At 32.4% G+C, this 144,179-nt stretch overlaps 19 protein-coding genes across 19 annotated transcripts in view; 12 read left to right on the top strand and 7 right to left on the bottom strand.

The window, feature by feature from the left end:
• TRIADDRAFT_25837 (uncharacterized protein) overlaps positions 1–554 on the top strand; it is a gene marked incomplete at both ends in the record, with an annotated part of 2,368 nt that extends 1,814 nt beyond the window's left edge. The window contains 3 exons of the mRNA XM_002112778.1: positions 11–118; positions 236–340; positions 456–554. Of these exons, the coding sequence (XP_002112814.1) occupies positions 11–118; positions 236–340; positions 456–554 (312 nt within the window). The remainder of the gene's footprint in view (positions 1–10; positions 119–235; positions 341–455) is intronic.
• A 4,609-nt stretch (positions 555–5,163) lies between these two features.
• TRIADDRAFT_25083 (uncharacterized protein) lies at positions 5,164–5,884 on the top strand (the record flags this gene model as incomplete). The annotated part of the gene is made up of 5 exons (XM_002112777.1): positions 5,164–5,219; positions 5,297–5,371; positions 5,458–5,527; positions 5,617–5,727; positions 5,816–5,884. Coding segments are annotated over 5 exons (381 nt in total), but the record flags the coding sequence as incomplete, so codon positions are not given.
• A 1,936-nt stretch (positions 5,885–7,820) lies between these two features.
• On the top strand, positions 7,821–8,918 carry TRIADDRAFT_56343 (uncharacterized protein; the record flags this gene model as incomplete). Its single annotated transcript, XM_002112776.1, has 1 exon — positions 7,821–8,918. The coding sequence occupies one exon, from the start codon at positions 7,821–7,823 to the stop codon at positions 8,916–8,918; it is 1,098 nt and encodes a 365-aa protein (XP_002112812.1).
• A 4,923-nt stretch (positions 8,919–13,841) lies between these two features.
• On the bottom strand, positions 13,842–14,501 carry TRIADDRAFT_56342 (uncharacterized protein; the record flags this gene model as incomplete). The annotated part of the gene is made up of 1 exon (XM_002112349.1): positions 13,842–14,501. The coding sequence occupies one exon, from the start codon at positions 14,499–14,501 to the stop codon at positions 13,842–13,844; it is 660 nt and encodes a 219-aa protein (XP_002112385.1).
• Positions 14,502–17,924: 3,423 nt separating this feature from the next.
• On the bottom strand, positions 17,925–23,968 carry TRIADDRAFT_56341 (uncharacterized protein; the record flags this gene model as incomplete). Its single annotated transcript, XM_002112348.1, has 18 exons — positions 17,925–17,951; positions 18,779–18,910; positions 19,032–19,157; positions 19,246–19,409; positions 19,524–19,666; positions 20,062–20,348; positions 20,453–20,578; positions 20,670–20,767; positions 20,862–21,090; positions 21,208–21,383; positions 21,504–21,687; positions 21,809–21,952; positions 22,065–22,181; positions 22,286–22,344; positions 22,676–22,790; positions 22,965–23,085; positions 23,225–23,277; positions 23,741–23,968. 18 exons carry the CDS (start codon positions 23,966–23,968, stop codon positions 17,925–17,927), a joined length of 2,529 nt encoding a protein of 842 aa, XP_002112384.1.
• Positions 23,969–39,220: 15,252 nt separating this feature from the next.
• Positions 39,221–48,827, top strand: TRIADDRAFT_56340 (uncharacterized protein; the record flags this gene model as incomplete). The annotated part of the gene is made up of 37 exons (XM_002112775.1): positions 39,221–39,301; positions 39,506–39,596; positions 39,915–40,061; positions 40,468–41,024; positions 41,110–41,310; positions 41,421–41,628; positions 41,722–41,816; positions 41,897–42,025; positions 42,095–42,239; positions 42,375–42,424; positions 42,501–42,671; positions 42,832–43,005; positions 43,147–43,254; positions 43,344–43,544; positions 43,618–43,759; positions 43,829–44,031; positions 44,135–44,284; positions 44,355–44,553; positions 44,620–44,840; positions 44,971–45,066; positions 45,126–45,365; positions 45,489–45,625; positions 45,708–45,767; positions 45,871–46,099; positions 46,202–46,404; positions 46,439–46,518; positions 46,595–46,656; positions 46,754–46,795; positions 46,894–46,950; positions 47,200–47,284; positions 47,406–47,473; positions 47,545–47,607; positions 47,713–47,769; positions 47,887–47,979; positions 48,058–48,142; positions 48,246–48,310; positions 48,438–48,827. The coding sequence occupies 37 exons, from the start codon at positions 39,221–39,223 to the stop codon at positions 48,825–48,827; spliced, it is 5,385 nt and encodes a 1,794-aa protein (XP_002112811.1).
• A 1,122-nt stretch (positions 48,828–49,949) lies between these two features.
• On the top strand, positions 49,950–52,231 carry TRIADDRAFT_56339 (uncharacterized protein; the record flags this gene model as incomplete). The annotated part of the gene is made up of 4 exons (XM_002112774.1): positions 49,950–50,806; positions 51,289–51,542; positions 51,755–52,030; positions 52,149–52,231. 4 exons carry the CDS (start codon positions 49,950–49,952, stop codon positions 52,229–52,231), a joined length of 1,470 nt encoding a protein of 489 aa, XP_002112810.1.
• A 431-nt stretch (positions 52,232–52,662) lies between these two features.
• On the top strand, positions 52,663–55,816 carry TRIADDRAFT_56338 (uncharacterized protein; the record flags this gene model as incomplete). Its single annotated transcript, XM_002112773.1, has 4 exons — positions 52,663–52,759; positions 53,001–53,326; positions 53,602–53,643; positions 53,828–55,816. The coding sequence occupies 4 exons, from the start codon at positions 52,663–52,665 to the stop codon at positions 55,814–55,816; spliced, it is 2,454 nt and encodes an 817-aa protein (XP_002112809.1).
• A 6,572-nt stretch (positions 55,817–62,388) lies between these two features.
• TRIADDRAFT_56337 (uncharacterized protein) lies at positions 62,389–67,445 on the top strand (the record flags this gene model as incomplete). Its single annotated transcript, XM_002112772.1, has 15 exons — positions 62,389–62,405; positions 63,183–63,249; positions 63,420–63,459; positions 63,722–63,894; positions 64,235–64,295; positions 64,585–64,623; positions 64,745–64,799; positions 65,170–65,272; positions 65,355–65,414; positions 65,682–65,776; positions 65,847–65,952; positions 66,022–66,118; positions 66,234–66,360; positions 66,505–66,613; positions 67,428–67,445. 15 exons carry the CDS (start codon positions 62,389–62,391, stop codon positions 67,443–67,445), a joined length of 1,167 nt encoding a protein of 388 aa, XP_002112808.1.
• A 1,939-nt stretch (positions 67,446–69,384) lies between these two features.
• On the top strand, positions 69,385–74,306 carry TRIADDRAFT_25019 (uncharacterized protein; the record flags this gene model as incomplete). The annotated part of the gene is made up of 17 exons (XM_002112771.1): positions 69,385–69,491; positions 70,175–70,232; positions 70,549–70,689; positions 70,846–70,968; positions 71,060–71,159; positions 71,247–71,467; positions 71,562–71,722; positions 71,804–72,032; positions 72,171–72,271; positions 72,349–72,479; positions 72,571–72,803; positions 72,909–73,028; positions 73,120–73,245; positions 73,317–73,424; positions 73,568–73,687; positions 73,765–73,926; positions 74,097–74,306. 17 exons carry the CDS (start codon positions 69,385–69,387, stop codon positions 74,304–74,306), a joined length of 2,451 nt encoding a protein of 816 aa, XP_002112807.1.
• Positions 74,307–75,993: 1,687 nt separating this feature from the next.
• TRIADDRAFT_56335 (uncharacterized protein) lies at positions 75,994–78,329 on the bottom strand (the record flags this gene model as incomplete). Its single annotated transcript, XM_002112347.1, has 11 exons — positions 75,994–76,101; positions 76,224–76,411; positions 76,526–76,595; positions 76,676–76,880; positions 76,956–77,035; positions 77,187–77,230; positions 77,329–77,444; positions 77,593–77,662; positions 77,876–77,966; positions 78,055–78,103; positions 78,307–78,329. 11 exons carry the CDS (start codon positions 78,327–78,329, stop codon positions 75,994–75,996), a joined length of 1,044 nt encoding a protein of 347 aa, XP_002112383.1.
• Positions 78,330–79,065: 736 nt separating this feature from the next.
• TRIADDRAFT_56334 (uncharacterized protein) lies at positions 79,066–80,135 on the bottom strand (the record flags this gene model as incomplete). Its single annotated transcript, XM_002112346.1, has 2 exons — positions 79,066–79,850; positions 80,045–80,135. 2 exons carry the CDS (start codon positions 80,133–80,135, stop codon positions 79,066–79,068), a joined length of 876 nt encoding a protein of 291 aa, XP_002112382.1.
• Positions 80,136–83,199: 3,064 nt separating this feature from the next.
• On the top strand, positions 83,200–83,784 carry TRIADDRAFT_56333 (uncharacterized protein; the record flags this gene model as incomplete). Its single annotated transcript, XM_002112770.1, has 2 exons — positions 83,200–83,472; positions 83,581–83,784. The coding sequence occupies 2 exons, from the start codon at positions 83,200–83,202 to the stop codon at positions 83,782–83,784; spliced, it is 477 nt and encodes a 158-aa protein (XP_002112806.1).
• A 9,416-nt stretch (positions 83,785–93,200) lies between these two features.
• Positions 93,201–104,028, top strand: TRIADDRAFT_56332 (uncharacterized protein; the record flags this gene model as incomplete). Its single annotated transcript, XM_002112769.1, has 16 exons — positions 93,201–93,288; positions 97,576–97,739; positions 98,104–98,199; positions 98,988–99,033; positions 99,303–99,362; positions 99,547–99,698; positions 100,522–100,568; positions 100,967–101,003; positions 101,463–101,612; positions 101,716–101,793; positions 101,998–102,183; positions 102,327–102,475; positions 102,630–102,736; positions 102,972–103,135; positions 103,350–103,434; positions 103,805–104,028. The coding sequence occupies 16 exons, from the start codon at positions 93,201–93,203 to the stop codon at positions 104,026–104,028; spliced, it is 1,833 nt and encodes a 610-aa protein (XP_002112805.1).
• A 3,293-nt stretch (positions 104,029–107,321) lies between these two features.
• Positions 107,322–109,670, bottom strand: TRIADDRAFT_24936 (uncharacterized protein; the record flags this gene model as incomplete). Its single annotated transcript, XM_002112345.1, has 10 exons — positions 107,322–107,474; positions 107,555–107,693; positions 107,828–107,892; positions 107,981–108,131; positions 108,228–108,367; positions 108,436–108,514; positions 108,643–108,910; positions 109,009–109,125; positions 109,212–109,367; positions 109,541–109,670. 10 exons carry the CDS (start codon positions 109,668–109,670, stop codon positions 107,322–107,324), a joined length of 1,398 nt encoding a protein of 465 aa, XP_002112381.1.
• A 7,201-nt stretch (positions 109,671–116,871) lies between these two features.
• TRIADDRAFT_50291 (uncharacterized protein) lies at positions 116,872–118,251 on the top strand (the record flags this gene model as incomplete). Its single annotated transcript, XM_002112768.1, has 1 exon — positions 116,872–118,251. One exon carries the CDS (start codon positions 116,872–116,874, stop codon positions 118,249–118,251), a length of 1,380 nt encoding a protein of 459 aa, XP_002112804.1.
• A 1,249-nt stretch (positions 118,252–119,500) lies between these two features.
• TRIADDRAFT_56328 (uncharacterized protein) lies at positions 119,501–122,179 on the bottom strand (the record flags this gene model as incomplete). Its single annotated transcript, XM_002112344.1, has 6 exons — positions 119,501–119,655; positions 119,910–119,957; positions 120,200–120,251; positions 120,347–120,405; positions 121,202–121,408; positions 121,948–122,179. The coding sequence occupies 6 exons, from the start codon at positions 122,177–122,179 to the stop codon at positions 119,501–119,503; spliced, it is 753 nt and encodes a 250-aa protein (XP_002112380.1).
• Positions 122,180–124,045: 1,866 nt separating this feature from the next.
• On the top strand, positions 124,046–126,070 carry TRIADDRAFT_56327 (uncharacterized protein; the record flags this gene model as incomplete). The annotated part of the gene is made up of 7 exons (XM_002112767.1): positions 124,046–124,117; positions 124,334–124,469; positions 124,666–124,766; positions 125,023–125,289; positions 125,456–125,547; positions 125,666–125,840; positions 125,945–126,070. 7 exons carry the CDS (start codon positions 124,046–124,048, stop codon positions 126,068–126,070), a joined length of 969 nt encoding a protein of 322 aa, XP_002112803.1.
• A 16,378-nt stretch (positions 126,071–142,448) lies between these two features.
• On the bottom strand, positions 142,449–142,910 carry TRIADDRAFT_25765 (class IV POU transcription factor gene brn-3c product; the record flags this gene model as incomplete). Its single annotated transcript, XM_002112343.1, has 1 exon — positions 142,449–142,910. A coding segment is annotated over one exon (462 nt), but the record flags the coding sequence as incomplete, so codon positions are not given.
• Between the last annotated feature and the right edge of the window lie 1,269 nt (positions 142,911–144,179).

Raw genomic sequence — 144,179 nt, 5'->3', positions numbered from 1 at the left:
ACGATCGTAGTCTACAGCCCAGGTCCACTATCAATTATTCAAATTGCTCTACAATGAAAAGAAAATAGAAAATCTATCATTAACTTTAGATAAGAAAGAAAAAGAAGTGGCAAAAATGGTTAGTACTGATATATGGGTATTTACATGTGTGTAAAAATTTCAATTCATAGCCAGATAACGAACTTTATAACAGTTTTATAGTTGAAAGATGTATTTTCTTGTCATTTTGTGATAGGAATCAAGATGTAGTAATATAGAACAACAATTGAGATCAAAGAAGCAGGAATCTGCTAAGGTTTCTAGGGAAATTGCAGTATTGGATAAAAAAATACAAGAAAAGGTTATTTAATGCCGTACGATTTTTGACGAATATACTTTACTGTGTTGCTTGAATTTTACTCTACTTTTCGATCTCATGTGATTTCATTTGCATTGTAACAAATTAAAATTGATAGGAAGCCGAGGCAATTATATTACGCCCACAATATATTAAAGCGAAGGAAAAATCACTTCACCTTAAGAAACGGATTGATGGTCTGAAGTACGTACCGTAGTAGCAACGTCTACAGCTGATATATTTTTGTGTAACTTTTGATTAATGATTCAATATATTACATTTTAGTAAAAAGCTTGATAAACACAAAGCCGCGCATTTAAAGCATCAAGACGATGTATGCGAATTGAGTGAATGGTGTATTATATATAGGTTGCCAGTTCAGTACTAACTCCAGTAATCAATATTCTGCATCTTGCCATAGATTAAATGTTTAAAGAATGAGCTCAATAATGTCATGCAACTAGAAGATGAATATGAAAAGCAATTAAGAGAAGAAGAGGATGTTAGAAGCATAAGGCTGCGTGAATCTCAAGTGTGCTTTAAATAATGAAACAGTCGAATTATTGTCCGCTACATTATGTGGTAGCTGGTATTACCATCGGATCATTAAAATATGAAATTTTTTAGGTTCACGAGTACACAAAGCTTAAGGAGCAAGTAGCGAAAACTTCTACCAAATTTAAACAGGAACTGAACAAAGTATAGCCTGAGCGAAATCACTTTGAAACTATGATATTGTTGAGTCTGAATAATTGAACCAATTCTTTACTGCTTAAGATTGAAAGAGATCAAGACGACGATCAAAAGAAATTACAAAGTAGCAAACAAAGAAGGGAAGACATGCTAGCTCAAGAAAAGCAATTGTTGGATCAAAAGTAATTATGCCATTGCATATCTTGTTGTAGTTTATTCGTGGAACGATGCCACACATACAGTGTTAATGTTATCTTTATTATCATGGAAAATTCATCAATCTAATTATGCTACTATTCGGAACCTGTGTAATTGATTACAGAAATGAAGTTGAGCAGAGAATAGAAACTTTATCTAAGTATATTAGGTTGGTTAGAAAACTATTACTATTGCCTTACCTAAGCCTTTATACTCGAAATTGTTGACATTTCGTCTTTGATCTTACCATGAAAGTGCAAATACCGAAGAATTGAATAAATATCAACAAGATTTCGACACGATATCGGAAGAATTACGGTTCGGATAATTAATGATAATATATACTGCACATTTTGGCATATTAATCCAGAAATAAATTGTAATCGGATATATATCATAGTCAAGCTACTGGTAAACAGAAAGAGTTAAATCATGAGTTAGAAGAAGTTACTTCCAAACTAAGTGAAGCGAACGCTGATAATCAAGAGAGCCATCGTAATCTGAAAAGGAGAGAATTAATCGATCGACTAAAAGAAATGTTCCCTGGCGTGGTATGTATAAATCAGTATTGTACCGTTTGCTCATATATGTATGTTTACTATTTTTAATTCTGTATTTTCCTTCTCGTTATTTAGTTTGGGCGTATGGTAGACCTATGTGAGCCGATACATTCAAGGTAATCCTTTATAATTTTCATATTTCTTTTATAATTAACTGAAATCAGCTTTATTTCTAAAGATATTCGATTGCTGTAACAAAAATATTGGCCAAGGACATGGATTCTATAATTGTAAATACTGAAAAAACTGCTCGCGATTGTATTGAATACTTCAAAGAACAGGTATAACGGCTATGATTATATTATGCAAGTTATGAATTAATGTAATTATTCAGGTTAAAATTTAACCATCTGACAAATATTTAGCATATCGAGCCAGCAACTTTTCTACCCCTTGATGGTATTAGGCCGAAGCCTATCAATGAAGCTTTAAGGTATCATTGCTTGAAAATAAGTATCAAATGGATGAGGACGAAAAGTTAATATCAAACATATTGAACATATTAGATCTGTTGGCGGTACAGCTAAGATGATACTCGACGTAATCCAGTATGATCCTCCAGAAATCAAGGTAAAATCTATAATTTTAGGCACAATCATAGATTTATAATAGGTCGCAAGACGCAAACTTACCCCTTGTAAATTTTTAAAATAAGTTTCGATGTGAAATATTATTTATAGAAAGCACTTGAATATTCTGCTGGAAATGCGCTCGTGTCTGATTCGATGGAAGAAGCTCGAAAATTGGCATTTAATGGTTCAACAAGGAAGAAGGTTGTAGCTTTAGATGGATCATTATTTAGTAAATCTGGGGTCATCTCTGGTGGTGCAAGGTTTGACTTTGTCATTGACGTACTAGTATTTAATTTAAATTAATTAAATGCTGTCCTAACTATTTTCTTCTTGAATTATACTTAAGTGATTTAAAGCAGAGAGCGAAGAGATGGGATGACAAAGTATGTTTTTAAATATCAATTCTTTGTATAAAATTATAATTGCATAAGTTATTATAATTCTGTTTCACTTTTTCTAGGTCGTAGATAACTTAAAGCGTTCTCGAGATCGTTGTCGAAACGAACTCAAAGATATTACCCGGATCAAAAGAAAAGTACTCTTTGGATTTAATATATATCAATTATAATCGTTTCGCATTATATTCCTAAACAAGCCTATAATCGTAGGAGCCTGAGCTACAAAATCTTAAGTCAAAAATTGACGGACTGACGAATCGCTTAAAATATAGTAAAAATGATCGCGATACTAACGTAAGTTTTTGTATACATAAGCTTCTCGAATTTTGTATTCGTTGTTATCGTATTATCATAATAATTACCGACATTTAATAGGAGAATGTCACTTTGGAAGAGAAAAAGAAAGATTTAATGTTAGTTAGAGATGCTTTACAAGAAACAAAGGTTATCTGTCTTTCAGATCTTTAAATCTTTATTTTTTGTTACTGGATTGCTGTGTGCATATTAATATTAGCTATTTACTTAGACCGTAATTGCAAAGCTAGAAAAATCAGTCTTAAATCGAAAAGATAAAATAGATTCTTTAAGAAATCAAATCAACCAAATTGAAGATCAGGTATAATAATACATTAAGAATCATTTATGTAGCTTTAGACTAATTTGTATTCTCCGTGCTATAATGATTTCATCAAGGTATTCAGTGAATTCTGTCAGTCAATCGGAGTTGAAAATATACGGTTAGAAATAAATTGATAATAAATTTGTTTATACTACTTTGCACGTAAGTAATTGTGCTAACTTTTAGTTACGAAATTTTTTTAGACATTATGAAAACAAAATGCTGAATAGACAACAGAGTCAATCGAAACGTCGATTGGAAATACAATCGCAAAAATCAAAATTGCAACACCAGGTTTCTTACTAGTGATATCAAATTATTCGAAAAATTACCATTCACTTATGAAAGTTTTTTACGCTTTTTTAACTAGCTTGAATACGAATTAAAGCGCGATACTATAGCTGTAGTAACAAAAACAGAAAACCAAATTGATTCGGACAAAATGGAATTAAAGCGATCGAAAGTTGATGAAGATAAGCTACAAGAGAAAATTGATCAAATGGAAGAGATAATAAATGAATTGCAAGTTAAGAAAGCTCGTTTAAATAAAGTTATTGAAGATAAAGAAACAGAAGTGAAAGAATTAAAGAAACACTTTAATCAAAAGAGCAAGGAAATAGCGGCTGAACGTAACAATATGTCATCATTGGTATGATAATTATAATTGGTTAATCAGTAAAGCTATTAGCTGATCGATCGCTAGAATTATATTAAAAATTGATTACGTGCAGGAAAATCGAAAAGAACAATTGTTAAATGATCGGAACGGTATCTTAATTACTTGTAAACTCGAAAATATAAAAATCCCTTTAATCGGAACAACAGTTGATGAACTTCAATTGGTGAGTAGTAGTAAACGCCAAATTCTTTTAATTCTGTAATATAACTATTTTCAAATCTTACGGTAGGAGCCATCAGCGCAAGAAAGAGAATTATTAGATACAGAGGAGCCTATGGAAGTTGATGATGATACTGATCAAGCAGTTAGTATTGAAATTCTTAGTTCTATTTACAATATGCTGATATTGTAATATTGATTGACGTTTTATTTATTGTGAATAGGACTTGAAATTTAAGTTATCCGAAGTTCAGATAGACTATACAAGTCTACCAAAGCAATATAATAATGCTGAAGACGTGCCAAAATACAAGGAATTAAATGAGGAGTTAAGCGGCCAAGTGAAACGATTGCAAAATTTACTATCTACTATATCTGCTCCAAACATGAAGGCTGGGGAAAGGTAAAAGGCATATGAGAGTGATTTAAAGATAGGCTTCGCTACATTTATCTCTAAAAATTTTTAATATTTTAGGTTAGACCAAGTAAATGCACGATTGGCTGATACATCTCATCAATTCGAAGCTGCTCGAAAGAGGGCCCGTAAAGCGAAAACTGATTTTGAGGCTGTGCGTAAGAGAAGGTACTGTACTCTTTTAGTATACCGGACTATGGTAATACTAGTTACACCATGCCTGACAGTAAGAATCAATTTATCAAACTATTATAGGTATGATTTGTTCATGGATGCATTCGAACATGTTGCCGATCACATTGATAACATTTACAAGGTACAGCACCACATCTAAGTTTTAATATGGTTAGCCATTATAAAGTTATTGATTATTGATTGCGTTTAGGATATCGCGGACAATGCTAGTGCTCAAGCTTTTCTTGGTCCGGAAAATGCTGAAGTAAATAGTTGCCTTGACTGTATAATGTTGCGATAAAAATTCAGTATTTATTCATATACGCTTATATTTGATATGCTTGTCTACCGACTTTTTTGCACAGGAGCCCTACTTAGATGGAATCAATTACAATTGTGTTGCTCCAGGGAAAAGGTTTAATGACACCCACGGCACTGCTACTAAAGATTTAAATAAACTTTTTTTGACTAATAAGTATTTTACTTCTTTAGATTTCGCCCTATGGATAATCTTTCTGGTGGCGAAAAAACGGTAGCAGCCCTGGCGCTGCTGTTTTCAATACATAGGTATCGTAATGTTCTATTAAGTGATGGAAATCCATAGAACTTAAATTTGTAAGTCTTTTTAATCATAACTAATTGCTGTATATTAGTTTTCAGCCGTCTCCGTTCTTCGTATTGGACGAAATTGATGCGTCTTTAGACATAACCAATATTAACACTGTAAGATGAAATTACATTGCTATACTTATGTCTTTTATTGGGTATTCTTACATAAATGGTACTTTTCTGCCTCATAAATTTCATCATAGGTTGCAAAATACATTTGTAGTGAGACTAAACGAAACTGTCAATGTATCGTTATATCACTGAAGGAGGAATTCTACCATTATGCAGACTCATTAGTTGGAATATATTCAGAGGTAAAATTGCGTTATCATGCTGCAGTATTATCAGATTAAAGCTCGTGTTATGAAGTCACCTAAACATTTTGCTTAATAATTTTTTTAGGACGGTGAATGCACAATGAGTAAAGTATTAACGTTGGATTTAAACAAATACGTTGAATCGAAGCAGTAAATGCTTATTCTTGCTCGTTACATATGAATACCGTAAAATATTGTGTATTAATGACGTTTGTTATTACTAAATTCGGCTGAACTGTATCGTTCGTTGTTAGTTGACCACTAAGTATTGCATTATCTTAGAGTTTCTGTTTATTTTAACTAGTTGTTGTATCATCTAGTCTAGTTTTTTCTGAATTCGTGTCGATTTCTAACTTGGCTAATTGTTGGCGATGACGTCAGCATTACTGTAAACCATAACGTTAGCTCTGGAAGTTTCTTTTTCTCATAATAAAGACTGTACTTTGATGTCAATACTCACGCCCAAGTCCAAATGCAATGTCTCCAAATTGCAGATAATGCCCGATATTAGACTATTTTTAAAGCATTCGTGAATATTTTAATGCTAACTACTCTATTTTATCCACTAGCTACACCTATAGCCTGTAATGATCTTAATTACACGGTTATATATTGTATAGTTGATCTTTTCAAAATTAAGAATGTACGTACGTTAGTAATCGATAAGACACTAACATGGGTTTCTATAAATTTAAATTCCATTTTGAGATGTTTTTACTGGCAACATTCAAGTAATTTTCTAACTGAATACTTTTAATTTACGATTTAAGTACATCAAATTTTAATAAGACCGAGAGATTTTTCTGATAAGATGGTGCCCAGGGTACCTCCTAAAAATTCTTATCTGGATGCAGTCTACCAATTTCAGTAGATTTGAATGATCGATCTTTTCCTAGTAAGCGTGCTGAGAGTATGTATAAAAGCGATTGTGCACTGTTTATAATGGGGAATATTTGGCAATTTATACTGCATGTACATATCACATTATGTACTAGAGTTAACGAGAATTATATAATTAGTTGAATGACAACCATATAATACTGCATAAGCGTGTTAAGTTGACGTACGAGAGCAATAATTATGGACTTATATAAATTTACGCGCATCCTGCATTAACACATCGGCTGAGCGAAGACGTTTTGTAACTTATGCAAGTATGTAATTTATAAATTATAAATATTAATCCAGTAAGTATCCCACTGTACTCGCGCATTACATGACCTCTAGTTTGCTGCTTACACGATATAAATTCAGCCAAACTAATGCTTGGTAAATATTATTATACTGTCCATGCAGTACGGAAGACAAACGAGCCCCTGGGCATCAAAGAAATCGACGCATTAGTGGTCTATCTTAATGAAGGCATTGTTTTCTATTCTAATTTTTTTTATTTTTGTGGTAAGAATCGTTCTAACGTTAAATATAATAATTTAATGTATTCATAGTTATTAAAAGATATCACCATGGTTATTATTGCCTTAATTGTTACAATACGATAGACAAAAAAATCATAAAATGTTAGAACAGTAGCTCAAATTTAATTCAAAACTTGTTATTTACTTAATGGCGAATTTACCGAATCATCCAACGAACCATTAATATGGTTACTAAGTAACGGTCATTGTCTACAAGATCAAGGCTATTAATCATAACAGTAGCCTATTTATCCGATCTTAGCTCTCTCATGGCTTTCATCATCAACAAATTAATATAACTCAGTAAGGCATTAAGTGGCCCTATGAAGAGATAACGAGCGATATTCTGTATGAGGATAGAGTTGGTGCCAAAATGGAAAGAAAACGGACCGTGTAGTCAAGCTAATCATACGAAGAAATATTGTCAGCCGATGCATAATATAGAACCTGGTAATGATTTATAATACTAGTTTTTATTGCTTAGCCATTTAGATAGCAGAAACTTTAGAGAGATTAACGGATTAATCGGCTTCGGAATAAAGAAAGAATTATAAATCTCAATCATCCATCTAAAAATTATAATTTTCTTCGAACAATCCTGCGTAAAGAAAGAGAAGAAATAAACTTTAAACTTTTTCTTATATCGTTTCTATAAATCCTTTATCTTCTATGAAGATGGCAATGTCACAAAATAGCAACGCTAACGATAATCTCTTACGTTGGAATAAATTCAAACCGAGTGAAATGTCTCATTCAGTCCGAATTACCAATGCAATGGAAGATTTTGTGCTTGATAGACAACTCAGTTTATTGAAGAAAGAGCAACAGGCATATCTATTAAGAAGTGAAGAAGATCGGCGTTATCTAGTTGCTCGTGCTCATAATAATCATTACTTAAGGAGAAAATCTCAAAGGAAATCACACTATGATATCCACAATGATGTAAAACTACCTAAACTAAAATCAAAAGGAAATTATGGTGATAGTAAAAGTAACAAAAACAAGACCAGTGCCAATGATGTGCATCTTCCGCAATTATCCAGTAATCATAATTTACAGCAATCTGATGACAACGATAGCCAAATTAGTGAATCATCATCAACTAGAATGAGACGTTGGCAATCAAGAAGGAAACGACCTATACAACAAAACGATGATAACGATGCAAATAATCAAGATCATGATGCAAGCAAACATCCTCAGCATAAAGTTGAATTCATGCATCCGCCTACTTCCACTAACATGGAAATCCGTCGTCAATCATTAGCTTTTAATCGAGTTGAAGTTGATCCTAATAACATAATCTTACCCACTAATAGACGACAAAAACATATGATGACTAGCGATTTAACGGGTCGGCGAGCATCTTTATTGCCGTTATTAACGGAAATCGAAAAGCAAAACCTAGAACGCTTCCAACAATCAATGCAAGCTAAACAGAATCGTGATAATGAAGGATTTGCTAATAAATTAGATGAATTATTCCCCGAACTGAATGAAGATGAAAGCCACGATCGCCATAATAATAATAATATTGATCATCCGGTTCTTAATAATGATACAAGTAAAGATAATCCAAAGAAGCCATCTGCTTTTCAATCGTCCACTTTGAAACTGCGTTTACATCAGAATCGAAAACATCCATTAGAAAATGAGAATTTGCCTAAGCTATATGAAGAAATTCGTAATTGCAATTATATTCGAAATTTTCGGACTGGACATAACAATAAATATCGCCATCGAAAACGTCAAACGCAATGGCTAAAATACTAATTTCACAGATTCAAACTGGATTAACTTTATACGTAATAATATCGTCATCGTAAAATAATCCATGACATGTACCAAATCTCTATTTACTAAAGGAGCACCCTGTAAAACAGCAACTACTGTATATTATTTTCTTCATACTATTATGAAGTAACTATCGCATTGCTTATTAGCTTGCTAATACATCTACGTATATTTCTCCTTTACTGTCTTTCCAATAAAGTTTAATTTACGTAACGTACTTGAAGTAGATTAACCAAATTGCATCTGCTATAAAAAAAAGCCTATACATTACTTTAATAGAATTATAAAAATATGTGAAAACCTTTTCTTGATTATCATTATGTCGTAGGATTTAAAATTTTACACCTAAAATGACAAACGAAAATTGATCAGCTGATATATTCTTAATTATATTAATTTACGATCGCCATCGTTTCTCTTTTTGCTATTTCAACGATGTTCTAATCAACATTCCTACATATCATGTGGGTGCAACCTATAACTTGCCTTAAGAAACATTTCATGTTATGCTTAAACCAATTTGATAGCGAAAAATTTATTTTATATCATAGTACATGTATCGAGTATGGGATTATAACTACAATTTAGGTTTTGAACTATCTCAACCGATTCTTGATCAAGCTAGATACTTGAAATAAAAAAGGAAAATAATGCTGTCTCCTTACTCCATCAGAATTTTAAATCTATAGATTAGTGGGAAGCATTAAGATATGATAATTATCTATAGATATCAGGTTACCTCCTTATCATAAGTGAATTAATTTCACCCATGTTTAATACACGTAGAAATAGAATATAATATCATAGAAACTAATAATTAAAAGTAGTTGTAGTAGAATTACTAGTTCATTAACATTTTATTCTGCCTGTCTTATTATCTGTGTTTCATGATAAAATTCCATTGAATAGGCTATTACCTATCTTGTCCTCAATCATTTAATGTATAACATATATATATTTACGTTGTTACTTAGAATCCATTATTGTGGGCGCAATGGCATCTTCTCAATGTTTTACTGAAGTCCATGTTTAAGGCATTGATGTATATTAATCTATATTTTCATGGTTATCGATAAGTACGAGTAATTTTTAATATTTATATTATTTTAATCATGCTATCGAGGATAAATTGCGTTTCAGAATAAATTTACAATAAAGGATTCAGCATACCGAGCCAACGTTAATAGAAATTTTTTATTTCACGTAATCATGTCACAATTTTAATGAAACGAATTTGCAAACGTATGGTACCATAATTTTAAGTTGCTATTTCACTCATAGTTACCCTATATCAGTCACACTAACGCAATCAATTTAATTTTTGTTAATGCTAAAGTAGAAATGATATTTTTAATAATAAATTATTTCCAATGGCTCATAGAATATAAGATTTAAGAATTATAGTAAACAGGATTTTGTCTAAAATATTTCATTTTACGAAAGAAAGTCGAAATTTTAATTCATAATCATGAATCTACTAAGGAGATTGTACATCTGTGGCAAGCAGAGATCTGTCATCAAATTATAGCGATACTTTAAAAACAGGGGTTCATGTTCTCAATATTCATCAGACAGGCATTTTTTGGTTGTTATCAGAGCTGAACTATCGTATAAGTGCTGCAATTGTTGAGATTAGTAGATTGGCATCTACATTTAATATTATGATCTAGATCGGAATATATTTAATCCACTTACCGAATCAGTAATAATGACAATTTATAAATGAATTTAGTATCGTAAATTGAGAAATACGAATTATATTCTTGTAATAAAATTTGTTTGGAACTATCGTCTAAAATTAAAACTAGGGGTGATGATGATAATTAGTATATGACTTTTACATCTTTAAATAATGAATAAGAATTAGAATTTGACAAGCTTTATAATAGCACATTGGCAATCTAATACTAAAATATTGATTTGATTAATGAAATACGAACAAGAAAGGATATCTTATCATTGTATAATAAATTTAAAACTAGATATAGGAGAGAATGATCTATAAACAAAAAATAATCACCACAGTAAAATCGAGGTAGTAAAACTAGTTGATTTAGTAAAATGTTTTTCGGTAATACCAGTAACTGTTACATCCAAGCACTTCGAAGAAGTGATATGAAGCTATTTTGATTTATTTGGGCCAGTATCTCTTGGTTGAATAACTTCTTTGTCGGTTAAATTCAGCCATTAAATTTTACCATTCATTCAAGCCAGGTTAAATCCAGTCCTCATCAGGGTTATTACATTTATCTTGACTATTGACTATTTATATAAATTTAAATCTATCTGTTTGTATACGTACAGAATAGCTTTGGATTTGTATATCAGCTACTGCAGCTAGCAGCTGTCAATATGGTGCTGTGTTTTGCCTTCATTTTATTGGCCATAACTAAATGACGTAAAATACTCTTTCTTGGTTTTTAACTGCAATAAACGCATCAAGAGTTATATATGAGTTAGGAATCATGCACAAAATCGCGATTAACTTTTTGCAAGAATTCATTGACTGCTTGTGATTTATCCTACTTCCATTCGTGCCCTCAGATAATTTTATTTTATACTGTCGGTTATAATTGCTGATAATTTAACGACTCGAAATTGTTAAATGCCGAAATATGATAAATTTTGGACAATATCGCTGGCAATGTAGAGTTGATATGGAAATATTTAAAAGATAATTTGTATATCTAGCAGTTTAATTTTTAAGCTGTAATAGTTAGCATAATACGTAATTCCGTAGACTCGATTATATTTCCTGTTGCATATTCTTAAAATGTAGTCTGTTCTGTTAGCCATCATTTATTTCACAAGTTTTATCCCCCATTTCTTTAGTTTTATACCTATTTAAACATATTCAAAATTATGTCTAGGATTGTTGTTACCAGTTTTCTATGTCAAACCTGTTATTATGTTGCTAGTAAAGCCTCGTATTTATGATGATCATGAGGATTTCCATCACCTAATCCCTAAATTTAGATAAAATCCCTAAGATTAACGTAACAGGAAGGAATTAGCTACTACATGTACCTCAAAATAGGCTAGTAAATAGATGTAGATCTTCATTATTACAAATAATGGACAAGCTGGCGTAAAATATTTGAAATATTTTCATTATCAAATAGAAATTTGATACAAGCTCGTCATAAAGTATAAATAAATGCATTTACCTAAATGACTATGGACGTAAATATAGCCTTGCATCATCATATTTACAACAAACATGCTAAACGTAAACGACTTGAATAGGATTTACTACAAAAATATGATTATGATACTTTAAAATACAAGTTACAAGGTATAAAACAAGCCTATCAGATCAAATTACTGGGCCTAGAGCAGTAATCTTTTTTTTTTACTGTTCATAAATTAGACGAAACTTCTTAACAATAATGCCACTTTACGTTAAAGGTCAAGTTATAAAATATAAATTAAACCTATAAAATTAAACTGTTGAGCATATGAACATAGTCTTTATTTCTGTGTACGATTTGTACAGAATTTACTACTATATCATCATTGTTATTCTTCCGTTTAAGAGCAGCTTATAAACTATGCAACAAACTTATGATGTTAAATTACCAAGGATATGAATGTAGTTTATTTCATTTCTGTGTATAACTGCAATAAAACTACGAATAACGTCATTATCTTATCTATAAGGGCAAGTTACAAAGTATAAAATAAACCTTTTCGATTAAATTGCAAAGCATTCTAACGCAACTGTTTGACTTTTATATATGCTATTAATAACACTATTGCTTTACGTCCAAGGGCAAATTATAAGGTATAAAGCAAGCCCACTAGATTAAATTACCGAGTATAGGATTATAATCTTAGTACATTTCAATGGTTATTAAATTTCTGTCCTCGTAATTTAAATGCTCATGACAAATCCTTTCGTATATATGAGATTGCTATTTTGCAGTAGCGGACGGATCGACTGGCATGAAATTTTTATCGAAAGTTACATATCACATTTACTCTATAAGTAAGAGATTGGATAAAATTGGTTATTAATAACCTTATTGTCTCACTTTATACGGCCCAATTGTAGTGATAAATTTCTGTCTCTGTGATTTAAATGCTTATAATAAATCCTTCTATGTACGAGCACATAAGATTGTTATTTTGCATTAGCAAATAGATCGATTGGCATAAAATGCTCACTGAAACATTTCCTTATCACATATGCTCTATGAGTAGGAGGCTGGATAGAATTAATTATTAATAATACTATCGTGTTACTTTATAAGGCTCAGTCATAACGGTGTAAACACACTGATTAGACCAAATCACGAACTATGCAGACAGAATCTTGCTTCAACTTAATGCAATCGATAGTAGAATTTCTGTCATCCTGATTTTAAATATCATAAAGTAATTTTGAGATAGGGTAGATTATTTTTACCTGTATGTCAATAGCTACGTATCTGACATTATCAAATATTACATATTCTGATTAAGTTTAGAAGCGAGATGAGAATATACTTAAGCGAATTCGATTGATGTTTTCGGTTTAAGCGATAGTATACTATCCATAATCATTGAGCCTAATATTATCATTCCGATAGGCCTCTAATCAAGATATGAAATGCTTGAGTATACTAGATTGATCTTTTTAAATTAAAGTAATCATATCATACCTAAAATCATCTAGCCAAGGACTTTTCATTAATTGTAGCTAACAGGAATGGTAATTATATGCAGCAGTAATGTTGTAACTGAATGTATTTTCTTTATTAAGATCGTAGTCGGGACATGAAAGATTTGGCTATGTAAGATGGATATCTGATCTATCTAACTTAATTTGGTAAAATGATGTTGTCCGATACTATTAAACTACTTTATGAGACTAGTGGTATTTACTAACCTTATCCTTGAATATTTTAATTAAATATATTTCTAAGGTGATGTTGATTTAACAGTACGCATTTCACGCTCTAATAAACGCTGGTTATATTCATAATTAATTAGTGCTTGCTTTTTAGAGCGTTGCTTTTTAGAAATCCAATAAGAAGCCAAGGATGATGGTGGTCTTGCATGTGGCATAGTATTGATATAAGCATAAGTCTCCTCAAAAGGTGGATTATAACGATCGTAATGATTATCAATTCTCCATTTTGAGACAACTTTGGCTAAATTGTCATTAAACCATTCAGCACCATATTTACTATGGCTACGAAAGATATTCTGAGTTAAAGCACTTTGTGTAAATTCATTAGGAGAAGGAGGTGGCATAGATTGGTACTGTTGTTGACGAAACTTTGATTTTCGTTGATGATTAGTATCCTGAAAAGATGTCTGATGATGAGGTTGTAAATCAGAACTCATAGTTACTGTAGCACGAAATTTGTATTCCGTTAAGCGTTTATTAATATTGATTTTATTAATACAATATTTCTCATCCATTTGGATCGTTTTTAATCGTTGGTAGAGAGATATTTCTTCTTGTATATTACGTTGTTTGGCTTTTTGAATAGTTGGACTTTCGTTAACAATTAATAAAGGACTACGACGAAATCGTGCTGATGCATTCGATGGTCTATTCCAATCAATAGCCATCGCAACATTAGCAAATGATAACGAGGATAGTTTAAATCTTGAATATTTAGTTGTCAACTTATCAATTCTTAAAAGTAAGTTTTCTTCAAGGCTTTTTAATGTTCCTGTTTGATTGTTAATCGATTAACTTTCAATTTATCTAAAGAAAGTTAAAATGTTAAAGAAACGATCAGCGCGAGACTAGACAATTATTACAGATTCTAATGAAAAATAGATGTCTTCATCCTATTCTTCATGTATACTTACACATAGACATATAATCTTAGGCCAATTGCCTAAAATGTGTCTATGTATTGACATCGCAGCATAGAGCGTAAAAATAGTGCTATCTCTTCACTAATCTGTATATTATACGCGTAAATTCACACTGGTATAAGTATATAGAGCAGATAGTAATATGCTACGAAAGCTATCGTGGTATCCAGTAATAAACCAGAAATACTTCTAGATATTTGGATTGGAGTCGATTCGCTTTAATTTGATAGTAAAGTTATAAAAATGGTCAATCTTAATGGTATTAATTTGTCTAATGTTATTATTCATCAACTGAGAATATTAAACAGGTCAATTAAGAGATTATTATATCACGAAAAGGAATGAAAGATGGTAAGGAAGATAGTTAGAGTTTGTCTAGAATTATCCATTCCTTCAAAAACTGACTTACGTATTATTTCTTCTTCTTTTTTACGCTGTATGCCAAGTTATCAAGACGATAAAATTATTTCCTACATTAATTGTAATAAAATCATTCGTTTATTCCATACTTGATTACTTGTAGATAGGATATCTGTGTGGAAGAGCATATGCATACTGTAGATACGACAGAAGATTTTTTACTTTCATAAACAACAAAAATTATTATTTTTTACCTTGGATACGATAGTAATCAACACAAACCATATGGACGCCATTTTGCATTACAGTATTCAATCAAACGGGTTGATGATTATATATGGCGATAAAGAGTAAATCATTCATTTTTATAGTATTAAATATTGAAAAATGAATGCTAAAGTGTCGACAATCATTGGTATTATTTACCGTTACTATTTACCGAGGTAGAATAAAGGAAATGCTTCAATATCTTTTGTTTAATTCAATCAAGTTGAAACGATGGAGACAACAGTTAAATAACAACGTATTCCCCTTCTGTTTAACACTTAAGATATTGAAATTAGAATATAATTGAAATGGTTGCTTTTCCTCAATAGTAGGATAAAAATGAGTGACAACCCATATTGCAAGCTATTTTCCAATTAAATAGCAAATGAGACTATATAAACACAATTGATTAACAGCGATTTTCATTATTTAGCTATAGTGTAATGCAGAGATTAATAATTATCCAATGAGAATTGATATCACTCTATATGAAATTGTTTGATTTGAAATTAAAGCAAACTCAGAAATAGATCAGTTATCAATCCCCCCCCCCCAAAATAAAAAATTTGAGCAGAGATCATTTGGATAAAAGATGAAAATATCGTTGCCTATTATCCTATTTTATAGTATACAAAATATTTTGATTTTTTTGTATGTGTGGATCTTAATAGTTCTTTCTACTTTATTAATCTTCATATATTGACATACGGCAATTAACTATATACCATTAAAGATATTATGGGCCATAATTAAGCATCAGATGGTCTAGTTTGATTTTAGTAATTTCAATTCCATAGTATGGAAACGATTATTTCTATAATGAAGAATAAAACGGGATAAAAGTGATGTAGTATGCGGTTTTTCTATCCTAAGAAATGAGAAATCGATGATACCACTAGAATATACCGGAATTACTAAAAGCAATTTATACACCTGATAAGTTTTTCTACTTCCTACATTATTAGCTAAGTAAGAATAAGCACAAACAAAATTGTTGGCCTTAAACAAAACACAGGAATGATTGTGAATTATAATGAAATTGCACTTTCATTAATAAGTTTCGCAGCAATACATAAGAAAGAGCAAAAACGCCGGCAGTTTTTTGAGTTCGAAGCATCTTGAGAATAATTAAATTGCGATATTATTGAAAGCAACTTGGCTACCTAATACCACCTATATTACCGAGCATTTATTAATTACAATTAGGCAAGAATTAGTATAACAAAGTTCTTGATTTAGTATTAAACAAAAATTCAGAAATGCTCAGATCAGACTGTAATTAAAATAATTGATTTTTCTAACAAAAGAGAAAGCTGATTAATTATGCATGCGGTTTTTCTAGCCGGAGTAATATGAGAGCAATCGGAGTATGATATTCTTAGCAAGATGAAATTAAAAATAATTTATTACTAGGCAATTTATATACCTCCGGTATGGTATATGTCAACTAATGTCAACTAATATTATCAAATGAGAATTACTATCAATAAATTTAAAATTGATTGTATTACTTCAAATCAGATTATACTGTAAAAATAATCAACTGTTTATTTCATAAAATTCTGCTGGATAAAACCTTTACCCAATAATTTCATAGACAGAAAATTAAATTCAGCATATAATTCAAATGATTAATCTTCTCATGAACGATAAATCTTGATAGACAGAAGAAAAGAACATTATTGTGGTGTATTTTTCCGATCAAAAAAACATACAGGACTGTATAAACATTGGTTTTTATTACTTACCATTTTCTTCGCCTTCTTTATACATGTCTTTGATTGGTTGTTATTAAGTAAGAGCTAACAAAGTAAACACAGAGTTGTTGACTTGACTACGAGCCAAATATGGAGTATTTTATTTCATTTTATAAAAATTCTAGTTGTCTATAAGTAATCGAGAAATATGAATTCAAACCTTCGTATTTTGTCCTCATGCTTAATAAAGCTATAGGCAACTTTTACTGCAGTGTTGCTTAATTCTCCCTTCAGAAATTAATTAACTAAATAAACTATATGCAATCAATTATTAAGAACGTAAATCGTGAACTTGAAATATGTGCACCATACAATATGTATATTCTGCTAATTCTTAGTAATATACTTATGAGCTCATTAAAAAATGTACCTGATCATTTTATACGCAAACTAAAGCTTAATTCAGGTAAGATGCCCAAATATTCGCCAAAGTAATATTTATACCCTTGCAGAATATACAATTTAAGCACAATAATTAATTACCTAAATCAATATGAAAGATGGTACGATGCTATATCGTTCATTGTAGATGTAAAAGTAATCCAGGCTATTGCAGGATAAGACTTTAATACACTATATTTGATAAAAGTTTTATTTGATATTTTTATAAACACTTCTCATGCCTGCACCTTTTTTACACAAAAACTACGATGTACAACTCCTAGTTTAAAAGCTTTACTATTAACACAGAGTAAGCATGAAATACGAAAAAGTCTGAGTTTGAGTAAAATACACGCATAGGAAAAATTTACTTTATAGTAAAGATATAATGTCGATATACAGTCTATCGATAGAACCATTTAAAAGTTTTCTATATTGGTATAAGTAACAAATTTACGAAGTATATTTCAAGATTAGATGAATTTATCATGCTGATGATTTTATGTGACCTTAGAACTCTTATTTTTAAGTTTTTCGTAACAGCAGCTATAACTAATATCTCTCATTATTCATTTAAATAATTTATACAGAATTAGACTTTTGTTTTTAGTTATTATTTGTATCTGTAACTAGCGAGTAATTCATTCTATAGCATTATCAGATAATGATTAAATGATGCGGTACATTAAAGTATTACGTATTGATAGTATTTATAGTTAGAAACTAACTACATCGATAGTTACTCTTTCTAAAGCATGCCATCTTAATAGCTATATCAAATGTTGGTTTGTTTATGACAGCTGGAAAGCATGTAAATAATCATTTCTACAGCCTACAAGAAAACGATCGCCTACTGCAACAGGCGATGAAAAAACCTGACCACCCAAATGATGGCGAATTTTTACATGACCATTCAATGCATTCATTATGTATATGGTACCATCAGTACTACATACTATTAAAAACAGATCGTTCTGGCTTCCTAGATTATGCAAGAAAGGTGTAGAATATACAGGGCTAGTTGTTTCCCTTCTCCATAAAATTTTACCAAAAATGGATATACAGTAGACGCAAGATTCATGTGAACCAATCCAAATGCGGTCTTTATGAAATACAGGAGAGCAAAAAATCGGTTGATTGCATGTAATATGCCACAGCTATGCGAAAAGCGGAATTCGATTACGTAAATAAATATATGATTACATACAAGTGCATAGCTACCAAAATGATTTATCGAATAGTAATCATATTTCTTACTTCGCTTCCTTCATTGTCAAGAGCAATAATTGTACCGTTAGTACAACCCACACAAATACCGGCCGGAATCACGCAAGGAGAAGAGAATATTGCCCGAGAACAATGAAACTGCCAAAAAATATTTCCATTGTCCTGAAGATATCGAACAGAAAGAAAGTTATATAATTCTGCAGCGATAGTAGAAATAATTCATAATTAATAAGTAAGCTCATTTATATCCCAATTTATACGCGCGTATACTGTAGATAATTACAGGATCAATTGCTAGTATAGTTCCTGCTAATGTAGCCGTGTAGAGCAAGCGTGGTGAGGTGCCAAGACAAGGTGATGAAAAGCAAGATCCATCTTTGCAATCAATCCTAAATCTAGCACACTTTCCCTAATACAAACAAATAAATTAAATGTTCATTCTGGGCGATCTAACCCAATCAAAATGCAATATAGACTACTACTGTATGCAAATTAACTGTAATGTTTAGGGCATAAACATAGTGATCATGAGATCCAATCCAAATTAGACCAGTTTCTGGATCCGTCAACGGAGATGATTTTACGGGTCCATTAGTGACAAATTGCCATACTATAGCCCCAGTAGTTCTGTCTAACGTATAAACTCGATGATCATAACAGCCTACAGTCATTGTTAAAGTCACAATTACCGTTTATAATTTATGAAATATACAGTATAACTCTAATATCAATATAATACATAACTACTTAACTTTTATGTATGAGAATTCCTTACCTACAATAACATATTTTCCACAAACAGAGACCGTGGCGGATGATTCAATTCTATCACCCAATATTGTCTCCCATAGGATTTCTCCCGAATCCATATTTATAGCAGCAAAAATATGGAAATGGCTACCGATGTAAACGAATTTGCTGAAAAACATATGATAACAGGAAAAAGTTAAGATTTGCCTATTAATAAATGTATTTTTCCATGTTTACGCATAGAGTTGAAATATACTATCAAACTACGAACTCATCTTAAAGAAATTTCAGAATATGATCAAAAATGACAATATAAACTAGAAGTTTCCATATTGCTCTATAAACCTGTTGTCTCGATCAATTACCACTAAAGGTGAAGCGTCAATACACTTGTAAAGTTTTGCTCTCCATCTCTCCTTTAGTTTATTTGAAATATCGAGAATTACGTCGCATTTCACCTCTTTACTATTGCTTAATAAACCATGAGATACAACATGAATGAGTTCATTTTAATTAGAATAATTGTAGCTATAAAATACTATTTAATGAATAGAAATAATTACCCGAATGCCTCCATTATATTGCCTTTTTTAACATATCTTATCATATTATTGATTTGATTATTTATCGAAGGAAGAATAAATTTAATCCGCTTAGAGCTACTAGTTTCTAAATCACTGTTATTGTCGATCAGTTGTCGTTTATCTCGTTTACTATCTTCAATAGCTGCAATGCTTTCGTTGTTCAATTCAATGAAGTTTGCAATCTCTCCACTAACGTATCTATACACATCTTTAAAACTTTTATGAAGGATAAAATCCAAAAGTTTAGGTAGCTTTAAACCACTGTACTGCAATACAATATAAAAGCAACTTATGTCAATAATAAAATCACAGACAGTATGGTAAGGTGTTTAATTAAGACGTACGCAAGAAGCGTCTTTCATTGACTTACCTTAGATTCTAACCAATCTTCAATAAGGTTGACAAGTCTAACAGCATTAATCGAGGATCCATTACTTAAAAATGTTGCTTCATCGGCAGTAATAGGTTCGATCTGTTCATCTAAATTAGTGCATTTCTATAATTTGAGATATAGCATGCATTAAAATGTCTACACAATCTTAGAAATAAAAATATTAACTAAATCAATTTAGGTTAATACGCTGCACCTTCCATATAGTGTCAATATATTGAAGGAGACTTTGATTATAATCGGCATAAAAGTTTAAGCGGTGATATTGCAAAAGAGCTTTGTCATCGATCTTGCCTATTGTAATAATGTAAGTAACTTATCATTAGTGAAATATTTTCTAATAAATTAATTACAATATTTGCAGGTAGCCTTTTATAATCTTCACTACCATTATTGGTCAATGGTAGATGCTCTACTACGTGTACATCATCAGGATTAGAATTTGTCGATAGGACGCCCTTTAAATTTTTTCTAATTTCAATTACTGTCTTGCTATATTCATCATAGTCTGAACGATCTAAAGAAGTAGTAATAAATGCTACCAGTCGACACCATTGCTTGTTTTCATCTGCAATTAAATGGCAGTTCAGAACTGAAGGCATCTTTCGCAATATTTCCTATATAAGAAATGATTTTATGGAAGTCTACTTGTAAATGTCAGTGAATAATTCAACGGTTTCTAATCAATTCTTAACTTGTATCGTTAAAAATGCTAAATACTGTAAATACGTCACCTCTTTGATGGACTTTAAATTTATCCTCTTTCCTTGTCGCTTAATTTGACAATCACGGCGACCTATGTACCATATAAATCCATTTTCATCTTTTCTGACATAATCGCCAGATGATCTCATGGTTTTATCGCAAATAAAATTTTCATCATTAATATAGCATATCCTTCGCTTGCCACCTAAAGATAAAAAAATTTTTTATCGCGTTATTACGTTGCCAGTAACTATTTATGATACTGTATATCTATCTACACAAATTTGGGCAATCGTTGGTTAAAATTAATTCTATTGTTATATACCTATCCATAACACACCCATTCCTTGGCTAATTTTATGACCGTTATCGTCATAAATTTCTAAAATAGTATCAGTTATTGGTAAGCCGAGTGGTATATTATCATCTGAGATTAGATCAGCACGATAATAAGTTGCCCAACTTGAAACCTCAGTTATTCCATATAGATTAAATATTTGCACCTTGCACTACAATAAGTGAAAGTTTTAAGAAAAAAATTCTATAATGAGGCAACACTTAAGTACTTAACAAGAGTTTAAGATAATCATTTAATCTACCAGTAACAAATGTAAAATTCGTACGACGTACTGCCGGATGATAACAATTCCTTAAGAATTTCATTTCTGGAAATGGTTCACCACCTATGGCTAATATTTTTAGTGAAGTGGACTTGCTTAAAATATCCGATTTTATAAGATCATTTCCAAAGTTATATAACATCGATGGTGTTACCTACATAAAAGCAGACATTGTTTGAAAATTACGTTTGCTAATAATATCATGTTGATAGCAGCCTGTTACGCGTCTTTAAATATACGAGTAGATATCAATTATTAAAACTAACTTGAAAAACGGTTATTTTATTTCGATGAAATAGCACTTTACATAGTTGTCTCGGGCGAATTTTAATCTCATTAGGTGCAATAAGGATTGCTGCTCCGGTAGCCAAGGCAATAAAGATCTGAAAAATTTTAACACGGCAACTATTTGTCCATGCTATCTGATAACAAAATTTCGCTATGGGTTTATTTACAGTCTTGTTAGAATAATCATAGTATAACATACTTGAACGACAGATGGATCGAAAGTTAATGGTGAAGCAAGAAAGACTATATCGGAATTATCTATTTTGAATTGGTTTCTGCAAGGTAAAGATTATCAATATTTAACATACATAAAATTAATATAACATTACATCATTACAATTAATTTTGGATGTGGACGTCAAAGAAGCAATTGCGTTAGTTATTAGTAAAACATTTACACAAAGTCGATAATATTTGGCATGATACACTGGTGTGGAGTATATACTCTCTTTGGTCGGCCTGTAGTTCCTGACGTTGGTAAGACATAGGCTAGTGATAGAGCTGTAAGTAAAATAAGGTAAATTTCTGCTTAAATTACTTTGGATAGATTGAAGCAATGCATTGGTACAATAGAAAATAGGAATATTACTTTTTCTTTCTTGATTAGTATGACTCATTCTCCTAACTAAAAGCAAATTAATGGAATTGGGGCCATGAATTTTCTTAGTTCTAACATCTTCAGTCCATTTTAGGCGTTTGAAGTCCTTTTGTATATGAATTAATGAACTAATTAAAACTTATAAGTAAATGATGATATATAGCATGATTTTAATTTTCTTTCGATACTCATAGTGCAATATACTGTTGACATTTATTATTCTGTTAATGGATTTAGCTATGGACATAATTGTACAATTTTAATTGAAAACTGATCATACCTGGATTAAATCTTCTTCAACTATAACAGTAGAAATTTGTAACTTATCCAGCCAGTCATCTTGATCACATGTAGGTAAACTGAGGTCGATCGGTGTGTACGCAGCAGATGAAGTCAAAATGCTGAGAAATCATTTAATATAAATATAAATTAAATAGCAATTGCATTTGCAAATACTACATTGTTATAATGTGAAAGCCGTAGTATACTGCTGGTAAAACCAAGGCTTGCTTAAGTATTATAGTATGATTGCTTTATTACCCTAGCAGTGCCGGCAAAAGGGCTAGATCTTGCTTGGAGTACAATCCGATCACCTATCATGACGCATTTCGTAGCATCCAAATTGTGCACACACGAGTATATTAGTTACGTTAGTAGCTGTTTCATTATCATTTAAAAGCTGCCCCAAAATACAGTCCTGCATGAATTTACGTATGTATCATGGCCAGTTCAAATTAGCCAGATTTATGCAATTTACTCTATTCAAATGATCTTGCATCTACTGTATTAGCATGTTGTCAATGTAGAATTAATTTCATTGAAAGTACGATTAGGACTACAAGCGTGTTGTTGAACAACAGTAATCATTTCATCATCAATAAAATTCAAGTACTATTGTGAATGCAACTGCTATTTGGTGTAATGAGTAGGTTATGAAATCAAGCTGCCCAAGATGCAAGGTGCTGATGGTAGAACACTTATGACGCCTAATACGTACATTGTACTTTATAAGGATAAACTTTTGCAGTTGTGCCTGATTGAAGAAAGCATTCTTACCTCATCTACAGTTTGATGCTCAAATAGGTCTTCAATCGCATTTGCTACTTGATCAGAAAAGTTTGCAAGCTGTTGATAAGACAGAAAGCATTTTTGATCGAGGTCATCATAAACTACCGCAAGATTATGAGGATAGTTGGTAGCTGTTGTCCAAAATAAACTATGCAAAGTCGTTGCTGCAGATAAACTAGACGTGACATATTTCGATGGCCATTTTAGATGATCCATGTCATTATATTGAGCAGCGGAAATCCTCGATAACTATACAAATGAAGGATGCCTATTCCTGTAAGCTTGCTATACAGCAGGGATATTTAATGCTCTACATTGTAGATGTAGTGTTAGAATGGATAATTTTACATGTAATAGCCATAGACCACCAACAGTAAATAATGTTCTTTTATTTATATCTTGCAGGCTGTCGGAACTATCCAACAAGTACAGTACAGTATAAAGTCAGTCAGCGCTCACTTCAGATTCTGATCGATACTGTACTGTATCCATTATCAGTCATGAATGGGGGGGGGAGGGGCATGATTGCTGGCATAATCATGGAGTTGTACTATTCAGTATAGTACTCTTGTACAGTATAAATACTGCATGTCCAGATGATTATGCATACGTCATACCATTTGCTGTATTCCCAGGTCCTTCCAAGGGACAACGCTAGGTTTAGTAACAAGCATCTAGAAGTCAACGGCCACAGCCATAATTATATCAGTCACATTCGGAATTTAGAATTGCTATTTCATAGCAATGATGGCAATCGTAAAGATACATACATACACGTATATTAATGGATCTTAAATTTCATTTAGTCTAGTATGGTCATTTTGACCGTATAAGTGAAAATTTGCTTCCAAAGTCCTACTCGAAGGACTCAGCTAGATTCACTTATGATACAGTACAATTAGTGAGCTATAGAAATTAATAGCCATGGCGATAATTTCAAGTCAAATTTGCAATAGAGAATTGATATATTACAGCATTCTGCATGGTAGCAGAGACAAGAAATGCATGTATGAATGAATCTCAAGTTTAGTTTTAGTCTAGTGTAGTCATTTTGACCGTGTAAATATGAACATTTGCTTTCAAAGTCAACCTCGTAGGACTCGGCTAGATTCACTAGGGACACAGTATAATTAGTGAGCTATAGAATTTAATGGCCATGGCCATCATTTCGAGTCAGATTTGCAATAGAGAATTGATACATTACAACATTCTGTATGATATTAGAGACAAGAGATGCACGTATGAATGAATCTAAAGTTTAGTTTTAGTCTAGTATAGTCACTTTGACCGTATAAGTGAATATTTACTTCCAAAGTCAACCTCGAAGGACTCAACTAGATTCACTAATGATACAGTGCAATTAGTGAGCTATAGAAATTAATAGCGAAGGCCATAATTTCAAGTCAGATTTGCAATAGAGAATTAATATATTACAGCATTCTGCATGATAGTAGAGACAAGAAATACATGTATGAATGAATCTAAAGTTTAGTTTTAGTCTAGTATAGTCATTTTGACCTTGTAAATATGAACATTTGCTTCCAAAGTCCACCTCTTAGGACTCAGCTAGATATGCTAGATATCAATGATATTGTACAATTAATGAGCTATAGAAAGCAATGGCCAAGGCATCAATTTTTTTAAGTCAGATTTGGGATAGAAAATTAACATTTTACAGCATTCTGCATGACAGTATAAATGAGTCTCAAGTTTATTTTTAGTCTAACATGATCATTTTGACAGGGTAAATAGGAATATTAACTTCCAAAGTCCTCGTGGGACTCGGCTATTCACTAAATGTCAATGATGCAGTACAGTTAATCAGCTATAGAAATCAATGGTCTTAACCACAATTTTTCAAGTCAGATTTAGAATAGAAAATTGATACTTTGCAGCATTCTCCATGGCAGTATCGACAATAGATACATGTATTAATGAATCTCAAGTTTAGTTTTACTCTGATATGGTCATTTCGACTGTGTAAATATAAATATTGCTTGTAAAGTCCTACTCGTGGTACTCAGCTAGATTCACTAGATATCAGTGATACAGTACAATTAGTGAGCTATGGAAATCAATGGTCGTAGCATCAATTTTTCAAGTCAGATTTGGAATAGAGAATGAATACTTTACAGCATTCTGCATGGTAATGGTAATGATAGATACATGTATTAATGAGTCTCAAGCTTTAGTATTAGTCTTGCATGGTCATTTTGACAGTTTAAGACTAAATATTTACTTCCATAGTTCTCGTAGGATTTAGCTATTCACTAGATATAAGTGATACTGTACGATTATCGAGCTATAGAAATCAATGGCCATAGCCATAAATTTTGAAGTCAGACTTGAAATAGAGAATTGATGCTTTGCAGCATTCCCATGGCAGTATTGACGGTAGATACAGATATTAATGAGTCTCAAGCTTTAGTTTTAGTTTAGCATGGTCATTTTGACCTAGTAAAGCTTACTGTAAATATGAATATTTGCTTACAAAGTCTTCCTCGTGGGACTCAATTCGATTTATTAGATATCAATGATATAGTTGTAATGAGATGACCGCGCTAGTTAGTGGTAAGTTATAGCTTAGGTCTTTATTTATTGAGTGCTTATTACACATACTTGTGTGCGAATACGTTTGAGAATTGCAGTGGTTTTACGTTTACATATATATATCTATTGATAAATTTCAAGTTCAGTTTTATTTATTTAATCTAGTGCGATCATTTCGACTACTTAAGAGAACTATAGTCGAGTCAGAGCCAATTCCATGCATGGTCCAGAGGTTAAGAGAACTTTTAGAGTTGATTGTGTTCATTGACTTTATTACCGTAGAAGACTTCTATTAAAAGGATCTCAATTTTATCCAATTAAATTTTAGTACTATACAATCGAGTTGGGGTTATCTTCGCACATGGCCAGAGGTCAAGAGGATCTTTTTACCGCAGATCTAGATCATGGCCGTTGTTACCGTAGAAGATTTATATCAAAAGGATCTCAATTTTAGCTCTAGCATAACGGAATCATCTTGAGCGTAAGTGAAGTAGGGCCTAGGACATTATTTTTTCGAGCAAACTATCATAGCTAGAAGTCAAGAGGAACAATTAGTTATTATAAGTTGGGATCATGACAGTCGTTACAATTGATGACTTAAATTGTTAATGGGTCTCTATTATGGTTTCAGTCTAGCATAATCATCACTGATAATTATAATAAACAAAGTAAGATCTAGATCATTTTTCACTACCGAGCATCTGTCTATTTCTCAACTAATGCTACAAAAATATCGATTTTTGTAATTTTTTAGCTTTTATGCGCTTTACGCGTATATGCACAGAAGATTGACTGAGGGATACTAGTCTTGTAGAAGAGTGATTTGTAATTTTTATCCAAATAAAGCAGTGAATTGAATTTATCTTTGTGAATTGTGAAAGATATAATAATATCCCTCAAAGTATGAACTTGTCATACTGAGAATCGAAGTTGGCCTACATTCATAACGGTAATGATTGGCATTGTAAAAGAAAGCACAGGAATTATGGTATTTTTTATAGAATTCTAATAATCTAAATCATACTACAATCGCTAATAGTTATGGATTCATAAACGGGTATAATTAATCGTGAGCAATATATCTTATGCGGAAAAACCTTTCTAACATTTGAAGATTACATATTACATCTGAATGGTACACCAGTCGCATGTTATAATAAAGAATCTCAAAATAGAGACAGTTAATAAATATATTTGTTGTGGATGGAGACTGAGGGTTAAGCGATACTAATTGCTTACGAAGATTCTTGTTGTAAGGTTATAATTTTATTAGATGGTATTCAATGTTTTTTTGCACTACTGTGATTGATTAATAAAAGACTACATGAAAGAAATCATACTAAGAACTAAGAACATGTCTACTTTAAGATACAGTATCTCACTTTTACTAACAATTAACTTTAATCAGTATAAAAAAACTCTTTTTTCAACTAAAATATCTCATCACGTGATGTGATATGAATAAAATTTACTCTCGCATCTGGTATTTAATTAATTAAACCAATAAACGCTTATTTCTATAGCCCTATTTGAAAATCAATTAGAACGCTAAGCATTATCTGTCAACATCATTTCATTCGTTGAAACATTTCGATATGATATTTTGTAAATAGAAAATAAGTCAAAGCTTTATTAAAGTGGATTCTACTGATATACAATTATTCTACGCTTAATATATTGCCGAAATTTCATGTCATAAGGGGCTAGTAATTTTACCTTATTGAGATAATAAAATAATGAATAATAATATTAATTAATCTTTATATTTCCAGAGTAACCTTATATGCAAGTAAACAGAATCCGTTATTGTTTGGTGATATTGTATTACTTAACAAAGAATGCTGGATAATTTAGAACGTATTTTACATCGGATAGGATGGTGAAAATAAAGCCAAATAAAGAGAGATTGGAAATTGCAATAAATCTTTATATCAGTAATTGATGAGTTAAATCTATTTTTCAGCAGTGAGGTAAATAATTTTAGGTGACTGACGATGGAAGAGCCATCACTGTTACTATCACGAAGCAGTTAAAGGAAATAAGGGTTATAAGGGTTGTTAAAATATAGCTAATTAAACATTTTAGAACTATTGATCAATTCTTGCCGATATATATAGCACTATAGCAGTTCAATATAAATTGAGAAAGCTAAGAGTTTTAACTGCTAATCAAGCGAGTAAAAAAGTATTCTCTAAGACAGCTAGGACAATATACATCTATTTTACGTAAATCCATACATGCTCACAGAACAGAGAACACAATAATGTTACAAATGTGTATTGGTTACTTTAAGTAATAACAGCGTTGTTTACGATTTAAATTATATTGATAGATTAGTGGTAAAAATTGCTTTTTCTGTAAAATCTGAGGTAAAATCTAGTTGAAGTACCAATTAAAAATTCACTTATATGCGATCTTCATAATGAAGTTACTGAAGAGTAGACTAAGAGTAGACAGTCTTGATGATGACTTATGATTGTATAACATAGAAGCTATATTGTATTGAACGTTTCCTATGGCGACTTGAGATTTGTTTTACTCCTTGAGATATACCTTTTGCTTTGAAGAGAAAAGATTTATATTCTTACTAGCGGGTTTAGTTGTTTCACCACCTACTGCTGTAGATGCTGATTTGAATATCGATATCTGGAAAAATTTACAATTTAAGCTTGGTAGTACTTTTGTTCGCACGCTTTGATTGTAGTACATGAAGATGATAGGGTGTATAATACCATAGAAGTAAGATAGAGGGAAAAATATTTTAGGAATTTCTGAAGCCACTAAAGCCTTGTATGATCGTTTATCAATTATTTGAATTGTTTTCATAATGGCAATAGGGTAATATAGAATCATGTAAGTTCCAAAGGTTAATACTACTTGAATTATGCATTTCCTATTCTTTTTCAATGTTTTACGCTTTGAACCAGATATTTCGTCATCATGCTGTTGAAGATGAATGCGACGTGTGTGGTAGGCAGAAATATATAACGCTCTTCCATAGGTTAATAAAATAATTACCGACGGGATAAAATATTCTATTGGAAAGACGTAGGATAATAATATACCACTGTTTAAATATAAGTTACCCTTACATTCTGTTCCAAGTGTTATTGATATTGGTACTACTGGAATAAAAACTAATATCCACGCAATAACTACTGCAATAACTGCAGTCGTGAAAGTACCACGAATTCTGTAACGATACGGATAAAAAATCGCGTAATATCGATCAAAGCATAGCAAGCAGACATGAAAGTTCATCGTTAATGGATATGTCCAACGAAAATATAACAAAAAAAAGCACCACTCAACTGAATCATACTGATAACGTTCAAATATAACCTGAAGAGCTAACAAAATGCTCCCAACAAGGTATAACACCGACCCACTTGCCATGATGGTATTGCTACAGGTATGCAGTGATTTGTGTAAGGAATAAAGTGAAAGATAGAATAAATTAATTCCAAGCATGATCGGTGATATAATACTAAGAGCAAAAAGTTTAAAAGTGATTACATTGTAACTATTGATGTTGGTATTATTAAAGTGAGATAGATTGGACATAATTAAAAACTCAAATACCTTCTGTAAGTAAATCAGGTGAATATATATTAATAAAGGATAGAAGTTGCCCGATAAAAGGTAAAGAGAGGCGTAGAATAGCTGTAGTTAATCGGAAAGAGCAAAATAACGGCCAGAAAACACAAAATGAATACAAACTTTCGTTCACCGGTTTCTCTTCTCTAGTATGGAAGTTTTAACCAAGATATTCTGACCGAATTAATATTTTTAGTTTGTTATGTTTTGACTGTATTTTACTTTTCTTCTAGTAAAGACAACGGCAATAAATCGGTCACGTTACTAGTCCAGTCGATGAAATTAAAAGATGAAAAGAGAAATCAGGAAAGCAACTTCGTGACTGCAGATGGCTAAATAAAGTAAAAGGGAACCTGTCCGATATTATAAGCATATTAACAGTGCACTGCTGTCAATACATTATAAAAAATAGACGGATATATGAATATTAAATCTAATTTTAAGTAATGAACTTCCTATAACTGCAATAAGTCTATTATTAACGAGTTATTACAAGTATCGAATAATATGAATCAGTAGCGTTATTGTTATCTGAGGTGGTATTTATCATGCCTTTAAAAAGCGTGATTAATTAATTAGTCAAGTTTCGTTGGCTTCGGCTTGTCAATCGCCCTGGATGGTATGTATAATAAGATTTTAGCTACTTTTAGATAATCATTGTAATAGGCTAATTTGATAACTAGATTTTAGAATAGTTAGTATTTTTAGTGTGAGCTAAAAGACATGGACGGTAGGAAAGTCATATAAAACTACGTACATGTCTTTACACTTACGCGTATAGTGAAAGGTAGAGTATATTAAAAGCCTTCTGGTTCATTTTATTACGACATCGATTTGATTTAATATGTGTTATTGAAAAACTTTAAGTTGCTTTATTTACGAAAAATTTTCATTATTAAATGGCTAGCAGCACAATAAATATTTGATTATTCAATTTAGTAGAAAATGCTGGTATTTGTGTGTATAGATTTATATTCAAAGCAGAATATCAGCCGATTAAATGTTTTTGTTATCTAGCTACTGCAATGGCGCACTAGGTCTATCATAATTTACGGCGGATAATTTCTAGTTTTCATTACATTCCAAGTGATACTATGCTGCTGTTATTGCATTATCGATTATTAGGAAACACCATAGTATTTTCAATTAGAATATAAAATGCGATAGGAATCGAGTTATGATTTCATATTACTTAATACAACAGAATGTAACTTAATGAGGGTAACACTTCTCAAAGTGTATAATGTTTTCTTCATATATTCGAGTATTTATGCATAATAATATAATATATATTTCAGTTATAGCTCTATTAAGAAAGATCGCCACTCAACCGCGAATCCTTTACTTCGATTAACGAGAATTGCCAGGGCTATTTCACGTGAGTAGCCAATACTCAATGCATAGTTTAGGCTATGTTTGAGGTTTAATACGTCATTAATAACTGTATGTTAAACATTGATTTTTCAGTAAATTCTCTAGCTAAAATTATTAAATAAAACGTTCGCTAGATTACAAACAATCTTTCAGAATTATTGGATCTTTTCCGAACTATCGATGTGTGTCATTTCACTACTTTCCTTTTATTAATAAGATAATTAACAAGCTTTATTAAAAGGAAACTTTTAACGAAAACATTTCTGCGTTACAATTGGGTGTAATGCCCAACTACACCCTTAGTGATAACATTTTCCCTTTTGTAAGGCTGGCAGCAAAGTAAACTTTGTATGCACTTCTCAAGATAGATTGCAGGTCCTTGATGAGTATCTATAAATATGTTTATACACAATCATATAATTTATCATTATTAATACGATACAAAGAAGTACATCTCACTGGAAAATTGCAACTATTTTAGTCGAAAATATGCAGAAGGTTAAGATTTATTTTGGTGTTTATGACACTTGATTTTAAACTTAATTTAAAGTAACTGTACTACGTAATATTTTGATCTATGATAATTTTAGTGAAGTCTTCACAGTTATGAATAGGCGTATACTTCCACTAGTAAATATCAAAAATATACTACATGATATATCGAAGAATAATATTAATTCATCATAATTACTCAGAAATATCAAAACATCCCAATATTAAGAAATAATATGTTAAGGTGAAATGGAACAATGACGTACTATACAGCATAATAGGATTATGAGGTTCCTAATAATCATTTTCTAATTAAGCTCCATTTATGGTAGCAAAATTTATTGATAAATAATTTAAATTGATGGTCTTATTTTAGAAAATAAAGAGCTATGATAATAAACAATTATAGATGCAACGTGCTGCAGCAATACTTTTGTTGCATTGTATTTGTCAGAGTTTAATTTGGAATTAGATTATTGCTACCATTCGTTCTATTATTCAAAGGCAAAGATATATTATTGATAAAAGACTCTGCTTTAGCACTGTACCAGCGATGAATATGAAAATAATTTCAATAATTGTTGATAGCCAGTCATAAATTTAACTTTATATATGGTCTTTAGCAATAAGAGTAATAACAGAAAGTTACAATATCAAGTATTAGTAGAGTCAATTTTCCGGTAATTGTGCAAATGCTACATAATCAGCATCTTTATTGATATGATTAGCAATTGGATTTGGTTACAGATGCATATGATGGTGATGGTGCATATCAAATTGATGAGATTGATGAGATGAGATTAAGCATGTTGCTATAACAAAATAATGCAATTGATTGGCCTTACTAAACTTAGATAAGTAAATTGATTTAATTTAATATCTTTTACAATTTTTAAAATCTTGTCAATCATGCTGACATTCACAAGTACTGTCATTTTTTACTCTTAAGAATACCAAGGTTAACTTGATATGATTATTTCCCAGAATTAATAATATTATTATATAATTATGAAATAGTAAACGAATATTTACTGGATGAATACATTATCAAATGATACCAAAATGTTGGTAAGCACTATGAGAGTAAACAACAGATAATTTATAATATCGGGAAAGACCCACAATTATGATTAGATAGATTGTTCTTATTCACATGTAGAATGAAGTAAGCAATAGAAACTACGCATAGATATTGATAATAATTTTACCTATTTTTAGTACTGTAAAGATTTTTATTTTGACTTCTCCTAAAATTTGCTTTGAACTTGAGGAGTTATTTTGCATAGTTTAAGGCCTTTCTAGTCACAGAAAAAGATTATTAGAAGCAATTATTATATCAACAAAGAGAGCACTTTGGTATAATAAAGAAATCATTTAAACGATGGTTACTTTTCCATCTCACGGAGTAAAATGTTATTTATCTGCTTTCGTGTATTTATAGAATGATTCCTTAAGTATTTTAAAGGCTTTTCTATCAACTAACGGCGTATTAATTATTAATTGCTGTCTTAATTATATCATACTCAGCAGGGCGAAACCAATACGTGCATTTTGATGCGACAATAATAGCTGCTTATTGTTGAGAATTGGCATTTCTCTTAGTCAAAAATATTGCTCTTTATATTAATTTTAGAACCTGAAATTAGTCTTAAATGTTTCATTTTTGGATTTCTGATCAATTACTATACACATGGTGATCGTTATGGCCATGAATCTGTAATTAAAGTAGATTTAAATTTTTAAATAGGACAATGTAACCATTAAGATTTGCCGAATTAGCAAAATACCGACACTAACTGTTTCTGATATTGATGTTCGTATAAAGTAAAATATAAGTACACAATTATCATAAAATAAAATGTATGATATGTAGCGATAGTATGATAGTACTGGCTTTCACTTCGTTGGAATTTTGGTACTTATGGAATCATAATATTCTTTTCTAATATTTTTTAAAAGCTAAATCATCTAGTCTAAACAGGTTTTGAAGTACAAGTAATGCTTAATCTTTTATGCTACTAGTAAACATTAGGAAGAACGTGTCAAGAGTATCTGAATGATGCTGAAATTAATTTATTAATGAAATTATTCTAAGTGCTTGCCTTAAATTTGAACAGTACAACCTTGATCTAAAGAACCACGAATACTGTAGTGATTGTTGGAAAAAATTTACTTATTATATCTAATATCAGTGAATTATATCAGTAAATTATGTTGATCTAAGAACACTTTAATTGGGACATAGATTAACCATACATAAAGGAATAAAGTTTATTACTCAATTTCCGCTCCTTTTTAAGTTTAAAATTCGCAAAATTACAATGCTCTTATGGTATTTTAAAGCATAAAAAGAGCACATACAGTACAATGTGTATGTGCAGTAACGTGTTCATACGAAAAGTTTTAAGGTATTAGTACAATTTTTGCTTACTAATATCGGTTGCAGATACATTAACGGTTTTATTACGATTTTGGACTATGGCTCTCGTATTATTACATCAAAAAATAATTTTATAAAAAAATTTTACAATTTTATGTTTTTGAAGATTGTTAATGATGCGATCGTCCATTTCATGTTGAATCGTGAAAGAAAAGAGACCTTAATTAGTGCAAAATGGACATTGGCCAATTGTCAAATGAATTGAATACACCTATTACAATAATTAAGGTGCCTTAATTTAGTATTGAAATGTAAAAACTACGCAGTTTATGCCTATGGTCGACAATCCTTGCTTACAATATTTGCAGTTTACACTTAATTTGTTGAATTAGCCTTTAGGTATAATTTTTTACCTTTCTTTTCACTTTTTTAGAGGATACTTAAGACAGCTAAGAATATTAAATAAACAGTAGGTTTTTTGATCTTTAAAAATCTTTACTTTTACTAGCAGAGTAGATGACGGATAGCCAGTTATCAAAGCGTTCATGCAGTACATGGGAAATTGTGAAGGCAGATGTTTATGTACAGGAATATAATGTCAAGGAAAATTTTGCTTAATTTCCTGTGACTAACAGCGTAGGTGCGTAGGTGGATTATCATTCTGGAATATATATTGCCCATTCGGTGAGGAATATTCTGACAATGAATGATACCTTATATTCAAGAGATTTCTTATAGATACAGGTATTTAGTACAGTAATTTATGATATCAGCGGAGCTGGGTGTCATTATAAATCAACTTTTCGGGAATTGATAAATTGGTTACATACCATATGAATTTATTTATGTTTTGAGGATTGATTATATAGGCAGGACTTGTATTAATCAATCTTTAAGTTAACTTTGGGTTACAAAAATACGCTCTAAGTATAAGATGAGTGAATTTAATAGTATCGATGTGACTGCTTTAATTATCTTAGGTAAATACTAAAAACTGTCAAATGTGTATTTCTTTTTTGAGTCGAAAAAGAGGATAAAGGTCAAAGTTATGGTCATGAATATTCTCACACCCTACTATTTTAGATTGATTGATAAATGAAATTGGAAATGATTGTTCTTTAGTTTACGGAAGCGGGGTCACCATTTCCATACGGATATTCTGATAAATAATTGTCTTATTTAAATTAAAAGTCGAAAGATTGCGAATAGTATATACAAGATGAAAATAATGTATTTGAAAATAATTCAATGATCGAAGTAGAGACAATAAAAATCTATTAGTAAATTTTTGTCTTGATTGCCAAGATTGTCAAAAGTAGTAGAGATCAATTGAGTCAAGAAAGCACCTCCGTTGCTGATTCAAAACTGCATGGCCCTTTCAATTCTGTTAAGGTTAATGTCTGAAGGTTATCCAGTGTCGAAAAGTTTACCAAAGTTATTCCAACCACAATGAGACTTATTCTTACCACTAAGGACATGTTACCTTGTAATAATCTATCCATTATTACCGCCGCCTAGAATTAGTCTAGCTACTGGGAGTAATCTAACTACAATGAAAGTTACACCAACCACTAACATTACTTTATTGTTTGATAGTCGATCAAGTACTATAGTGATTTGAAATTAGTTTAGCTGCAAATGGTATACAATTTTCTAGTGTATTTATGGCTTATTCAAGAAATTGTATTTATCATTCAGATATTGCAGTGATCTATACCGGTAACTTAGTTTAGCTACTAATTGTATATTATTTTTAATTGCATTCATGGCTTATTCAAGGTTTAGATTAATCTAGTTAGCTTACTACTTTATATACCATAAGTTAGAAATGAAAATAATGGTATTCTGTCGATTCCATATCGTGCTATTGATGCATTTGTAGGAGTAGTGTTATTTGTAAAATACTGCAGTATTATTTATGTTGAACTATGTTCGAGACCAGACTTGAAGCAGGCATAAAATTAAAATTCTTATTGACCGTTGCACGTCTTTTTACTTAAGAAAAAATTGTGAATTGCGGATATACTCATAGAATTGAAAAATTGCTCTGACGATTGGATATCTTTAGTATTGGTTTTATGATACTAAATATATTAATTTCTCATCACTATTGTTACAGGATGTAAATATATAACAATATTGGAGGGTTAGAACATACGATTAGAAGAGATGCTATGAGAAATGCTAATATTGACAAATTGCCAACTTCTGCAACGAAGGACGATTAAGCGAAGGGAATATTACAGATCCCCTTGCACTGTATAGCATGAGAGTAAAGTTATTATGTAAACATTACTACCTTTTGAGCTGTTTAAAGAGACAGTATTTATATTTTACTCGATTCATCTACTTTGCGAGAATATGAAAGCGTTAAAATTATCCATCTATGGTATACTACATATCAATATATACAGAGCGTTACCTACGAGTACTATAATAAATAACTGAATCAATAGTTTAAGCCATTTATAGGCAGTATGTGATATTCGCCAGCGACCAATTCGACCTTTTACTCGATCTACCAATATCGCGAAAAAGCCGAAATTATCAAAAGTACTTATCTATCCATGATCTGCTGCATGTAAGCATCGTATACAAAGTGCTACTAAGTACTTTAATAAACGACTGAAGTAATAGTCTTTTAAGCCGCGAAATATTTTAAGTTAAAAGGTAGTATATACAGTATATAGTACCCACTAACGATCATGAAAAGCCGAAATACCATATCTATCCATGGTATGCCACATGATGGCGTATGCAGAGTGCTGCCAATACTATATTAAACTACTGAATGTTATCAATAGTCTTAAATCGCGTAGAATATTACTATCCATCCACGATATCTTGCATGTCGGCATTTGTGGGGTATAGCTTGGTACAATAATAAATAAGTGAATCATGAGCTTTAATCCGTATAAAACGAAATCGACCCGTAATTCGTCCAACTTAACGAAAAATAGAAAACATCAAAATCATCCACGATATACTGCATCATAGCGGCACATCGGCGGGTGGAGAATAGCATATTATAGTGCTTTAAATAATAAAGTATTTCTCACAGCACCATTAAATCTGATATTACGACGATATCAGTTTATTTAGGGTGTGTAAAAACTATTGAAGGGCCTCAACTGTTTAATCGCTTAAAATATTATTATCAATCCACGATATGCTGCATGTCGGCGTTTGTGGAGTATAGCTTGGTACAATAATAAATAAATGAATCATGAGCTTTAACCCGTATAAAACGAAATCGACCCCTAATTCGTATTACTTTACGAAAAATGGAAAACATTAAAATCATCCACGATATACTGCATCATAGCGGCATATCGGCGGGTGGAGAATAGCAAATTATAGTGCTTTAAATAATAAAGTATTTCTCACATCACCAGTAAATCTGATATTACGACGATATCAGTTTATTTAGGGTGTGTAAAAATCTATTGAAGGGCCTCAACTGAAGTATAATTAACTCGATGTCATTCGATCTGGATATCTTTGATATCCATTGAGTTGAATGTTTTCAAGGCTTAAAGTTGGCAGTTATATATGCCTAGTATGAATATGCCATATAGATTAAATTATAAGAAAATATTTTCTTCTAGCATTGATGCTAAGTGATCTAACTATTCACTTACAGTACATTGATTCATTGAAGCTGCAGTCGTAACATTACAATAGATCTATATTATACACTTCTTGGTACAAGATTCATTTTTAAGATTAGACTATGGCCAGATAACGTATAAAAATATACGTGGATTTACATTGCTCTCGGCTCTTGTCTTTTATCTCTCTGACACGAGACTAACCTATCTCTGTGTTGTCTCCTAGCTCTATCTTAGTATCATCACCTGCTAAGGTGCGTTGGTGATTCTACAATACTGTAGTGCACAGCACAGTAATCTACTTTACGATTATCCTCATCAATTATCCCATTCGATTTGAACTAATTAACATTGCATAAGTGTAGACTGTACAGTACTGTACTGTAGTCTCACTAGAAGTAGTACACAGGATGTCCGAGAAATTTTAGCCAAAAAATTGCAAATAACAAAAAATCAAGAACTCTGTTTATCCTGCACAAATTATAACATCAATCGGTAGAGAAAGAGCTCAAGTTCAGCCATTCAAAATTGCGTTCGACATCTTCATAATGATTAATTATTACAGTAGTTAAAGTACAGTACATACACAAGACTGCTACAGTACCAAGTAAAAATATGGGTTTAATATGCAATATATTACAGTACATGTACTGTAATGTGTGGTTGACATACTGTACCATAGCATACGAGACTGTGTGGGAAATACCCACTGCGCATCACCGTGATCCATAGAGTTACCTGTAGTACAGTATAACTGTATGCCTTTATATCAGCTGGTATTCCCTATTTCAAGGTTTAAATGGCGGACTAAAGGAACTACGCAGTTGATTGCTGCAGTGAAATGAGTCTATTTTATTAACTTAGCATTAGTTAAAATCTTTCATTTTGGTGGACAGCGTATTATTAAAAGGTACAAGATTGGAGGATTCCTCTTTGTTGCATGATTATATTGAAGATGTTATACTATTAGACATTTTATTAACAGTAAATAACATTTTAGTCCGATAGACACTGTTCTTGTGTAGGATTTCAACGTAGACAAACTAGTAAATTAATAGCTAACATGTTGCAAGATAAATGCAGTAAAGTAATAATAATCACTTTAATTTTAGCGTGTCCCTTTCTAATAAAGTGTAAGCGTTGACAGTGAATCTTACATCTTATTTATCGTTTAGATGATTGATAAGTGAGTTCGTTAAAATAGATCCAGCCACATCTATTTTTGACTAACAATAAATTGACTACAGTACGAGTACGTTTATGCTACTGCAAATGGTGGAATGATGACTTTGTCTATTGCTGCTAGATAAATGAATATTTACGGAAAATAATTTACAACACAAATTTTGCTACCATATTGCCAACATAGGACTGGTCATGAATGAATGAATAACAATCATATTTTAACTATCTGCCTGCGCTCTTTTTATTCATTTTATAAATTGACAGCGGAGCACGGTCAAAATGTCTTCAATCCTTGCTAATCTTATGTTCGGTAATATCGATGAAGATGGGGAATTAGAAGATGATTCGTTATTAGATAAGGTGACTTGACATTTCTTAAAATATGGATACGTGTATTAAAGTATAGGTCTTGCGGTACATAGATCGAATTGTCAAATGTTGTAGATCCATCCATCATTTGTTGTTAACATTCTGCCTAATATTGTTATGCTGAGGTTAAACTCAAATGATCACAATCGCTCCGTCTACTGAGCTTAAACAAGATTTACTTTTATACTATTTTAGGAAAGTAAGCGACAATTATCGCAAATTACATGTGAGTTTGGTTTAGACACTATTGTCGACGACTTTAACGATGATGAAGTGCAAGATGAAGGTAATATTATCTTCTAATCAACTCCTATTGGAATTGTACCGAAGTTCGTCCTATTCAATTGATACAGCCATTTGTAGACTTCTTATATTTTACAATAGCTTTGTATACACTTGCTCTAGCATGGACCTTTAGATCTTCGGTCCATGACTATAGTACTGTATAACTATTGCACAGCAGTATTCACATTTACTACGTAGTTTAGTAAGTTACTTCAGGTCCTTTATGTCGTACTTGATGGTGATGTGACGAAATAATAAAAATGGTCCAAAGTCTAAAAATTTTACTTTACTGAGAGTATTATCTTCTTGATTTTGGCAGATTATCGTACATCTGGGAATGTTCCTACAAGCCGATCTGCTGTCGATTTCATCGATATTCAGGAACTAGCCGAAGATAACAATGATCATGGGAATTGCGAATCTACGCTATCGGCTTTAATTGCTGGCAAATCTTCACCGAACAACGGTATCGTAATTTTTTTAGCTAAACAATTAGCTGATCACTAGTTACTTGTTACAATTATCGATCTATTTTTAATTTACCTGCTAAGTCGAAGATGTCAGTGCCTGCTTCGCATATATTACTACTGCATGAAAATGTTCACGACGTTTATTTCTGTCTTTCATAGATTATGACGAAAATGACGATTATGATATGGATGACTGCACTCCTAGTTTAGGTGGTCTATAAATTTCGCCACTTTATGCATAAATGAGTCAATTTTCTTGCGTAGATAGTTCGCTATCGTATCTATTTAATGATAGATGAATAGTAGTTGATCGGTTTGGTGATTATCAAATAATGCTGGTTTCTTTTATTATAAAACTACTATTAATGTCGTGTTATGAACAATTATTCTATTTTTCGACAGGAAATAATGAAAACAAGAACTTGCTTAATACTATGGGATCAAATTCGTTATTTTCTAATGATGGGTCATTCGCTACCTCACCCACCGATTCAGAATATACCAAAGATGGTATAAAAGTTGCAGATGATCATCAAGCTTTGGAATCAGAAGATTCTGAATCACAAGACGATGTTGATTGGAATCAGATAATAGAAACTTATGATCAATCGGAACTGTCAAATAATAAAGAGCTACTTTTAAAGAATTTAGCTAAGTGTAAAGCTGGTTTTCCTGCTGTAATGTTTGGCATGTCAAATGATAAAGATGGTATTGTTAGAACTCGAACTGGCTCAACTGTGATTGATTTATTTCCTGAATTTAAACCTGGTGAAGTGCTGAGATTCACACGTTTATTTGGACCTGCAAGAGCTGCTTCTATGCCTCAAGTTTGGCGTAACGCTAGGCGTACAAGAAAACGGCGTCGCCAAGAAGTCATAAATGAAGGTTTCGGTCACCGGTCACATTGTAGTAGATCTTTACCGCATGCTCCATCTAATCGTGTTGCTGAAGATGACGAGGTAGAATCGAACTTAACGTATTATTTATTGACTATGAAATGAGCTTAATTTACTAAATAGATGATGGTTGCATATCTTTATATAGGTACTTTTTCTCTCTTCGTTAAAGCGAAAATTTAATGCTTCTAGTATTATCCATAATACTGAGGTAGATAATGTAGATGAAAGAAATAAGAAATCCAAAAAGAGACCAAAATGGCGCTTTGGTCCAGCTAGGTATTGGTACGATCAAAAAGGTTTACCTGAGGATGGTAGCATTCCTGAATATAAATCTAATCGAAAAGAGGTTCCTTGTTTTGTTTAATTTACTCCTACGAGTGTATTGCCATTATTATCAGATACAATAGCAATATTATTAATCATGATATCTACTTTTTATGAATTGTAACCGCTTAGGCGTATAACCCCGAAAAGAGAAGCCATGGTCGTAAATTGGATATTAGTGCTTATACTATGCTAGCTCAACAGGAATGGGAGAATAATATAATTTGGTCGGCCGATGATGTAAGACAAAAGCGAAATAGTGCAGATGCAGAAAGAGTTGAAGCTGAAGCTGGCTGGATTCCATCTACACGATGTAGAACTTTCTTAAATCATTTGGGCGGTAATCCAGAAATATTACATATTCTCATGTGTTAAACATTGATTGATGGAAGATCAATCTTACACTACCTCGATATCTTTATATTTTTGTCAGATAAGCGTATGAAAACTTCGGAATCCATGTTTCCCATACAAAATAGAGAATTAGTGTACACACGATGGGAAGACAATATTATTTGGGATACCCCGGTAGGTGAAATTTTAATCCAGTACGGTTGTAATTAATATCTTGGAGTATACATGGTGATTGTAGACATTATAATTTTTAGACTTATCCATCAATTTCGACAAATCCTGAATTACGCCTTGATCCAAATGATGAAAACATCTTGTGCATTCCATACGTACCTGACAAAGGCCCAGTTTCTAAAGCGACACAAGACAAAGAAACCAAGAAGGTGACCGCTACTACCATATGAAATTTGTTCAATTACAACTACAATATTACTCATCTTATCTCATCTTAGGAAAAGGGTAAAGGTAAAACGGCATTAAGCAAGTCAGGGGCATCTAAAATAGATAATATGGAGTTACCAGAAGAAATGAAAGTAAAAGACATCGATAAAGATTCTTACAACTTTTCGAATGATGCTTATTATAGTACTAAGACCAGTAAGTTCATGGAATACATCATCTAGCCTGTATCATGGATCTCTAAACTAGAAGTTTTGGAGGTCCATGCCTGTATACACGCATATGATATCACGCAGTTAATGAATATAACGTTCCTATATTTTTGTTTCTTAGATACAACTGGTGGTGGAGTTAGTAACACCTTAGGCGTTCGTGCCGTTTTGGTAGGTTTGGAGTATTCATTTACTGCTAAGGTTTTGATGACATATCTGTTTAACTTTTATGCTTGCTTAATTTCAGCATTCTACGCCTTCAGTACAACTAAACCCAAAGTTATTTCCTACACACTGGACTCCGTACAGCTTACGCAACTTTCATAGACCTATATTTTGTCGCCCGAACTATGGAAAACATCATAAGGCGCCGTTTATGATACGTAGTGTTACCAAACGTATCAGAAAGAAAGCAAAGGTAAGAGGGAAAGTTCTTCAGTTACATAGACGACTCTTACTAAAAATTTTACTCATTTTGTCATACTACTTTTGATTTGAGCATTTATTTATAAGTAATGCAGTATTATCAGGCACAAGCTATCCAAAAATACCGATCATTATCACTTCTACCATTACAGGAACGCGAAAGAGCCAGAGCGGCTTCTGGAGGAGGAGAAATATTTTTTATGGTTAATCTTGAAGATCTTAGTGCCACTGATGGCGAAGTAATGTTATTAGAATATTCAGAAGAACACCCACCTCTAATTCAAGCCGTTGGCATGGCATCTCGTGTTAAGAACTATTACCGAAAGGTCAGCGTTTGTTGTTATCTCAATTTTAGGTGTAGTATCTTACTTGTTGCCATATAACCAGAGATAATTTCTCTAAATGCGGAAATGAGTAAATTCGTGCAAATTTAAATTTTATCACAATACTATCGTGTATTTTCGCAGAAAGCTAGTAAAGATACTGGACCCCAGTCTCCCGAAATTGGTGAAATGGTTATGGTCAACAATAATTCACCTTTTCTGGGAAGTTTATCTCACGGCCAGTTATTACAGGTTCGCTCTTTTATTAAACAAATGAGCTGTAGCGATTTTCGTTGTGTTTACGGTGATCTCAAGGGTTTATTTTTTTCATGTTCTTTTAGGCTTTTGAGAATAATCTTTATAGAACGCCAATCTACAAACATAAAATGCCTGACGATCTATTCCTAGTTATAAAGAACCATAACGGGTATCATATTCGGGAAGCAAAGTGGTTGCATACCGGAGGTCAACTTTGTCCCAAATTTGAAGTCCCTAGTCCAAATTCTAAGAAAGCCAGCAATTTTGTTCGAGATTTTTTACAGGTCTTATATAACGAAAATAAAGGTTACCTATTTTACTTTTAATTACTAATGAAACGGACATTTCTCTGTATAGGTGTACATTTACAGATTGTTTGCTAAAAGTACGGATAATCCTAAGAGAATTAAGATGGATGCCATAAAAAAATCGTTTACATCACATTCTGAAAGTAGCATTCGTAAGAGATTAAAACTATGTGCAGATTTTAAGCGAACAGGTAATGATTTCGTGCACTTCTTATGTTTTAATTGCTAATTATTAACTAGCAATTTGACCAAAATTGCAGGCGATCATAGCAACTATTGGATTTTGAAGCCGGATTTTCGTCTACCTTCGGAGGAAGAATTAAGGGACATGGTAACACCAGAACAAGCTTGCGCTTATGCTTGCATGTTGGCCGCAGAACAAAAATTGAAGGATGCTGGTTATGTTGGCAAGACGGTTGTTGAAGATGAAGATAATGAAGATTCTCAAAAAATTGAAGATGAGGTTAGTATATTTTTATTTCAAACTAATTTTTTGGTCTATTAAAGTTATGACCATTTCATGCCGCTGATATGATAGATAATGGCTATTAATATTCTGGTTTAAGGTTAAAACGGCCCCATGGAATACCACTCGCGCTTTCTTACAAGCCTTGCAAGGAAAGTGTCAGCTTTCACTTACTGGAGATGCAGATCCAACTGGCTGCGGTGAAGGGTTTGCTTATGTCCGCGTTCCTAATAAACCTGTTGTTCCTAAGGTATATCTTGACATTGTAAGTCTGATGCTTTTACTTGAGCTAAGTCTTGGAAAAAAACTGTAATGCTTAGGATGAAAGTAACGTAATTAATAAACAAAGAACGGTGACTGGTACAGATGCAGATTTAAGGAAGTTGTCGTTAAAAAATGCAAGGCAAGTGCTCCGAGATTTTGGTATTTCAGACGAAGAGATTAAAAAACTAAGTAGATGGGAAGTTATTGATGTAGTAAGGACAATGTCAACGGCGGCCGTTAAATCAGGAGAAGATGGTAATTAATTCTTTTATACTGTATAAAATTTTAGTATTTTTGCTGATCCAAGTTATTATCCTACAGGTCTTAGTAAATTTGCTCGCGGCTCACGTTTTTCGCTTGCTGAACATCAGGAGCGTTACCGCGAAGAATGCCAGCGTATATTTGAAATACAAAATAAAGTACTTGCATCCGAAGAAGTTTTGTCAACTGATGAAGAAAGCGTTAGTGAAGGTGATGATGAATTTGATGAACTCGGGAAAAATCTTGAAAGTATGTTAATGAATAAGAAATCTGCAGCTGAGGTAGGATTTCGTAATGGATAGATGTATGTTAGTGGATGAAATATTAGGCTGTTACGAGTCAAAAATCTTATACAGATGCAGCAGTATTCGAGTTTATCAATACATTTAGCTTTGTACTAATTTTATTTAGTATTCGAATGAACGAGAAGAGGCTGAGAGATTAGAACTAAAAAAGATGCTTAGTGAAGATGACGTACGCATACACAAATCTGGCAGCAAAAGTCAGGTATCTGTTTATACTAAAATCTATTCTTGAAATTAACTTCTGCTGATGTATGTTTACAGTATAGTGAAATGATTTTTACTAATCCTATTGTTTATTCATTATCGCATTTCATTGGATCTGTATTTAGTTATCCAAGATTTCTGGTTTGTAGCATATCCGAACTTTGCCATAGTATTCGTCATAATTATAGAAATTTCTTTAAGAATTTTTTCTTATTGATATTAGATAAAGATGAAGATGATAAAGCATCTGTTATCAGCGAAACGTCGTCAATGAGAAGCGAGCAAACTCAAGACAGGGTAGAAGAATCTTTATAATAAACGCTGCAGTAGCGTGGTGTTGCATTTTGTTAGCTAATATGACGCATGGCGTAATTATAAAGCATTTGCGCTAATACATAATATCACCATTGCTATTGTTAGGTGCCAGGAAGTCGATTAATTATCCATCGAACCTTTTCTCAAGATGGCAGAGAGTTCGTTAGAAATGAAGTAGTAACTGATCCGGAAGTCATAGATGCTTATATCCGCATCGCAACAAACAAGAAAGGCAATATTAGGTATAAATTGAATTGTATGATAAGTCGCTTTCAGGATCATTACAATATTTGAGTGTTGCTTACTGACATATTGTTATCATAGGTCGGAGTTTGCTACTTTTGATCGTGAACATCGAGAAGATATAAGAAAAGAAAAGAAACGGTATTGTTAAACTTCGATTGAACTAGATTAGATTTTGTAGCTAATACCTATGTCTATATCTACAGTATTAGTTTTAACTCTGATTAAATTTACATTCGTGCAGAATACAAGAGAAGCTTCGACGACTAGAAAGGGCTGAAAAGAAAGCAAAGGAAATTCAAAACAAAAAGGAAGAAAAATTGCAACCAGTAACTATTACTGCACAGCCGCCGCAAATAGAGAATGATACTGCACCTGAGTTATCCACTCTCAAGAAAGATCAGAGTAAACAAAATGTACAGTCAGAGTCACAAACTAAAAAGAAGAAGGAAAAACCTCCAGTAGCAGTTAATGTATAATAACTACTTTCTGTTGTGATTAACGGTTGATTTATTTTTTATAATGAAATTTTGATAAAGCTCTGTTAACTGCGGCAATTTTTCTATCGTTTGCAGTTACGCTGCGGTGCCTGTGGTGAGAAGGGTCATATGAAAACCAACAAAAACTGCCCCAAGTACAATGAGACAATGGGACCGTCTGAGCACGTAATAGCTATGACCGAAGAACAGATCAAAGAAGAAGAAGATAAGATAGCTGAGGAAAATTTTGTTAAAGTCGAGGGAACGAAACTTCTGATAGGGAAAGCCTTACTGCATCAGTAAGTAATACGACATTTCTTCAAATCACTGCAGAACTCGCATTAAGACATGTTTATGTCTCTACAGTCATGATGAAGTTCGTCGGCGATCGCTAGTATTACGCTTTCCTAAAGGTATGCTGCTTATCGCCTATGGTGTTATACTGCATTATCGAACCATGTTCTGTACTAACTTCTGTTTATCTCGCAGCTTACTTTAAGCGTCGCCGTGTAAGTAGAAGTTCGAGCAACGCGAATTTAGATTATTTGAAGGTAAGTTCTTTTTATTACATGAATTTTGAAATAGGAACATAGAATGCATTGTTAAGTGGTACAGTTTGTATCATAAGTTTCTTTAATTTACTACTAGGGACCGACAAAATCTAAAAACCGTCGCAGAACTGCACCTGAAGTAATATTAACACCATGGTGTTTTAATACTTAATTTATTTAAATTGGAGTCTCTAGATTTTCTAAATTGTGTTACAACAATTTGTGTAAACTTTACAGGTTACGTTAGCCAATATCTTCGAAGAAATTGTAATTAAAATGCGGAATGTAAAAAATGTAAGTTCTTGATATAGCGTCTTCGCTAAACTATATAATTACAGATGTACAATTGAGAGTTAGGTAACTTATTTAAACTGTTATAGAGCCATGTATTTCATTTTCCTGTGGCTTCAAAGGAATTGCCAGATTATCATAGAATAGTAAAACGCCCTATGGATCTACAAACGATAAAGATGGTTAGGAAAATTATACAGACGCAATGCATTGACTTTTAATGTTTCTGACAGTTTCTTGTAAATTGCGTAGAATATACGAGAAAGAAATTACAATTCCAGAGAAGAATTTTTAGAGCATTGCAGCCTTTTAGTTACCAATAGTGTACATTATAACGGTATTGTTAGGCTTTGCATTTCTATTCTTAAGATGCTAGAAATGCAAATTCAAATTGACTTGATAGGAATAAAGTAAACTCTTCTCACCTGTGCATGCTACGATATACTTATTGGCGCTAGGAGGTGATAGTCCATTTACCAAGACAGCTCAAGAAATGTTTAGTGTTTGTACTGATGAGCTGGAGAAGGTGAGTGTAATAATCCTTTTGATTATTTTACATCAGATAATAAAAATTGACCAAGCTCGCTACTTTTACAGAAAGACAAAGAGATATCTCAACTTGAAAGGGAGCTTAATCCACTTCTCGACGATGATCCTGAGGTAGTCGACTGTCGAATTCGCGATTTAATCTGTGTAACATCTTGGTATTTATGCATCTATTCGTAAATAGCGTTTTTATCTAACCTTTATCCATACCGTATGCAGGTTGGAATTTCATGGCTTTTTGAACATACGGTGATGCAAATGAAGTCTGTTCCAGATGTAGGTGTAAATTTAGTTATGTGCTTTCGTTGGTCCTTGTAGCAATACAGTAGCATGTACGCGTATATGTAATAACGCGATATTGATTTACTTATCTCGCTATCTTCGTACCCTTAGTCATTCGCATTCCATGGTCCTGTTGATGTTGTGACCGTCCCGGATTATTATACCATAATAAAAGACCCTATCGATCTTGGTGTCATACAACGGGTAAAATAATTTAATGGTATTTAACATATAAAATTGCCAATCTTAGTAACTTCGTTAAAAATTATGTTACTCATTTAGAAAGCCCAGAATCATGAGTACCGCTCACATAGCGACTTTATGAAAGATATAGATTTGTTGTTCGCCAATTGTGTTATATATAACGGTAATTTAATTTTAAAATTACGAAAATCATTTGCAATTAACCTCAAGTTGTTACATAGAATCGTTTTGTCTTGTGTTTCATCGAATAATTATAAACGTTTTAGGGGAAAATGAATACACTAAAATCGCTAGAATGATGGTTGCTACTTGTAATGAAACACTTGATGAGGTTCGCTTAAAAAATATTCTTCTATGTGCTAAAAACACGCATGATATATGTGGTTATATTTTATGATACAGTTTCAGTTTACATTAGTACTATTATTAATTATAGGAATATTTTCCGATTTTTTTAGTTTTCCGCTCAGATACAGCAATTAGAACGAGAACTAGCAGGAGTATCCAGTGAAAATGATAAAATAGACAATCTTCTGGATTCTTCAGACATTGTAATAGGTGAAACAGAAAAGTTTCATCATTCTAGTGGTATAGGCAAGGAAATTATAGAACGAGACGAAGAAGAAATGGATGTAGATTTAAGCGATTTGAAGGATGGTGAAGACAAAGGTATCATATTTGTAGTTGAAGGCCAAGACAGTGAACCAGGTGAGGTGGATATAATGAATATTAAACCAGATCAAGAACCATTCAAAAACGATCAATCTGGTAATGTTATGTTATCACCCGATAATATTCTTGATAATGACTTAAATCTATCATCTTCAGATGATGATTACTCCGATTAAGGCTAACTGTGTAAAGAGAGCTAAGTTTAAGAATTTTTTATTTCTTTGTTACTGTAAAAAAAGTACTGACTGTTCAAATGAGTACCTCGCAATTTGTACAAACGATGTCTTGAACAAGTTGTGATATAGTAAACGTAATTATTCATTAGGTGCTCTCTGTTGATGTGATCGAAATCTACGGTTAAATTTCTTTTAATTAAATCTACCGTTAAATGTGTTTTAATTGCCTTCATTAGTAAGTCCTGTTAATACCCGGTGCTAATTTTGTTCTTTTCGCCGTATCCTTGTGTTAATGAAGGAATGATGTACTACCTAACTTTGGTATTTTTTATTAAGGCTGTTACATCTGTGGCTAAGCTTATAAGGGTTTATTTTTTGATAAATCTTGAGAGTTTCATGATGTTTTATTTCTATAATAATTATTGCTACCAATTCATGCTAATACTAGGTTACTGCAGCAATATGTGGCACCACCGTAGTTCTGTGTGTATGTTGTTAACACCTCAAATTTTAACACCTGCTGAATTGTAACTATAAGTAACGATTATTATAATTCATGTAAAATTTTGATGTGTTAACCGGTGCATGTGAACAAACACTGTAAAACAAAACGCTCACCCTTAGCGATATGTAACATAGCGCAGAATATGTACTCGTATAGCATAACAATGCAAAACACTACGTACAGAGTAGGGACAAATTTCATACTTATTATTAAGCTGGCAATAAAAACTTATTAAAGAATCGAAGTTAACTTTATAGCGCTAGTTATGCTTACTGATACCACTTTGACTGCGAGGGGCTTAAAAAACACGTGATCTATAATTATTACGGTATATCGAGTTTGCGAAGCAACTTAAGTATAAATCATTGAACAACGTATCATAGGTGGAAATTGACTTCGTTGAAGTACAGAAATTTGGTGGAAAACTTTAAATTTTTAATTGAAAAGAAAGTATCAGATACGGACGAGTACCAGTATATACGGACAGTATTAAGGCATTTCGAACAGATCTGTAACAATAAGAGCTTATGTAACTACTTCAAACTATCAAGATTTCTTTTGCAAGTTTTTGATGATTAATAATTGCTTCTTTAGCAGTAATTTATTTGATATAAATAATGCCGCTAGTATGTGCATATAGATATTTGACATTGTCCAATGTAAACCGCCAGCACTTAATCGATAAGATAGCAGCTGTTTTACCTAAATCGATAGTAATGAGAGATATCCAATTGGAATATTGCTATTACATTAGCAGTTATCACTTATTAGAAGGCGATAAAATGGATAAAATGCTCAAAATATTACAATGTCAAGAAGAAACATGGAAGCATTCATATTTCGAACTGATTGATCACTTTGGTACCTGTCCTAGAAATAGACAGTTATCTCAACGTACCGTAATTGAGGTTGGACCTCGATTAAATTTCGAAACAGCCTGGTCCACTAATGCTATATCAATATTTCATGCCGCTGGAATTGATAATGTTAAAAGGATTGAAAGATCAAGGCGCTATTTAATTCTACTGCAATCTTGTGCTGATCCATTGCACGAGATCGATTTTGATCGAATCACTGATATTTTGCATGATCATATGACTGAGTGTCGTTATAGCCACAATCTTGTGCCTAATTTTGTGACAGAATCGAAAATCGAGCCGTTCTGTTCAGTAGATGTGATTGAACGTGGCTCAGCTGCTATTGAGAAAGTTAATAAGGAATTAGGTCTAGCCTTGGATCGATGGGATATTCAGTTTTATACACAACTCTTCGCTAATTATCTTGGACGTAACCCAACCAATGTTGAGCTGTTTGATTTGTCCCAGTCCAATAGTGAACATTCAAGGCATTGGTTCTTCAAGGGCAAATTAATTATTGATGGTATTATAATGCCAAAGCCGCTAATGAAAATGATTCAGGAAACTCAGAATACATCAGGAGATAATAATGTCATTAAGTTTCATGATAATAGTAGGTAAGCTGCCGTTATAAAATATAGATTACGATAATCAATATATAGTTAATATTTATCGGTAATTGTTATTTTACCCACTATGGATTCAGATAAGGGAATAGTTATATTAAAATTAATTTCAGTTTTATTGATTTGGAAGTTAATAATTCAGTGCCAAAATTCATCAAAATCAAGTGATGAAATCCTATTTGTGTCGATATAACGTACTATACATCCTTATGATGGGTTTCTATTTTGTTCAACCATGTCTATACTATTCATAAAGGAAGATTGCATGAAATACAATTAAGTAAAGTAGTCTTCAACTATTAATAAGAAGGGTTGTTGTTTGCATTGTTATGAAATCATCTACTGCGTTGTATTTTATTAATATTTGTTAAATCACGTATAAAGATTTACCTAGGTTTAATCTGTTATGTCATTGATATTGATTAAATTATTACCGGAAAGTTATATCTACATCTATACGTCTGTCTATTTAGCGCAATCCGAGGTTATCAAATTGAAGCACTGATATCAAAGCAGGCTTTTGCTGCAAGTTGCCTCAATAGAAAAATATGCTATCGACATATAACATATACCGCAGAAACTCACAATTTTCCAACAGGAATTGCGCCATTTGAAGGAGCATCAACGGGTACTGGTGGTAGAATTCGAGATGTTCAAGCTACTGGACGAGGAGCTCATGTTATTGCTGCAACAGTTGGTTATTCTTTTGGTAGTCTTCATATTCCAGGTAAATGTATTGGTACTACAATTTTTTTAATGATAGCACTTGCAAAGCTCTTCTCCGTGAAAGTTTATGGGGACCGCCATTAAGCGCAGATTAAAACCAATAGAACTAAAAAATTCCTTTTCTAAGATATGTACTGGAGAATAAACGTTTCGTTTATGACAGGAATTAAGATTAGAGTTAATAAATTATTAATTTTTTTGCATTTCTATTAGGATATTGCCTTCCCTGGGAAGATGAGGCCGATCATTATCCAGATAATTTTGCAACTCCACTAGATATTGTTATTCAAGCAAGTAATGGAGCATCCAATTACGGGAACCAATTTGGTGAACCAGTTATTTGTGGCTTTACTCGTTCATTGGCCATTAAAATACGATATGATACGGGACATGAACATCAGAGACAAGAATATATCAAACCAATTATGTTTAGTGGTGGCATAGGATCTATCGAAGATGGGCACATTAACAAATTTCCTCCTCAATCAGGTCTTTTATGATGAATTTGCTGGATTTTAAATAGTACACTATACTTCTTAACTCAAAACTGTAGAGATATTCTGTGCGCATCACATTTACATAATATAGTTAAATTTTCATTGAATAGGATTGAAAGTTGTCAAAATTGGTGGTCCAGCTTATCGAATTGGCATGGGTGGAGGATCTGCTTCATCTCGAACAGTTAATTAAGTTGACATATTAATCTGTAACTCTATTTACATGCTACAAATTAACATTAGATATGTAGATAATAACAATGTGTTAGAGTAGAAATAGTAATTTCATACATAGTTACACGATATTATTGACTCAAACATAATTTGCAATTTAGAAGTTTTATCAAGTTTAGAAAGTCAGTAATGTAATAAACTGCTATAGTTGCTATAATAATAAATTGCTATAATTCTGATATGAACTGATACATAATAGTAGGAAAATATTTTGGGCTATTACGTCGGCATTATATTATAGAATTCTAATTTAAAATTTTTTAAAGTAGCCACTTACTAACTACGAGGGTAGCAATAACATGTAGTCAAGAAATATGCAATTCAAATTTTTTAAAGGTGCGCAATGATGGCCAAATTGATACCAGCGCAGTACAAAGAGGCGATGCAGAAATGGGCCAGAAATTAAATCGAGTTGTTCGAGGTTGTATTGAATTGGGAGCAACCAATCCGATTTGTAGTATTCACGACCAAGGAGCTGGCGGCAATGGTAAGTAGTTTCTATTGGTGTTACATAGCATAGTTAATAACAAGAAATAATTAAAGATTAAGTATATAGTAAATATTATCCTATAAGATAAATAGTTTAATTCTTATAAGTGTATTCTAGAAGAGTACAAACGCTAATTTCTTACTTCATCTACCTCTATCTCTTGGTATCTAGTGTAATTCTCTTCTAGTAATACGTTAAACTAACATAGCAAATCCTTATCCTTTAACGAACATCACAGGTAACGTTTTGAAAGAAATTGTTAACCCTCAGGGTGCAAAGATCTACTTAAATAAATTTATTAAGGGAGATCAAACCCTATCAGCATTAGAGATATGGTGTGCAGAGTATCAAGAAAGTAATGCTCTACTTACGCAAGAACCAGATGTTATTCAAGCAATTTGTAAGCGAGAAAAACTTCCTATGGCGATAGTAGGACAAGTAACTAGCAATGGTTATATAACATTAGTGGACGATATGCAGCAGCCTGATAGCAATCTAGATCAACAAGTGAATCATCCAGTTCACTTAAAATTAAGTCATATCTTTGATTCTGTCCCTCAAAAGGTAATGAATCTTACAGCTAGTACCCTATTGGCTGAGATTTATACAGTATCATATTTTATAATCCAAGAGTAAGATAGTAACTTGGATAAATGACTTGAAGAGCAATCTATACTAATCAGTAATAAGCTGCGTTCGCAATAATAGCTCCATAAAAATAAATAATTATTTATTTGATCACTATAGTTTTTAGATAGAATATTAAATTACTATGAAATTGAATTTGCAACGATAAAAAAAATGTAAACTAATCCATGGGAATTTGTTGGCCTTGATAGGTCTTTGAATTAAAAACAATCAACGGGAAATTAACTCCTTTGGTATTAAATAAGGAGCTCTTAATAACTAGCGTACTCGAACGTGTTCTCCGATTACCATCCGTTGCAAGCAAAAGATTTCTTACTAACAAGGCGATTGATTATATAGCATTATGAGTAGAATTTATTAGGTGTACATACTTCAGCATATAATTATAATAAGCTTTCTGCTCTATTTGTGTCATAGGTGGATCGAAGTGTTACCGGCTTAGTTGCTCAACAGCAATGTGTTGGACCACTACATACACCTTTAGCTGATGTAGGGGTGGTCGCTTTATCCCATTTCAACACTGTGGGATCGGCAATCGCTCTCGGTGAACAGCCATTCAAAATGTTTATTAACCCAGCCGCAGGAGCTCGTCTAACGGTTGGTGAAGCATTGACCAATATAGTTTTTGCACAGTTATCGTCGCTAAAGGACATCAAATGTAGTGCTAACTGGATGTGGCCAGCTAAGATGCCAGGAGAAGGGGCTCGATTATATCAAGCTTGTCATGCAATGTGTCAAGTTATGAAATTAATCGGGATAGCAATCGATGGTGGTAAAGACTCTTTAAGTATGGCAGCTGATGTAGATGGGTGCGTTGTCAAATCACCTGGAACTTTAGTTATTTCAGCTTACTGTAGCTGCCCTGATATCACGGCTACAGTAACACCCGATTTAAAAGAGTATGATGATAACACGAATAAAATAATTTATCTTCATGTCAGTGAAGGAAAATTTCGCTTAGGTGGTAGTGCGGTAGCACAAGTTTTCCAGCAGATAGGAGATGTAGTTCCAGACTTGGAGAATGTGGATCACTTTAAGAGAACTTTGAATCAATTGCAAGTTTTATTTAAAAACAATCTTTGCTCTTCAGGTCATGATGTAAGCGATGGAGGACTGGCTACTACATTATTAGAAATGGCATTTGCCGGTAACTGTGGCATAAAAGTGGATATCGGATCATTGCTAAACTATAGTAAACAAAGCATTATTGAGATATTATTTGCCGAAGAGTTAGGAATTGTAGTAGAAGTGACTGGAAGTAAAGTTGCTAAAGTCATAGACAATTTAAAATCAAATAATATTCAATATTTTGTCATTGGATCCTCTATAAAAGAAAAAATGATTCAAATATTTAATGATGGAACTTCTATACTGTCAATGGACATGACCAAGTTACGAGATATGTGGGAAGAAACAAGTTTTGAGCTAGATCGATTACAAGCTAATCCACAGTGTGTTCAATCTGAGAGATTGCATTTATTACACAGCTTAAATGCAAATTATTCCTTGTCCTTTAAGCCAATACCTCTTGATGATTCTATTGCTTGGCCATTGACTACTAACTCGCTTCGCGTTGCTGTTGTTCGAGAAGAGGGGAGCAATGGGGATAGAGAAATGGCAGCCGCGTTACATTTAGTTGGGTTTGAAGTATGGGATATCATAACTAGTGACTTGCAAGAAAGTTCCATGTCTTTAGATTGCTTTTGTGGAATTGTATTTGTTGGTGGGTTTAGCTATGCTGATGTTTTAGGTTCAGCGCGAGGATGGTCAGCTGCAATCGGTTGGAACGATAACGTACGTAGAAAGTTGATCAAATTTAGAAATCGATTCGATACGTTTACTTTAGGGGTTTGCAATGGATGTCAGCTGATGGCACACCTTGGCTGGATAGGAAATATTCATACGATGGATGAAATTATGGCTGACGATTATTTTAATATGGGTAGTGCTAGTTGTATAACTTTCACCGAAAATATCTCCAATCGATTTGAATCACGTTTTCCAACCGTTAAAATCTTGGATAGCCCTGCTATTATGCTGCAAGGAATGGCTAACTCACAACTTGGTATTTGGGTTGCCCATGCTGAAGGTTACGCTAAGTTCTCATCAGACCAGATATTAAAGAATATGTTGGAATTGAATCTTGCACCAATTCGTTATGTCGATAGTACTGGTCGACCTACTGAAGAATATCCATTCAATCCGAATGGGTCACCTTGTGGAATAGCAGGTTTATGTTCTCGTGATGGACGCCACTTAGCTATGATGCCTCACCCTGAACGTTGCATACATTTATGGCAATGGCCGTGGGTGCCGCATGACTGGAAGCAATCTATTGATGTATCGCCATGGCTAAAAATGTTTCGGAACGCCTATGAGTGGTCTTATGGTATAAAATTTTGCTGATGATGTTTACTTTTATATTAATTTTACGAATTTAGTTCATGAATAGTGATCAATATCTTTCGCTATTTACGTAGATTATAAAACACTCGTCCATTCTAGTTGTTTAAATGACGTATTTAACTTACGTCAGCCTTAGCTGTGAATATACAACGACAGCATTAATCATTTCATTAGAGTCAATTTAATCATGATAGCAGACTTTAATTTTTTTAAGTTCACAATATTGAAAGGACAGCCAATTTTAAGTTTTGTTGGCTAATCCTAACCAATCTTGTTAGCGGTAGCACCTTGCAAAATTGTCATTAACGGATAAATTAAAGAGTGATAGAACCATATATTAGTTTAGGTAGTAGTTATAATGAGTTGACACTAAAAGCAATGACGTATCCTGGATAATGTCTTTTTAGACCATCGATTATGCTATTTCAAACAGCATTAAAGAATAAGGGTAGCGTAGCGAAAAATGCCCAAGATTATTGTTGTGTTTTTTCCTTAGTACTTACTCTTATCCAAAAGTTTGATTTATACTTTGTCGTATACGCAATAAGAACAATAAAGACCGCAAGGTTATCGATATTTACAAAGACGAATACATTTTTAATGCTTTAATGTTTCTCGAACATGAAACTTTTTCTAGCTTTGGTCGATAGGACCAATGTCAAGCGTCATTCCATGAAGACGGCTTGTAATAATTGAACATTATTATAAATACAACAACATTGAATTAAGTTACGTGTCATAGTAATAATATTTTGGGGTAAATCATTCATTTTTTTCTAAATAATTACGCTTCTAATACGTAAATCTATTCATAATGAAGATTGGCAAATTGCAATAATAAATTTTCTATTTCAAAGGCAATACGTCATCAATCAATTTATAATAGTGAGATTAAAGATTGTCATTTTATGCATCCGGTATAGTATTATTGTATATTACAGTACCTAGGAATGACATTTTCTGAGTGTATATATAGACAGGTGATAGACGACATTTACTATAAAATCAGTTAGTGTTGAAAAGTGCTTCATTAACGCATGTATGATAAAATTCTTTGAAATTTTGCTATAATCCATTCATGTTCAGATTTTGATCAGTAGTCCGTTAACTTTGATGGATCCTAATCAAAATTATCATCATTATCATCATCCATGGTATCAAAACCATCGTTCATTTGAGCATCATCTTGTTCGCTCTCGTCATCGTCATCGTATATCTATTGAAAAGAATGCAAGAAAGAAGATATGATTCGTTTCTGCTCTCTATATACACGTATTGTAACATGGAACAACTATTCAAATTGAAGGTATTTAATGATGAATGTATTGAGTTTATTTATCACTGTCAATGTCGATAAGAAAGGATAGATTAGGCTGAATAATTAATCGCATTGTCAGTAGATAAGTCTGAATACTACTGTATACGCGTACACCAATAATTACAATTTAGATATCATCGAAATTGAAAGCACATGCGATACTGACATCTCCTTCGTCATCTTCATCTCCGGCTTGAGTCATAATCGCCTGGGAATCAGCACCAATATCTTGCATCTATTATGTTATAAGAAGACGTTGCTTGACATTAACAATATGTTTACTGCTTACTAGACATTACTGTATGATAGATATAATTCTAAGCATCTATGGCGGGTGAAATTTCACAAGCAAAACACTAAACTGAATCTATTACAATACGTATAATAACTAAAAGCTTTCAAATACGAATAAATGGCTACCGCGGTGTACAATGAATCAAGTTAAGTTATAGGTTAGCATGAGTTACTGTGCAAAAATATTGCTATTGCTTGTAGTATCATCATCGCCTTGACTACTACTACAGACTACAGTTTATTTTCGAGTCAAGATTAGGGACTCGTTGTACAAGATACTGTAGGATAGTGCTTTAGCATGATAGTTTGTGTAATAATATAAATAAGCTATTTATTAATCTCTGCCATCTTGTAAGTACTGTATATTTTACTATCTGTTGCTGAAAGTGCTATACAAGTTTCAGCAATAGGTAGTAAAATATAATTACAAGATACTAGAAACTAATATTTATTCTATCGCAGATATTTGAGCTCGAGTCAGTGTTACGATGGCGATTGTAGTACTTCGACAGCAGAAGAGATCTCCGCCTTGAATGACTAACAAGATATCATGGTGTTGTTGTTAACAACGGCATTAACACTTTGACTTGCTGAACGCAAATCCATTTATAATTTGAAGAATACAGTATTACCTGCTCCATAAGCCTATTTTCTTCTCTTTCTATCGTCTCTAAGTCATATAAATTCAAACTGAGAGTATACCAAGCGGCATCGACAGTACTAGGGCGCAATGAAGGGAAAGCACCAGCCATTTCTCTCTTTCGATGATATCGACTCGAACTGATTATGGAATTGCGCTTGCTGCAGCTCCAGTGCTTACTATATATTACAGTAGAGTATATTGATTTTCTGTCAGTCCGTCACGTCGTCAGTTGTGTCTTTTTAGTACTGTAGGCTTATACTGTACTGTACTGCACATTGTACTGTACAGTACAGTACAGTATAGCGATAACATTTAACCGGCAGCCAGACAATTTTGCTGGTCATTTCAACTGTGTACAGTACACAACTAGTACTCGACAACAGTACAGTACTGTACTCAGTGTACTGTACACTGTGGACAATTACAGTTCCAAGATTGCAGTCCAGTACAGTGTATACCACTGTAGAGCAGCATATCTAATTCACCATTTAAAATATAGGCGCTACGTTGAGTGTATATGGTAGGTACAGCATGATACAGTAGGCTGACGGTAATGTACAGTACTATATGCCGTAAACTTGTCATTCGGTACTCTACCAGTGAAAGGCATGTACAAAATTTGCACTAAAATCATAGACAGTATAGTGTACGGTAGCGGACATACGATACGCTCGAAATGACCAGCAAAATAATCGACCCCAAGGTTTTTACTCTACTGAACGATCATCTCCAGAAGACACAGTCCAAAAAACATGGAGGTTAACTGGAATATTAACCATATCTACTGTATCTATCTACTATATTAAAAAATTGGGGGGCAATTTTTCTTTGTGTGTCTGTTCGCAAAAGCTCAATATTAATTGGTATTTAGTGGATGACTACAGCATCTTCTTGTTAATTAGATATACAATTGTTAACTGTATTACAGTATGTGCGATGAAGGAAATGGCTGCGTCTATTTTCACCTTGAGTATTAAGACAAACAGGAATTACTAATAATTATAGCTCAGTAGGCGGTAGTCGTCAGACTGCATGCTTTGATAGAGATCAAAGTAAATTCGTACAGTCTCATGCTATACCGTTAATAGTGCAATACCAGAGCCTAGGGGATAGGATTGATTTCGATTATTTCCAAAACGAGAGCTAGCTATCATGATTGATCAAGCTGGTTAAGAATACGATTCATTTCAGATAGGATTGAATATGAATACAGTAGATGGATGCATATGTTGATAAAATCTCCTTCAATGAATCGTCTGAAATTTCGTCAGTACAGCACAGTACAATATATATTGTGGAGTGGCTTTTACCGGCAGAATCACAGCGCTACACGAAGAATTATTAACCAGAGGATACATCAATGCGTATAGCAAAGTTAGCCTCGCTTGTGGGGGGGTAAACAAGAGGCAAAGTTAAACAAAGATTCTACAGTAGTGTGTACAAAACAACATCATATCCGCCATAGTACCGAGTATGGTTTCTATCGAAAGTCCTCACCGGTCAAATTCAACTTGCCTTGTGAACCTGAATAATAATGATCTAGGTTCTCTTGATCCTTACTGTGTACTCTAGACATTGCTATAATAAAGGATCTCAAATGATGATGACATCATAAAATAACAACAAGCATCACTTTCATCGTTGAATAAGGCCTGGCTAATAAAATCAAGTAGTTACAAGTATCATTGCGCTGTTACAACCTCGTAGAAAGCAAATTGAGCAGTTGACGATAATCCAGTTCGCTATCATCAATCGCAAGTGGAATTGATGATCCAGTTCAATCCTGTCATCTATTGTACAATTGAGTGTTTGAAAGCAAATTCAAATCCAAACCCAAACTTTCCAATCGTGTAGCGCAGGCTAAATGGATGCTGTTGTCAAAAGTGTCAAGGAGAATATTTTAGCTGAATTTGACGGTAACATCTACTTTCCATATAAATACAATGTTATCGCAATAATCTTTGTCAGACGTGTCTTAAAATGCAATGAGATATCCTCATGAGAGTATCAGAATTATCATGATAACGTATTAATCTTCATCGAGTTACAACGTTAAATCTCATCAGGAATGGCCAACAAACGAAATCTGTTTTGTAGTAATAGCCCCTGATTTTAAAATTCTGTATACTGCAATCACAAGATAATCATCCATTGCCTACATGATCAATTTAAAACTCCATTGACAAAGCTTTAGCTTCGCTACGCAATCGTAGATTTGGGCTTTCAATGCATGCTAGTTCTTAATTGAAGTTTTAATATGCAAAATGACGACTACTCTATTTTTTGGACACTGTAGTAGATCGTAGCATGATATTTTACGGCGATTGCCTGCTTAATGCTGTCGTGTTGACGAATTTTACTGATTGCCTTCTTAATTCATTGATATTGCTATTAAATCGATCGTCGGTTCTGTTTAACGTCAATATACGCGTAAGCGTCTATAATAAATTAACTCAAAGCGTCTAATGCAGACTTCGAACACACGTATTCGTGAATAATAATTTTCTTATAGACGCACTGATCCATTCATGCTCCTAATCATCGAATAGCGTTAAACGTAGATCGAATGTTGATTTTACTCAAAACGATCGTTTGTTTGTCTTGGTGATTGCATACTCGGATAGTTAGCAATCAATGTTGTACTATGCCACTAATTAAATCAAGAAAAAGGATATTTGGGAATTAGCTACGGATTGCAGATTGCAATGATACTCGTAATCATAGTAAATACTTGACATAGAATATACGCGATCGTAGTTTTCCTAGTATTTACACTACTGCATCAGTCCTCAGGTACAGTAATTACCATTTGGATTGCTCACACTAGGCTAACACTTCTCAAGTAATCGTCAACGCCAACTCGTTGAAATGGACTTTTGTAGTACTGTTACAAAATTATATTTTCTATCAGTTGCTATTCTAGTCCATCATCGACTTCAACCATGTCAGTTTACTAGAAATTTGTTGATGGAAACTTTCACTACTTTTAGTTAATATTTACACATTATACCATCACCTTTGATATCAATGTAACTCTCAAGATGTCATGAAGCACAGATGTACTGCATGAACAATCGATAGTTTGATTATACAAGTTATGATACGATACTGTTCATCTGCTATGTTTACTTTCAAGCCTAGCAATATGCCCATATTGTAGTTGTTAATAGAAAGTTTTCAGTTTTTTTACTTAATATTTACTTATTGCAAGACCATTTTTGATAGTCTCTTTACAATCTCGATATTCTACACTATTTCAAATACAGTACATAAAATTTTAGCTATTGCTTGTCGCTTTTCATCACCATTATTATATTGAATACTTAGATCTAAAGTATAAACAATATGTCGTCCGCATTACTAATTCGTGTCTGCAATATATGCGTATGAGCAGTTAGCTTGATACGATCTACAGTAGTTTAGAAAGTTGCTTTTAATGGGATCGCAATGCAATACGAGTATGCTGCTGGTACGGATACGAATGGTAAATAGGTAGAAGAGATGAAATAGATAGTAAAGCACGACAGTGTATTCCTTCGGTTAATTATTAATTATTAAGTGCTCGATCCCATAACAAGCTTTGTCCTTGGCGGTATTATTCTACCTGGTACTTGCTAATGTGATATACGTATCATTACTAAACCTCATAGCTGTCCAAACGATTAAGCCTCGCTAGTATGCAATACTATTGGAAGACAGTATTACCCACAGATACTGATCTGCTATAAGCTCACGATGATGCAGTATTTTAGCAACCAAATGGGCTAATAATAACAGTATTCAATGTTTATTGACTAGCGATACATTACTAAAAATACCATTAATCTGTTGCACATTACAGTACTACTACCAATACCGTATATCACTCAATTCGTGCTGTATAGAATGGAATGATTGATGATTAACAGTAGAGAGTCCAACGCTGTAGTCCCTAGTAGATTACATACAATTTATAGTTTCATGACAATTACTGCATAACGTTGTATATATATACGTTGATTTTTAACGGTTGTATTATGATATACCAGTATACCTATGAAGAACTTCGACAGTACTTTCGACTAAACGAAATAGTGTAGTAACAGCAAGTACAAAAATAATTAAAAAGCTATCCGTACTATGATAATATGGTGTAAGTATGAATTCACTCCAGCATGAAAAATTGGTGTCAAATATACTGTAAAGTACTGCTGTAGCTAATTTTTTATGAAGAAATTATTTCTATTCTAGATCACTTAACAAGTGAGCAAACAATATGTTACCCATGTATAAATTAAAGTAACTAAGTTTGATTGAAATACCATATACTCATGAATAATGTGTATATCAGATAGGTATTACAAGATGTATCGCATACATCTTGTAACACCAAATAATATCGCTATAAACTTAAACCTTACTCCATCTTTAAATATGAGTATATAACAAACTACTATTTGGGTAATTATATATATTATTAATCCAGGCTAACTAAGGTACAATCTTTCTCCTGTTTCATTTATTGTATATATACGAGTATATACAGTACAGTATTATCGATATATTGGCCAATTAACCATCGAAATTACTATAAAGTTGTATATTTTCAACATTATGGTTCATGCTACGTTATTTACTATCTCAGATATTCTACTGCAATCACATACATGAAGTGAAGATTTTTATAGCTAATGTTGCTTTACGCTGCAGACATTATTGAATGATAACATAGAACATGCACTATGGTATTGATATAATATTTCCATGAGTACTAGAAGTAAACTTGTGATATCGAGTTTGTAGATCTTCAGCTCATGTTAACCTTACATTGCGGTGAATAGTAGATTTTTATGATAAAGATAGGTATTTGTGTTAAACTTGCAAATCTTTAGTAAAGTATAGCCTCACTAAAATTGAGCAATGTCGGAATTAAAACACCTACGACATACAAGCAATATTTCAAAATATTTACTTCAGTACTTTATGATATATATGTAAATTCTGTCCATTCTATTTTGTGGTGATGCTTTGTTTCAGTAGCTAAACTCTGAATTTCATCTTTCACTGACTAACTCTATAGCTGAAGTAACAAATGGATTATACGATCAAAGGGACTTTATTCACGTTTGTAGCGACAAGTTTATTGCAAACTTTGTTGAAATTAAACGTGGTGATAAACAAAAATCGCTAGAATTATTAGTAAGTATCGAATAGGCCGTACGGTTAGCTGCTATTGATAGAGAAATTTTACATATATTTTAATAGTAAACTTTTTATATATGTAGTATTGAAGAATTGCTAGATTTAAAGCAGGATTTTTCATAATAATAAATAACATTTTAATTCTTTACTCTGAATCTGATCAATAGCGAAGCTGCTTAAAATGGAGATTGGAATTTAAAGTTAACGGTTAGTAAAATTTGTTATACATTTATCTGGTAGCTGAGGCCCGAGGTTTATTTCACATATTTTCAGTCGATTAAAGATTTTAATATTTCTAAATTGTCAGGAGTATAATTATTTTTATATAGCTATATTCACATGATTCTATTTTCGTCTATGTATCCCTTGTATGTGTAGTTTAGAATTATTTTCAATGCAGATATTATGATTTTAGTAGAAAAATTTTGATAGCCTGTCTATCTGTCTTAAAAATATCATTTTCCAATAGATATTACTACCGAGTCCATTAATACCGGCGTAATTCAAGCTGGTGTATTATTCGTGCGCAATCATGATAAAAACGGGAGGCCGATATTAGTATTTAGCGGAAGGAAGCACCAGAAGGACACGGTGGCTCATGCGGGTGGCAAGCAATTATTTGTGTATTTAATGGAAAAGCTGGTTCGTTAAATATTTGATATAGCTGAAGTTCTTTAGTCATAATGTTGTTTGACAGGACTATCGATAGCTGAGATGGTGCTAGTTGATAATACCAGTAAATATCTATATAACTTTCGACTTTATTTTTTTTATATCAAGTATCGCCAATTTCAATACAAGAAAAAAATAATGTGCTTATTCGATATGACTGGATCTGGCCTAACTAATTTGGTAATTTAATGTTACTAGGCTAATACTATATGCAAGTTAATTTAGGTTTCGATGATTGCAATAATTCTAATTAAATCTGTTATTATATGACGAGAATAATAAGTCGATAATGCTGTCTATTTAAATCTAGGATATGCAGTTTGTAAAATTCGTTATCAGTTGCTTTGAAAATTATTATCCTGGGTTATTAGGTAATGTATTAATTTCTTTAAATATGGAGAAATCTATGCAAATATTTAATTTAGAAGGTTTATACTATAGTTATTTGACAGTTTTCTTTTAGCAATCTAATGTAGTTTTCATGTGGCAATCGTAAACAAATAGCAGCACCTTTGTATTATTTTTTATAGTACCATGGATTGCTTGATTTTTCGTAGCATTCAATTTACACAAGTCATAGTTAGCTGTTACTATTTCATATCGTATTTAGGTATGCACTAGCTTGCTTAATTATTATTTAATTTTGTTTGCGTCCTTTAGGAGTTTTAGTAATTTTGGAATTGCCATGGACATTAAATGGTAAGTGAACGCAGAGTACATTTATCTCGTTCTTTCTTACACTGACAATGGATAAACTCAACGCATAATTACTAAGTGATTATGATTTATACCAACGTTTTCCCGAAATTTTCTTTTGTAGCTGCATGGAAAATAATAAAGACATGGTTAAGTAAGGAAGCTTTAGAGATAATCAAGTAAGCAAAGTAAATATGTCACCTCCATAATTGTCATAGATTAACGCTATAGCTATTAATTATTTAGAGTTATAAAAAAGAACGAAATAAAAAATTTCGTAAACGAAGACCAACTACTTAGTCACTTAGGAGGAAAGGTTTACAATTTAGTTGATTTTTTCAATCAAAAATAGGATTCCATTACATTACTTATTATATTGCATTACATGATTTTATTTCTTTGTTTGTAAACAAGGATTGTTATGAATATTCCTCGGCAATTTTAAATTGTAATTTTGTGGAAGAGGATGAAGAGTATGCTTTAAATTTAACATACATTAATACGAGTAAATTTAATACCCATTAATAATGTTATTGTTTAATCATTGAGGCTTTACGATGATGCCATCTCAACCACTGACTCAGTGGAGGTAACTAATGGTAATGTGGAAGAGGACATGAGCAGTCATGAAGAAGAAAAGCGAAAGCGACATGTAAGAGATTTTATTAATGGGTAACTGCTTGAAGGTTATGTAAATGCGAAAGCATTGAAATTAACTTCATAAACGCCAATAGGTCCATTTCAATGACAATGTTGAAGAAATAGTTATGCCTCAGAACTCGGAGACTGCACTGGTATTTAATAGTTATCTGTATAACTTTGATATCATATTTGCGTAATTAATTAAAGTTCTTGTTAGGAGGAGCAAGAGAAAACGATTGAGAATCTTCAGCCGGGAATTGAAGTAGTGAATGAATCGGTATGATCTTGAGAATAATTTTTAAATCTACTAATATTGAAGATAATTCCGGTTAAAATATCTTATATGAATTTTTTGTCCAGGTTAAACGCTATAAAATATAATACTGAAGCATTATTACAACATTTTTACTTTACCTTAGCCAAATACGTTGCGGCAAAGATCTAGGCCAGTAATTGAGTCACCAGGGTTTCCTTCTTCACCAGTATCAGCTGTTGGTATTTTATTAGCTATTAAGTAAGGAAACTTACCATTTTATAAATAGTATTTTCAAGTGTAGTCTTTCATTACTGTTATGTTTTTCAAGTCCTTTAGATGAGATTATCTTCATGGGAGCGACCACTCCCAATAAAGAAGAAGTTAAAGAATGCGTAACTTTAACCAATCTATCAACGCAGCCCGTTGCTTTTAAGGTGATGTAAATAAGCTAACTGCTTGTCGAATTAACGAAGTATAATTTTACTGATTATTACTTATTACAGATAAAAACTACTTCTCCAGGAAACTATAAAGTTAGACCGAGTGTAGGGCTAATCCGTCCTAAATCATCAGCTACTATAAATATCACTCTTTTACCCGGTATTGCAAATGTGACTAATATACGCGTACGATTGATAATATGTATAATTTGTCAAAATTCCAACGATTCCACGCCTATGATTTACGGACTGATAACAACTGATTAATATAATAGGTCGCTCTCATTTGGTAATAAGAGACAAATTTCTTATATTGTCGACTGCCTTATCTAGTAAGAATATGGGAGGTGATGTAACATCGTGGTGGAAATCGGTCTTGCCTAGTAATATTATGGAACATAGGTCGTATACTTAACCATTATGTATCACGGAGATATTTATTAAAATTAAAAATGAAATAGATCAAGTAATTACAGTAGCTTACAAATTTATTACTGACAGTCATGTTTAACTATGGTATTACTTTAAATTTTGTACTATTTTTAGACTATTGTGTCGATTTACTCTATCCAAAGGTATGGAAGATAGCTTTCTAGCGACAGAATCAGACGATATTGTTGAAATGAAGAATTTAATTGTTCATCTTACGACCCAGGTATTTATAAGAAAATAATTTTTACCAATAAAATACCGTAGATTAGCTACTATTATCGCCATTAGTAACATCTAGGGGATTATTGGTTATCTTTTATAATTGGATGATTTTTCAACATACGAGTATAGGTCGGAAATGTAAAAGGTACTTTAGATCGGGTGGAAAGCGAAGCCAAATGTATTCGAAGCCGTTTAAATGTAATAATTTTTTCATTATTCTTTGTGATTATGAGTTGCTTGTGTTACTTAATTTACAATCGACAAACTCTTTTTTAACCTACAACCGTTATCGTTTTGGAGTAGCATCATACGGTCGTTGCTGCTTTGGATTGTTGATATTTTTCTTTTTATTGTCATTATTTCCGTCAGTGATTTGTATACCATGCTGTGCTTAATTATGGCATCTTTCTGTGTAAAACTGACAGAATTGGTAGTCTTATGATAGGAATTGTATTATTGGATTTCGTCATAAGGCTTTCAGTAACTTTATACCATGAATACTTGGTATATTGGATGTATAATTTCAAAGTTTTGATGTCTCAATTTTAAGGCAAATCAATTGCGTATCATTACATTTCAAATCTGTACATACTATATTACTATGGCTGCAATTTCAGTACTTTGAAATGTACAGTATATATATGTTCTATTGATCACTATAAGATTTAGCCGTTAATTATTTTGACTGATTTTATATCACGTCTAAAGGAAGTGTGAAATTATGATGTAAGGTAACCAATTAGATGTTTCAATATTTGGTTGTACGGGAAAGAAACATGTGTTATGCTATTACGGTAATATTTATCTTTTATCAGAGTAGCATTCTGCGGTAATATTGTATCCTATTCTGAGTCATGATGATAAATGGATTTGTTAATCTGCTCAGCTTAATAAAGCTCCGAGTTGTCCCTCTGCTCTAAAATAAGAGTTTACGGTTATTATCTCTAGACAGAATAGTTTTAACTTGTACGTTATTACATTGCAGTTTGTGTAGAAGTGACTATTGGTAGAGATGATTACAGTACGTATCATAGCAATTCTATTGCAATATCTATAATTCTCTATACTGTAGTGAACCTGTTCGATTTCAAGGGATCAACAGACTCTGCTCCGCTCAATATGGAAAACTGTGAGATTTGTATTGTGACGCCTTAATCAGACGCGGCAATTATGAATACCATAGATCGCACGATAAATAATTTGGAACTGATGTTGCGAGTTCATTGGCAAGATATGATTGTGTTGCTAAGAGTATCTAAATGATGAGTTTTGCTGTAATAGTTTGGATAGTTTGGCTACAGTCAGTTTAGTAAGAGCTACCTCTGCAACTAGCAATGATCGTCATTATATGCGTAACATTCCTGGTGAAAGTGTAATGAAAGGATGATGGAAAGTTGTAGTCCTAGGGAAAGGAAAAAGGAAGTGAAGTCTCAGCTCTACCTAGAAATTGCTGTACGCAGTCGGGAGTTTGAATTTCCTTTTCGAAGTCCCTCCGTATTTAGGGTTGTTGTTAAAAACTACAATCGTGTATCTTCCAATGTTGGGTTACTTTGCTGGAAATTCCTCGAATCATACAGTATGGTATCAGTATCAGTAGGGACTTCTGAGAGGTTCCAGGCTTCCAGGCATCCGTTTACAGTACAGTGTGCTCAAGAAGACCTACAGTACAGTGTACAGTACATTACTGTACAGTACTGTACTGTGCAGTACTGTATATTGTTCTCTACTGTATCAGGTACAGTATACAGTACAGTACATACTGTAGGTCTTCTTCAGTACTGCATTACGTATGAGATATAAAGGTACTGTACTGTACACTGTTGTTACGGAGCAAAGCACCGTACTTGCTAATTAAATAGATTTTGTCAGTATTTAGCTAATGGATCATATTGGTAAATGGCCGAAAGTAGTAAAGAACTACCATACAGTAGATCTCCAGGTGTAGTGGAGCAAGGCATAAGTAATCTATTAGTTTAGTGTAGTAGTTCGCAACATAAGTTTGTGACAACTGTACAGTATAGTAAAGCAGGTACGGCCACGGACAGAAAAACAGTCTAAAAGACGGACCTGAAATGACATTTCAGTAACTGTACTGTACAGTACTGTAGACTAGAAATGTGGAGATTGCATTTCAATTGCTTGCCTACTGTACTGTACTGTACGGTACGCCTCGGTACTGTACTGTACACTGTCCGTGATTATTGTGCCTTTATTTAGAAGTGCACTCGTGGTGGAAGGCACCACGAGTGATTGACGACACATGGACTGTAACCTGAATAGTAAGTACTGTAGAAAGGTTTCAAAAATGATAGCGGCCAGTGAGTCTCGTGCAATTTCGAGAACATTCTTCTAGCCTTGGCTTTAGATAGATAGAACGATTAAAAGTCCAAAGCGATCCAAGCAATTACTTCTTACTGGCTTTCACTCTTGACAAAGAGGACGATACACATCCCCTTCTACTTGTAATTTTCTATCTTTTGCATACCAGCTTGGAAATAATAGGTAATACACTGTTTGTCCTTTACCATGGCCATGATAGCGTACTATAGAATAGGAGTCAACGTGAATATCCATTCAATAGCAGTAGTAGTGGAGGAGAGAAATTCTATTAGCTCATTTCTTTCTTATTCAGTCAATCCAAAGTGTACATTATGCAATACATTAGCAATGAAGTTAGGTGAATAAATGTCCATTAAATCGATTGAATCGGCTTGTGATGGTCTATTTTTTCATTCTTTTCATATTTGCTAATCTTTCAGGAATTGATCAATCATGTCCGTAGTGGGATTTGACTTGGGAAGCCAATCTTGTTATGTAGCAGTTGCTACCGGCGGTGTCATTGAAACAGTTACTAACGAATATAGCGATCGATCCACCGGGTAAGTAGTACCCCATTTCTTATATATATATACTGTATAGTATTTCATTATGACGAATGGGAATGAAGTGAAACCATGCCTGTAGTGGAGGAGTAATGGACAAAATTGAAATTACTATTGTATACCTTTGATACTACAGTAGTCGATTGTGTCCGTTTGCATCGTAGCGTATTCAATGATATACCAGTACTGCATGGATCATGGATGGATTGCATCGATAGTCAGGAACGAGTTGTAATAACCTTTCAAGGCGTATGCTAATTTCGCTCTGCTGTACGGTAATGTAGTATCTGTTGCAAGCTTTACTGTTCTAATAGTTTAGAAATACTATAAAAAAAGGGTACAATAAGATGAATTCTGATTGCTCTGCTCTTCGAGTACTTACTACTGTATAAGATAACATGATATACCGTGCAGATGCTGTAGTAAGTAAAAATGGCTTGTCTACTCTGGACAACAATTTCCTTAGCAGTAGTTAATTCAGTCCGTCAAGTCAAATATTTGCAAAGGAATTATTTTATTCAACGCAGCAACTTAGAATTAATCATTGTTACCTTTACTGCTGGATTATTCAAATACTTTACGCATCCATAGAATCTAACTATTATTTATGCAGTTATAAGCCCTCAACGTTATCGCCATTAACAAAATGAATATTTCAATTGTATCACTATATTATGCAGATCTTATGTATCGTTCGGTCAACGACTTCGATGTGCTGGTACCTCTGCCAAGAATCAGGTAAAACTTGATCGATCCCTATATACTATAGGATAAATGACACGTCCATGTGTTAAATGTAGTCATATCACTACGTTATCTATCTTCAAATATAAAATTAAATTAGGAAATATGATGCATTCAACAATTAGTCGTATTTATAAATTTCATTATCGTAGATATTGATTTTGTAGTAGCATGTTAATTTTAGCCTTTTTGATAAATATCTTGTCAATATATTGACTCCACTTGTTAATATTATTGCATGTAATAAATAATTATTACCTTACTTGAATGAAAGATTAATTTATATTTGGCCCCCCGAAATTGATCTTAGGCTATCACCAATCTGAAGAATACGACCTTTGGCTTTAAGAGATTGCTCGGCCTCAGTTATGATCATCCACTCGCTCAAACTGAAATGAGCAATTTAATTAATGAATTTGTTAAAACTGATAACAACGAAATAGGTTACAAGGTAGGATACTTCATATTATGAATAGAATGCATACTAAATATAGGAGATAATAATATCGTGCTTAAGTTTTAGATGGAGTTAAACATTCATCGAAAAATTTAATAAATTACGATATTATTATAACACAGAATGGACTGACAATCAGTGTACTTTCAGGTGCGATACTTAGATGAAGAACATATCTTTACACCATTGGAACTAATTGTTGCTATGCTAACGAAACTAAAAAATGTCGCAGAAACAGCATTACAGTCTAAAGTAACAGACTGTGTAATTTCGGTATGCAGGTTTTAATAGCTTTCAATAGAGTCAATCGTTTCTTTAGATGTCGTACAGTAACATCCAATTTAATGTTCTTAAAATGCGTTAGATTCCTATTTACTTTGCTGACTCTCAAAGGAGGCAAGTGTTGGATGCAGCTCGAATAGCTGGATTAAATTGTTTGCGACTGTTGAATGATACCACTGCAGGTAGATCGCGCTAGATTTAAAGATGAAGGGGCTTTAGTATTGTATTTTATTATTCAATAATAACCTTGGAATGTAAATTTATAATAGCTGCTCTGGCTTATGGTTTCTACAAATCTGATCTACCAAATGCGGACAGTGAAACGGCCAAAAATGTAGCATTTGTAGATATGGGCTATACAGGATTTCAAGTCTCCATTTGCGCATTAAAGAAAGAAAGCGTTAAAATTCTTTCCTCTGTTGCCGATCATACTTTGGGTGGTCGAGAGATAGACTACAGACTTTTACAGCACTTTATCGAAGTTTTCAAAGTTAGTAATACTATTTATAAAATTTTTGGGGGGGACATGATAATTGTACACGTTCTTAGTAATAAAAATATGAATTTTTATATCACTATTGTAGGTTAAATATCGATTAGACATTAATGAGAAACCAAAGGCTAAGCTACGTTTATTATCAGAATGTGAAAAACTAAAAAAATTGATGAGCGCTAATACTACTGAGATTCCTATGAATATTGAATGTCTCATGAATGATAGAGACGTTAGCGGTAGAATGAAAAGGTATATTGATAAATGTATGATTTAATTTTAACAAGACATCATTCGTTTAATTGATATAAAATTTTGTAATTGATAACTTAGAGCTGATATGGAGGAATTATGTCAAGACTTATTCGATAAAATACCTGTAGCTCTCAATAAAGCTTTGGCAAATGCGAAGATTACTGCCCAGGAAATTGCTAGTATAGAAATTGTCGGAGGATCGACACGTATACCGGCTGTTAAGCAAGCTTTACAAACATTTTTTGGCCAGGAAATTAGCACGACTTTAAATCAAGACGAAGCTGTAGCTAAAGGATGCGCACTGCAAGTCCGTTATACATTCGTTTATAGTATATTTTTAATTTAATCGATCGATTAACAACCTAACATGTATTTTGTAAATACCATATTATAAGAGTAATTAGCTAATATCTATCTTCTATGCAATGTTGACTATTCATTTTAGTGCGCAATATTATCGCCTAAAGTTAGACGTCGTCAGTTCGCTATTGCAGACAAAGCAATGTATGATGTGCACTTTATTTGGGGAAACTCTAATCCTTTCCAGTACGTATTATAAATATTTGAATATAGTGTGCTCATTGGAATTTGATTTCATGTAATTCAGCCAATATTATTTACAGACTAGTAGCCGGAGATGCACTTTTTCCTTGCCTTAAATCTATTACATTACCTAAAGCCGTGAAGGGAGACTTTCCGCTAAATACTTTTTATCAATATCCGGAAGAAATAATCAATAACCAAATTAATATTAGTATGTCTTTTATAATATCTAACTTCGCACATATTAAATGTGATTACCGTTGTATGATGTTACAGTAATGTTTATTGAATCTTCATTACAGCACGTAATCAGGTTCATGTTCCTGATGCTGAGACGGATTCACCATCTGTTAAGATAAGATTTCGCCTTGATGATCATAGAATCCTCAGTTTAGAGGAAATTACATTAGAAGAAAAGTTGCCAGCACCTGCTGCAGAAACTGAGGCTGAAGCATCTACCGGTAAAGCGAAAGAGGAAACTCCTGATCAAAGTGAAAAAATGGAGTGCGATGATGCTAAAAAAACGGATGATAAGGTGCCCAGCACTTGTTAATTCATAATTTCTTAATAAAGCGGTTGTAAATGTTGTGTCTAATAAAAATGTGTGCGATAGGCGTCAGATGATGTCAACTCTCAAAAGCAAGGCAAGGAAAGTAAAAGTAAGCCAAAGCATGTTAAAAAATCTACCAAGGTACCTTTTGAACATGGTCTAACATTCTCCATGAGTAATACTGCTCTTGAAAGAGCGATTGAAAAGGAGGTCAGTTACAGTCTAGTTACCATTGCATTCTTTCAGAATAAGACTTTTTAGTAGTTTCTAACTGTCTTTATTTTGATGATATATTTAACAGCTCGAAATTCAAGAAAATGAACGCAAAGAAAAATTAAGAGCGGATGCTAGAAATAGTGTTGAGGAATATGTATACGATATGCGAGGAAAAATTTATGAACAACTTAGCGAATTTATTTCAGAGGAAGTAAGGAAATATCTTTTTCTGAGATTTTGTAATTATATTAAGCTTATACTGTATTCGAAATATTCTTGAAGGACCGTGAAGCTTTTTCACGAAAACTAGATGACGCTGAAAATTGGTTATACGAAGATGGCGAGGACGCTGAGAAAAGTGCTTACACGAATAAATTGGAAGAGTTGAAGGTAATAATCGTTGTAATTATTTAATGACAATTGCAAATACGTAAATTGGACGTCGTTAAAAGTTTAATACATGGTTTCAATTCATGATGGATCGTAATAAATATAAATCTTTTATCGTTTCAATTATGATACATTATCTGTAGAAACTTGGTAATCCTATCCTATTACGATATCGAGAAAGTCAGACAATTGATGCAGCTATGCAAGATTTACTACGTATTACGATGCGGACAAGGAAAGAAATAAATCGCTTTGATAATAAGGTACTCTATGCTCTTACGATGATTGCCTTGTACTGTAGATTAGATATTTAATTCCTATGTAACTAATTACTTTGTAGGAGGAAATCTATTCACATCTTGATCCTAAAGAAGTAGACAAATTACGAGAAGAAGCCGCCTCTGTACAACAATGGGCAGACAAGCAGATAGGTGCCCTTCGACAGAAAAAGAAGTACGATAATCCAACTGTTCTAACCAAGGAAGTTGAAGAAAAAGCAAAGGTATGTAACATGGCTTTTAGATTTCAGATTACAGATGAATATATGAATCATTTTTACACATTGTGTAATATAATTTAAAGAGTCTACATTACCGTTAGGTAGTTGGGTGATAAATCAAATAACTTATCCAAATTGCCAATACTGATAGCGATAATCACTTTCTATCACAGGGACTATCCAAATTAGCAACTTCAGTACTAGATAAGAAGAAGCCTAGTCCACCCAAAGATAAAGAACCAGAAAAGGCAAAAGGTCAAAACGATACGCAGAAAAGGACTGAGGACAAATCGAATGCCGAGGAGCCCGAGGCAATGGATGTAGAGAGTCCTGCAGGTGACAACACTGCAAAGACAAATGAAAATGTAGACTGTCAATCCTAATAAATTTATAGTGTTACAATCGAACTACTGGACATGCTATGCTATCTATGCTATTTGATATACTTGTCGCAATAATTGATATGCTTAGAAGTTTTGGTAAATTCGGTTAATGGTACATACTTCGGAAAAATACCTCTTATACCAGTGAGGGTTTATTAAGTTCCTATTCTCAAGAGCAAACTTGTTGCATCATGGCAGGTTTAACACTTTGTTAAAGAAAAAAATTAACTATTAGATCGCTTTGCTGTGATTTCTTATCGCTGTATGCTTATATGGTAATGACTATTCAATACCTTCATAGGTTGAAAAGACTTCATTTCTGATTTATTGTTGCATAGTTCTATATTAAATCATCAATGGACGGTAACTGATGTTTTGTCATATGTAGTACTGTGATAGTACTCGTCTGTCGCTTGGGGTACCGTGCTTTGTTTATTGAGTCGTACGTCATTGCAACGAATGAGATTTGATGATACTGTATCGTTTACAATGACCACATATAACGGGTATCTTGCTGTCTATGTAGCCCCTTTTCACGATAATTACTCATATGTACGTCAATAAATTGTAGAAGAATTTAGTTACTAATGCCTTAGGTTGTAGTACGTACAACAAAAATTATTTTCATCTCTAAAATTATCAATATTTTAGAAATTTTACTTTGCCCTTTCAATTGCAATCGCGACTTGAGTATTCGTAAGATAAAATTGTATTTGACTCTGATGAGCTACTGTAGTAACTACTAACCTTTGCAAGCATCTCTTGTATATTAAAAATCGCATCATCAAAGTGAATAGACGACGATGTTCTATGACAGTGATAGGCTACTTTAATACTGTACTTAGTTAGAGCAACTGCAAAGTTTACAGGTTAATTTATTACGTATTGCAATCCTAGAGCTTCGCACCTATTTCAAGTACGCTTATAAACCAATCTTATACAGTCCCATAGTTTACGATAAATATGAATTGTACATGCTTCAGTACTTGTGCCCTGCATAAATACAGCACTGTTGCATCAAAATGGTACAGTTTATAAAACAATAATTGTGCGACGGTTTACCGATTTAATTGTAATAGAAGGGTTTACTATCATGCAATTTGTTCTGCGTAAGTATTTAGTTACTACTTCTTGTTTGACAAAGTTATTGTATTGTTCACAATTTGCTATCGTACAGATAATTACTACGATTAGCGCCAATAAAACTAACTATAGGTTAACATAGAAAAAAAGAGATTATCCATTTCCGTAGTAGAATTTATGAAGTCTAACATAGTTCGACACTATCATTTGTATCCTTTATTTTTATGTTTGTAGTTATCACAATGTACAAAATTTAAAATATAATGACAGGTAACGTTTCTAGCGTACAAATTCAGTATGGTGTCAATCATTTATTTAACCGCAAACAATGACATTGTAGTGTCCTAAATATTAACAGCCTTGGAGATATTAGTAGTACAAACGTAATACTTGTAAACATTTCAAGCAGAAGCTATCTGAGCTAATAACAACTGCTATACAATACAATATACTTTGTTGGCACGTACATAATAATGAAGAGTTTCGAGACAAAGGATGCATTTACTATGAATCGAAATCTTCTAATAATTATAAGAGTTATTAAACTGACATTGTTTATGATTAGATTGTCAAAATCATAGCTGTTTAATCCACTATCCTGTTATTATTGGTCATATTTACGAAATTCCATTCCGTCCGGTGGTTTACAGTCAATATTTTTCTCTTTGACCTCGCCCCAATTGGTGCTTAGTACTGTTCCTTTTGATTCAACCTAATTATATTAAGCATCATAAAAAAATAGCGAATTCGTTTTCGGTAATATAACGCGAGTAAACGATCCTATCCGGAATTCAAATACAGTATATACGTATGCAGTATTTAAAATATGCTCACAAATGATTTCATCATTGCCCGCTTAACATCATCACTACCATCACCATAAATTTGTTGGAATAATTGATTTAGTGCTGCATCGCCTTCAAGCTTTGTCTCCTTTTCTTCTTGTTTAATTTCAGCTTCTATTTTATCCCAATCTTTCGTACCACGATTTGATGAAGGATAAGTGCGAATCTTTGTTGCTTCTACAATTTCGAGATTTTCAAAAGTGAAGATATTATTCTTTGTTAGCGTTAACGGATTAAAATTTGATTTGAGTAGCAATTACAACAATATCTATGGATTAAATTTTCCCTTACTTTCATCGGGATCACTTTTAGTTAAATTAGTCCACTGTATCCCTTCTGCTTTCTTCAATCGAATTTCTATCTAATAAATAAAATTAATTAATCAACAATTACAATTAAAATTTGATTTTTTTCTCCATTGCAATACTTTTTCTGACTTACCTTTGTGGTTAATATCTTTGCTTTTGACTGACTTGGGATAATATCATGACATAAATTAAAAGATATTGTTCTACTGTTTCCATGCTGATCCTGGAAAGTCACTTGAACAGAATTTGCGTCAAAATCGATCGAAAAATCTCTTGGATTAACCTTTTTGCTTAAAATATCTATAGTAACTGTAGTTTGTGTTTGATACCAATCGTGCCTTTCGTAGAATTGATAAAATTATAACATGAGAATAGCTACAGAGATATCAATTTTCATACAGATCATCCAGTACCTGATCTTAGGTGAAGCTGATACGACAGTTACCACTTCAGCGGCAGCATTATCGGTCTCAGTAACAGCTTTATTTGATTTCTAAATGCATTTATAAATTATTTATAGTTGGGCTCTTAGTAAGACACATTTAATCATTGAAAATAACTTTATAGAGTGTAGAGATAACAATATTTAGTCGTTTAATTGAGCACAAATTCAAAAAGAGCCTTTGAATACATAAGTACTGTACTTGTGCAAGATCAGAAGGGTTGTCATTAGATTGCTGGCCCAATTCTGTGCATTTAATTAAAATTAGCAAAATATTTTCATGATTATAAATTCTGAATGTGATATTGGAAAAAGTTCATATTTCAACGAAGTTAAATTCTTACCAGCAGTACATTTATCGATCCACATAGCAAACGATTCCTCATTGCCATTGACTTCTTGACCGCGTAAGAATGCTTCTTTAGCGTGACTGTAATCACGAATGTGATATAATCCAATTCTAAAAGTATTTAAAAAGCACCGTTATCAAACGTTCATGCAATTAAGAGGAAGATAAGTCATGATGCATTTAAGCATGTATAGCATCATTGCATTCACAATAAGATAGGGAAAAAGATGCTATCGCTAAGTAACATAAGTTCAATTACCCTTTCCTGAGATATGATTTCCAATTTGTTGCATCAATCCGAATTGCATCATCGGCATCCTTAATAGCCTCTATAAAAGATGATTAATTAATCAGTATATAAAATCAAGTAGCATTGTTAAGATATTCTCTGCGTCTCTACTGAGTCTATACGTCAACTCGTCTATATACAGTAATCTTTAGATGAGTAATAATTTCGATATGCTGTATCAGTACCGTATATCGGCATATATTCGTAAGTAAGTGCGTAGTCTAATGCCCACTTTGCGTTCCACCAAGCTTACCTTGATATCTCTTGACCTTAATTAATGCTGTAGCACGCTTAGTGTAATATTCAGCAATAGTGTTGTCTTTTTCGATCGCTTTTGAGTATAGCTGTAAGTGCGGCCATAACAATCATGTCAAGGACGTATAGCACTCGGTAAATTTCTTATACCAAAATGACTATTAAAAAACTTGATACCTCAATGGCTTCCTCATAATTATCATCGACGAAAGCTTCATTACCGCAACTACAACAACAGTGCAATATAAATATATCAAATTAGCCCATATCTGAACATTGACCCTTTCTAGGTGCTGAGGCAGAAGTAATTGCCTTTGTCACAGCTATCATTGATCACCACCAATAATATTATTATTAGATACCATTCCAATGAATAAATCTCTATTCAGTCAGTGTTGTGATCTAGCTCTGATTGCATGCTTGCATTACCTGCAATATTTTGCTGCATCCATTTGGATTTACTTCGATTTTTCAGCAATTTTAGTATGAAAAACTTTCGTAATTGCAGTGGAGATCGTCCGTACTCGCGCTCTCGGAAGCTGGTTCAACTGGTTACTATAGGAAACCAATTTATAGCCGCTATCAAGTACTGTACAGTACAGTACGGTACTGTAGAAAGTGCAATATGGCAGTATGCTATCGCAAACTGGTCTAATGTGTACTAGTATTACTAGTGCTATGTGTGCGGCCATCAACTCCAGTATACTACAGTAACTACACGCTGTACTGTGTACTGTACACTGTACAGTACAGTACTCACAGCAGTACTACGATTCAGTAATCAGTAGCATGAAGGCACAGATGGACAGAACCTGTCCAGCTTTAGTTACCATAGAAATGACCAATTTGGACAATTTGCAGATATACAATATAACACATAACTCTAGGATTACTATTTGTAAACTTTCACTATTGGTAGGCAACAGACTCACAATAACTGTAACAGAAAAGAGTTGATTACCTTATCAATATTATTCTCTTTTTATTTAGTCAGATATCATATTGAAATTTCAATACAGAATGACAATAAGCTATGTTGTGCAGATGATATCAAGTTATTAGTCCTTAGCTCGTTAGCAGGAAAATAGTTTACGCATTACTCTATTTCTCGAATATGAGTTAACTGGATACATCATGTTAATATTAATATATAATAGGCGCAGCTACTCATGGCAGTTTTATCAGATTTCAGTAGCCAGTAAAACCACTACCGTATCCATGGCCATAGCCTTTATGACTTCCTACGGTAACAGTGTGATAGCGATAGGCAGTAACAACCACTGTTGTCGGCACAACAGTTGGAATTTGACGCGTAGTTGTGGAGATGGATGTTTCCACTTGTGTTTCTGTTTCTGTTTCCGTTTCTGTCTCTGTACTTGTGTCTGTTTCTGTCTGAGTAAGTAACATGGTTTCTGTTGCTGTAACAGTGTCTGTTTCTGTTTCCGTTTCAGTCTGCAGTTCTGTCTCTGTTTCAGTTTGGGTCTGCGTTAACGTATCTGTTAACATAATTGTAGAAATATCTCTTGACGTTATTACAGAAGTCAAAACTTGAGTTGCTGTAGACGTAGTTGGCACCAACTTTGTCTTAATTAGAGTTTGTGTCAGATACGCATAGCCATAGACAGCTTGAGGTCGATGATAATTTCGGTATATTGGAACACTAATAAACTTGGTTTTAGTCGCTACTTCTGTCAAAGTCACAGGAACAGTGGCCTCGATGGTAGAAGTTTGAGTCGCTGTTTCCGTCAAAAATTCAGTTTCTGTATCGGTAACAATGTTAGTCATGGTAAATATTTCGCGTTGAGTCTTGGTTATACGTCTAATGTCAGTAACCGTAGAGACCGTTGGTACAATAACGGTAGTTAGTTGTGTCGATGGAGGTAAGGTGGTTGTTGCAACTACCTTTGTGATACATTTTCCATAACCAGGACCGCCGTAACCTCCAGGAAAGATTCCAGCTACGTTTGAATAACCTGAAGATTTATAGCAATAGAATTGATAAAATTAGCGACAAAATCTCGTCTAAGATCTTCCTAGCTACAGGCAGATTGATAATAAAGTTACCACCGATCGACTGTTAGCAATTTAGCAAGCTTAGCAATTTCGATGTACTTGTCATAGTCATGCGTCAGTTTTACAGATACGAAATTTTTACCTGTATTCTTACCTGAGCGCTTGGATAGTTTATGCTCTAGTTTTCGGGTGCTAACACTACCAAAGATAAAAGCACAAACGATGATTGTAGATATTATTTGCATGATGAAGAATTTGAATTATCGTCGTTTCCTACAGAAATTTCTATTCGAAAAATCACTTAAGCTTGTAGTAAGAAAAGTTCAGTTAGCGTTTATATACCCTTTGTGGAATTGCAACCATACAAATTGTGTAGTGTGAAGAGATGGGTGACTATCTCAATTAACATCTTGATATGTAGATGTAATTGTTAGTGCCAATCATTTTTCGAAGAATTAGGACTCAAAGTCATTATGATACTGTAAGAGCGATTTAATATCGCAGACTGTGTAAAGTAATTTTCAGTTTACCGATTTGTAATTTTACACCAAAGGGGATAGAAAATATGTTACCATGATAAACGGATATTATTGCCACAGTGCTAGCTATATAGTAAGGAATGTACTTGATGAGACATTACAATTAACCCATCTAGAGCCATACTATACACATCTTTCAAATTATAATTATTTATTGTTACCGAAGAACACCTTTTCCTAAAAATATCGCCACTGATTTAACAGTTGTACAAATTGTTTCTCAAAATACTAAAACGATAGTAAATGAGAATATCGTTTACACCATTCATTAAGCTGTGTTATAACTCATAGTATACACGTATCTAACTAGTATTAATCTGGTAAGCGATTTCTTTATAGCACCAGCTTGTTTCTAATCTTAATCTACTTATCACACAAAACAGCTTACTGTTAAAGTAAGGTTACTTTCAGCAACATCATCGTTGAATAGCAACCCCTTATCGATTAACATGAAGAGAATTAGATAATTCTGCATCCTTGAAAGATGATATAACAGTGTAGTTTAATAATAAATATGATATCAATAGTACCTGCTAGGTCTGCTCACATCATTTTACTGCTAAAGGCACTTCATATAGTTGCTAATATACTATGCAATTTAGTAGAGTGACGATAAAATTGCAATCAGTCAATTAACAGCTTTAGTGAACAATTAATGCAAGTAACATGTTTATCGAATATAAAAGGTATTAGACTACTTAACATTTTTAAGTATGGTTCTAAATTATATATCAACAGTGCAACTGACTATCATCATTGGATTGAATAGGCATAATGTATTTGTGCAGCCTATCGCCTTCCTCATTTACAAAATTCATTACACTGGAAATCAATCATCTTTTGGTTTTTCAGCAACTTCTTCATTCCAAGCTGATCGAATATAGAATCCAATTATAACATGAACCATAACAACAGTAACTATAGCTGCAGGAATAGAGCCGTTTTCAATACCCATATAAGCTGTATGAAGAAATAAAATTATTGTACACAGTTGAGTATCGATTGTAACAAGATAACTGATAGCTTATTAGGTCAGCGTAACTTGACGGATATGTCTATCCTTTAACTTAATGATAAGATAAAGTTAGCTACTGAAAATATCTTTTAAACTGTTGATAATTTAGTCTTATTGGCGCAATAAATGATACAAAGTGAACAAGAGCTACTCTTATAACAGTGTGATGAAAGTTATAACGAATGGAAGGTGTCGATGGATTTGATATTTCTTGCACCATATGGCTCATTGCACGATGCAAAGTTATTAAAGGTAGATTTTACTATTTTACAGCGTATCATAAGATAAGAATTATCCGGTGAGTAGAAAGGCGATTAGTAAAATCCTATGAAAGATATGACATCTTACAGAACGTTGTAACATTGCTAGATATAGATTGTATGCTAGTTAGCTAGTTGGCTTACCTTCGAATAAATATCCCTTGGTAAGGAAATAAGATCCGATAGGTAAAGTAATCATAGCAATTGAATAAAAGAGTAATTTCATTAAAACAGACAGCTCCCTGGGCCTAAATTGATCAAAGTAAAATAGACAGATAGCGTTATTAAGAACAAATGTGTTACATACTACGTCTATTATAATGTGAGAATTATTAGATTAACGCTTTCTAAAGTTGTTTTGCACAATACATGATAGGTATTTGAACTTGTATTACTCGCGCACTATGAGCGCTTGAAGTTGTAGATTGTTGCTGTTTACTGTAAATTACAGTATACTTTAGAGATTAATTAGTAACCAAGTGAGAGAATTGGATCGAATCAAAGATTGGTATTAGATGTCGAGTAGGTTATAGGATTATTATAATTTCTATCCTTTGGTACAGTCTATTTACTAGTACTGTACATTGATTATAATTACGAAAGGTGTCGAAAATGGATTTGCATGATATTTTATGTCGTTCACTCATGTTGCTTGCACTCTACCCTACCTAAAACTATGAATAACTAGCACAATCAATAAGGATACCTATTCTACCTGCAGATAATTCATACTATAACTCAGTAACGTATGAAATCTGCTTCTATATTATGCTACGTTCTTGGAATTGATTTTATAATTAATGATTGCTTGACCAACAAATTGAATTTCATCCTCCTTTGAGAAATATTCTACAGTGTGACAACTTTTTCGTAGCATAACTATTATAGTATCCTCTCTAGCCTCTTGATCCATAAAGAGAAATCCAATTCTTACCCGAATTGAGTGCCAACTTGAGCTCGATGTTGAGCAATTGGTGCTGCTGCAGAACGTTGGGCCATGATTTTCTTCGTTGTTGATAGGCTCGACAAGGAATCTTGAGACTACGACAGAGAATCTTACTGCGATGCCGCGCTGTGAGTAATACACAGTATGGCCGATGGCATCATGTACCGTACGCGCTAGAACAGCACACCATGGCCTAACTAGGGTGTACATATATAACAAATTAGCCTATAGCGTACTATAGTGCCATGCGCAAGCTACGACTGCGTATGGAAAGAGGCAACGTGTCACCTAAGCCATGATCCATTTAGCCTATAGTAAAGCTCATCGCAGTGCTAACACCTAGTCAACAACCACTAAGTAAGATTATTGTACGAGTAGCAATAAAAGTCATTATTGCCAGGAAGACCATAAGATTGCTAGCTAGCATTTCGAGCTGCTCTCTTTTTCTGCTTCAAGTAGCCCAATCTGGATTCAATTTTCCCTTATTTGGCTGGTAGTTGGTTATTTTAAAATTGTTTATCTTTAATTGATCGTATGATACTTTCAACAATGTCGAAAAGTGCTCAAGTTGCTTCCAAATTACATGCGGTTACACAGATACGAAGTGGTATTGGTCGGCCATATTGGGAGAAAAGAACGTTAAAGGCATTGGGATTAAATAAGATCAATAAAACTGTCGTCCATAAAAATACTCCAACAATTAATGGTATGATTCATACAGTTCATCGATTAGTTAAGGTCCAACCTGTGAAAATTATTGAAGGTCAAGCAGTTATCAATGGTCAAGCAAGAATTGGTCCTTTGTTATGTAGCAATGGTAAAGTTTTTCTCCCTAGATATTAGTAACGTTGAACAACTTCAATGCAATTGCATAGCAGTCCTCCCAAGACGATTTGATAATAGATAATTATTTTGAACGTATTGGAAAAGGCGAAAAATGAGATAGCTGCCATGATATTTGCTTTGGATTATCAGACTAGCGATAAATTATGGAAAAAAAAATGGTTTACGGATGAAGCATACTCGAATGCCACTACGAATACTAAAATTGGCTTCGATAAATATGTCGACTGTAATCCGCATGTGACAAATAAGCCAACTAATACGTATAATACAATTATTTCCGATGTATAGAATAATTGGCAAAAATTGTAGCGTTATAATAAAATTGATTATGGCTGATAGCTGTCAGCCGTTACTGTACTAAATTATGCAGAAATATCATGTCGCAATGGAAAAGGATATCTTAGTTTGCTTGTGATCCACCTTGTAGATTGGTTGGACTCGTTATTACTGTATCTATCTTGATGATTGTTATGCTTTGTAGTGTATCGTTATCATTTGAAATGGAAGCTGTTTTGCAAATAACTACACATAAAGGTAACTTTGATCACTAAAGCATACGTTGTTATCATGCAATACTGTAGTATTGATAATGTTTCCATGCTGTAAAATACTTCTAAGATGGCATCAATCGCTGTAATAAGAAGGGATGAGACTATATAAAAGGAAATAAAGTTTTTATATTAGTGGTAATAGCATTTAGTTCTTGAAGGTATTTATAAGGATTTTATACTATGAGCATCATTAGCAATTCAATACTTACTTCATACTAATGAATATGAAAGGATATTGAACAGACAAGTCAATTTTATCTACGTTATTGTAGCAATTTAATAACGTATGTTTCGAATGCCGTACTGCATAATTCGCATGATTTAAAATTTTCACCTACTCTAGGTCACAGAACATCCATTAATAGAGGATTAAATGAGACTGGGATTTACAGATATTCTTACTGTAGTGGGAAATGTTATGCTTTTTTATTAATTCACAACAATATATTGAAGTCGCATAACTAATGCACTACTGCACGGTTAGAGTGACTCCAACTAGATCAGATAGCAACCAACAGTAGTGAGTAAATATAGGATTTACAGGTATTCCTACTGTAGCAATCAATGTTAAGCTTTATTATTCTTCAACAACATAATGAAATATGACTAGAATGATTTAAAATTTCAACTAGGTCAAATAACATTTAATGCAAGAGAATTAACGATAGAATTTATAAGCATGCTAACTGTAATAGTATATGCTTAGGGTTCATTTTTACCGTAGCAGTATAATTTGAGTGCAGCACCACATAATTAAAATGATTTAGAATTTTAACTAGGGTATATAACATACAGTGTTAGAGAGTTTAAGATTGGATTTAAAGATGTTCCAATTGTAGTAGAAATGTTGTAACTCAACAATGTGATTCGAATGCAATAGTATATAATTAGAATAATTTAGTATTTCAACTAGGTCAAATAACGTCCAATGATAGTTTAGAGATAAAATTTTCAGTTATTCTTACGATAATAGTAAATTTTTCACTTTAGCATACCGTAGCATTATAATTTGAGCGTTACACCTCAAGATTAGGATGACTTAGAATTTCCACTAGGTTATATAACGTGAAAGCTTATCCACAATAGTGTGATTCGAAGGCAGCTGTGCATGATTAGAATAGTTGAGAATCTCAAACAGATCAAATAACGTATCATGATAGTTTGAAGATAGGACTTACAGCTATCCTTACTGTTGTGATAAGTATTTCGCTTCATTACTTCACAACAGTATAATTTGAGTGTAGCCCTGCATGACTTAAGGTGATTTAGAATTTTATCCAGGTCATATAACGCCCAATGTTAGAGAATTACAGATCGGGTTTACAGGAATTTCAGCTTTAGTAATAAATGTTGTGGTTCATTATCACACAACAGATGATTCGAATGCTACTATGTATTAGACCAATTAAGTCTTATAAAATTTTATCGGCCTACTGTACATCATTAGAATAATTTAAAATCTCAACTAGTTCAACTAATGCATTGTAATACTTTGAAGATAGGGTTTACAACTATTCTTCCTAGAATGGTAAATGTTTTGCTTTATGATTCCAAAATATTATAATTTGAGTGCAGCACTGTATGATTAAGATGATTTAGAATTTCAACTATGCTATATAACATTTAATGTTAGAGAATTGCAGATAGAATTTACAGGAATTTCAGTTGTAGTAGCAAATATTATAGCTCATTATTCTAAAACAGCATGATTTAAATGTAGCTGTTCACTAGTCTGATTTAATTTTATTATTAGAACGATTTAAAATTTCAACTAGTTCAAATAATGTATTATGACAGAAGATAGGATTTGCAGATATTCTTACATTGCATAGTGGCAAATATTTTGCTGTATTATTCCACAATGATTTAATTCGAGTATAATACTGTATGATTGAGAATTTCAATTAGTTTACACAACATCCAATATTAGAGAATTGCAGATAGAATTTACAGATATTCCAGTTAACGTTAAAGCCCATGCGCCAATAGAATGGTTCGAATGCAGCTGTGCATAACTAGAAAAGTTTAAAATTTCAATTAGGTCAAATAACGTCCAGTAATAAAAGATTAAACATCGCTTTTGCTGATATCTCCCCTGTACTGATAAATTGAATACTCCACGATACTGTATTTGGGTGATTGTTGCATTATAAATGCTCAAAGAATCGTTTGAAATTGGGTACAATATTGAATGAATCACATTCTACTATCCCTTATTTGACTTTATTCTGTAATAAAGTAGTAAATAGTTAATGTGCTATTCCTGCTTTCACTCAAATCAACTACCTGGTGTTTTGGTACTTTGGTAGAAAAAACGGAAAACATTCCCTTCAGTACCTAGGAAACTACAGTATATGATGAATTAGCAAGAGATAGCATTACTGTGTATTGATTGCCATTAGACAGTAAGAAAAACTGTAGTGGTGAAATAGAAAGCTTCATTTCTGTAGTCTTCAGGATCGAATCGAGTCTTCTGTTGGATTAATTCGTATCAGCCATCTGTTACCTTGTAAACTGTATGTGCAGTGAACATTAGAGCTTCAGAGTTTGCATTCAAGATCAATTTATTTTCATCACTAATGAGTACAAGAATAAAGCTTTAACGACTCGGATTTATCAGTCGCCATTTTCTTGTTCTTAAAAGTAAAAAGCGTAATCCTTTTTGTGCTATTCTTTGATTCTATTCTCAGCGTTTTGATTATACCATATATCATCAATCTCTTGTTAATGTCCTTTCTTTAGGCAAGGAAAGCTCCATATTTCATTAAACTTTCCATATTTAAAGTATCATCATGAATCAAGTCATTAAAAATGGGACTGGTAACCAGAATATTATTGCATGCCTGTAGATTAGCCGATAGCTGATTGAAACTGCATCCATAGATTACTAAATAGATCATTTAGCGATGTATCATGTAGAAACTATAATGCGGTAAGGCCACATTATAATTTTGTTACTGTTGTCTGTCAAAATTAATGGATACAGTAAGTTGGCAGTGATGGGGACGTAATCCTTGCTCTTTACCTAAGGCACACAGTTTTTCGCCATATTACCGATAACATGCTGAAGCTAGGCAGCCTGGAAGAAATTCATTCTAAGGATAGCAAAAGCATACTTATAGGTATGGGTAGTCTAAATTGCTTCCTAGAGGCTCTTGTTAAACCTCCAAATAAGAGTACCCAATTTTGTATGATATCATGCTGGTGTAGTTGGGTAGTCCCATGGAGATCATAGGATAGCCGACGCTAAAATATAGTGCAACGCATCGCTGTTTAAATGTGCAAACTCATTAATGACCCCTATGGCGAGAATATATGTACAGAGCAGGAACTAAGTTTATTGCATTAAGAATTTATGTTCAGAATGGAAGATATATCTCCCTCAACCCTGATCTATTTTTATTAATTACTAGTATATCCTTTTCTCGTTATACTTCGCGTACTATACTTCTCTGTTTGGTTTGATAGCTAAATCCCTCTAGAAGATAATAACAATAACGGTGACCGTCAAATGTAGGAATGAGAATCCCACAGCAACTATTGACTAGTTTACTCTATCAAAAATTCAACAGCAGGATTGAGGATATAATCCCTCTCAATCCTGATCTTAAATTTATTAACTATGAAAAGCTAGATCACCATCGAAGACAATAAAGACGATAGAGTTTAGTGTTGTAAGAAGTTGAAATAATTACGCGTACTCTTTAAATTAGGAATGAGAACTCCGAGCAACTATTGTCTGCTGTAGTTTACTCTATCCAGAATTCAAGATCAGGATTGCGCATATACGCGTAATTACCTTTAATCCGATCTTGGATTTTATATTGTAGAAAGCTAGATTGCTATCGAAGATATGAAGGCGATAGAAGCTTAGTATATTTAATAAGGTAAAAGCGCTTGCCCTCCAAATGTGGCAGTAAGAACCCTGAGGAACTAGTTTTAACCCAATTGCTACATAGAATAGTATGCGCATACAGTTGAATTCTCGCATTCGCATCATCCATAAAACTGATTAATCCTCTTTTTAAAATAATTAAATCCTATCAGATATAGGTATGATCCTCAAGAAGTCTACGTAGAATTCACTTGAACTGTCTTAACTAGGATATCTCAAATTGACCAGTAATTCAATAAAAATGGAATGTAGTCAAAGAAAGATAAGTGATAGCTGATAACTGTTAATGACAGTCATGATCCAGTGATCGTTAATAACCATATTAATGGTATATCGCAGGCCAAAGTACGCATATTAACTAGTCGACAGCATTTGGATTGGAGATACCTTAACCAAAGCCAGGATATCTCAGGCCCACTAGTAGATCAATGAAAATAGAATTTGTAGCCAAAAGAGGTATGTAGTTAATAGCTGCTAATTGCGAGTCAATGATAAACGCTGGTCTTTCGTATGACTACGAACAGTTAAAATCCGATGATCGTTAATAATAATTAATTAATATAACCGCAACTATGACCTATCACAGGCGAAATTAGCCGTATCAACGAGTTGACAGCGGTTGAATTGGAGATATCTTAACCAAAGACTAGGGTATCGCAAATCGACTAGTAACTCAATAAGAATGAAATCTAAAGCCATAAAAAGCGTATGGTTAATGGCTGCTAATTGTAAATTAATGATAAACGCCGGTCTATCGTATTACTAATGACAGTCGCAATCTGATAATCGCCAGTAATAATAATAACATCAATTATGGCCTAGCGCAGGCGAAAATAAGAGTATCAACAAATCGGCAGCAGTTGGATTTTAGAAATATCTTAACCTTAATTAATCAAGGCGTAGTGAATGACGCTTTTAAAATCTGCATACTTATATGTAGTTAAATTAATTTGTAGTAGTATAGCCATAATACAACTAATTGGACATATATCCATATATATATATATATATACGTATACTTATACATAATTAATAAGTAGTAATTTCGTCAAACTAAGATGTAGTATTGTAGCCTAGCATGGTATCATATAGATTAATATGTATTTAGATATAGGATATCGAGATGTATATTCTTTACAGCGTGAAATTGGATGCAATAAGTTGGATAGTGCAGTAATTGGATACTTAACCAGTTTAATAAAGTTGGGCTCATACACAACATCACGACCAGGGTATCTCAAGTCCACCACGAATTCCATGTAAACAGAATTTATAGCCAAAGAAGACACGCAGGTAATAGCTGCTAATGACAGTCAGAATCGGTCGCTAATAAGTGCAATCATGACATATCGCGCGAAAGTACGCGTATCAATGGGTCGATAGCGGTTGAATTATAGATATCTTAACCAAGAACTAGGGTATCTTAAATCGATCAGTAATTCAAACGAAAATGGAACCTACAATATAGCTACGGGAAGGCAAGTAGCTAATAGCTGTTAATAACACCCCAAATTTGTCGCTAATAACTTCAATCATAGCATATCGCACGAAAGTACAGGTATCAACGAGTCGACCGCGACTGGATTGGAGATGTCTTATCCAAGGACCAGGGTATCTCAACTCGACTAGTACTTTAATGAAAATGGAATGTATAGCTATGGGAAGGCATGTAGTTAATGGCTGCTAATGACAGTTTATTCCTCAGAACAGCTAAACAATAAGTGATTTGGAATAATTATCCATCGCTATAATACGGCCAGCGATCAACAATAACACATTAACATCTTACATGACAAAAGAATAATTATATTATTCTATTCTACTCACCATTGATTCTTTAATTTGAATCTAAATCCATTTTATCCGTGGTGAACTTACCCCTTCGCATTTTAAACAACTTAAACAAAGGATGGCAACTTTTGAATAGCCATAAAGTAACATTGAAAACAATCGATGTTGAACCTATTGAATGGAGTATGCGGCCTTGTGTTGAAAAAGAAATGAAGAAATTGAATCCATGGTTGAAAATAAAAATTGCCGTAGTATAAATTTGAATCCATTGACCTATTAAATTATTCAACAGCTTGGAAGATGATGATATTTCCCTGTTAATTAAAAATCAACAGGGGAAAGGATAATAATTAATCCTTTCCATTTTCCAGTACTGATCGTCTTGGCTGGGGTCATCTTGAGCTAACAAGGACTATCTTGCTGAGCATAACCTGCATTGGACCATCTATTACTTCATCTCCTTAGCATCATACTCCATCATCTCAACAAGATTGATTTTAAATCAACATTTCAATTTGTTGTTGCTTTAATCCATTTGATCCACTTGTATCCCGTTGAAAGTCATTTTCAATACTGTCACAACAGACATTATTTTAAAATAAACTGACTATTGACCAACGACTATATCCTATCGAGTGTCAACAGTAGTCGTTGAATACTAGTCTCCATTTATTGATTATATCTTGTTATTGTCATGGCGATTGTATTCTTGACAGTTTGTTCAATCTTAACCTATACAAATTTGACCAAAAGATATCCATGCAATAGGTCGCTGTTGAATAGTTATCCAATTAATAGTACAACGCATTACGGCTACTCTCCAGTACACTATCTAAATACAAACCGATCGACAACAATCTATCAATAGCCGTTGCTAAGTTATTTTTTTTGATGTAATACCTTTTTGTCTCCATGTTGATGAAGAGAAAAAGAACATGCAAACATCATAGTCATCAACCAATTTTCTACCCTCTATTACTGAACAAGGAGTCTAGATATGTTACTTTTCTATATACAAAAATAGTAGTAGAGTTATCATTATTGATGACGTTTTCTGTTTTTTTGATATACTCCTCTAAATTGATTGCTTACACTCTGACTAGTGATGGCAACCTGGTAAAGGGAGATATTTATAGAAGTGAGAGAAGGACAGAAAGAGAGAGAGTCTACGAGTGTGTATAAGTAAGCATCAATAAATAATAAGATCGACTATAAGGTGTGGAACATAACGGTTGATTTCATCATTATATGATAGATTTTCAATCGGAGATTGCTTTCTAGACTATCATCATTATCCTCTGTTGTTGATTGATAACTTTGGATATTGATTCTTGATTCATGGATATGGTTCACTTTGTCTAATAACAAACGTTACCATTACAGAAAGACAGAGAAAAAGTTACCAATCGATCCAGCTAGGTTGTTATACAAGAGTATATTCATCTTCAATTGATTTCCTACAACGATAACATCGGTAAAATTCTTTCTTGACTATATATTTTCTTCATTTTTCAAAGTTGCTTCAATTTTTTCCTCATCCTATTTGCAATAGGTAGACATCGATTATTGACATTATTTTTCTCCTTAAACGGAATCTTTTTATGTTATCCTATCAGTTTAATCTCCAACGTTATTTCCCTCTTCTAGCTTAATTGATGATAGGGTAGAAGCCCTCTAACATAGATATTATTTTCCGTCCTCGAATTTAAGTTTTCATACTGTAAAATGTATTTTGTCTTCGACGTCATTTTCTGTCTTCCAATTTCATCTTTTATGCTGTAGAAAGCGTTATTTCTTCCGCATTGTGTTCCGTCATCAAGTTCAATATTTCATGTTATTGATTGTACTATTTCTTCTACGTCATTTTCCATCCTCCATTCCAATCTTCCATGCAGTTGAATGCCTTATTTCTTCCATATTATTTTTTATTCTCCAACCTAATCTTTCATGTTATAGCATGCATTATCTTCTATATCACTTTCCGTCCTCTTACTTAATCTATCATACTAGAGTGTTATGTCTTCTGCATAATTTTCCGTTCTCTAATCCAACTGTAAGATGCTTTCGATCTTCCGCTCAATTTTCCTGTAGCAAGTAAATCTTTCAAACACCAATATTTGATCTCCGTTATTTCCCTCCTTTGAAAGTTCAACGTCGCAATTTTGTTAAAATGATGCAATTTAAATAACATCAAAGTAAGTTGTCAAGGATGTCCTAGTCATATCCTTAAATCGCTATCAGAATCACCATAAGGGTGGTGTTCATTTCTTCATGAGCCACGATTAATATAAAAATATGACAATCAATATCTCATTTAATTATAATAAATTAAACATTTCATGATGGAAATTGCTTGATTTACTTTATTGTCGCTACTTACCAAATTTTTCTAAGAGTTGATACAGGCTAACATACAAAGTGCACATAGATAATGAGATATTATTGAGTGTTAATTTATATTCTTAAAATTTACAACAATCATTTTGAAACAATTTACTAGCCATACTTTATTTCTTGACTGCAAACTCAAAATAGGATCCCATAGTACATCATCTACTCTTACCTGTCAAAATATTAATGTTAAATTTTCTTAATAGCTAAATCGCCATACTTCATTTCTTAACTACATGCTTAAAATAGAATTCTGAAGTACATTATAAACATTTACCCGTCGAAATCTCCATGCTTAATTTTTATAGTAACTTACTAGCCATACTTTATTTCTTAACTTAAAATAAGATCTTGTAGTATATTATAAACTCTTGTCTTACCCATTAAAGTTCTAATTATTCTTTAAACTATCATTGGATGCATTTGGATACTTTCCTTTCAATGTACAATTATTCTATTTCGGTGGTAGACGGTTTAATTTTTTCACCATAATGACTCAAATGGTAAAGATCAATTATAGTTCTGATTTCAATGATTATTTATTTTAACCTACAGGCTATCGTATCCTGGAATTATAAAACAATTTTTAAAAGGTTCACTTAGACTATAAAAGAAATTGGTCTATCAACGATTTTACTTGGTTGAACTCTAAAAAAATTGAGTTACTCGTTTCTACTCGTACATGATCGACGTTATCCATATTAAGTAAGAGAGATTTTAACCTAGCTCAAGGCCATAAAGAAATTACTAAACTAAAAATAAAATTGTCTCAAAATCTATCTAAACGGTATTTATGAAATGATATGGTGGATAACCATTTCAATATAGTCCTATAAGTATTTTTGACCAGGAATGATCAAGTCTAAAGAAAGGCATCGTTTGTAATTTGTAAATGGTGGTAAAGTCATTTGGAGCAAGAAAAAGAACTTTATTCCTTAATATTCGTCACAACGTATAAATATCGAGTTATTCTAGTTGGCAGCAATATTTATTTGCTGATTAAATTCTTTCCAGCTTTCCTCCTATTTACAATCATTTTTTCTCGCTCTTAATTTGATATCAATTTAACTTGTATAATGGGTTGTGGACCATCTCATCCTAACACGGTAAATCGCAAAGCCAATGTTAAAGTACCATCCAAAGGCAGTGAAAATGTCGTATTTAGTAAGTCTATCGCCAATAATTCTCTCTTCGTAATATCATTCTACTTTTGCACGTATAGCTGAAAAATTTAATCTGTTCCTAGCTTGTTATTTTCTTTCTTCTGTAATATCTTTCATTTATTCTTACTTTACCAGATCAATTCCACTGTAGAACTGCTCTAAGCTAAAATATTTACTTGCATTTTTCTTGTGAAATTAACACTGCTTTAACGTCATAAAGTGCCATCTTGATTATGTAATATAATATCATTGGGAAAATGGGCAAGACTACAAGTATTAGAATGTCAAATCAAATTATAATTTTCCTTTTGATAGGAGCTAATGAACTCAAATTTTCTCGTGCTTTCAGAACTATAGTATAATAACTTAGAGTCAAAATTGAAAAATTGAATAAGCATTGCAATCTTAAAACTGCATGTAGTTTATTTTGATGGACTAGGTAGATCATCTCTAATATGTCCAATAAGTAGGAAATATTCTAAGTCATGTATTTGCTTAAGCAAGAGATAGAGTTCAATTTCTTGTAATTAGCTTACTAATTAGTGAGTTACGAGTTCAATTAAAAAAATTTCTTTTCTTATAATTGAATTTATACATCTGGTTAAAGCTAGCGTTGGAATATCTAGCTAAACTCCCTTCTTACTCATTCGCTATACCGTGAACTTATAACTATAATATTCTGCTTTCAATCTATTCCTTGACATATCTGTTGTAGTATTAGCGTGGATATACAAGACGGTAAATGAATCTCTTCCACTCGACTGCTTATCCTGCTTCTTTAGGAAGAGTTTATAAATTAAAATTAATTTCTTCTTATTAGATCATTTATTCATCACCGCGCTGGTTGATTTGTGGAATTTAATCTCTATTTATAAGATTTTAAACATTTTATGGCCTTTGTTGCTATGCTAAAGTTATTGTCAATTTCAGTCAATTTTCACTCATCCATTACAACTTAGGCTGATCAACGCAACTTAATCGCTTCTTGCTAGCTTTACTCATAGGTTTTACGTAAACTCGAGTGTTTAACGCTCAATTTTACAGCATAGAAGCATTTATAAATGCTAGTCAAATCAGTCAGAAATTTTTTTCCACTGGCCAACAATATCATCTGTTTTATTAACCCCGTCAAAAAATAATATTTGGTTTTTGAAATTTTACTGTACAGACTGTTATGAAGGCAAAGAATAATATATATCGATGTTACTATTAGTAACTTTCATACACCTTGGTTACTTTAGTCTTCCTTATAATTAAAATGGAGAGAAAAAAGAATAGAGCTATCAAATAACAATAATATAGTTGATTTTACCATTAATTTTACAATTAAAAGAGTAGCAAAGCATTTCTTTTGCTATTATTACTATACAGTTATCGATACGAAGCATAGTCTGCAGATTTTAGATGAAGAGATCGATTTTTAGTTAGATTTTAAGCTAAAAAAGGTTAAATAAATGGCTCTTTAGCGATATCAAAGCATTTTTCAGCTAGCATCAAATAAATTTCTACGGCATACCTAAAGCTAGAATCATCTACTTAGTTAGCTAATGCCAAACCGTAATTTCCCTGCAGTAGGCTACATGATTTTATTCGCGTATATCCCTGGTATTTACGATATGGATACCTTTGAAATTGACCAGGTTTTATTCCAATAACGTATTCAGCTTCTATTCATATCATACGAATAAGAGTTGCCGTTATATTCTTTGTATTATTCAATCCTGAAGAAGCCATTTGTCCTTTCCATTATTAATTTAGACCTAAGAGAAATGAAGCTAAAACGTTTTAGCTACTGAAAATGACGACTGATGAATTGATATATACCTAGTAAAAATAGGACATTCTTTCTTTCCTATAGCGGTAAAATACAAATTGTCAACATATTTCTTGATTATACTTGCAGTTAAGCGAAGATAAAATAATGCAGCAGGTAGAACTATCAATAATGTTCTCGTACGATAACAATACGTATACTATTGAACTCATAAGTACTGTAAGCATTCCTTTATTAACAGGAAATATATTGCTGACAATTGCTCTTCCAAACATTTACTAAGTACATTTACAATTGACAACTACTCAAAACCTAAAACGTAGTATCTTAAACAATAACGTTTGTTTTAGAGTTTTTTTATATGCCAAGAAAAATTCGATTAAACATCGCTAAAGGCAGAGACAATAAGAATATGTCACTTCTATCAATTTTTTTGCGTATGTTTTATGAAGGTCATAAAAGATGAGAGTAATTTAGATGTAATAAAAACATACCGCAATAGTTAAAACTAATTTAGATAGCTGAAATGGAAGATATATCTTGTCTTTATGCATATACTCAACTTGATACCAATTATGAATAGCGTAATTCTTCACATCGCTGATCGATAAAGCATAAAATTTTAATGAAAGGTAAAATCTGTTATGGCACCGAAAGTGTTCATTATACCAATTTATGATGTACGACAGTGCTTCTTAATATTAATTATTACCGTCAATGATTTATGAATGATAATCTTGGGAAACAATCCAGCAGGCGACTAAATAAATTTTGTATTCATATACGAGTACAAGGCCGTATAGGTACATGTCACAGAGTATAATCTTAAATTTTTTTCCGCTTATTTAATAACGCATAGAAATCAAACCTAGATCATTTTTATGGTCCTCCATATTCAACATTTTTCAATTATAAGATCTATATGTGCATTATGTTGTTGATACATTATGTGCTGTATCATATACTACACACTTCTTTACACTTTATAAAAATATCCCTAAATATTAACTAGCTATGAATAATGTGACGAGGTGTAAAGTAACGTAGTCTTGACAATTCTGATCTTTAATAAGGATGCTATCAATCGACTATGGATAAATTGACGACGGTAAATAAGATTCACCTGGCTACTAAAAGAATGAAAGGATTATTGGCTAGCATGCTATAAATATATATATATATAAATAATATATTATAGGATCAAAAGTGTACTTTCGATCAACTATCGATAAATCATCAATAGTATGACGTTGTATACACATAAGCTTACGTGAAATACGCTCGTACGTATGTACATAAGCAGAATAATTTATAGCATTCACTGCATCCTGATTGTTCTTAGCAAATGATATGTATGATACAATTTCTATTATACATTACCGATTATTTACGAATAAATTATCAACAAATTATAAAAAACTGATGACGATAAACAAATGCTACATGTTACGCCATATAGTACTTATAGCCTACTATAATGGCCACTAATTTTGACCCTAAACCTAATCTTTAATAGTATTAGTACCGATAAAATTATAAACTCGTAAATCGTATTAGAGTACTATGCACATTTATATAGTTCAAAAAGTACACGCATTATGTACTTTATGGCGCTATTCCTTAATTTTATTTATTGATGGACAACATAATTACTTAATGACATGAAATAGCTGACACTCTTCAATACTCATATTTAATAACATCGATTATTAATGATCCACTATTAAAATGATAATGGTAAATAAGGACTATGTTGTCACCAAAATTATCGTATTATACAAACGCATATTTTACGTACTGCACACGCAATTGTAGCCCATAGTAATACTCCTTAATATGACACATTGATAATTGTAAATAATATCAAATTTACATGTTGGAATAGGTAAATAAGCCGGAAGCCTGAGCACTTATTCTATACTTATGATCCTATTCTTAATAACAGCTGTCGATAAAATTAGTTATCGGGATATTTTGATGAATGATTTGATAATGGTAATTTGCAGTACCATATCAGTAAAATAATTTTATATAATAATATATTGAATAATTTACGTCAGACAGCATTAGTTAATGTTATTATTTTTAGCTATCTTGTTGATAGTCGTGCCATATCAGTAATTACTTGTACGTATAGTATGTACTTACGGTGTTATATTAAGAATTTAATTGTTATAGAAATAGATAGGAAAGGGGAGGCTAGCTATACCAATTTACTTTATAAATAATCATTAAATGAAAATGGACAATATTTTCTTCAGGGTAGCTAATTGTATATAAATAGAATATGACGCTAATTACGATCTGATAATTAATTTGCTTGTTGTAACGAATTAATTCAGTTTTGGCGTTAATCGATTTTAAAAAATCTAATTTTCTTTTTCAATATCGGTTAATCAAATTATATGATTTAACGATTAGAATTGAGAATTAACTTTTGCATTAGTATACAGAATTAAAAAAATCGAGGACAAGCTAAAAGCGATATAATTAATTTTCATTTTCTTTCGTTAGATAACAACAATTGGGTGTGTAAAGACACAAGTATAACCGTTAAATCAGCAATTCTTATTCAAAATTGGTTCCGTCGTTATAAAGCTAGGCTAGAAGCAAGGAAAAGATGCACCTGGTCTATATTTCAACAAATTGAATTTGCTGGAGAACAAGATCAGCTAAAAGTATATCTTCAATTTATTTGATTTTTCTTCCTTATATCTGTCTGTAAGCCTTTAACCTAATCCATATTAATACTGTCATATTGAACTTCTTTTATTAATTTATCTCCTATTTCTTTATGATCATAATATCAATAATACATAATCAGTTTTAATTACCGTTGTTCATACGTTTATTGGTCTGAAAGCAGTCGCTATAATAACAAAATTGTTAGTAGAAATATTATGTTATCTATATTAAATTTGGGATTTTCTGTGCCACAGAGCATAAAATTAGGCAAACATTTACATTTTTAAGTCATTGGATAAGGTACTATCGTTAGGTGATTTTTTTAACTTTTAATTTTTCTGAATTTAAATTAAACAGATAAAGACAGAATATGTAGTAAAATTAATTCGTCATTTCGTTATGAGCAGGGTGAATTTCTCGCAAATCCAGTTTATTTGCTATACGGTACCTACGGTATATCTCAGATACTGTAAAAATACTGCCAATTATTTGAAAGACATCGATGAAATGAACGTATTTCATTATTTTTCAAACTTGTTGAGAAAATTTAAGAAGCAGAAGCAACCTGATCGGGTTAACATTAAGTAAATTGCTGTAGGCAGAAGTGATACTTAAATTTTAAGAGAAAATTGTAGTATTAGCCTAATCTATAATTTCGACTCAAGTAGTTTATTGCCTGTAATTTTAAGTGGTCCTTATGAGTTATTGAATCATGCGGAGGCAAATATTATATTTTCAGATTTCACGGGTTTTTATTTCAAATTTATTGCAATTTTATTTTGAATAAGTAATTGAAAAGTTAATATTAAAGAAATTTACTGTATTTTAAGTAGAGTGCTATAATTTATACAGTAATGCTCACGGCATCAATAATCTAAGGGTTCATACAATGTTTTTAATATTATTTGTAAGTTTACGCTTCTATACTGACCTCGATTACAATTAGTGCTAGAAATAGATGCAATTTACCAGACCTTTATTAATATTTTACATAAAAAATTAGTCATAAACACAAGCGGCTATACATATGCATCATTATTTGGTCCTAGCTTTTATAATGAAATCTGCAATCTCATTTCATATTTGGGATGACATTTTATCGTTGTTGCTTGTTTCCATTCAGAGTACATTACGGCAATCCGTGTCATTCATTTCTTCAATTCCTATTTTGATTATTTTAATGAATTATATCTCTTATTATAGCAAATTAATGCTGATTTAATATTTACTTTATGTTATAGCTTTACAATTTCTTCAATGGTATGATTGACCAGGTTAAGATTAGTAGTAAGTATCCTACTTTGTACTTATCGGTCGCCCATCGTAAATTATTGTTTGCAATGGATCTTTCAAGGTCTAAACAATACATTATTTAGCACCTGTGATAGTATAACAAAAATTTACTCTCAGAGCTAATTCTGTGAACTAGTATCAACGATACTATAATTATTCTAAAACAATTAAATTTGTGTGATTATATTTCCACCATAGTAACTAAAAAGCTAAAAAATATTTTGTGAAAACAGTACTAATTTTCTTTTATATGACATTTAAAGATGCTAACATAACCAAGGGTAGAAGGTCCTCGTCCATTGCAAATGTTCTTGCTCCTATTTGTAAGTAGAGAGTCACGGTATCATGACTCAAGATCTATTTAAATCGAAGAAAGTAATGGATATGAAACAATGATATTACTACTGCGTGTGTATTCGCTATTTACAAAGCAGATCATTGAGTTTAGTATAGCTAATTTTACATTATTATAATAAAATTTGGCCTTTTTAAATCACATTTTCCTAGCTAATTCATATCTGGAAGAAGAAGCTCAATTAGTGCAAGCTACTGATCCAGATTCAGTTATCATTAATAAGGCATATCAAGGGCCGCATATTAATATGCCTATAACCTTAGATCAAGTCAAAGAATTGATTGAGGCATTTTCTCAAGACAAGGTAGGCAATTTTTTACGAAAGAATCTATTTAAATTTCTATATTCCGTCAGCTTTATAATTCAACGATTAATAAATATTATCTGATAAGTGTTTTAATATTCGATTTTGCTACTATAATACATGATAATTATAAAAGCAATATATAGTGCTGTAAGATAAAATCAAATGCGATTGAAAAAATACAGACATTTCCCTCAAATCTAAGTACTAACTCAGCTGTAGACTCTAACTACAGTTTTAGAGTATTTCTGTCACTAAATTCACTACTGACTTTAGAAGCTGAGCCACTACTAGAAATTAGTTTTGTCGATCTATAATTAATATAATTACTTATTATATCGTTCTATGATATTTCTTGTAGTTCTAACATGATTAATGAGTAATATATTAAAGGCTTATCAACATCTATATATACTAGATGATTTCTTAGTATTGATAAAATAATTAGTGTTGACTAAAGGATGCAGCTAATATTCTTGAATTCGTGATTCTTAATAATGGAGCATTTTAATTTTAAATCATTACTGCTTGTTCTTTATCGTCAAGATCCTGCATGCAAAGTATCTTTTAGAGATACTCCATGAAGCAAGGCGAACATTAAAACTAATGCCAAATGTATCCCAGGCTTCAACAGTATCTGCTAAGAGGATTACGATATGCGGTAATTCAATATAGACTATTAAAAATTTTGAACAATGTACTGAATATTCTTTAGAAATAAAATTTATAGACTTGAGAATATTGATAGATTGTGCTTATACTCTTTATAGATACTTTATTTCTTCAGTTTTAATGTTTATAAAACAATTTTCTGCCTTTTTAGGAGATCTCCACGGAAAAATTGATGACCTTTTACTCATATTCTATAAGGTTAACCGACGTTTGACAAATTTTAGAAAAATAAAAACTCAATTTGTAAATATGGAAAATAATTCAAATTGTAATTACAAGTATTAACGTAAAGTTTTTAAATTACTTTTAGAATGGTTTGCCATCGTATGATAACCCTTATATATTTAACGGAGATTTTGTCGATCGTGGAGAAAAATCAGTCGAGATCGCTATTTTACTATTATGCTTTTTCCTACTATATCCTAACGAAACTTATATTAATCGAGGAAACCATGAAGACCATATCATGAATATCAGGCAAGCTTGCAAAATTATTATACTCTTCTTTTCAGATCTTTGATTCAGGATACACTTAAAACTCAATAATACTTCTATCTGTGATAATCCCGAACTTCCATGCTATCTTAATCATGTAGGTATGGATTCCTGAAAGAAGTCATTAGTAAATATAAAGTATGTGATGAAAATATTAAATTAATCATATTTGCAATAGTTCACATTATCACAATATTTTATTATATTTTTATCATATAATTACAGTATATGGTTTTTAAAAGAAATTATACAATAGCAGAATGATACGCTCATTACTTAAAATAAAGTGATGATTCTTTTAGATTGTCCTTTTACCAATAATAGAAGCATTCTGTTGCATAATTACATAATTCTATTACATAATTTCACCTCGCAATTAACCCAAATGAATGCTACATTGATTGTGATTAATAATATGTAAAACTTTCTATTTTGTTATTTATCGCTGGCATAGCAATGATTACAGTATATTAAACTTAGATACTAGTATATATTTAGGTGCGTAATATTGCTAATAAATATGTAAATCAATGTTATCATGGAAAAATTCGATATTTTTCTTATACATTGTTACATGTTTTTCTTTCAACTTTGTAGCGAAATGCATCTAAAGTAGTGAAAATGTTTGAAGACGTTTTTAGCTGGCTACCCTTAGCCACAATTATTGACAATAAAATATTTGTCACTCACGGTGGAATTTCTGATCAAACTGATGTCCATTACTTGAATGTCATTGATAGACATAAGGTACGGCATAAATTTACTAGTTTTAGAAAATGATATTTACGCTTACAATAAAGGCACACTGCAGTTCCGCAATAATCCATTACAATCTTAATTATTATTCTAGTATATATCTGTATTGAGGCCCTCATTGCTAGATGAAGAAGATGGTGAAGAAAAGATTGATCTTACTGAGTGGCGACAGGTGCATTTTTCAATCTTATAACTTAGCATGTAATATAAACTATATCATTACTAGAGCAAGATTCGTGTACTTTAACCTAAGTTATCTAATCTTAGTGTAATTAAAAATGCAAACTAAACAAGCTAACGTCTAGTATTTAAATATTTATCGTGTTAGGAAATGCAATAATATGAATGATTTTCTCTAAATTAATTATTGGTATAGGTCTTGGACGTTCTTTGGAGTGATCCTAAAAATGCTAATGGTTGCAAACCGAATGAATATCGCGGCGGTGGCAGTTATTTCGGACCAGATGTAACTCGTAATTTCCTCAGTAAGCATAATTTTAACCTAATTATTCGCTCACATGAATGCAAGATCGAGGGATGGGAATATATGCATTATGATAAGGTAAAATATTATTAATGTATAATGTAAAGAGAAATCTGATGGAAGTATTGCGTCATTTACAATATACGAGTAGATATAGTAGCATTTGGCTTGTTATATTTGCGAGTAAGATTATTTAATTTGATTTTTCTTCTTCAACGTAGGTATTGACAGTATTTTCGGCCTCCAATTACTATTCCCCGGGTAGTAATAAAGGCGCATATTTAAAATTAAATGACAAGCATGAGATCGAATGTCTACAATTCATGTCCGATACCAATTATGGAAATAAAAATTTATCCATGCGTGAAAAGTGAGTTGAAAGTGATTAGCAATGGACAGGGTGTTTATTGATTGTATTAATGCATAGAAATGTATTAAGGTTACTTGAGAATATAAGTTTGTGATTTTAAGCAGTTATATTATCCTTACATGCAATTTTTCATTGATTGCTTGAATAACTTTAGAATGGGAATTATTGAGGAATCGGCATTACGTGAAATACAGAGCAAGTTCCATTCTCATAGGATGGCTTTAGAGGCTGAATTTAAAGCCATAGATACAGAGGAAACGGGTTAGCTTACATTAGTTATTATTATTTCGCGTTTCTTCCCTAAATAATTTAAAAAATTCCGTGGCAATAGCGACCTTTAATAATTAATAGTTACCCTTTATGACAAGATTTTGAAAGCAACTGCACTACATAAATATTTTAAATGTATCTATAAAAAATTGATAAAATTTACTTCATAACGTTGATAGTTTGCCTAATTAAGCAACACTAATTATTACGTTTATCTATTATATAGGTTGCATTACCATAGATCAATGGATTCGCTGTTTAGTTAATGTACTAGAATTAGAATTACCCTGGCGTCGAATAAAACACCAAATTGTTAATATAACTGCCGATGGAATGGTCCAGTATCATTCGTGTTTCGATAAGTTTTCACTACAATCAGCTCTTAAATCGGTATGACCGATTGTGTATAAATAAATTGTTTGCTAATATTAAAAATCGTAAATTACATATTTCAGTTATTAATAAATAAGAGTAAAGGTCTTGATAATATACTAGTGATAGTTTTCCTAAGAACTGCAAAAGGTCATGATGGTAAATTGATATTTTTTTGTGCCAATATCAGTCACCTAATGGACATTATCTACCGAATTTTTATCGATTATAGAAAGGACCAACAGTAACCGAAACTCTTTATAAGCATAAAAATAGTTTAGAAACAATCTTTAGAATAATCGATAAAGATAATTCAGGTTTGTAATGCTCGAAATATGCGAAATTCTAAATTAAAGGCATGCCATATAAATTCCTAATGCATAATAGTAATTATAACAGTCGAATTCGTTATTAATTTAGTAGCTAGAGAAGTTGTTACGCTGTATCATATAAGCTTTAATTAGATAGAGAAAGATAAATGATTCAATTTACCATTATTAGCTATATAAACATGATTAATTATTTTAGACCTTAGAGGAACGATTTCTTAAAGCTGTTAATTTAAGTGTGTACTATAATAATAAGTGCAGTTCCTTAAAAAGAAATAATGCAATAGTTAGCACTAACAAAATAGCTATGCTCGAATTAATTACATTATTATTGTATATCCTCACTCGCAAACTAAAGGATTGATTTCCATGGAAGAATTCCAAGATTCTTGTTTACTATTAGATGATCATGTTAAATCTTTCATGTCAAAAGAAGATATTCATAACTTGGCTAAATCAATCGATTTCAATAACGATGGACATATTGATTTCAACGAATTTTTAGAAGCTTTTCGATTGGTTAGCAAAGAGCAAGAAAATGATAATTACAGCTTAAATGGAGTCAGTGATAATCAAGTCTAAGGATTAGATCCAAACTGTGATGACGGTTGAAACAGTGATAGCTGTTTCACTTAGTGTAATATAATGTATGGTATATGTTTTTTGGAAACTGGAAGTTAATGTACGCACTAAAATATCAGATACATCTAGTTGATTTACTTGCTTTAAAATTATTTTTATACTTAGTTTTAATAAACTGTATGTTCATCTACTTGCGACATAAAACTTGTATCATGGAAAAGAAATTTTCTAATGTTATTTTAAGATTAATTGCCTATTATATGAATTTCGCGTTAACTCGAAATTAGGCTATATTGTAAATTATGAAGATTTACATATTTGTTCGGTTAAAAAATTCCATTCAGCTCAGCTAAATTGTACTGCAGTTCCTTATAGTGGAACAGAACTTCTATATAATATTTTTAAAATGAAAACAATAAAAAAACTCACTAGTAACTACCGTAACTAATAATTGCGCTGTATAGTTTATACTTATCCTTCCGTGTATCCTATTCTGATTTTATGATAAAGAAAGGATTTTTTGTTGTATAAAGATTCATGTTCTTTTTCTTCGGCTTTACTTCTGTGATTAATTACAAAAATAAGGCTATAAATTATTATTGATTACCATAACAATCATATTCTATCCAGTTTAATGTGTACTATTTATCCGGTATAACTATCTTACGTTGTTGTGATGGCCATATTCGTTCAGCAATATCTGAGTCAATTTCGATATTTTCAACATGTATTGTCCTTCAAGGTCGTTTATTTTTTAATGCTTCTTTTCTTCATGCTAATACGACTAGGAGAGCTGTTATTTCGGCATTACTTTATATTACTATCCTCTTTTTAGATGCCTTTCAAATATGGTGAATATCTACATGGATATTTGATGAACGTAGAGTTAGCGCGAATACATGTTACATTTTCAAAATAAGGGTTCTCATAACAACATTGATTATATCATTGTTTATAAGTCAATTTTTTTTCCTTTTCCTGTTAAGTGAACGCCAGACTAGAGTATTTGTTCCATATGATGATTTATCATAAACCAGTTAATATCAGACTATCTTCCGGTCATTAACGTATGCCATTTTTTTCGGCAATAGTCAAGTATGCCTGTCTAATCAATTATTATTATTTACTAATGATCTAAAATTCCTTTCTAATCTTCTGTAGCTATAACATTCCGTTGATAAATACCAATAATGATGACGCACATGAAGCATATTTAATTCATGTAACTGTTAATTATGACGACTATTATATTATGGTACGTGCTTGCAAGTTCCTTGATTTTGATATTGACTATGCCTCCGGCTTAAGAATTCACAGTTATAATGATAATATTACATAAAATGTATATTACTTGCAATCTTACCGTTTTAAAAATTCTGTAGCAGTCATTATGTGTCATGTTAACGATAAATTCTTATTTGTATCAAACATTTGTATCGCTCAATTGCTTAGCTAATTATTATTCAATAATTAATCTATCTCTATTTTATCAAATTGCTTGTAAAGTATACACCTATTTGATGTGTGTATAGATGCTTGCCCCTAAATGTGTATACTATATACCTATATATTTGATATATATGGAGAAAGGTATATATCTACATATATATATGTGCGTATACAGAGAGAGTGCGTATATCTGCGTATGTAAGAGCGAGAAAGCAACATAAATATGACACTTGTCCTGCTGTTTGATCATAGAAAGATGGAAATTTTATTTTTCTTACTTTTTGCTTCCTGTTACTGTTAATTGTGCTATTTTTTATTTTACATGTAGCTTAATATTTGCTTTAATCTTAATGATCAATAAAGATTTGATTTCACTATCAATACACATTAGGCGTATTTATTAATCTGATCATCACATTACGTAAATGTACATTTATTCGACAATAAATAAACTTTGTATTGCCTGACTTCATATGCTAGTACCTTAATCTGTATATTGCCAACTGACACTCGTAAACTGCAGAATTACCTTGGCATGATTTCATCCCGAAGTTTGTAAATGTACGCGATTCTAGATTTACGTGGTGAAATTTTCAAAGTTATTGTAGCAAAATAATGTTACGTGCTATACTGGCATATTGATACTCTATATCAGATATACTCGGCTATTTTTTCTCGCTCAGTGCGAAAATGAAAGCATACACTATCTATTGGCTAACAACCTTATTTCAGTATACTTAATTTTGCCTGATTTGCTGTTAGTTTACAAAAGGCATTAAATTATCAAGATCATTATAAGACTGTTCAAAACGGAATTACTGTATAATGCAGTTTATGTTACGTTTGCTATAATAAGAGTTCTACTGATGATATTTGTATGAGCGATCAAAATGATTAACATTAATAACTTCGACAATAACATAAATAATGCGTTATGATCAGTATATTTTAGCAATTTATTAGTAGGCCATTAAATAAGATTTATAAAAAATACCTAAAGTCCGGCCTACATACAGCAAAATTTAACCCTTTCTCCTCAATATAGCTTACATGGACATCACACTTATACAGAAAGAGAGATAATTCGATACAAGTTTGTGCCTTTATTTAATATTCACGTTGTTTGGAACATGTATTGAAATTTTAGGGCGAAAAATTCGAATTCAATGCAGTATATTTTAACAATAGAATATTTTTAAAGCGATAAAATCTTTTTTAACAAATAACACTTTGTTAAGCTATTCCTATCCTTTAACGGACATAATCGAACGGATAATAAATTACAGTGCTAACATATTCGTTTCAAGCCTCCATCATTCAAGAAGCATCAGTGCTTTCACATATATTCTTCAATATTACACCATGTATGTATATAGCGATTACAATTAATATCGTAAGTGGCAATTTAATAAGAAATTTGACGTAGACAGAGTACGATGAAGCTGAAAATTTTTTAACGTTCGATATCGGGTAAAAAATGAGCTTTATACTTCCAGAGAAAAGCAATATAAATTGAGTCAGTTTTCTCTTCAGAACGATAATCGAAAATGCGACTTATAACGTAATCTATAATTGTTTACAATACGACTGAGCTGTAGTTCAAGCATAGTGTGATCTAGTAACAATATCATCAAACTCATACCAAAAATTTAACGTAAATGAATTTATTAAGAAATACGTAAGATGCTTTGCTTTTCGGGTTGATTTCATTGCCAATATTTACGCAATGATAAGCACTAATTTGACTAAAATTTTTCATGTTATGTCAATACAGTCACTATTCGATGAGGACAAGCCAATTATTAATCGTGTAGGGCAAATAGCTTACTCGCTTTCAAGTCTCATTATCCTCTAGCAGGGTTCTTAATACCTGCAGCTACAAACACTTCATTGATTGTTCTTTCGAAACAGTCTCTAAGATCTTTATAACTAACCACTAAGACTGATTTTTCATCACGCGATGACAAACATATTCGATCCTGGCTACCAACATCCAGCTATTAATGTAGAAAGAATAATTTTCAATTGTGAGCAATAAAGAAATCTTTATACTGGAATTAGTGCCGATGAAAATCACCTTGTTCAAGCATTGAATCATATGAGCCATATCAATCCAAGGCGATCCATCTTGCTTAACTTGATGGAATATATAATCTCTAAACAGTTTTAGTAAATATCTATCTCCAGTTTCCGACCAATCGCCATCTAGAAAAAATCTAATAAAAGTGAACACAATATAAATGATATTAAATGTAGTATACTCAGCAAGGGAAAAATTGAAGTATACATCTTATATAGACGAGTATATGACACTATTAATAATTCACTAAAGCGTAATACTGTATCTTACTCGGGCCTGTCGTTAACAATTCCTAATTTGAGGAGAAGTCTTACTAAGCGATCATTCTCAAGTTCCTGTAATGGGATTTAGATTAATACACAATGATGCATCAAGTTAAAATTAACTAAATCAATATTAATAAGAAAAAATACGTGTAATTACATTCTCCAGTTCAACCTCCAAGATATCATTTTCAAAATAGAGGTCATTAATATGGGTATAAAATCGTGCCCCAATCAAAGGCATTACGTCGTTAACGCTCTTGATTTTGTGTACAACTTGTGGCATATGCTGTTGGCAAGTCAACAGACCACTAATAGATAGAAAAGAGTCGCTCAATTGATGGAATTAACTTAATTAAGCACTGAAAAATGACTACAGATTATCGTTGCTTTTAAGTCATCATTACAATATTAAATCTCTTAAATCGGAAGAATAGTTATTAGCCACAAAGTCTAACGATTGTGAATAATTTTCTGGGTCTAATGCTGCCAGGGAGCGGCAAGCGAGTGCTAACAAGAGTCGACCGAGTGATGTTAAATCTGTCATCTGCAATACGTAAAATCAGTAGTGATTGAATTGCAAAGTTAATGGTGTATAAGATTTTTATTGTTTACCTGACGTGAAGCAATTGCACTTCGGTTTAGGCTGTCGTTCCCTAAAATGTCTAAAATGCCTACGCCATTAATTCTTAGTCTAAATCAATAGAGAGAATAAGATGCGAATGTAAAATACTTGTTAAAGGAAAGCGTCGAATTACGCGTATGAATGATGTAAATAATAAGAAAATACAGACTTTCAAAGCAGTCGAGATTTTTTCTTACCTGGAGCGACTTGCAACTAAAACTTTAGTAACGTTTAAAATTTGGCATGCTAAGCCAGCAACATGGATTAGTCGTAATGCTGAAGTTAACTGGATTACATATTTCCAAATAATATTTTCATCAAGGAATTCAATGTTATTTCGGGCCATATTTACATCAGCTCTAAGTACACCGTCTTCACCAATAGTATATGATTGCTTTGTAGTATCAAAATAATGCGATTGCATGGTTTCATTTGCAGGATAGTAATCGTATATAGCAATCAGTGCTGGGTGATTATTTTTAAATCAACGATAATAATATATTAGATTAACAGGTGATATCGAAATTACTATTCAAATTAAATACGTAAAATTTACAAATTACAATTATCTCCGAAAGCTTTGGTGGTAAATACTTCATGAAGTTGTACGATTCCGCTATGTTTAATTTTCTTCCATTTATTAATAACTTCCAATGATGTCGATTGTGATGCGCGGAAGCCTACATTGTTAAATAATTTTAAAAGTAAGCAATAAACGAATAATCCATGCATGAATGGTAAAGTCATTATTATTGTTGTTATACACTACCAATAACACGCCGCAGTAGATAGGTTTGACCATTGTGAGAATTAATAGCTTTGAAGCAAATAGTTCTATATCCAAAATTGGAAGATATCCCATCTTGCTGATTCATTTCCAGTGGATACAACGAATTATAGTGCTTGACTTCGCGAGGTAATCCTAAAAATGATAACGTTTGACAGTTTTATTTCGATTCATAACGAATTGCCAGCTATTAATATCTTTAAGACGGGATACCTTACATCATGAAACTGATCAATACTCTCTCTATACGTTTATCAAAGAACTGTAAAAACAAGTAGCTATTACAAAATTTTATTACGTAATCTTACCGAACTCATCCGGATTGACTTCTGCCAATCTCAATAATCTCTGAACAAGTAATTCTTGCTTAAAATTATGATTCATGAAGTAATGTTTGGTTGGTTTTTTATTGCCCTCTTGGCCAGAATGAGGCGCCATCTGTTGCCTGCTAAAGAACTAGGATAGATATGGTTCACTAAGATAATATTCAGCAGTTATATATCTTACGTTTATACTATAGAATCAGTAAAAGTACGGGTATACCTGACGACCTTCTACTTTATTAGTAAATTGAGGGCGGCGATTTGATTTTCCAGGCGGTTTTTTAGAGTTTTCTGTAGGAGGTAATTGCCTATGAAAATTATCATAACTGGGATTTGTTGTTAAGCTTTGATGACTGGGCGTCGAGTGCGATCGATTTAATCCAGCAGGTACAGAATTATTCTTATGCCTAGGAGATAACTTGTTATAATTTGACGAGGCCATAGTATTAGCCTGGCTATAACCACTTCTGTTATCTTGACGTGGTGGTTTATTGTTGGTTATACCGGGGATAAATTCTTCGGCGTTAGGATTATAGTTCTATAAGGTAAATAGTGTAAGTTTACAACAGCAAATATTTACTACTATTTCATCATGACAATGTATTAATGGTATAAAGTAACAACTAGCATGCTTTTACAAATTTATGAAAGTAGGAAAAACACACATTTCGTGATTGTACATTGGATAGGCTAAAGGAGGACATCAGATCAACTAGTGGGGGCGATCCTTCTTCGGTTGCTATAGTTTATTCAGACGATGGCGATCGTAAGTAAGTAAACAATAAATAGTCTTGATGTAATCAGTAAAGAACCACTTGTGAAATATCTCTATCTACTTGCGTCCTACGAAATAAACGAAAGATAGCAACAAGCAAGGTAGACTACTTCTACGTACGACTAATGCCAGTGGAATTGCTAGTAAAATTGGTAGTCGGAAATCCATGATATCCACTCTGAGTAGCAGAGTTTTCATTACGCCGTGACTAAATATCAAGACAGATTGGTGTATTCAATTGCAAATTAATTAATTACTACTGTATCAGCTAGTCTCTATTCGTATCAACAACGGTTATGGTAGTAATTGTAAGACAGTTCTTTTGGTATGACTGTCTAATATCTATATGTATATCTCTATAACAAAGGGTTAGTCATATAAGCTAATTATTTGTAAGACATCTTTCCTACTGTATATGAGTGTATAATCTATACCGTGAGTGGATTATGGTAAGCATTTTGGGTTTCTTTACCTAAAATTTGAATGATAGAAAAATTAGATTAAAGATTCTATGATTGACGTTAGCAAAAGGTCTCAATAACATCCTTCAAATCGTGTTGATGATAGAAGATTGGTCAGTATTGGTTAGCAATAGTGGCTTAGTGATTTAAAATACGGTACTACTATCATTGGCAAATAGATATTAGGCCAACTACTGCATTATTTCATTGAAAGAGAGGCCTTCTTCAAAGCTACAATTATAGCCCCTACAGTATAATGGTGTTCTTCCATAATAAAGCAATTGATTGTCATTATTGAATCCATACCAGTACGCTGATTCATCTTTTCCCGTTGTAAATCTCGTTTTATTCCTATTTTATTATAGGCAGTTATATAGTATAGTATATCGACAGTAGAACGTCTAGGAGTCAATTTGTATCTTCCAAATACAATGAATAAATTGTCTACAGTACTTCAACTTGCACACTCTTTTCCCAACCACAGCAAGGGTATGTTAACGTATTCAAAGTTGTTAATAAACGCGCCACAAGTTAGAAGTAAATAGGCATGGTCTAGCTAGCACCTAGAGATTTTTATGGTTTTCACTCTATTTTTCTACTTGCACACTCTTTTCACAACCAGAGCAAGGGTATTTTAACGTATTCCAAGTTCTTGATAAATGCGCCACAAGCTAGGAGTAAAATACGAAGTGGTCTAGCTTGCACCTAGAGATGATGACGATTTTTACTCGACTTTTCTACTTGCACACTCTTTTCATAACCAGAGCAAGGGTATTTTAACGTATTCAAAGTTCTTGATAAATGCGCCACAAGCTAGGAGTAAAATACGAAGTAGTCTAGCTTGCACCTAGAGATGATGACGATTTTCACTCGACTTTTCTATTTGTACACTCTTTTCCCAAGCAGAGCGAGAGTATCTTATAACGTATTCAAAATTCTTGATAAACGTGCCACTAGAAATTAATTAAAATGATCTAGCATGCAAGTAGAGATTTTATACGATTATCACTGGCTTTCCTCAATGATTAGTGGACAGTTTGACTTCTGTTTTAGCGCACGTCTGCCTACTGGGTATAGTGTACTGTGGACTTGTGGCCTATCCTACAACATACGATAGTACTGTAAACTAATGTTCCACTGTGGAGTATAGCGGTTGGCATTTCATCTTCTATCCCTATGGGCATTTCTATCGCGTAGGTCTTTAAGTTTTACCACTACGATTAACTATCGGCGAAAAGGGTCTGTAAGCTAATGTTCCACTGTACGTACAGTAGTTGGCATTTCATCTGCTATCCCTATGGGCATTTCTATCGCGTAGGTCTTCAAGTTTTACCACTACGATTAACTATCGGCGAAAAGGGTCTGTAAGCTAATGTTCCACTGTACGTACAGTAGTTGGCATTTCATCTTCTGTCCCTATTGGCATTTCTATCGCGTAGGTTTTCAAATTTTGCCACTACGATTAATTATGACCTCCTATCGGCGAAAAATGTCTTTATGCTAATATTCCACTGTACTGTACATACAGTAGTTGGCATTTCATCTTCTATCCCTATGGGCATCTCTAACGCATGGGTTTTCAAATTTTGCCACTACGATAACCGTGACTTCCTATCGGCAAAAATGGTCGTCTAGGCGCTATGTTCTTAAGTTAAGGGCAAAGATTGAAATTTTTACGCTGAAGTTGTCATGTTTTGAATTGTAAATTGGCACAGGCACTATGCAGGAGCTAGCTAACTGTGAAATCATATGCTCCATGTTTACTGTAGGAAATGTCTAGAGTTGCCAAGTGCAACTTGAAGCAATAAGTTTAGTGAAAACATACAATCAGGTGCAAAGTGTTTAAAGCAAAGCACATCAACAAAAGGCCGACATAGTACAACTTTGTAATTTGCAAGCCCATTACCTGCTCGTTTAACAAGCATGGATTTTTTTAATATACATTACATTAGTTATGATTAAGTATTATTAGGCATCTACAGGTCTATTGCTGCATTCGTCATGTTGGCGAATAATGCCGTTGATTTACAGTAGCACAGTCATGTTAGCTATGTTAACTGTTCACGGATAGACTACGGTCGTGGACTAGTAAATATGTGATGGATTTCTTATAAGTAATTCATACTATGGTACAGTAGCCTACGATCATACATCACTTGTCCGCGGACTAGATTGTAAAATTCATTTAACAGTCTATTTTTAGCACTACTGGTTCAATGTACAACATGGAAGGTACCATAATGATTATGCCGAAAAGTTATCTTTAGATATTATCATCCATCTTGTATTTGTACAGTACAATACAGTACATAGCTAGTAAATAACTAAAATTGTTGTAGACTGTGTAGCAATCGAGTAACATTTGAGTGGTCTATCCAGTCATTCCAGTGCAGGAAATAACAAACCATTTTGCTACTATTGTACATAGTGTGTGTACAGCAATAATCTTTATTGGCATTATTTATATTCAGTATTACTCAGTTGAAATGTCACTTTTCCAGTTTACAATATCGTTAGTCCTAAACCCTAACACAGTTAGTGATTATATACTATGATAATAATTAGTTATTAAGTTTACAATGTCATTAGTCATAATACGATAGAAACCGGTAACCGAAGTTATTCTGACCCAGTGACTATGATAACAGTGATTATAGATTATTGTACTGTATTTTACTGTAGAAGGTAACTGAATAAGGGTGTTTACATAGCAACACTGAAAAGATTTATTTTTGAAGGCACGTCAAAATTGTTTACAAGAAATGGTAAGTTATGCTCAAAGAGTTGGCGAAATATCCCAATTAGGTCAAAATTGCACCATGCTAGTACAGTAGGCAAAATTGATATTAGGACCATTCTCACTGTTCAATAGCAAATGTATACGGACGTGAAGTAGATTCCTTTAGTCAAGTTTTACGCAATCCTGTATACATCCAGCGTTAACGTATGCCGCATTAATGTGCTAGGTTTAGATTCATAGTTTATTCCCATTGAAATGGTACAGCTGTTGTTTTTTAGATCAGGGACAAAGTAACCGTTGCCAAAACTCGATCGCTAAAATAAAAAGCTGTAGTACTGTCCAGTATCGAGCTAGAACTCTTTACTAAAGTTAAGTGGTGTGGGGTGATAACGTAAACAAGAAAAAAGAGTCCCCAAAATTAGGATCAAGTGCAACACTTGGACAACGGCAATAAGTAACCAATCGCATACTATTGGTTAAGGAGTGGTGTACCCGTACATATAGTATCCATAGGAATAGAATACCTTTCTAACGAGTGTTTTAACTGAAAGAGGGAGGATATACTATCTCTCTATGTTTTTAATTTATTTATTACTATTGACTGAATGAAAAGAAAGCTTAACATTGTATAATTAATATATATTTCATTGACGACATTGGCTCTTTATACTTGTATGCAGGCTGATAAAAAAAGGTATCAGTGAGAAAAAAAAAATGACAACACCTTGTATACCAAGCAAAGTTTTATTGACTGACAGAATTGTGCACGCATTACGGTAAAATAGATTCCAAAAAACTACACTCTACTCTAAAGTAATAGATGATAAAATAATGTGCATTGGCTTGAGGATATTTGTAATAGGATGATATTAATTGAAGCGATAGCGTCAATAGTAATCATGGAAAGAATGGAGAGTAAAATAAATATACAGTAAGCCATATTGATAGTACAGTAGTCCATGCTGTATATATATATATATCTACATAACATACAGTACACTGTATAGCCCCGCCTGATGAAAACGCTACTTGGTAATACACAAGATATGATTTACATTATGAAAGAGGTCAGAAAGGATCGCATATTAAACCTATCCATAGCTTCCAAAGTGTACTCTTACACCTTACTTCATCATTCAGTTAGAATTTTACTGTTAGTAGTTAGATACACATGAAATCGATACACTTGAAAGTTGTTGATGACTTACCAGTTGGGGATGCTTTACTGGATTGGCTTTTAAGTAGCGATTTATCGTGATAAAATTGGCACTGATCTCCATACATACATGTCATTCCAGAAGAGAAATATTTGCATGGTATGATTGATTTGTTCAGTCGATTGGAGGATCGATTACCTTTGGAGTAACTCATCTTGGTGGACTATCACTATATTGTGCTTGATTATGCTATCTAACACTTTAAAGTGAAAAGATTGATATAAAACAGATTGACGACGTCGCGATTGTAATCGATGGCGTTATCTTGTAGATATGAAATTTAGAATAGATATTTTCAAGATTTTTTCCAATCTATTCCTTTACAATTCTTGCTAATATTAACGAATCGGTCTGATTATATTGTACATGCTAATGTACACAGACTATCGCATCCTATCTTCAACGATATCGAATAATAACCACCATTAACTAAACTACCAAGCCATGCCATGATATCGGTCTCCCTACCAACTGTAAATTCATGAGTGCTCACGACAACGTATTGGACTCTTGAACCGTAGCTTATCGGCTTCACCTTATCGTACAGTACAGTACTGTATAATCTGTACTGTACACTGTACAGGGCGCCCGGAAAGTCTGGACGCCCGGAAAGTCTGGTCTTATTTACTTCTGTATGAAAGATGGGTCCAAACTTTCTTTGCAAATTTGGTATGCAGTAAGATCATGTTCTGGAGATTTGAATATCGCAAACAGCAATGTTCTGAGACGTTCAGGTGTCTATACAGTACACTATACTGTACAGTGCTGGACGTGTGTGTATAGGCCGCCCGGAAAGTCTGGTCTTATTTACTTCTGTATGAAAGATGTGTCCAAACTTATTTCCAAATGTTGTATTGCAGTAAGATCATGTTCTGGAGGTTTGAATATCGCAAACAGCAATGTTCTGAGACGTTCAGGTGTCTATACAGCACACTATACAGTGCTGGACGCTTTAGCATCATGACCGTAGCGTACTGTAGTGTACCTGGTACAGTATAATGTACCGTTGTAGACCTTAATGTACTGTACATTGTACTGTACACTCTACAGTAATGTGGCTAGTTATGGAGGCTACTAGTAATAATGATGATAATAACAATAATCAAATATTCTTAAATATGCATAGAGTAAACATGGACAAGGTAGTCAGCAGCCGAAAATCAACTTAGCAGCGGATTGAATTTAGATATCAATTGCCGATACGATAGTTCATCATGACAGACATGCGATACAGTTGAAATGACCAGTAAAATAATCGGCGTCTACCGTTTTGCTAGCACTCTCTTTCGACTCACGTAGTCCATCATCGACTCCATAGTAATAAACTATAGTAAACTACTCGTGCCGTACAGTACTGCGCATCTGTCAAAAACCAATTCGAAAAACGGTACAGTACTGTATACTGTAGTATACAGTAGTTAGTACTCCGTTCGAAATTTGTTTGCACTGTATTCTTGGGGAAAAATCCAGTCAGTATGATCGCATTAACCAGCAAACAAGAACGCACTGTAGCTCTAGTGACATTATTTTTGCACAGATTACTTTGTGTGTACAAGTATTGTGCTGTAGTGCAGTCTATACTGAACGTCCTGAAGAATACAACTGCAGATACAGTACTCGTATTAAAAAACATCTCCAAGCTACGATTGTACCCATTCTAAAACTTGAACTTGGAGGCGTCCACGCTCTCATTTTGAAGCGGTAGAATTGCATTTTTGGAGCACTTTTCTTGGTTGTTCTGTACATTTGGAGATTGCTTAACGTCAAGAAATTATATTTTCTCTACAAAGAATTTACTGTAGATCGATTTTAAGTTCACGACCTTCAAATCGTCATCCATCGTTGGTAGCTTTTGCTTGCTGTTGATGATGCCTCGTTGCATCATCATTATGACGATAGAGGTGGAATATACCGTAGATAATTAATGAATTAATAAGTCAACCTGTTTTCGTCCTCTGTTGTAGAACTGATAGAATAGCATCGATTGAATCCTAATTTGTTAGCTAAACTAGTAAAACAGTAGATTCGACTGTGCAAGAAGATTTCCAAATACTGTACTCGCTACTATGGACGTGATATTAATGAGTTGGACCATAATATTGGCTGTGTTGGCAGTCCTACTCATGCTAGTACTATACCTTCGTAGATGGGCAACTAGGAAGAGAAATCAATTAAAGAATAATATTGACGCCAAAGTAATCGTTGGATTCTTTCATCCTTACTGTAATGCTGGAGGTGGCGGTGAACGTGTATTGTGGTGCGCTATTCGGGCTATACAGGAGGTATATCCAGGCGCTCATTGTGTCGTATACAGCGGAGATTGCGATGCAAAACCCCAAGATATTCTACGTAAAGTCAAGCAACGTTTTAATATTAACTTGAAAAGAGATGTAGAGTTTAAGTTTCTACGAAAGCGACAGTTAGTAGAAGCATCATCTTATCCGTTTTTCACATTATTAGGGCAATCGCTAGGTTCTATATTACTTGGCTGGGAAGCTTTACGTCTTTGTGTTCCCGATATCTATATCGATAGCATGGGCTATGCTTTTACTTTACCGTTGTTTCGCTACATTGGGTGCTGCAGTATCGGCTGTTATGTCCATTATCCAACAATAAGTGTTGACATGTTAAGTGTGGTCAGTAGCAGAAGGCCTGGGTTTAATAATGCCTCATTTATATCCAACAGTAAATTATTAAGTAGTATCAAAATATTATATTATTACATCTTTGCCTTATTGTATGGCTTAGTTGGTAGCAGTGCGCATGTAATTATGGTCAATTCAAGCTGGACAAAAAATCACATACTAGCACTATGGAAAAAGCCTTTGTCAACCTCTGTAGTTTATCCGCCATGTGATACAAAAACTTTTCAACAATTTCCAATTACAGAATTTCCTGAAGTCAATGATAAACAACAATTGACGATTGTATCTATAGCTCAATTTCGCCCTGAGAAAGATCACCCGTTGCAAATTAGATCCTTTCATAGATTTTTACAAGCTTTATCCCAAGAAGAAAAGAAGCGTTATGGATTAATTTTAATCGGGAGCTGTCGGAATGATGAAGATTTAGCTCGTGTCAATAAATTAAAAGTGTTGTGCGATGAATTGAAAATTGTTGATTACGTAAAATTTGAGTTAAACGTATCATTTGAAAAGTTACAGGAACGTCTATCAAATGCAACTATTGGATTGCACACAATGTGGAATGAACATTTCGGTATCGGTGTAGTTGAATGCATGGCAGCTGGAGCTGTCACTTTAGCTCATAATAGTGGTGGTCCAAAAATGGACATTGTAAAAGACTGGCAAGGCCAGCCAACAGGTTTATTAGCAGAAAACGAAGAACAGTATGCAACGGCAATGAAAGAAATATTTGAAATGTCCACCAAAGAACGAATGGATCTCAGGCTAAGAGCTCGAGAATCTGCTGCAGCAAGATTCTCTGAAGATGTATTCAATACTTCGTTTATCCGAGCCGTGCAGCCATTATTCCATAAATGAATAGTCATTTTATTATTTACGACAGTCTACAGATATTATTTACAATATAATGTCGTATGTATTTATGTACACGTCAAACATAATTGAAATAATTGTAAACCAATGGATTTGAAAATATTAATATTGGTTTTACATTATCGGAAGATTAATGAGATAGCGCACAAATACACCCATGATTGTTCCTCTCAAAACAGATTCTTTTTTATAAATATTGTTATTAATTATCAACAGTATTAATTGTTGTCCATTTTTATAAATGACGTGAAATTATTCTGAAATTTAACTCAATAAGGTCATGTGGTAAGCTTTGCCTTGTTTTAACAAATAGCCCACAATATCTTGTGTGTGAAACTGCAAGTCACATAATGTACATTTAAGATATCGGAATATTTTTTCTCCAAAATTTCAGTGATAGTTCTACCGAATTTCGTAACATCTGTAGATCTAGTTAGCTTCTTTGAAACAAGGTCTAGCAGATTCATAAGCTTAACATATAATTGCTGATGTAGTGGATACAGATTAGTGATTTTATTTAATTTACGGATAGGATAGTCATGTTAAGATTAAAAGTAAACTTACATTTTGTTGACACTAGTAATCGTTAAGGACATAAGTCTGTTATTATCCATTGGTTTATTCTACGATTCACGAGATGGACAGTGGTGCTTGGTGCATTCTACAGTATGTACACTAATAAATATGCAATGAATTGTGTCTTGAACGTCATTTAATCATGATTTCTCTGTATGCGAATTGTACTATTTACTATTACATTAAATCATGTATTACCTATGAAGTGAGGGCGTTGTAAGTCAGTGGAATATTAAATTGTCGCAGAGAAACTTCTAAATTTAATAGATATGTAGAACAAAGATTCGTAAATAGTGACTGGTACATGAAGCAAGCTTCCCTATTGCAAGAAAAAATTACCATTTGGCTATGCTTGTGATTAGACGCAATCTTGGCCAAAGTGAGATAGTACTATATGCTATAAAGTAGTAATATTCCACAGCGCCAAGAAATTTAAATAGTTCGTTATTATGTTCCTTTATTTTATTTATGGCGAAGCAAATACTGTAAAATTGTAGACCTCTATCTAGTATTTCAACAGATGGAATAAAGGCAGTATTTCATGAAATAGGTATATTATAAAATATTATGTTCCACTCACAGATTTAAAATACATCATCTATACAATGATGTTTATATAAATTTTCAAAATATATATAACTTTGACAGATATTTAAAGCTATCTGTGGTAAAGCTTATAAGTTATCCCTTCATAGATAGATGGCATTTCATCAAAAGTTATATCAATATGATCAAATCCTTTTTCGAATCCACTTAAGATCAATCGTGATATGCACTTTGTTAACGGATTAGCGTCTTCATCGGAAGCCAACTCTGACAGAGGAAGCCATTCACAGTGAGATAATTCGTCCGTGCATATGTTTATATCGTATGTGATAGGAGACAATCGGCAAATCACATATATATCAGATTGATCGAAAAAATATGGCAAATGATGCTGATGCCGAAAAGCTAAAACTGATCTATATTCTGGCATAAAAGTTCTTCTGTGAGTAGCAAATTAATATATTGAATACGCATATCAACCGATAGATAATTATAGTCATTTAGCTATTAAATTACTGTACCTGCTTGAATGCCAGTCTCTTCATAAACTTCTCTGATTGCTGTTTCTCCTAAATAACGAAAAGTATTGTGTTTGTATTTCACTAATAGTAGCCAGCAAATATAATCCTAGTAAAGTAGTATAATGCTGACGTATAGCAGTATTTATAGGTTGGAGTACAATAGTCTGAAAAAGTAAACTTGTATTATCAATTAAGATAAGTACATTATATATGACGTATTGGATTATTAATTTAGATATTCTGGTTTTACAGTATCTATCACTTAAAGATTAGTGATTTTTAATACTTACGAAAGTCTTCTCCGTGATCTGCGTGGCCGCCAGGGAATTTCCATTTTCTTATCTGAAATATGTGTATAAATGATAAATATAGTTGCAATCCAGCTTGATTGTACTATATTTCTAATATATGGATTATTATTTTTATGACTGACAAACCTTCATGATTCTCTCTTGAATAGCCAATACCTTTTTAGTACTTTCGTCTACTACAACTCCTAAAATGGAATAAAGAAAGTTAATCTTAAGATTTTTATATATATACATTACTGATAAAGTGTACTAGACTACTGGCACCATAACGTGTCACTTTGCTGACAGAGATATTGTACCAAACTTTTCAATTTACTCCTACAGCGGAAATCTATTCCCCTTTTAATAAAATGATTATGTTACGTTAAGTGGTACTGTATTGCGGTGTCATATATATACATGGTGCAAACAACAACGGAAGAGCGTTAATGTCTGTCCACCTGTATGATAACGTCGTCAGGTGCGTACAAAATTATTGCTACCGACGGGATAATTATTTTGTTGTTTAGTTTTTGATTGCAACTGTTAGCACATCACAGTGAATTTCATAGTTGAAGTTGTATGGCAATTAATTTATAATTATTGAAAAGGTTAACTACCCGACTATTTGACCTTACATTAGTTTAGTTGCATTATCAAGTTGCGCGTTAGACGATCATTGCTCAGCCAGGTCGAATTATCATGATTGTACTGCATAGTACAGTACAGTAACGTAAATGCAGAGCTAGAGCTATAAAGCACTGGTTGCGCGTATAATTAATTAATTAATTAATTATTGAAGAGGCTAACACTTGAACTATTCGACATTCTACAAATTGGATTACATTCATTAGGTCATGATTGGGAAGATGATTGTTCAGCTAGGTCAAACTGTTGTAGTTTATATTATGCAACAGGCACAACAGTCAATTCGTCGACAATATTAACGGAAAAAGAAGTTAATTTACTCAATCATGATTAGTGCAACGATTGTAGTCTTACCGCAGACACCAACTTTATGAGTTCCAAATAGTGGTACTTTGCACTCAATATCATCAGGAAGCCAACAATTCATCATAGCAGTGTCTCCTTTTGCATGATGAAACTGAAAGCCATGCTTAGCAGCAACAGCTATTAAATTGCAAGATTGTATTGGTACCTTCAACCAGACGGTTCTTTTGCCTAGATTTCTGCATTCTTTCACTGCCTCTGTAGTGAGTGAGTACGCATGTTTATAGTCAATATTGATGATATAACTGAAAGTAGAGTAAATTGACGTTGAATATCGATTTTGATACCAAAACGGAGAGCTATAGTAGACTACTTTCAAGCTCAAAGTCGATTACATTCATATGATGTCTAGTCAAGTAACCACACCACTAATGAATTAGGTTCAAGTCTGTGATTGGATTTTGGTATTATTTATCTACTGTATTAAGAATTTCTCAAGTTCTGCCTTTTAAAATTCAATGTAATTGGAAGCTGTAGTAGCGTGTAATAGATAGAACGATACAGTTGTTACACTGACTATACTCAAAATTTATGCTAGATTCATAAAATTGAGTTATCATATGCTAGGATTGGTGTACAGCCATAATTATACGAATACGTTGTATACTGTATGATTCAGTAATTGATTTAATTTATTTAACGTACAGTACATTGGTACATGTTAGTTATAACGGCATTTTGACTATGATGTTACCGGTTGTTAGTAGTCATGAGTAAAGCCTAATTCGAGGGCGAACCTGCTATAGCTGAATCGAAATTAGCCGGCTTGAGAAGGTGATTATCGACTCGTTGTAAATCAATTTCAACTCCACCATGCCAAATAAAACGATATTTTAACGATTCAAGGGAGATCGTTGATAATCCACGTAATTTTGATACAATTGGTGTGTAAAACTTAGTGTAACTATGTGGACCAAATAGCTTCTCCTTTAAACTAAGACGACTGAATGTAAACAGTTGCGATATCATTTTAAACCTATGGTTAATTTACCGCTGCGATCACCACTAGTCATTCGCAAAATTCCTACTGGATGAAATTTCTTGCTATAGTTAGAATTGGCAGCTTGATCAACTGTTTACGAGTGGCCTACAGTGCTGCTGTCTGCTAAAATCTCGTTGATGCAAGCTGTTTATGTAGGTGTTCAATACAAGATTATTGGCAAATATGATATTTCCTTTTGCACTTCTGCTCTACTGTACATAGAGTACTGTACACACTGAGTTCACCGCACACAGTACAGTGTATAGTATAGCGCAGCATCAATGCGTAATGAGAAAGTGATGAAACAGCTCAGCTCAGCATATAACCAACATTGCTGTACTCCAACAGGCAGTTTCCGACAAAAAAAATCACTTTTCATAAATGAGGAGCAGCTTGTAGAGTCCCTTATAGGCCATGAACTACTAAAATACCTCTACAGACCTAGATCGATCAATATTCACAAATATATTGTCGCTTCTTGAGACTTCCAAGAGGGATAAATAGTTCATTTCTCGCAACGATGTCAACAAGATATGTAGTAAACATGATGACTGAATACACCAGTTACTATCAACGAATTGAATACCATTGAGTCATCTCACAAGACGTCAACTACAACGCGTGAATGACCCACAGTGTACAGTACTACTGTACAGTACAATGTGCAGTGCACTCATGCACTGTACTGTACTTGCTGTACTGTAGTAACTCTGTCAACGCAGTGCAGCATCATTCGTCAACAACGGAAAACATCAATGGAAAGCAATGCCAATATCAATATCAATACGTCTACAGACTTAGATCGATCAACATTCACCCATATATTGCCGCTTCTTGAGACTTCCAAGAGGGATAAACAGTTCTTTTCTCGCAACGATGTTAACAAGATATGTAGTAAATATGATGGCTGAATACACCAGTTACTATCAACGAATTGAATACCGTTGCGAGTCATCTCACAGGACGTCAACTATACAGTACTGTACTGTAAAACGCGTGAATGGCCCACAGTGTACAGTACTACTGTACAATGTGCGGTGCACTTATGCACTGTACAGTACAGTACGTGCTGTACTGTAGTAACTCTGTCAACACAGTGCAGCATCATTCGTTAACAACGGAAAACATCGATGGAAAGCAATGCCAATATCAATATCAATACCTCTACAGACTTAGATCGATCAATATTCACCAATATATTGTCGCTTCTTGAGACTTCCAAGAGGGATAAACAGTTCATTTCTCGCAACGATGTCAACAAGATATGTAGTAAACATGATGACTGGATACACCAGTTACTATCAACGAATTGAATACCGTTGCGAGTCATCTCAACAAGACTTCAGCTGCAACGCGTGAATGACCCACAGTGTACAGTACTCCATTACAGTGTACAGTGCAGTGATGTACTGTAGTCTACTGTACAGTACTGTAATAACCCGAACGTAGTGCAGCATCATTCGTCAACAACGGAAAACATCGATGGAAAGCTATGCCAATATCAATATCAATACCTCTACAGACTTAGATCGATCAACATTCACCAAAATATTATCGCTTCTTGAGACTTTCAAGAGGGATAAATAGTTCATTTCTCGCAACGATGTCAACAAGATATGTAGTAAACATGATGACTGGATACACCAGTTACTATCAACGAATTGAATACCGTTGCGAGTCATCTCAACAAGACTTCAGCTGCAACGCGTGAATGACCCACAGTGTACAGTACTCCATTACAGTGTACAGTGCAGTGATGTACTGTACAGTAGTCTACTGTAATAACCCGAACGCAGTGCAGCATCATTCGTCAACAACGGAAAACATCAATGGAAAGCAATGCCAATATCAATATGGCCAGTGAAAGCTCTCAAGTCAAGTTACGCTTTACTTTGCCCATGTCATGCCATATCTGTTTAGACAGGGTAAGGATAATGTTATAATGGCTACATACATTTTATCCCAATCTTTTATTATGTTCAATGCAATATATAACCATGGTATAGTAGTCATTGATATAAAATTCAAATGGAATTAGATTGTGATCGTGTTATACATTGATATACTGTATGCGTAGAATTCATGATAAAAGTGTGGATTGCATAAATACTGTTCCAGTAGTAATTGCTGTTGTTTTACAGGTAAAGGAACCTGTAATATGTGCAAATCATCATGTATTTTGCTCACGGTGTATTGAAGCTTGGCTTCAATACCATAATTGTTGTCCAGCGTGTCGGACTGCCATCTCTCCCGAAAGTCCTTGCAAACCAATTTTAGGTAGGTATTATTCTCGCGTCCGGTGAGTTGATATCGCTATGTTATATTCTTTCTGCAATATGAATTATTATTATTTATGGCTACTTTTCCACCTGTAAAGCAAGTCATAGCTATTACTTATCTATTATTTGCATTTATATCGTGTAGACATCAGCGTTGATCATTTTTTCCAATCATATTATATTGAATTGTCTAGGAATATCCGATGATAATTCGTCGAATAAAGATGACAAAGACTTTGAGTTAACTCAAGAATTACGTAAAGTTCGATTCGAAATAATACGTAAAGAATACGAGGTGAGTTTGTTAGTATGTAAACTTTTATGGCGTGACTCACAGGTTACAGTTTGCTGGTTGGAGTAGATAATTTGATACTGAAGTAGGATATACTCGTACATCAAGCCTTTCCAAGAATTATCATTATGGCATTATGCTTTGTAAATCACATGTTGCGAACTGGATCGGTTTCTTTTGGCAGAAAACGTTCTCAGGAATAATATTAACCATATTTATTTATTAACTATAATTTTCCCTTTAATTTTAAACTCGCTAGGAAGAAATCGACCAGCTACGTGTAATGCTGAAAAGCTTTCGAGAGGAAAATATCAAACTAGTGGAGACAATAAATAACTTAAAGAAACGCAAATATTGTAATTGTCAACATGCAGATCATTGCCATGATGAAGAAATACCCTCTAAAAAGATGCGAATGCAGGAGGGCTATGATAGCCCCAAAACAATTTGGCGTATTGCTGATGAATTAATGGTTGCTACAAATAGTTGTAATGATCTTTTGAGTGAAATGAAACAAATTAATGAGGTAATACTGCAAAGGTTTAAAAATTTTTAATATGGTTACAATAAATTACAGCGCAGAATCCTTTATGTATTCGTAATAACCAGTTAATAAGTAAATTTTTTCTGTAACAGTTAATGAGAATCTATTAATCAATTGTTATTTTGATGTCTAACTCGTGCTTCATTAGTCTAATAAGAAATTTCGCGAAGAAAATGAAAAACTTAAGGAGGAAATTAATCGTTTGAGATATGAGCGAGCATCACCTACCAAAACTTACAGGTGCAGCATAGTATTTACATTTGTTCGCTATAAATATACAAAAAAGATGTAATTCAATCAACTGTCGTCGACTAGTAGCAGTTGCTTTGGCTATTTAATCTCGATTGTATTTATGCAGGCATGGAAGATATGTTATGGCTGCTATGCAGTCTAAAATTAGTTGTTACGAAAGAGAAATTGAGCAACTGAAGAAAGCATTAATGCGTAGTGATAAGTACATAGAAGAATTGACAAGTAATTATGTAAAGGAATTAGAATCAGATAAAAATTCAGAAAGCGATGATATCGCAAAGGTGATGTTAGAAGAATGTTTTTAACCTATCGTAGATACCTTCTATGCTTAATATTCCATTAATTTACAGATTATAATATAGAAAATATTTTTTGCACTTGATAGAATTTATTACTTAACGATGACAAAGTAAAAGAATCACCTATTGCTCAGAGTTCGAAATATGAAAATAATAGCTCAACATCTTGTGGAGTAGTGCGATGCTTATTTCCTGGAGATTCAACACAATGAAGCAACAGCAAATGTATCGAAATTATCGTAACTACAAGCATCTATTTAATTTACTATTTTCAATATTATACAGATTATTATTTATGAATTGGTTTTGTAAATGAAATTTTTCTACCTTAGCTATAAGATTTGATCCTATTGGTTAATATTTAGTTCGAGTTGATTAATGACATTAAAAGGCACACACAGCTGATTTCAAGCTCTATTGAATCAATATGTTTGAAATATAATCAGAAAACGCTTATCTCTCAGTTTGATAAGTCAGTATAATATACAGATAATTGTGGCCACTTTTATGTATAATTATATTGTTGATGGCCTATCGTACAATTTCTACAAATTAAATAAGATTATTCAGTTATAATTGAACAATTACCTTAGCATGTAAGTTTATCTAGTTTAAATCTTGCGTAAAATCGCAGCTATGTCTGCAAATATTACCGTATAAGAATTTGTTAAGTGTCTATGCTTTAAAGAGTAACTATTATGTTAGGATGTAATCATCCTTATTGTGATTGTTTCGACTTTATATTGAGATCTAAATGTAGATATGTACATATCTTCAGGAAGGTACTATACAAGTATACATGCCACTGTAATTTGTATCTGGTTTGCATAAAATTAATGTATTCAAATATGAACGGAGAACAACGGCTAATATTATTGATGTCGTAAAATAAATGATCCCTTTAGAGAGTAGTTACTAGTGATTAGTGGGATCATACAGAAATAATTACACTTATGATAAATTAGCCTATCCATATCTGACTGGCTGGCTTTATTTTGTATGATCTTTAAGTTACATACAGTATGCTTTATTCTAGCCTCAATTATAGTTGTAATTCATTTATTTCAGAAAGCATACAGCGAAAGCAGTACTAAGAATTGATTTGTAAATTTGAGGTGCTACCTGAATATTTGCAATACCTAGACCCCTGATTTTAGAATTTAAAGCCACAGGTTAGGCCAGCATCATCTCAAACCCCTTATAGATGAGTCTAATGTCAGAACTATTTTAAAATGACCCAATTCTCTTTTAACGAGTTAGACCTGAACGCTACTCCTAAATTGGTTACCTACGTGCATGGAATAAGTTTGCCTACAGTTAGTAAAGGAATATGTTAAATAGGAATTCTATATTCATAAAGTTAGCAGAATCGATGTTCCATCTAATTGCGAGTGAGAGTTTTTCAGGCAGCAAATGAATCATACACACATTTTTAATTGGTCAAGCATTCCTTTATTGCATTAGTTTTTAACTTCATAGATGAAATATCTGCATATACGAGTCAAAATATTATAACGTATATAACATTTGACAATAGATCAAATGTTATTACGGTACATAAATAACTCAATCACTACAAAGATTTGCTTTGAAGGCGATGCATAGAAATAAGTACTGCTATAAAATTAGGAATAAAATCAAGCTTTCAGTTTTAATTGTATAATATTGTTTCAGCTATTGAATATGAATTAGAATAATACTTATTGTACTTAAATTTCAAGACTAAAGTCAAGCTTTCAGTTCTAATTATATAATATTGTTTCAAGTATTGACTATGAATGGGAATAGTACTTTTTTTTACTGAATTTCAATCAATAAGAAGCTTATTTAGGAGTTGCATACAAGATACAGATATTAAATGGAAATAGGAATTCAATCAAGCTTACGATGCTTATTTTAACCCATTGTTTTGGTACTATTGGATAAATCAATGAATCAAATATCACCTACTATATATAGAACTTAATTATGGATAAAGCTCGTTAGAGGCTGTTTTTAGATCTGATTATTAAAAAATAAGAATGAAATTAAGCTTTAGTTCGAGATTCTATAGCATTGTTTCGCGTATTAACAATAAATTAAATAATATTGTCCAATATAGATAGCAGTGGGTCTTAGAGAAAGCTTGTCAGCAATAACACTTAGTCAAAATTATATTATTAAAAAAACAAGAATAAAGACAAGCCTGTAAATAATTTTACAATATTGAATCGGATATTAACAATGAACTTACACGATATCTATCAGTTACAAGCTCAATCATCGAGAATGCTTGTTTAAAAATAGCCCTTAATCGTAATTAACTGAAAATAGTAGTAAAGACAATTGTTGCATTCAATTTTAAAAGATGGAATCGGATGTTGACAGTAAATTCAATAATATCTGCAGTACTATAGATAAATGCAATCGTTGAGAAGGCTTGTTAAAGTTACATCATTTCATTCAGGCTCAAATGAAACTAGATTTAAAGTTAATTCGTGAGATGAAGTTTGTAATATTAAATCGGATGTTGATAATGAATCTAAAGAACATCCACAGGACCAGCAATCAAAGTGAATTATTGAAAAATCTTAAAATAGTGCCGAAAAACGAAGAAAGAAGCCTCTATTTCTATTATTAGCCCAAATTTTATAGCGTTACACCAGGTGCTATTTCTGTATCTTTTAAATTAAATGCAAATTAATGAAGATGATAGTGCACACTAACTCAATTCAGATTTTACTGTTGTAATTAATTAGTTCATTTGCTTAGTGTGATTTCGTGACCATTTTTCTGTACAACATCGAGATTAAGATAAATGAAATCATGTAGATCGATTTACTAATTGCTTTCATGAACTAGAACTAGAGCTTTTAGTGGCTCTTGCTCGTGATCAAAAGGGTGAAAACATGTGGATTTAAATTTATTGTCGTGTCCATTAGTAATTGCAGAGACATAATTCAAGTAACAGTTTCGTGGTATAAGAAAAGGCAATTAATTTTATATTTATAGATCTAAAATTATAAGATTAGTCTTAAGTTCGTTCAAATAGGTTTTTATGCCCTAGAAGGGAAGTTCTTGCGATTCGTAGTCTGTTTTTAACGATTATACCAACATGCATACAATCTATCTACAATGGCAATACGCTTATCATAATTTGTAAATCGGTTAAATAACTTTCAACCATGAAAAGTATTTAGCACATAAATGATATATCTATTAATCTCTCTAAGAATCAAGGTAGAATAGCCTGTAACTATAAAACTCCAAAATTATCTACACCTAAATTGTCCTTATGGATAAATATTCTACCGCTCAATTTCACTTTTTCATAACTTCATTTCAATATTAGTTTAAATTTGTTCGTAATAATAACATCCAAAGGATTCTAAAATTAGCTATTCAATTTTTTCTTTAATTCAAAACTCTAGCTTCACGTTTGATTGTGAGTAAATAATGGCAGAGTAATTACTGGTATGAATTATGTTTAATGGAAAGAACTAATAGATGTTATTCGATAGATTAAAGTATTATTTTAGTAATGTATTCGAAGACACTAAAATAAAGCCGTAGCTAGTAAATTCGACTTGTAAAGTAACAGCTAATACAGTACCCATTCAATGCTGTAAATTGATTTTGTTGACGAGTATAATAAGACATTTCTAACAAATGGTAAGGGGAAATTAGCAGATGGATTCGATACATTATTTATTTGCCGATTAAATTTAGATTAACAATAGTATGATATTAATTTTCTCCTTTTAGCCATAATAAATTGCTGATGTAGCTATTTGTTTATATTTTTATGATGTCATTAAAGTATTTAAATCATTTCTAATACCTGTGGTAACATTTGGCGTTATTATTATCATTAATGGCTTATTAGGAATAAATAAGATTGCTTATCGTTAAAGTTATTATCCCAATTTATCCTTTGTTATTATTAAAGCAAATTTTTTAATGTTAAAAACATCATTCGACGAAAGTTGTCGTTATAGTAACTAAAAATATTAAAGAAAGTTAATCTATAGGGGGAATAGATTTCTTTTAGCTTACGAGCTTACTCTTGCCCATCGCTATGAAGTATTTACTTTTTCTTACCCTCAAAATGAGATTAAACTGATCCCTGAATGATCTTAATTACACGTAGACTGTACTCCTATCAAATTTAATGAGAGAAAAAAGTTCTCAGTATACGCCAACAATATGTGAATAGCAGATGAATTGGAGTGTTACTTTGATCACTGATTGAGCTAATATTTCACTAATAAAATATGTAGGATAAATCCTATCATTGATTAATAGGCTAAAATTTTGATGATCGAATTGAATTAATCGAAAATAAAATGAGATATTGCTCATTAATAAAATATGTTAATATCAGTATTTCTTGTCAATGCTATAAATCTTATAGCCAACAGATCAAATTAATATAACTACAAGTACTTGGATGATTTTATAAGCAAATAAAGTCAATCAAACCTCAATTTGCAGTTAAAGCTTATAGAAGTCATAGCAATCTGGCAATACATTTTCCAATATGCAGTATTCAGTGTAACGATATTCCGCTTTCTTTGAATATTTCGTATGTCTATTAATCACTGAATCTCAGTCTGATTTTTTATCTATAGGGAGAATCAAAAATTCATAAGATTAATGAACGAATTGATATACATACTAAATTGGAATTGATAGGTTCAATAATTAATAAGGTACTAAAGTAGAATGATTTTTTCCTCAAATACATGAACTATGTTATAATAGATGACAATTTAAGATTAGCTCATAAATTTCTGAAAAATCAAGTAATAGAAATAAACTGTTAAGTAAAATTGCTGGAGAAGATTTAACTTGTATTTTACTGGAACAGATTAATAATATGTAAACACAGTTCAGCAATTTTGCAAAATTTTTGGAAATACGAGTATTAATCTAATTAAAGTACAAATATCAAGGCTGTAGGAAAAACTATTCATAGGTATGAATTTCTTATTACATTGCCATTAAAGGATACCAATACCACAGTCAAGTTGTCGTACATTTCTTGAAATTAAAATATCTACACGCGGCTTGAAATTATACATACGTACTGCTAATTGCCTCATGTAAGCTAAATTTAAAAATTAAAAAGATGGCTATCCGAAAATCTTCAGTCGCTAGTTCTTTATTGTACAGAATAAAATTTAATGCGAAACAACACTAATAATGAGTATGAAAGATTAAAAAGGCAATAATGTAATAAATGAAGAGAGTAAAAGTTAAATATACGGTGAGGTAAGAATATAGAATAATATGGATAGTTAAACATTAATCTATGATTCTTTCAGTTCTGCTTGATTCTATCATCAGATGGTAATTGTGTTGACATCTTATTATAATATTCGTTTGGAAATAGAATAATTTAAATATATATATAATCATCGTTACCAGGCTAATGGAATATTATCTGTGTGATCACCTCTTAAGTACGCCATATTTCAAACCTTGGTCTTATTTACAGTAAAGTAGTAGAAATAGTGAATTATTTCTGAACTTTAAACTGAAATTCGATTTATTATCAGTATTCCTATTACGGCACGATTTACAGGCTTAGATCGGTAATGATATGAAATATATAGTTGCATTTTCAAATAAGAACGCATATTCCCTTTAACTACGTATACTGTCTCGGCCACACATTCTGAATACCTCAAATATTTAATTTTTGCTTATATGAGTAAATGGTCATTAATTATTTTAATCAACATTAATGAAATTAATTATAAGCGCAATAGCGATCTATGAAGCGTCAGTCATCATTGTATAATGAAATGGAATCTTGTAAAATCAAAGATAAATCTTGCCTTGAGTATGCTAGTTATAAGAAAGTACTCGTATACCACAACTTGCTGAAGCGATATTTCTGTCTTCCATTTTGTCGGTTATTTAATCATATAAATCTTATAAGAGTGAAATAATTATAAAATAAAATCATTATATCTGCACTGTAATTTGCCTGGAAGGATATAAAAGGGCGAGGCGAGCAAAAACTCAGTCCGAAAGTTTGCTATTATTTAGTATAATGAATGGCACACGGTTACTCTGCTAATAAACCATTCTAGTCTTTTAGAACAGTCTTATTCTTGTGTAACAGTAGATAATACAGTACTACTGCACATCAGATCTCCAGTTGAGGTGGAGCAAGGAATAAGTAGTCTAGTAGACAGTAAAGTTGATCACAAAGCAAATTTGTGACAATCCAGTGCACACAGAAGACGCATAAGTATTACATTTAGCATAATGATAAAATATTAACAATAAAAATTCTGTGGCTTTGAAAGAGAGTTTAGACCTATCTTATGCAATTGCTTGCAGTATGAAACTAATTAATGACGGTTATAATAGAGTGTATCGCCATTATTTGGTCTCTTAAATCATTTAAATCTTGCCTGACGGGGCTAAAGTAACTTCACATATCGACTATCAACCATTAATATGGGTATATTATATAAAACATTGTAATTCTAGGCTATGGGATTGAGTTTTGATGTCGAAAATAAATCGTAGATATTGTAACCCAACGAAGAGGCTTTGTCAAGATACTTTTACTGCATGATTTATTTCCTCATTGCTGTACTCTACTAATGCATATAATATACATAATTGACTTATTATGATATCCCTATATTCATCCACCTGCTTAAGCTATCTAAGTAACACTAACTTCTCTAATAATCTGTCTATCATGCGTTTGTTGTTAATTATATAACTTAGCCGGATATGATACCATGATCATTTAGCTATATCACTGAGAGTTTTTATCTTTTTTTAAGGCATTAGATACGATACGATTATCCAATATAACGTATATCTAACTATATTAACGATGTCGCATCGTAAATTATGGGATTCTGTAGATTTCAGCTTAAATAATATACCAGATATATAATTCGTAAGTAAAGCAATTTTCAACAATATTATTTATGCGCGGATGTATGTATAGCTAACTACACGTTTATATTACGGCTTTGAAAAAGTGTCGTGGATCGGAATCGTAAGAAATCGACTATACTGTACAGTTGCTATATTTTCAAGATTGGAATAAATTGGTGACAAATGAGTGGTTTAAACATGACATTCTGTGATTCTATAAGTGAAATTTTTAAATATATTCTCTTGGGTATTAGAAAGTACGGGAATTTCTGTATTATCTTAATTATCTGCTTTAATTCCTACACCCTCGTCATGCTGCAGATAGATTGTGAACTCATAACTTTTGTGCAATGGAATATCTCTATACATCTGCCGCGATGAATATCTAGTGTAAATTAAAGCTATTTATACACTGTATTAATACTCTAATAGAATATCGCTGATTAATTTTAATGCATACTATCACATAGCGATATAAATCATTAGGAATTCGTTAATAAAAACTACTACTAATATATTCCCCATGTGCACTTCTTAGCTATACTTTTATAATTCTCAATTCCAGTATGTAAACAGATGCCTGGCATGAAATAAAACAATCCGATTAGTCCAGGAGAATGTCATGTAATGTACTTTAACTACAATTTATAATTAATTATTACTGACTAAGTTAAAACCGTTGCCATTCCTTTCACGATAATTTTAGCTATAATGACTTTCCTGAATTTCAGCTTCCAAATCGATTTCTTACCTAAACCATCGCGGTCGCCATATTGATCTTGAAGAAGACTATTGACTACAGCAACTTATTTTAAAATACATCATTTTCTGCATTTCAAGTACAATTAATTGACAAAAACTAGGGCTATTGTTTCCTGAATAATCGCTTAGGGCGACAATAGAAATTTTTTATTTTAGTATCTACTCGTAAATCGATGTCTGGCACAAAATAAAACACTCACCAAATCATTCTAGGTGAATATCATTGACTACGAGAACCAATTTTAGAGCAAGCTTTAGACTATATTTCAAGTGTAACTGGACAATGAAAAACTATGGCTAATGTAGTGCCTTGAGTTTAGTTTTGTAATTGAGTTCTTAATTAGTATCGAAAATACTAATATATCCTACTGTAAGATGCAATGTTGGTGTGCTTGAACATGATTAGTTACTCGTAAAATGATGGGATACAGTAATTTCAATTCCTGTGCTTAACGGATGAAAGCGTAGATGCATGCATTAGCGTGATAATGATATTTATACCACTACTTAATCGGCCTAGTGCTAGAGTTTGAAAACAAGTGCATCCAGAAGATAGAGGATTCTTGTTGGCTGTTTGTTGTAATGTACAGTAGATACACTTGCGGTTTAGTTTCATGAATCCAGTCAGCCTAGCTTATTGTGGACCCTAAGAATTAGCTTCATCACAATATCTATTGCTTCCTTTACTTTAATTTTCAACTAAAGCATAATAACAGTCCTAAATTTTCGTGTTCAACGCCCGGGAAAAGTACAGCTATTCCTAAATTAATCGAGAAAGAAAATTGTTGATCATCTTATTTTGAATTGTACTACTTCTGTACCGTATATGGTATTTCAATTGCAATCAACAAAACAGCGGCTATTACTTTCTTCTGTTTTTTTTTAGCTATAGCGATAACTAAAAAGATAATATAAGGCCATTCGCCGTTACTGTAGTGGATAAAAGAGTCAACTTGTGTAAAGGATAATATTAGAGTGAATTTGAACTGACCAGGAGTAAATATCAGACGTGAATACGCTTTCATACGAGTTAGAATCTCCATTTGTTGAACATACATACTAAAAATTGTAGCAAACTACCAAAATTACTTTTAAGTGGGCTCTAGGATACTGTGTTAGAAGCATTTATACGATCCTTGTAACATAAATCGTTAGTTACAAGAAGGGATAGATAAAGAATATCAAAAAGTTAATTAAGAAAAAGACACGCTGTGATGGGCTGAAACAGCCAATTAGCCTAGTATGTATCCGATCAGGATTTTAAATATGTTGTACACTACGGTAGCAGTCTAACTGATGAATATTGATATATAACAAGTATACGTGCTATTGAACATTTAAAGTACTTACTCTTAAAATGAGATTTAAGAATAATATTAAAATTTTTCTTTGAATCCATTTTGATTAGGTCAAAATTTTTGTTTTTTATCTTCTAATTTCTCTAATCCTTAGACAAAATAACATTACTTCTTCGCTTAGTCTTCTACTAGCATACTATGATGTTATATTTATATTGAAAATATGAACTCGCAGAAAGCATTAACATCAGTAACATGATGCTTTTACTCTCTAATAATAAAGGTCTGTCAACGATAAAAGTAATTCTTGAATTCATGTAATGATAACTTTTACATAATCTTTACGTTAAAGTTACACATGTCAGAATAGCCTGATTAATTAGTTGCATAACCTGTAGTAATTTGATCAATTTTTAATCATATACAAGGATGAGAGCAAATAGTACTCTGATGATAACATTAATTTTAATGGCAATTGATCAATTTTTCATAGGAACAAGGTAAAACTATATAAGTGTGGCTACTTAATTAATAATCTTCTAGTAAATTGGCATTTGTAATCTCTAAAGTTAGATCTCTCAAAAAGTGTCTTGAATTTGATAGCAGCCATAGCACTACCTAAGCTTTTGATTTACTTTAAGTTCTATTTGGTTACATGCAATTTCCTAGACTTCACCTGAAAATGAAAAATAGCTATATTATTTAATGATTGTTGGAATTAAATCGTTTAAGAATAACTTACATTCATGTATTCGTGAGCTGGCTTTCAAAGCGTGAAGAGCAATTCTGCCGATTAAATAAACTTAATTAGAGACTAATCTTATTTTATATGCCCTTTTACTATTGTATATACATAGTTATTAGAATACGTAAGCTCTAATTTGGTAGAGCTTTAACTTTCAAAGTCGAAATTGCTATATCGATGTAATACTTAGAGAATACGTCTCTTAGATCGATAATATTGCTTCCATAAAGCAATAATTCGAACATCTAGCTGTAAAGAAATCGCAATAAGAAATATTATTCAGTATTACTAGTACAATAAGTAGGTGATAGTAGTAAGGTAATAAATTTTTTATCGACATGAAGTAAATTAACAATAATTACAGCAAAAATGTCAGTGGGAATCAGTTTCAATTTGAGTAATATCAATTTTTTATACGAGTAATAAAGGAGATACTAATCGCAGTACTAGTTAACTGGCTTTACTTGAAAGCGATCTATGAACAAGATTATTTATTCTATCTAGAGTATTTAGCAAATAGATTTGAAGCGGATATTAATTACATCCTTTTTAATTTTGTGTTTATGTTATAGTTGACTGTGACGGTTGATAGTTTGAACTTTTTACTACTGCAGATGGCATTCTAATGGCTTTTAGCATCGTTGTAACCTGTGCATCATGATCACTACTACTTTCGATTTGAAGAGTAATATGAATATCGAAAAGATTTCTTTATCATTTCGATAATAGGATGATCATATTCGTTACAATCATAATTCGAATTTTTATGTAGTTAATGTGTTTGAAGTCAATGTTGATAAGTGATGAAAGAGCAGAGGAAATATATCATGGTAAAGATATCATAAACCTTATGTTTACTTTTCAAATTATTTCATTGAGTATCGTCGCATAGTTAGTTTTTAGCTTGCAGATACTTTTTCGAATTAGTAAGGAGAATTAGAGCAGATAAAATCACCTACAATTATGCTTTTATAGCAGTCGTATTGTAGTATATTGTACATTCTAATATAGCAATATTGAAGTTCTCACTTTTGGTTGTTATCGTTTAAGATATGTACTTAATATGATGAATATGGACTCCAATTGTTTCATTTGTTTTACAAATATCAATCTAGCTAAACTGTTAGTAATGTTATAAATGTTTCTCCTATTTAGAAATACTCTATATACTAAAATGAAATAATAGTCTTAATTTTTTAAATTAATTTCACTTTTCGACTCTCCGTTGTAGCTGTAGAATTCGTATTTGGCCAATTTTTATTATTTATTAAACGAACAGGTGAAAATGATAATGTCTGGTACTTTATTTATCAGATTGATGAAAGGATCTACGATTAAGACACCCGATTAGTTGAAAAATAGTAATCTAAATGTATTTGAGAAATGATGTCAAATATTTTTTATCTATTCGAAGTGGGTGGTACACAGATTATAATACCGTTATAATTGAACAAAAGATGTAGGAAATTGACAAGACACATGGCACTTCTGTAATATCCATGAAGAACAATTAAGACTCAACAATAATTTCAGCTCATCACCAATCCAATTATGGATTAATCTTTATTATTGTTCTGTTTTAATCTTGTGGGTTAATCTGATACATATCAACATACTGGTGGAGATATAAGAATTCACCAATATTTATCTATCAGACATTGATCGTTGACGATGTCACATGCACAAATAATACAATATTTTTTCCGATAAATGAACTAATAACAAAATGAAGGAGGGAGAAAAAATAAACGGAGCATGACTACATGATCGCCAATCGGTAGCGTAAAATCATCTATTAGCACAGCTGGCAAATTTAATATCTTCATCAACAATTTTTCCTTGCCTGGCTTTATGTCCGGTAATCGTACGTAAAACAGTAGTTTACTTTGCAGCCAACTTATGCTCCGCTCTATCATAATTAGTGAATCTATTGCTAACATTTGCTAACATTACTCAAAATAGACGCTAAATTGCGATTTTCGCTATCAATAGCATCATTTTCAGTCCACAAAAAAATGATAAGAAAAATGAAACAGTAACGATAAGAAATAGATGTAATAGAATGGTATATCCGCTCTTGCATTACATCTAATTCCTGCCTGCATAGGTAGTGCTCAAATAGTATTACATCTGTACAGAAATAGTATTCAACACTAAAGCTATAGATATAGGTAAAATTTGTGAATTTGCCAATTTCATTAAATAATAATAGTATTAGTTAAAAATAAATGAGATTCTATCATAATCATAACTTGATGGTTATATATTATATAACATTGTTATATCTAATCCTTAAATAAATGATTTTAATGCAGTATTGATAGTATTCTACAATCATATTAGATCTATACAACTAGAGCCGCTTCGGTACTTATGCTTTTTATTAATGCACCTAATACAATCAAACGTCTAATACTACAGTTTCAACAACTTTACTGTCAAAAATGGACAGTAAAAGGCTACTGTAGCTCAGTTGATATTACTAAATGCTTCTAAATTCGAATAAATCTTATATAACCTCATGCACTTAAATATAACGAAGTTAGGAACGTTTATTAGAATTTATGTAGATAATATTGAAGCTAAGCTATAGCTAAGAAAACAATTTGATATATGTTAATTACTATTATAGTCAAAATTGAAATTAGATCTTAATGTAGCCTAATCTTCATGGTTAAAAGATACAATGTGACGTTTGCCGCAATTAGAAATAACCCGGCTAGTAAGCTTTGTACATATCTAATTAATTATCGCCCAATTCGCGTATAGAATGATTTAATTTAAAAATAAAGACGTTAGTGCAAAGTAAAGACAATTCTTAAGTTAACCTTACTGGGAATCATGTGGATATCTATTCTGCTGTAAAGCATGTTTTTAGTCATCTAATCCGGTTAGATTTTGCTGATCATTTTTAACTTACGAAAAGGCATATCGAATATCGAATATTTTAAAAAACCCAAATTTTACCATACTTCTTAGGTTGTAATCAGTTTTCTTATTTTTATATATTGCTATTTTCGTTGTGTGATAGGTCCAATGGCCAATACTATAAAGTGAAGTACGTATACAATATAATATTTTTGAAAAATTACGTTCAGATCCCGGACAATGTTGACCATATTAAAATTTAATGTAAAGCGTTATTACCTTTTATTGTTTATAGTCAGTCTACTCAATTTCAATATATTTACTACAGTCATATTCTTAATTATTAAAATTGAAAACTACACCATAAGATAATAGGTGTTGGATGGTAATACAAGAAGTAAAAGTGAAGTTATAGTTTATGGATAAAGCTTTTCTATGAATTACAGACGAGTAATATTAGGGAAAAGAGTACCTCTGAATAATATTTTATAGCAGTTGATAGATTAATATTTGCTGACAGACACGTAGCTTGTTAGAATTTTAATATTCAAACATTTATCTGTCTAGACAATTTGAAATTTCTCAACTAAAAATACACCATACGAAATTGGCGAAGACATAATATGGACCGATTATGTATGTATATATATACGCGTATACTCTAGTAATTATAGGACTTAAGGTGTCACTATTCAATATATTGTAATCTAAAAATAATTATGAATCGTCTTCAGAAGAAAGGAAGTGTATCCTATATTATTATTTGAAATATCATCTATAACCAACCCTATTTGTATAATGTCATAAGTAGAAATAAAAAATGTAATCCAGATTTCAATTACATTTAATTTTAATCCAATAGCAACGATATTTGTTTGATGCTTAGTGCTTTAAAGCAATGCAAACAGGAAATATTTGGAATTATGGGATGATTTTCAAGCTTTATAATATTACATAATGATAGCAAAATTATTTGGTTTCAATCATCGACGAATTTTAATAGCTAAATTAAAATAGTAACATACTACCAAATATTACTTAAATTATTGGTTATAAATTGATTTTAAATATTAATTATATAAAAAATCTTCTAATGTTTTGTAAAATTTACTCAGAACTTACGATTTCGCTAATTTATTTCAATGGAAGGATTAAAATTAAGAATAAACTGGAAATGATTGAGAAAATGAAAAAACCTGGATCAAAATATGGTAGCACGATATCAAAAGAAGGATTATAAATTTAATTAAATGTTTACTCAACAGCAGTTATGAGAGCACTCGAATCATCAATGCTATAAATGTCGAGCCATTGCATGCTTTTCAATTTTCGTATCTACTCCTAGGATATCTGGGCAACAATTAAATATAACCATCAAGTTACGAGAATAACCTTAAAAATTAATAGTATATAAAGTATAATTAATTAGCCATGGTTTAACTCAGTAAATTTAAATACCCGTTATTAACATAAATATTTGTAGCGATGTCATATATAAAATATTTCTCATGTGGTTTTATTTTATAATATCTCTACCTATTCAAATTAAACTAAGCCGTAGCCATTGCGACAATAGATGTCCGATGTATCGCTGTTAATATAGATCTTAGAGTAAGTTTTCGTTTCGAATATATTAATTTGTTGTTTGGATAACCACATTAGAAAGGCGAATAGCAATCTTATCAACGAAAAAAGGATAAAAGCTGCCGTTCATTCTAGAAGTAACTGATTTAAGACGAATATCGATTTTAAGAACTATTAAATTGAAACTTTTTTATAATTTAACATGCAAATATTGCTCACTTGAATGAGATGCCAGTCTATTCCAGCTTATGAGGTGATATTTGTACAGAAAAAAGTGGTTGCAATGACTCATAAATAACCCTTTTGATAATCTTAGCTTAAGTATTAAAGACAATTAACTTAGACAGTGGTCTGTACCAAGACATACTGGTAGTGTAAAGGTTAAGAAAAACGAAAGCTCAACACTGTAAGCATACCTAACTAGGGATAAATTATAATTAAAAGCAAAATTATTTAATGCCATTTAGTAAAATGTGTTCTACTATTGGGCAACGATTGCATAGAATCTCTACCAAATAAAAGTGAAATAATTCTTGCACTTAAACGATGAATAACAATGGAATGAGTATTAATAAGTATACATAAACAATTTTACTGAGGATTTTTCAAAGGCCATCGACTAGACTGATCCTTGTTGCCATATTAAAATTTGATGGCGAATAAATGCATTTTTGATAAGATAAAAATGTAGTTTATTAACGATCAGCTTTAGGATAAGTTAGCCTTCGCATGTATATCGCGATTCACACACCTATTAATTTTATTGCGTTATAATGCAATAGTAGTGGTTAATGCCCAAATAAATGGTAGTTTTTCCATTTTTTCTGGGGATTATTAAACGGAGAATAAATATGATGAAACAGCTGGATAAAATTATCTCCAAATTTTACGAATTAATTATTTAAGCTTATGTGATACCATCAGTATTTAGATTTCGATACAGTAACATAAACAATAAATAAAATTAGCTTGCAGGATCATTACTCCAAATATGTAGGTCACCAGGTTTTATATGTTTGATTAGCTGAATTATATTACTTCTTAACCATAGAGATGCATGATGTAAAGAAACTATTAATGCAATGAAAAAAGCAATAAAATTTTACCGTCTAGTAATGTTAGTGCAATACTTAATATTGTATCAGCATAGAAAAGTGATCATTCCTATGTGAAAGGTATCGAAAAATGAAGATGGCAGAGCTTTAAAGCACAGTATATTTGTTGAGATTCAAAATCAGTTTTGGAAATTTTATAAAATCTAATAGCTGCAATAAATTTATCGGAAATTGATTAACAAGCTTAACTATTGAAAAATTAAGATACTGGAGATCGTGATTGGTAATACACATGCAAGAGCTGAAATAAAATTTCAAGATTTGTATAAAGTCTATAAAAATCAATAATTTAGGCTAAAATTATCACAACCTGGTGCTGCAGGCAAAGAGTAATTGGATTAGAAAAATCTAAAAGCTTATTGGGATGAAATGATAGAGTAGCTATAGTTTAACGAGTAACAACACATACTATTATAAAAGAATTTAGGCTACTTGAAATAGTAAATTATCGTTGTTTTAGGATATTTTGTAAACTAGATCCATATTTTTAAGGAGAAACTCGTCATATTCATGTACAACAGAGAATGGAGGTCCTCATGTAATCGTTGAAATAAAATACTTGTACATTATTGCAAAAATTACTGTCTACTTGGTCCTCTATTACTTTAAGTGCTAAATTTACAGTATTCCATAAGCTATACCACAAATAATGTTCTTGGAACAGCAATACTAGATGTAATAAATGATAACTAACAGACGAGTATTAAATTTAGTTAGCTCTGCACTAATTTGAATTAAAGAGAATTGATATTTTGATTGAGTTGATGTTACTAGTTCAGGTAAAGGAGGGATCATATTCAACGGAAAGGGTAATCTTCTGACGGATGCTTAAAGATATTTCCTAATTTTGTTCGAATCAAATGATTATTTTTATTTTATGTAATACCATAGTACTGTTTATTTTAATAATTTCGGATAAGATTTATTAGATGTTAAAAGTTATTTTTCCAGCTTCACAAATGTTTGTATTTACCATAACTAGAATAAAAAATACAACATAGTGAAGAATGAATGTGTCGTCTAATATATCATTAGATCGTTAATTATCTATTTTACGATACAATTATACTAATGGACTATCGCAAATCAATACCCAGCATTTGATTGATATCATTAATAGTGCTGTACAACTAGCAAATCTAATATTCCCTTATTCTTTCACAGATACATGCAGTAGCTAAAGTTTTTCCTTGTACTTGACATTATATATTATTCTAGCACGTTATTTTAATATAGATTACGTTAGAGAAGATTCTTANATTAAGACGAACAGGATAGAAAGTCTGAAAAGTTCATACTGGTATAAATCCAGAAAAAAATTCATCTCACGGACAACATTCTTTTGTAAGTCTAGTTTTTCCGCAATGATGGCAATTTTTTCACTGGATGGTCGAGGTTCAATGGCGAAATAAGCTTCTAATGCCCTCTTTTCCATAGCTGCGATAGAAGTTCTTTTACGTTTTTTATCACTTCTTTGAGGTATAATAGTATTGTCGCAGTTACCGCTCATTTGCTTGGATTTATAAACTTCTTCTGCTTTCTCTAGCCATGCAGCCAAGACTGGTTTTAATGCCATCATATTGTTATGACTTAATGTCAACGATTCGAAGCGACAAATAGTTGATTGACTTAAGCAACCGACTCCAGCAATTTTTAAATTACCTAAAGCAGCGCCTACATCGGCTTGTGTTACCCCCAGTTTAGTCCGTCGTTGTTTGAAATTTTCAGCGAACAATTCCAATCCCAAACGCTCATTTTCGATATCCGATTGTTGGGAGTCGTTTTGCATGGAAATCATATTGGAAGCGCCATCATTACGCATAGGATCAAGGAGGCTATGATGTACCATGTTATGTAGAGCTGAATCTTTAAATGTTGCACCTAGTTGAGCTTGAAATTGATCGGTAGTGAAATGGCAAGGCATATGTCGTCGATCATGCTTGGAATGATCAGGCCCGCGAAATTGATCAAATTGTAATGTCCTGATAGGTCCAGGGCCATGTTGCTCAGGACGTTTTAAATAAGGATTACCATCAGTCTAATCATGAAATAATATTTAAAAAATTGTCTTTAATTAGTTGAATTATGTTTAATTAATTCTAAGACCTCGTGTAGGTAATATAGGATTGAAATAAATTTATGATATCAAGGTCAAGGTCGATAAAAAGTATAACGATAAAGGTCGTATAAAATAACAAGAGATACTAATAACAGATATGATTAGAAAGATTGATTGAGAGAATTAGATTAGCTCACACGAATGATACTGATTATCTAATCTACTACATGGGAGTTGACCACAAACTTCTATCTTTCAATGATAGCGTTTAGATCATTTCTTGTTTGTTTAGCCGAGTCTCTTGAAAGTTCATTAAATAACAGCATATGATAATATTAATATGTTGGATAGATAGATTACAAGAAAGAAGGTCACTCCAATTACTTTAGAAAATAAATAATTCTGCGAAATAGAAAGTTTTCATCCTTTTATTCACATGAAGTGATAACTTATCTAGTATGATTAATGCAGGAAAAATCAGTAATTTATATGGCTTGGAATGATTTAAAGTAGGCTCTACACGGACGTTTAAAATCTGCTTATAAAATGCCAATTAAGTTTTAAAATTGTCCCAAACTATTGCATATCCTACCATGAATTTGTTATGTAGTTTCAATGATAAAGCATGATTGTAGTCATTTAATAAAATAAGGTGAAATAAAAGCATATGGTATACTATACAAAGTCATAGATTACTTATCAATTTCAGTATTAGTATAGGAATAACGACATCAATAGAATGTTTTTATTCACTGTGTAAGAAATTATAGAAAATAATTTTGCATAATAATGTACTTGTACTAAAATTAGATGCAGCTTATGAGTATCTACAGGTAAATCGAATTTTTTATAACGTATATTTGAATGATAAATTATCGTAGAAAAAAGTGGCCTTTCATACAGTTAATGAATATTTAAAAAAAACTGCTAGAAGTATATGTAACGTTTATCAATTTTAACACAGAAAGATCCACTTACGCAATATCATGTATCGACCAA

The sequence above is a fragment of the Trichoplax adhaerens genome, genomic scaffold (genome assembly GCF_000150275.1).
Source record: "Trichoplax adhaerens TRIADscaffold_5 genomic scaffold, whole genome shotgun sequence".
In the NCBI taxonomy this organism is placed as follows: Eukaryota; Metazoa; Placozoa; class Uniplacotomia; order Trichoplacea; family Trichoplacidae; genus Trichoplax; species Trichoplax adhaerens.
The sequence above is the reverse complement of the archived record's forward strand: the minus strand, read 5'-3'. Positions and strand labels throughout refer to the sequence as shown.